Raw genomic sequence first — 117,307 nt, 5'->3', positions numbered from 1 at the left:
TTTCAAGTGAAAGTTTATGTTGAATTCTGTATATGAGATAACATTAGCTGATAGCATAACAGTTATGTTGAGTTCAAAGAGCTCAAATTTAGCCAAACACTTCATTTTGTAAAAAATGCCACTTAAATAATGAACTTTTTTTGTGTTTTTAAATAATGAATGAAACTAAAGTTTATGACATCACAATTAAGTATGTCAGGCTTTGATTAACAGATATGGGTATATAGCTACATATGGATATGGTTTTTTTTTAGCTTTTGAAATAAAGACTGTTTTTTTGTTTGCTTTTTTTCACAAAACAAAAATAAGTTTACTAAGATTCTGATGATAAACCAGCAGCAACAGTGAAAAGTTAGTTTCAAGTCCCTTTTTTTGTTTTCACTTTTGTGAACTTTTATTAGGGTAAAAATCTAAATGAATCTAAAAAGTTTTAAAACTAATATTTTGCTCAGAAGTTATCAGTGATGATATATTTTCATTAAAAGTTTGAACTAAAAGTCTTCTGCTAAGTTATTTTATTCTAAATTAATAATCTTTACAAGTTAGAGATGTAAGATAGACATTTGAATATTTGGTATAAAAAAAATTATCACAATAAAGTTACAGACATAAATCTGCAATCCCTTTAAAAAAATTTTCTTATGCATTTTCACACTTGAGATGCTCAACAAAAGATAAAACAAACTTTCAAAATAAAGTTACTATCATGGGAAATATGGGGAAAATGATAAAACACACTTTCAAAATAAAGTTACTATCGTGGGAAATACGAGGAAAATGATAAAGTACACATTCAAAATAAACTTACTATTGTGGGAAATATAAGGAAAATGATAAAATACACTTTCAAAGTAAAGTTACTATCATGGGAAATATTGGACAAATGAAGTAAGAAGAATATTGTAAAGTAAAAGTATCTGAGATGAATATCTGACAAAAAAGATCTTAAAGGAATAAAATATTAGAAGAGCAAAGTTAATATATTAAAGGGATTGAGTTTTTTTTTTTACAACTAAAATCTTCAATTTCCGCTAAAATCAAATAAAATGTTGGTTGATAAAGATGATATGATGTTTTCAGATATTCTGAAAATACTAAACAAACTCCTGAATTTCAGGTTTAAGAAATAAAAGATAAAGGAAGCATAAAGAAAGATTAAGAAAGTGTAAAGAAAGAATTAACAATGATGGCTTAGGAGTTTAATGTATTAAGTACCAAACAAAATTTCACACACCAAGAGAAAGTGAAACACTATTTAAAGCAGTGTTTACTTTTTATGAATGAAGTGCAAATTTGTTTTAGGTAAATACAAAAAGTTTATATTTCTGATTGTTTGCATTTCTACTTATACATATCATGTTGTTTGTATTTCATAATTTGAACATAGTTTTGATCATTTTGTCTTTTTAGTTAAATATATGGTGTTGGTTGTTTCTGATGATATATTTTGATGGTTGGTTTCTATGAATAGATTATACGGTTTTACATTATACCTTTTAAATGATGATTTGTTGGTAGACTTTTGATTAAATTTCTTATGAACTGATAACTTAAAGCTTGTTTGTGTCTTGAATAGAATTCATTGTTTAACTATGGATTAGCTAGGATTGCGTCTATCCCAAGACATTGGGCATTTTTTCCTAAAGCTGTTTTTTTTAGAGTCGTTTGGTGATGATAATATTGATAGTATAATATTGTGTTATTATCACTAATTAAAATATAAAATTGCCTAAAAAATGTGCACACTTTGAAGATCTTTTTTTGAACATTTTTAAAAAAATGTTTTACACCTATATTTTAATAGCAAATTTTTCAAATTGTCTGTAAAATTATCTGTAAAATCAGGTTTCAAACTTTGTGAATCTGAAAACTTACATCAAATTTTTTATTAAAAGACTAACATCTAATTATAAAAATTCAAAAAGATGTTTACAAGTTTTAAAATGGTTGTATCAATAAATAAACAGTTGCTTCCTTAGAAAAATAAATTTTTTGATAGTCTCCTAAAAGTACTTAGTAACTTTTAGAAAATAATATTGATTTAAACTAAAAATAGCTCTTTCACACTGTGTCTGCGTGCATTTAAGTAAGCAGGTCAAGGACCACCATCACCACCACAATCATCATACTAATCATCATCACCATCATACCAATTATCATCACCATCATCATCATCATTGTTGTTGTTGTTGTTGTTGTTGTTGCTGTTGTTTTTGTCAACATTATCATTGATATTTTAATAGTACTTATTATTTACATTATAATTGATATTTTTATTTTATTTTTTATTTATACTATCATTGATATTTTTATAGTATTTTTTATTTATATTATCATTGATATTTTTATAGTATTTTTTATTTATATTATCATTGATATTTTTATAGTATTTTTTATTTATATTATCATTGGTATTTTTATAGTACTTCTTATATTTTTGTTATTGTTAAATTGTACTCTTTAAACTTATGATACTTAGATATTATGTAATTTAGTTAAATACATGGTAAATTTTCTTCATTTTAAAATGGTAAGTAAAAAAAGGAAGCTTTTAAAATGTTAGATTTTTACTGTTTTATTTTTAATTTTCAACATCTGAAAATTTAGCTTCAAATGTTAAAAATGCCTTCCTTCAATTTTGCTTACTTACTAACATAATGAGGTTTTTCTTTTGACTTTCATTTCAATAGGATGATGACCAGATGTTGCATTATTAATGCTCAATAATGAACATATTAAGGTCTAGTCATCATAAATCCTTGATTGTGAAATCTTTTATTTTGTATAAAAACTTCTTGTCATTTTATTTGAGTTGTAGAAGCATTCAGCAGTTTAATTTTTGTGATTGCTAAAAAAATTTTGAAACTATAAACTTTGAATGTTGATCAATATCTCAACTTTAATGACATTTTATACTTAAAAGTCAATAAAATAACTTTTAATAAAATAATTTCTTGAGTTAACACAAAAGTTTAAAATGTTGAAAGGATGGCTCCAAGATGTTCAGTAACTTCCTTTATTCCTTTAATTTTCAATAATTGTCTGTATGATTTTATTTAAACCTCTTTAGCAAGCTATTTGTATTTTTTGAGTGTAGTTAATATAGCAAGTTATTACTGCTGTTCAGGATGTCAGAGTGATGTTTGACTTGCATCTTATTCATGCTTATAGATGCATTTTGTCTGTTGTTGTTGTTTTTTAAATCTCCTCATCATTTTTAAATCCCCTCATCATTTTTAATCTCCTCAACATTTTTTATCACATTGGTTTTAGTGACGGCTTTTGATAATTCTTTTCCTACTGAAATGAATTTTTTAAGAAAATTAATTAAGACTTGAAATACTTTACCCATAATATTAGTTTTCTTTTACTCGGACAATCAAATAATAGTCTGTCAATTAAAAAGTTTTCTAAAATATAAACTACAACTCTATAAATATTGATTTTTTTTTAATATATATATAAAAAATCAAATTGTTAAAATATTAATCTGCAGTAATTTGGATGTTGTTTTTTTTGTCTCATTACTAGTAAAATATCTTCATTTATCAAGTGATAAAAATGTTATTTTTATACACTACTGGATCAAATTAAATTCTTGTTTATGTACAGCAATAATAAAAAGCTTCCTACTGTCCAATATTAAAGTGCCTCAAGAACAATACACTGACAACTATATTTAATTGAATTTATTTCAACAACAATAAATATTAAATATTATAGTCTAATACTTTTTATAATTTTTTTAAAAAAATTTTATTGCATTTGTAAGACCTTCAAAATGAAATCTAAAGGCTAAGATGTATTATAGGTTTATTGCATAATTATTGATGAGTAATTATTATCAGTTTAACAATAATGTTTCTAGCCATATAGTTTTTTAATTATCATGATAAATGAATGATAAATGTTAAAGCGTAAACATAAATGAGTAAAAGAAAAATTTTAATTTTTATTTCACAAATGAATACATGACATGCAATCCTTGATTCTGCTATTATTTTATTTTTTTGTAATATTATGACGTAAGTTTCTGTTTCAAACTCAAAGATAGATATCATAAACAAGCACCATCTCATAATTACTCCTTTGTATTTGCAAGATAATTATTCTTTAAGTATTAACTTATGCAGCTTTTTCATGCAGCTAATCTCATCAAAGGGATAATTAAGAATGTGTAGTTTAGAAAGATTAATTTTGTCTGAACATACTTTATGATTGCATTGTGTGGTTTGTGTAAATAATATACTTAAACATTTTGGAAAGTTCTTTTTTTTAAATGCATTTTATAGACATGAAGGTATTCAAATACTTATTTCAGAGAACAAAACAAGTCTATTCTGACACAATGAAAACAAAAACAGTTAAAGTTTTGGTCATGGGCAAAAGTGGTGTTGGAAAAACATCTGTAATCCGAAAGTTATGCGACTGTGAGGATTCGCTGCAAAACAATGCTCCAACTTGTTATGATGTTTATCAGAAAGATCTTTTGATAGACGAATATAATGTAACGATTCAGTTTATGGATTTAGGAGGCTTGCATGCATTTCCTTCAATGCAAGAAGTTTTTATACGACAGGCAGATATTTTTTTGCTAGTTTATTCTGCAGATGATCCAGATAGCTTTAACAAAATGGTTGATTTACGTAAATTAATTGTTAATGTTAAAAATAAACATTCAACAGAACTGCCTATTATTGTTGTTAGAAATAAATGTGATTTGCAAAGAACACAATCAAAGAAAGAACATATGAGAAAAAAATCTGTTCATCAATGGTGTTATTTAGTCCATGATGTTTCTGCTAAAACTTGTGTTAAAATTAATGCCATTATGGATAGTTTGATTGAAGAATCAAAATTTATTGGTAACTCTGATGATTTGGGCAGTGCTCAGTACAGTGGTAGGTATGTTTATAATGAAAAACTTAATGATGTTGAGAAAAAGGTGCAGTACCACAAGTCACCAAGTTTGTTCCATAACTATGATAATTCTGATGAAAAAATGGAAAAGCGAAGACGTAAAACTGCAAGACTTGAACAGAGGAAATCACCATCATTGCAAAGGTTCAACAGCATTCTAAGATCTTCATTTCGTCGATTGAAACGTAGCTCTAGTAGACATAGCATCAAGTCAGAGAACTTGTGTCAGGAAAATACAAATGACTTTATAACAGCATCATTAGTAAATGATTCAAAAGATTCATCTAGAAAATCATCAAAATCAGACACTTGCAACAAAGATGTTAATAGTAGTAGAATAATAACACCTACATTTAAAAAGTCTGAATTTTTTGATGAGACTGAAAGTGTCAATATACCTTCTATTTTCCCTGATGGATTGTCAAATATAAGGAAAAAAAGTTTAAGTTCAAATGATTTGGTTTTAGGCACCATGAACACCTTACAGGAAAAACATAAGTTATCATTAAATTCCCAAAGTGTTTTAGAATCAGATCAATTTTTAAAGCCAACCTCACGAGCAAGATGTCAGAGTGAAGTGCAAAAGAGGACAAAACCATCAAAGCTTGATATTGTTCATACAACATTGCGCACTGAAGATGTCCCAGAAAACTATCATGTGCCAATATATTCTCGTTCAATATCTGTAAGACAACCAAAAACACCTGTTGTCTTTAAAGATGTTATTGAAGAAGAGGATCCAGGTAAAATTTACCCAGTACCATTTTGGAGAGCTGGTGGTTCTAATCGTCAGTCGTTAGCTAGCAATAAACTAGATGTTGGTACCCCTACAGGAGACAAATTAATTGACTTAAATGAAAGTCTTCAAAGTCTTTCTAGTAATTTGTATAATCGAAGAAAGAGTGTGAGTGTTGGAGATATTACTTTTTTAGGAACTTTAAGTCAAAAAAAGTTTTCTCAACCTGACACCACACTTGATCAGAAGTCTCAAAAAACTAATTCAGAGGAATCAGTTGCATCCAAATCTCCAAGAAAGAAAAAATCAATATCATTTAGCTGGAATGAAAAACGCAAAGGGTCTCGAAATAAAAAGATGTCATTGCAGCCACAAAGTTTCAAACGAAATAATTCTGACGTTTATGAAAAACACGATTGTAGTTTTGAAGAAGAGCCGAAAACCATAAAGAGTAGCAGCTGGAATAATTTGCTTCATGTAGAGAACAAAAGACTGTCATTTCAAGGGGTAGACATACCTATCTTTGAAAAAGTCAGTCAAGAAGGAAATAGTCTAAAAATAAATGGTGAAAATAGCTCAGCACCATTATCCAATAGCAAGCAGTACTTTAAATCAGTTTCAGTATTCTGACAAAATGATTTTTCAATAAGTAATTTTTAAAAGCTGTAAAAACTCTTTTTGTAAAGCATGATTTTTTTTTTTTTTCGTGCTCAAAATTGACAAAGCTAAGTTGCTAAAAAAAAGAGTGAAAATAAATCATTCTCTTATCCAGCTAAAATGGTCTCTCTTTGATATATATTACATTAAGGATTTTACATTTAAGTGGAAGAGTTTTTTTTCATGGAATGCAGGGTGTAAAAACTAATAAAGTTGTATATAATTTTTTACCATAGTCTGAAGGGTACTCAAAATTTTTTTACTTGTTCTGTTTTATTAATTGTATTTACTATTTATTGAAATTCTTTAAAGATATAAAATTATCTAGTTTAGTTCTTAATGTTATTTGTTTTTATCAATCTAAGCATATAATTTTGCAACAACAAACAGAACTATAATGCAGTAGTTATAGCAACCAGTAACAACAAAACAAGGATAAGGAAGTGATCAACATTAGAATTAAATGTTCAGGAAATAAAGTATTTTGAAATAAATTGCGCTGAAAGTAAAAACCTTAAAGAAGCCTAAAGCTAAACTATTACTCAGTCCAACTCTGCTTCTGGACCAAACTTACAATGTTTTATACCATTTTAGATATATTTGCCATATTTTATATGCAATATTTTATTTAAAAAAAAAAAAAATGTTTTTATAACAATATTGTTAATGACTTTTACATTCATATATTTTGATATGAATCTTGTGTTAAAACTTAGATATTTGTCTTTGACTCAGTTATATCATTAAAATGTGTCTTTATAAAAAAAAAAACTTTTTTTCGTTAATATGAATGTTTTTGTTGATTATATGAAGAAACTTCTTCACGTTTTTCATCTGATAACTTTCATCTTACAAACCAACAGGCAGTTCTGTCAGTATTCAAAGGATATTAAAATCAGTGTCATTCAAATGACAATGAAAGTCATATTTTAAATAAAATGTAAGCACTAAAAAAATCATTTCTTGAAACACTTTTTTTTTTTTTATAAATATATAACAATTAAAAACATGTGTTTTAAGCTTAAAACTTTTTTCTTTTGCCTGGTTTTAGTTTTTTATAAAGTTTATACATTTTCAATATATCTATTGAGTTTATTATTTAGTTTATTGAAAAAATATTTGATGTTCTAAAAGTGATTTTTAAATGATGTAAATTTTGTAAAATGTTTCAAATTTTTTTTTGTTTTTTTATTGACTTGAGTAGTTGCTCATGGCTTTCATAAAAGTTCTTGTTTATGTAGTATTTCTTAACATTATTTTTAACTTTTAGATTTTTTTTTATTCTATGCTAGGAATTTTTTAAGAAAGACAACACCCAAATCCCAGAAGTTGAAGGTTTTTTATGGCTGCGAGAGGGAGTAAAAAAATGGACGAAGCACTACTTTGCTCTTCGTGCATCTGGAATTTACTATTCCCCTAAAGGAAAACAAAAGGTAATCATTTTCATGATCAAATCGTTTTTCTTTCAAATGAAAGAGTTTAAGAGTTCTCATTTTTGAACGCTATTGCTTTGTTTTTATGATCATAGTACTTAATCTCTTCCTTACACTAATCACTGTGTGCCATTTAATCTCTTCTTAGTTTTATCCATGCAGCGTGCCACTTAATCTCTTCATAGTTTATTTCTGCAAGGGGTAATTTTTTTAATGTTCTTTAAAGAATGATAACAAGCTTAGTTTATAACAAAAAGTTTTTTTAATTAAGAATTTAAAAAATCTTTTCACTAATCACACAAATGTTTATTTAAAATTTGTAGATTTTGCTTTTTTTACCCTCTCTTTAAGTTTTAAATCTAGCAAATCTTAGTTATTAAACCAAAAAGGCATCTTTTTTTTTCTTTTTTTTTTTTTTGCCATTATTTATAGTAATTATAGCCAAATTCCATAAAAATTAAGTCTATCATGGAATTCTACTCCAACTAAATTCTTAAGTATTTCAATATTTACTTTATTCAACAATATCTACATTTTTAATTGTTTTTCTTTCTTTTGGAGGTTTTATTTTTTATGCTTTTTAAAAATGTAACAGGAATCAACCAACTGTAACCAACTACTTTTTTAACCTTCCTAAAATTAAAATTAAAAAGTTTTATTTTTTTTTTTTTTTTACAATTTTTCTCTTATTTTTTTATGCTTTTTATGTTTTTTTTTTACTATTTTATTTGTTTGGTATTTTGACTTTTATTTCACACTTTGAACTTTGGGCCTTTGACCCTTTTAATCAATTTTCTGCATTTTTTTCAACTACATTTTATCAGATTTTTGTTTTTAGTCTCGAGATTTAACATGCTTAGTCCAGTTTGAACATAATAATGTTTATCTTGGTATTTCCTTCAAAAAAAGATTTAAAGCTCCTACAGATAATGTTTTTTGTATTAAGGTACGTTTTTAAAAAATTAATTGTTAGAATAATCTAATTTTTTACAAATTCTATTCCCTGGCCCTTTCCTTGACTCACAATTTATTTAGTATTTTGTATCACTATCAAAATTACAAAATTATTTTTACAGAATGCTCATAAAATTCAAGGCCAAGTAAACATTTCAATTTTCCCACCACATTTTTGCCATTAAACGTTAATCAAAACATTACATTAAGCTCCTAAAGTTAAAAAAAGGTCTGTAGGGTCCCAGAATGTAAATAAAGAACAAAAAGTAACAAAGTTTAATCAAAAATGGAAAAACAAGAAGCTACAAGGGAATTAAAGAAGATTTTTATTCAAAATTTTGTGTGGTATTTCTTGTTTTTTTTTTAAAAAAAAAAATTCACTTTTTATTGGACTTAAGGAAACCCCTGTATAAGAAATACATTTTTTCGCAGAAGTCCGTTCGTCAGAATAAAATTTTCTCTGAGGTCTAAATACTTGGTGGTGGGACCAAAACGTAGTAGTGTATTGAGTATTTGGTGGTACCTGATTTTTCAGAGGAAAGTAAGCTATTTACATATCAAATTCTATATATTTTGCATAATTCTCAGTGACTCCACCTTCTCCACCGCTTCGTCAATGATTCTGATATTACTATTCTCTTTTTTTGCCAGTTATCCTTCATTTTTCTAATTTTGATTGTAGCATCCTAAAGTTCAAACAATCAAGTCAAAACACATCTACTGTCTCTGCGCAGAAGACAACAAACAGATGTTCCAATGGATAGTTGGCATTCGTATGGCAAAAGTATATTATTTGATGTTTCTCTATCATTTTTAAGTCAAACATATTCTATTTTTAAAAAATCAAGTTTATATCATTGAACATTTTTAGTACGGGTACAACCTGTACGAAGATTATTTAAAAACCCAAGAAGTAGTGGAGAGTATTTTGTTAGCCGGAAGTACTCCAAGTGACGGAGCAGCAGTTCAAGCAGCGGAGCAGCTCAAAACAGATTTGGTAGATATTGATTTGTTTTTTCCTTTTGAAGTTTTGAAGTTTGAAGCATAAAAATCTTGTCGAACGTTTTTCCATTTTTAAATACGCTCCTTCAAGAACGATAAATCAAGAAGGTGCGCGATTTGTAACTTTTCAGAGAGATAAATAGTTGAGTTGTACATTTTTCTTCAGTTCGCTGACTAATTTAAGGTTTATACAAATTATTGCCTTGTTTGCTGAGAAACGAGATACCATGAGTGTGTATGAGATTGTTTGCTCTTTGTGGATAGCTAGAATTGATATTGATTCATCGTTCTTTGTTTGCAGTGTAAATGGCCGTTATTAGTTTGCAAATGTTTTGAAATACAAAATGCGTTTTCATTTGAGGTGCTCTTTGATGAAATTTTGATTGATGTTAAAGATATATTTTTTCTTTTTTTGTTAAATGTTCTTTCAATATATCACTTGTAGCCTGCGAAAAAAAATCTAAACAGACAGCAAATCGTTCGAAGTAGTGAGTTGTTTGTATTTTTGGTCGTTTAAACAACGGAGATTGTATTAATTCTCAGTATATTTTCTATATTTCTTTTCTTTGTTTTAGTTTTCGGTACATTTTCTTTTTTTGTTATGTTCATTTTCTACAGAGAATTTTTTTTAAAAAAAGACTCATCATTTTTAATACGTTGATAATTGTTACACTCTGGAATATATTGTGTTTATGTAATACAGTTTCATTATGGGATTATTTTAGTATCAAAAGATACTTCCAGCGGAGAAGAACGTATAAAAGGGAAGCAATCCAAGCTGGCAGAACTGTTTTCTAGTGCTTGGAGTAAAGGAATCGCCGAACTTCAGGTGAGTTAATTAGTACTCGTTATGCCTCAGGAAGGATTTGAAGAATTATCGTTTTGACTGTTACCACAATTTACGTAAGCAAAATATAAAGCAGGAATTTAATTTACGCAAAGAAGCAAATTATCTCCTGTTAAAAAAAAATAATGACATCAAAATGCGCTTAACGACTCATGAGTTTCTTTCTTTGCTTCTGTATGCTGCAACAATTATAAACAACAGGAAAAGTTTCGCCGCTTTTCGTGATTATCCTTAAGTGACGTCATAAACATTAAAAATTATAAGAAATTAGTTTTTAAAGCCAAAAATCCTACGTAATAAGAAAGTCCTAATGTAACAAATGATTAATTTTGTATATTATGAATTAAATATATACTTATACTTTACAACTTTTAAATAATAACTAGATATCTAAATAAAATTAAAAAAAAAAACATTTCCCCCAAATATTTATGTTACCATATAAAATTTATCATGTGTTACATAAGGATTTTCTTACAGCAAAGGACTTTGTTTGGTCACATCACGGTACTGCTTTTTACATCACGGTAGCTTCAGCTTTTTTGAATTCATTAAGAACTCTATGCATATCTGTACATTCGAAAAACAGAATATGTCAGCTTTTGCGGACATTTAGGTGTCGTATAGCATGCATACATATGGTATGCTACCTTTAGTTTTTACTATAAAACGTAAAAATAAAGACAACTACAATAAGTGATTAAAAATAACGCCTGCTACCCAAAAGAATTTCAAATAAAAATTTTCAGTTTTTTTGCAATTGTATTGTTGAAAAATCAATCTACAGAAAAAATCACTACAGAAAAAGTCGAGTTGTTAAACGTTTGTTTTGAGTGTTTCCCCCCCCCCCCCCTCCCTCCCTTGCTTGAAACTGACATTCCTTGTTTTCCCATTGCACCCTTCAAAAAATTTGTGGAACACTTTTCTTCTTAGAATACAGATGTTACTGCAGCCACTCCGCTTTCTCCAATAAGTTCTGAGGGACTTATGTCGCCAAGCGTGCAGCCAACTACTTTTGAATTTTCTAATCGAGCACTTTCCATTGCAAATACAACAACACCGATTAACGATCGGAGAACGATCTCGTTAGATCCTCCTGCATATAAAACAAACAAGCAGTTTGATCCTTCGAATCCAAATGATGAGAAAAGTGAAAAAGTTATCCCAAAATTAGTGCAAAATTTAAATGTAAAGAATTCCTCTTCTCTTAATAAATCGAATGAATTTGCTTCAGCAGTTCCGGCAGCACCTCCATTGCTTACCTGTGTAGTACCTCCACCGCCTCCTCCGCCACCATTTTTAAGCGCAAAACAGAAAATTCCCCCTCCGCCGCCACCATTATCAGCCAAGCCTAAATAGAAATTTTATTCATAATTAAGAAGAATTGTTTAAATGTGACTAATGAATTGTATAATTTCAGAATTTAATCTGTTATATATCATTTGTATTTGTATCTTGATTTTTACTGATTTTTTTGTCATTATTTTGTTTAAAAAAATTTTATAACATCTTTAAAAGTTTTACTGCTTATTATGATATAATCTTTTTTTTGATTGTTTTTCCTCCACCTTCCAGCTGTCTGAATTTCTCCCAAGGAAAAATAGCTGCTATTAAAAGTTTCTGCTGTTATTTTTCAAACATTGAAAAGCTCTAATGCAAAGATGGTTTGTTTCCTTCGATTTTACTTAATACAGTAAATGTATTATTAGTTAGAAATTGAATCGATCCGATATGGCCAATCGATACGATATATTTGTTAGAATTTTCAATGAGCGTTAAGTTTCATTGACTGCTCTCTAATAAAAATGTTCATTTTTATTCAATGGAATTCGTACCAAATTATCGAGTCCATTGAACCAGTGTCATTGAATTTTTTACACCGTAAACAGATTCTTTGCCCTAAAATTTTTTATTATTTTATTGTACGAAAAATGGTAAATCAGGCTGGTTAGAGTGGTCAGGGTTAAGGTCAACCACTCCTCCAAAGTGATTTATGTCGGAATTAATTTCGATGATTCAAAAAACCTATATTTTGGTTTTTATCAATAAAAATTTTAATGTTATATTTCCGGTTAAAGTGGTTAAATCCGGCCGGTCAGAGTGCTCAACCGTTCGGTCAAAATAATAATATATCAATTTTTTTATCGAAAATATTTTAATTGGTCCTAAAAACCCACAGTTTGATGTGTACTTTTTTAAACAACTTTCTACACTTTTTCGACATTTTAATACATTCTGGCCCATTGTGCACACCTGGGATAGATTTTAAAAAACCTTTTTCACCAGCTTTTATTACACTAAAAAAAACTTTAAATAAAGCTTTTATTACACTAAAAAAAAACTTTAAATAAAGCTTTCATAACACTAAAAAAAAAACGAGTTGAAAATGTTGTTTTAGTACAACATAATTAGTTTTTTGAATTTTAAAACTTTCCGCACGGTTTTACATTTATCGTTTCTTGTTTTGGCGTTTCTCATTTCGCCATTTCTAATTTTCCCGTCTAAAATTTGTTGTATGCTTCGGCGAAAAAACTTATTAAGTTGTAAAATAAATCTTTTGTAGGTTACTAACAATCCATGTAAGGAATTCTCAATTTTTCTTTTCGATTATTCATGGTTGGCGTTATCATTATGCATGAGGAGTCTCCAAAAAAAAAATAAATGTAAAGAAAGATATTTTCAATGTTTTTATGAAATTTGCGTTAAATTTGACTTTTTGTTGATCAAAATTAGCCCTGTGATTCTTGCAAGAGGAATAGTATGGCGTCACATAGCAACTCTGTAAAAATTATATTAGCTTTAGTTGCAGAAATTGTTGCCAGGCCGATTCAATACGTACAGTAGCGTGCAAAAATTTATTAACAGCTAAGTTTTTCAAGTTTTTCTATCTTAACTTTTTGACTTTTCACTGAAAATGAATGAAATTTTCAATAATTGTTCCTATAATGTGATTACATAGTATAATTTACTCAAAAAAATTATAACTTGGAATGGAAGGTAGAAATTAAAATTTTATTGAAAACTAAATCGTGCAAAGGTTTATAAACAAATGAAAAAATTCAAAAAAGATAATTTCTAATCCCTTCACATTTTTTCATCACAGCAGATTATTATTTTGTTGGATAGCCTCTAGATTTTAACATTACTTAACAACAACAAGGTATAGAGTCAACTAAGTTGATATTAATGGGGATATTTGCCCAAAAATCCGAAAACACCTGGAATAATTCATTTTTATTGGCTGGTTTTTTCTTTTGACACACAAACATCTCTAACTTAATTACTACATATTCCAATGGAATTTTTCGCGCAATACTAAAATATATCATTGGAATATTCTCGATTTTTATTGGCTGGTTTTTTCTTTTGACACACAAACATCTCTAACTTAATTATTACATATTCCAATGGAATTTTTCGCGCAATACTAAAATATATCATTGGAATATTCTCGATTTGATTTTTAAGTATCTTTCTTATGTTCGTTAAACTTACATCATTGTACAAGCAATCGTTAATGCTCCAACACCACAACTCGTTTCAAAATTAGGTTGCAATTTGTTCAAGATGATAAGTGCTCTTTGCAGACGCAAAAAATGACAAAATTTACGCAAAAAATACCAAAATATATTTCAAATTCACAACGGTACACTGCAAGCTCGAGTCTCTGTAGAAGATGATACTATCATAAATTAGGGAACTGCAATTCCGCCGATTTCGATCGAGTTTGATCTCAAATTCCGAATTCCGAAAATCGGAATTCGGAATTTGAGATCAAACTCGATTGAAATCGGAATTTTGTAGAAACTTTTAAACAGCACTTAAAACGAAATTCTTACCTGTAAATTTCGTTTTAAGTATTGTTTAAAAATTAAAATTTCTTATTTTTAAATTTTGTAGTTTTAAATATAAAAAGTTGCGATCCGACGCAATTCGTAATTTGCGATCAAATGTGATTAAACTCGGTTGGAACGCAGACTCCTATCGTTAATGAACGAATTAACCATGACAACCACAATAACGAACCTTTTAGAGATGCTGCGTACCGAACACGACCCTGTGACGAATTCGCGACGAATTTAATGGTAATTGCCGTGTGTATGAGATAGCGATAATGCCGGTGAGAGAATTATTGCGTTCACATCAAATATTCTTTTGCAAAATCTTATCACCTGCAATTATCAGTAATTTGAGCCTATCTTCAATTCTGTACTCAATATTTTACTTAACATACACTCTTCATGGAATTTGACTTCTAATGCATTCTCTGGTACTATAAAAGAAAGAAGACTGCAGTATTCAGCAAGAAACACACCAACAAATTTATATGGTGGCTGTTCGTAATTCAGTGGATTTATATGTCACTCATATACTTCCAATTTTAAAGGGGTGCCCACTTCACTCTTATGATTCTCAGGCGCCTGAAGGCGGTCGGGCTGCTCTGATCTTAAATTATACCAGGATATTTAAAAATGATTCGTAGATTTATGCCGATACCTCTAATGCTAATATATCTACTTGACGAGGTATGACTTTTGACGATAGTAGTGCTTTAAAAAAAAATTGGCGCAGTAAAATAATAAGTTCATTCTTTTTTTTTTTTTTTTCAAACATAAAACAGTCACTATATTTGCTAAAGGTTAAATTTTTTTTTTTTTTTTGCATGACAAGAAAACTATTTCTCTAAAACTAACATGTAACTGACAAATTCATTTTATGTTTCTTTTTCTATTACTTTAGTTTTATCAAAGGAATTCAAAAAACATAACGGAAAATGTTGTAAAAAAATTTACGCGTACAAACTTTTTAATTGGTTTCCGTTCTAGTTTCTTCTTAACCCAATTGTTATTCGTAATGATTTTGTTAATTTTTCTGTTAGTTTAACAATTTCCTATAAAAGGTCGTATAAAATTACTTATGATGACCAGCTTGGTCACATTTAAAGCCTTTTTAAATAATTTGATAAGATCTAAAAGTTAAGATACACAGAAATGGATCGAAAAGCTGTAAGCGAAGCAATAATGTGGTAAATTATAGGAATGAAGGATGGCTCGATGATCTGTAACAGAGGAATAGCAAGAAGATGTAAAGTTTCAGAGAATTGCGTCAGAAATACCCTGAAACAATAAAAACAATATGTGGCATCTAATGCCATACAGGATCCGGAAGGTTAAAAAAAAACTACATAGCGCGAAAGCAGTCTTATATTTCGTCAAGTGAGAGCCAACCCAAAGTTTAGTTATTGTGAACTTACCAGCATATCTAACGAAAATCGTAGAAAAACGTCTTTCTTTAAACACAGTTCGAAACATTTTACTTAAGAAAAACATTTGTGTTTATGCAGCTGTTAGGAAATCCATGGTGACGGTCAGAGATCAGTTTACAAAATTAAGGTGATCTAAAATCACAAAATTAAGGTGATCTAAAATTAAGGTGATCTTTGGAAAAGTGGAAGCAAAATTCATGTTAAAAATTTTTAATCTGAAAAGTGTAGTAGTGGCTTTGTTGTACCGAGGTTGCAAGTTGGCAGTGGGAATATTTGTATTTAGGGATGCTTTGATTTTAACTGAGTAAGTGTGTATAACATTTATACAGGTCAAATCAACTAACACCCCCATATGGAAACGCTAGAGAACTGTATAATTCCATCAGTAAACATGCTAATTGATCGAAATAAATGGTAGCATTTTCAATGAGATATGGCAACCGCCCATATATCTCGTAAAGTCAAAACGTGGATGAAAGAAAGCAAAGTAGATTTGTTGCCCTGACCAGCTCAATCACCAGATTTGAATCCAATTGAGTCTATTTGGGCTTGGATGGACAAAGAACTGTATTCAGCAAGAAACATACCGATAAATTTTTATGGTGGATGTTTGTAATTCAGTGGCTTTTTATGTCACTATATTTTGTCAATAGTGAAGTGGATTCCTCTGTTAAAAAAAAAAAAAATTTAATCTTTAGCAAATATAGTGGCTGTTTTAATAAAAACGAACTTAACATTTTACGGCGCCTATATTTTTTTACACTGTCTATTCAAAAGAAAAAAATTGTTTGAATGATTTACCTTAAATGATTAGTAATTAGAATTAAAGTAATGATGTAAACATTATATGTGTACTAGGGTCGGCCCCATTCTTTTAAAATTAGGTATGTATTTCACTTACCACTTTTGCGTGTTTCTCCTTAAAGGGCATCGTCTTATACAAGAAATTTTTCAAATAACTTGAAAATTTTTATGAATTTTTGATGACGGACAGCAAAAGAACTTTAGAAATGAGATTTCATCTAAAACTTAATTCAGTTAAATTCGTTGCTGCTGCCTCATTTTTGATAATTCAAAAACTCTTCTTAAGGTGGTATCAAGCCATTATTTCTATTTTCTTATATTTTACACATAATAAATACCTTTGATGAATTATTAGCATAATAGATAAAAATCTAAAACGTATTGCAAAAAAATTTCTAATTTGAAAAAAATAATTGCTGACTCAGCAAAAAAAGGTGAAAAAGTTAACGTTCCAAGAACATAAATATCTTTAGATTACATCACTATTAAAGGTTGAAATTTTGCAAAATGCTAGTATACTAGTGTAGCTTGTGCTTGAACCAAAAATTTTTTGAAAAAGTTTAAATGATCAAAAATGGCAGACTTAATTATGTAAAAAACTATTTTTAGCGATAAAACACTCATTTGATATGGTATTTTGTAGGTTAGCCTTTTTTATTTTTTTTTTTTTATTTTTTTTTTTTAGATTCAGGCACTCAATTCATTAATAATGAACATATCCTGAAAGTTTGAAGCTAAAATAAAGTTTTTTTTTATTGAGATGTCATTGTTTTCATACGGCTTCTCATAAAAAAAAAATTGAGAAAAATCAATTTTAAAATTATAAATCATGTACACTAAGAAGAAATTTAAGAGGAATATTTTTAATATTCTAAGATTATTTTGGGAAAAATATTTTTACTATTGAATTCTACAAGGTTCAATTGTCTAAATAATATTTTTTCAAATTTTTCTTTTTTTTTTTTTTTTTTTCATTTTTCACCAAAATAATAGCTGGATACCACCTTAATAATTCAAAATAAATTCTGATAAATAACATTTTACAAACAAAGAAAAAGTTTTCCGGACTTTATTTTACTGAAATTATGAAATGATGCCATGATTATGCCTGCTTCATCTTCGTTGCTTGCTTCTTCCAACGTAAGGTTTTTTTGTGAAGGTTTTTTATAAAATACTTGTTGGATTCCCAAATGCATTCCAAGCAAGTGACGTTCTATCAGTTGAAATTAGTTTTCTGAACTGAATTATCGTGGAAGCTCCATATCCAATCGAGAAAAAAAAACGCTGTCGCCAATTTTCAGTCCATTTTTGTACTTTTTAGATCGGCATAGAGTTAGAGATTCGATTTAGGTTCCGCTTGTTCTTTTAATGTAGTAAATTCGATTTTTTTAAAGTGATGTACTCAAGTGTAACAGAAAAACATTTTCCATTTCACGCTAAAGAATTGAAAATGATAGTCCTCAAACTTTTTACTAACTGGATTACCTATTTGGAGTTTTTTGAAAAATCATAACTTTTTTTCAGACAAAGTAGATGCCATTTAAACTAAATCTGTTCAGCGATACATGTATTGAAGGCACTTCTTGAAATAGTTGCGTTTGAAAAAAAAAAATTTGAAATTTATAATTATATCATGTAATATCTAAATTACTTATTTGATAAATTATCAAACAATTTCTAGTGATTCTGTTGCAACTTTTGTGGTTTTTTTCTCCCTTCTTTTTCGCACGTTTTTTTGTTGAAGTGTCATATTCGTTTGTACCACTTGAGACATGAGATTTCCATATATTTTGTAAGTACCTAGTACTTAGGCTTTAAGGCCTAGTATTTCCAAAGGTCCTACAATTTTATTGGTCAAACATAATTTAAACTGAAGATTTCGGAAATGTGTAAAGCACAAGAAAGCAAAAATGTCTTTCATAAAACGTTTAGAAAAAGTTAAATAATTTGAATCCGTTTACAAGCAATTTAAAAGCTTAATCGGGAAATACGAGCTAAAGTTTAATTAAATTATTAAAGCGGCGGTCAAACATTACAAAATATCTCCGTTTAAGCATTACTAAAATGTTTTGCGGTAGAATTTTACCGGTAATACGATTTACCAGCATCATTCTACCGGTAAATCGGTAAAACAATTCTACTGATTTACTGTTTAACCTCGTCAGAATTCAACAAATGCTTGTGGAGCATAAATTATCTTGTGTAAAGGAATGTTAAAATCATGGTTACTTATGTAAAAAAAATTTCAAATATTTTGAGCTTATTTTATTAACAAATCTATAAATTGTATAAAACACATAAAATTTCATGCACGAGTATAAAATAGAATGGAATCACAATTCAAATAACAAAAATATTTGGTTTGATATCTTTTACGCTGAGCACGCGCGATCTAATTTATAATACAATATTGTCAGGTGTAATTTAGACACATTTGAAAACCTATACAACTGTGCTTGCATCCGAAAGTCTTTTCCACTTCAATTCTTCAAAGCCTTCAGCATCATCCTCATCATCTGCTGACAAACTTATCGCAAGAGAGTAAGATATACTCGTACCAATACTTGATTTGTCTATATCCGCATTACCGTCCAAGATTTGAGAACCGTTCAAACTTTGCATAGGAATAACTTCTTCATTTAAATCTAGTTGAAGAAATTCCATATCCGAATTATCGTCCCTAGATCTCCTTCGCTTTAAGCACAAGAAAACAGTGCATATTAGTATTACAACAATTGTTAAAATTGCTGCAGGTACCATGACAAACAGTGTAATTGGAATAGAACTGCCTTTCTGTTCAACTCTATTATTTTGAATAGTGTTGTTTTCTAAAAGCAATTCTTATTATCATTACTTTTTTTTTAACAAAAAAAAAACAAACAAAAAAAACAAAAAAAAAGGAATCACTTAATTCTATAGAGAGCCTGAAAAACTTACCCACACATTGACCACCATAATATTTAAGATTATATAAACAATCACATTTGTAAGAGAAAGGTGTATCAACGCATGTCATATTGGTACCTTTGCAATTTTCTTTATCCTGGCACTCATTTACTTCTAAAAAATTAAATTTAAGGTTGACACTAAAGTAAAACTAAAAATCACAGAAAATTTGTTTTTAATTTTATTTCAAATTTCTAATTCAAAATACGATTTTGAAACTTAAAGTTTTTTAAAATATATTTTCAATCATTCTATTTCCATTAAGTTATATCTAAATTTAAATCAGAATCAAAGTTTGAAAGTGAATAATATGGAATTATTTTCCTAGTTAGAGATGTTTGTAAACCTTTTTTTTTTTTAAAAAAAAAAAAAATCACTTTAATGTAAAAATAACTGAGGGAAATGCATCGTTACCATTAATGACAACTTGAGTTGCTTTTGATATTGGCCCAACACCATTAGATGATGCTTGACACTGGTAAAACCCACTTCCTGACGAACAAATTCGTAAAAAATTTTCATTGTGACCAATAATTTCCTACAGAAATTATTTGATTGTTTCAAAAGTAATAAACGTAGTTATTAAATGCATTTTTTTCAAATAAATTTTTGTATTGTTTGTAAATTTATTTAAATTTTAGTGTACATTTTAAGTGTTTCTTACATACGCACCACTATGCTCATCACCAAGGAAACATGAGAAAATCTCAACAATACTTACTTGATTATTTTGATACCACTTAAAACTTAAATCGCTGTTAGGCACAGCATTGCATTCTAAATTACACTCCATGCCGGCAGCCAACTCTAAATAACTTCCTGAATGTAGTTCACTTGTGATAGCAGGAGTCATCGGAGTGTCATCAGCACCAAGATACTCTTAATTAAATAAGTTAAATTCATTTATTCAGAAATAACTCAAAGATGTTTTTCCCGGAATTCCAAAAAATCTGCATACCTACAAGAACTAAAGAGAATGAACTTTTTGTCTCTACTTGATACTTTGCTTCTGAATTGCTATGCATCATTATTGATAAAACAGATCCTTGACGCAAATATATGCTTCTTGAAATAGTTAATGTGTCTGTGTTCTTAAGTAATTTTAAATCTGTGACAGTTGATTCCTCATTTACAAAGACAGCTAGTGTTAATTGCATGCTAAAGAATTATGCTCCTAATATTTAACTGAAAGAATGCTACTTATTATATTTATCATAAATAACTTATTATTGTTATATTATATTTATTATACAACCAATTCCAGTAAAAAACACCCACCAAAAAATAACAGATCAGAAATTTACTTCTTTTACATTAAGATAACAAAATACTTACGGCATTTCAACTGAAACAATAACATGCGCTGTTATCAGATAAACACCAGTAACCTTAGTTACTACAACTTTATTTTTGTAAAAGAAATCTGAAACATGTTCTTCTTCAAATGCAGTTATTGGAATCCACTCATTAATTATCCAATGATGACTCTCTGGTGATTTTACAGTAAGCAAAATTGCAGGCAACTTAAGACTCCCTATATAAGCCAAAGATAGAGACGATTGTGATTGTACAGAAGCAGTATAATTGGATGATAAATACAGAGATAAAACCATTTTTGACGTTTTAACTAAAACAACCCCAGCAAGCAAAAACGTGAAAGTTGTGTCAGGTGAAGTGTAGTATGAAGCTGTAAAAAGAGACCTGATTTTATTTCGCACTCCAAAAGAGATCTTTGTTCCAGAAGAAGTTGTAATTAGATTAGCAGAAACAAAATATATCCCACTTCCAAATAATGCAAATTCAGAATATACAGATTTTGTTATGTAATGCACCCATTTTGTAATGATGTCTTCTCCTATTAAACTTGATGTAAACGATGTAGACTTAGTGTACATTTCACAAGTTTCTAACTGATAATTTGGTATTTTGGTGTAGGAATAGGTGGTGCCTTGAGAAGGAAGAGATCCTGGACCAGTACTGTAGAACGAAGATGCAAGCTGAGCATTTGCATCCATATGAATAGTACCAACAATATGAAGTTTTAAAACACTTGATATGCTGAAAAACAAACATAAATATATGATCACAATAGAACCACAAAATTACATTAATTATATCAGTATTACCAATTTAGTTATTTTAATGAACTCATGAAATGTTATTAGGGTGGTTATTCTAAAAAATTATAACAAACAGGCCTTAATGATCCTTGTAAACATAGAGCTTCTGCATGAACTCAAGAAAAAATTTCTTAACTTAAAGTGCATTAGAAGTTTTTATCCCAAGGTTTTTAAAAGAAAGAAAGAAAAAAAAACTGATATGAAATATCGACATAATAATTATGCAAACATTTAAGAATTTTTATTTTTAAATTATTTTTTTTTGAACAGTAAACTTAAATGATTATTTCATTCAGCTTTTTATCAATTTATTGGAAAATTATTTCCATGATAAATCTCCAATAACTTAAACAAGTTAAAAGCCAATTGCAAAATTTCACATTAAAAAACTTTGACTAAAGCTGATTACATACCTCACACTTGATATGCCGGTAAATATATTTGCTTCTTCTTTTTGCATAGGAAATGAGTGAACTGATAGGTTAGCATTACCTAAAGACCTTATGAATGTCATGTCCAATGAAATAAAATAGCAGCCTGATGATTCTGCTGTTAGAACACCACTTGACGCAGAAAAGCCACATGAATTACAGTAATAGGAAGATTTTTCTAATTGCCAAGGTTTCAAAATTTCAAGGGAATCAGAGAACTCAAGATGGTCCTATTTTAATTTAAAAATATAATTAAATTTTTCTCTGGCCATTTTTGTATAAAAAAAAATCTAAAACAATTTCAAAAATTAGTTTTTAAATTTTAAAAAATAAAACTAAATAAATAAGTACCTTAAGCACAAAAGAAGAAGTCTGAAAGGGCTTTTCATTTAGAAACAAATAAACTGACATGTAACCTTGCTCAATATTATTTATTTTGTCTGTAAAGAAACTCTGCTCTGTGATACTTGCTTTGCTTTTTATTTGAATACTGCATTCGTCTCCTTTTTTCAGTGCAATAATCATTGAACAAGTCAAACTTATTTCACCATATTTGCCAGCTGCTTCATCGCAAACAAAAGCTTGTTCACCAACTTTTATGAAAAGTTGGTAACTTTCTGAAGTTGTTTTACGTTTCAAATAAAGTTGAAGGGAAAAAATATAAGTTCCACTATAATGAGCCACTACCTTTTCAGAATTATCTATAAAAGGACTTTCTTTAGAGGTATATACAAAACGATGACCAACCTTACTTTCTGCAGTCCAACCACTTATTAAATTCCAATGGGTTTCAATCAAGCGTACACTCACTCTTGGTAGATTTGCAAAAAACCCTTTGGCTGATTTTTCATCATCAATCAGTAGCGCTGAAAAACTTGTTGATTTATCAACAAACCAAATTCCAGAACAGTTTGAGAAGACCACTAAGTTGATTTTATCCTCTTTAAATAACTTTATTGGGCCGGCCATTGATAATGTTAAAGATAATTTCTCCTTTGTTCTTAATGAAACAATTGATCTTTTAATACAATATGTTGAGTGTTTTTTGTTTATGTTAAGACATGCTGCAGCAAACACAGACTGTTCGTCATGTGGGATTAAACCTTTGACTACTAGGTTTGCAGATATTAAGTAAATTCCTTTAACAGGAGCTTTAAATACTCCTTCACTAAAGGAGAAGTACTGACCATTATTATAATGATAGTCATGAGAAAACTCTGTTCGACTTGGGTCATAAAAATTCTTTAACTCAACAGTATCAGTATTTCCCTCAATTGAAACACCAAGGTTTCCTTGGAAACCTATAACATTTTCTATACTTCCAAAAGGCAAAAATGAGATGGAACAACTTACCTTTAAATTAACACTTTTTAGAGACTGCATAAATATCCCAATATTCTGTCCAATGTTCATAACAAATATACTAGAAAATTTAAGAGTGAGGTTTGAGTTTATGTTTTGCTCTTCACTAACCAAAAGAATTTTTTTTTTTTCCAAAACAGCTTCATTATATATTAAAGCTATTTTAATTTGGTCTTCCAGCAGATTGTTCGTTATCAATATTGAAGTAGTAACAAAGAAAACATTACTTTTATGGGTGCTAAATAAACCATTAACTGAATATACTAATTCTTCAGTAGATTCTTTTAAGCATGAGAGAAGTTCCCAATCTTCAGAAGCTAAAAATGGTCTTAACTCTTGGTTTTGTGGGCCTTGGGATAAAACAACCAAACTAACAGTACTGTTAGGTAAAATAAACCACTGCTCACTGGTAGAAGAAAAAATATTGAGCCTTAAGTGGTCATTTCTTGCAACATCAATAAGAGATACAAAACTAACAGTTTGTTGAGATGTTGAAGAAAAAGACTGTGATACTAAAGAAAATTTGTCTCCAAAGTGATCCTTTTGATCAAGTGTCATTGCTTCAACATTTTTTGTAACTGCTATCTTAATAAGTGTTGTGTTCAAAGGCACTTTTAGTAATAAGTTGACTGTCACTAAAACTAAACCTGGATCTTCAAACGAAACAAAGCTTGAAGCATAGTTTGCTTGATTGGTCAAAAAACCTCCTTGGCTTTTATGATCAAAGTTAAACAAATCAAATACATTCCAGTTATTTTTAACTATGTAAGACTCTATCTTGCGTAAAAATGAAGAAAAACCTTCTTTTTTGTCCAAGTATCCAATAGAATATGTTGTACTGTTAGACAGTACAACTTTCAAACAAGATGAGGTGACTTTCACCCATAATCTATCACCCTTTTCTAGTTGAATATTTCGTACAACATTTATTGTAAAGTAGAGCATTTGAGTCATTAAGGTCGACTCAATTAGGACTTCATTGTTATTTTTCATTACAAAAACAGACACAGTGCACAAATTTTCTTGCTTGTTGTTAAAAACAAAATTCCCTAAAACAATATACACTCCAAATTTTTCCGCAATAAAATTACCTCCTTGTTTATTAAACAGATTAGTGGTAATAAAGCTGCCAAACAAGTTAAAAGTTGTCCAATAAAGCTGCAAGGCAGTTTTTTCAATAAAAACATCATTGCGTAAACTCACTGACAAAAACTGTTCAATATCATAAGATGACAGTGACACTAGATAAAGCTGACTAAGTGATTTAACAAGTATATCACCATTTGTTGATTCTAAATATATGTGCAGAGTATCATTTTTGTTGCCTCGTACTATGCCATTCAATTTAATGCTTGTTGGCCCAATCAGCTCAGTTGACCAAGACTGTATAGAGCTGTCAGAAACAAGTTCCTGATTTAAATTTGCTAAAACTTTGACAACACTATTGTACTTCCTTATATCTAAAAGAAGAACGCATGATAGCAAATACAACCCTTGAGCTTGTAGATATAAATTCTTCTCATCATCTTGTGTTACTCCTAAAAAAGGAAAATATTTTGAAACAATAATTTTGAACAAAGTGAGATACTTCAACTCTCATCAAACAAGAAATCATTTTGTGAAGTACAAACAAGAAATCATTTTGTGCTGGTCAATAACTGTCCACTGAGATTATAGATAATTTAGAAAACTATTTTAAAATATTGTTAATAAAAAAATTTGAATAAAATATTTATTACAGCGTGTAATATATAAATGGCTGTCTCATAACCAATCAAGAGAGATCAATCTCTTCTAGCATATGTTGTTATATTGAAATGGTAGGAAGAGGGAAAAATCTCTATTAGAACTTTTCTAAAAATAATATTTTAAGTTATAAAGAAAAATCTTGATGATTTTTGCATGTTTAAGAAAAAAGGAGTCTGCATAATTCCTCTTGTGCTCTATCAAAATAAGCTCTCAATAATTGCTTTAAGAAAAATCTGAAGAAATATCTTTGATGGAATTTTTCTAAATGTTTATCAAATCTGATAAACATTTAGAAGAAATTTGACAACCAACTTACAAACTAAGTTCCTAGGAAACTCATAATAATATTTGAAAAACTATTATTGCTCGTACATGTGATATGTGACAAAACATGTGAGATGCATTTTTAGGGCATGAATAGCTAGAAAAAAATTTGCATTTGCAATAACCTTTATTTTGCAATCAAAATAACCTGCATTTCATTCATAATCTGCATTTTGCAGGACTTGAAATGTCGCCTTAATTATGCTTATTTATCTCCTGTGTGCATCTCTCAAACAAATACAATCCAGAAAATTAGAGTTTTTTTTAGAAAAGAAATAATTTCTCAGCAAATAATGTAAATATTTTCAATTTGACCACAAGAATAGAGTAATTAAAGTTCATCAGGAAATCAAAGAAATATCTAACAAATGGTGATCTCTAGATGAAAGAATTTCTTATAGTCAGAAATGAACAATATTAAACAATTTAATAGTCACTTTAATTTAAGAACCAATAAGAGACAAACAACTGCAAATTGCAAATAATATAAAGAAGTTAAAAGATGCTTTGATTAAATGAAGTAAAATTTAAAGAAAGAAAACCAATAATAAACAAAAGTGTTCTTGGATTTGAACTTGAAAGTCCTTCTTTCAAAAATTCAACTTTTTATCATTTGAAAAAGGAGAGAAACTGTTATAATAATTTAAAGAAGACTAAATTTTCGATTGGGGATCCCCCAAAAGTTAAAAGAAAAAGTTGTCATTTTAAAGAAAGAGTTCAATTTATTTAACAAAAAAATTACCAAAAAAACCTGAGTTAGATTTTAAACTCTTTATTGATTACTACAAACTTTACTACCAGTACCCATCAAAATTATCTACTGACTCTAGATTTCAAAAACAGACAAAATGTTTGTCAAAGAAATATCAGACTTAAAATTTGACTTAACATCACATGCAAACAACATAAAATTTGTATTTGTTGATATAGAAGGTGAAACTTTGTAATAAAGATTTAACAATGAAAGATGAAACAATAAATAGTAATAATAATAATAATAATAATAATAATAATAATAATAATAATAATAATAATAATAATAATAATAATAATAATAATAATAATAATAATAATAATAATAATAATAATAATAATAATAATAATAATAATAATAATAATAATAATAATAATAATAATAATAATAATAATAATAATAATAATAATTAAGATTTTTCCTTGTGATGGAACAATGCATTTGTTAATAGATAAATCGTAGGCACTCCATGAAATTGCAATTCTTTGCATGTTTCATCTTTGATAGAGTTTTTTATACTCAAACAACATCCTAGTAAACTAAATAATATAACGCAACATAGCACCAATGTTTTTTGGCAAAATCTAAACTTTCATGGTGAAAAATCTTTACAAAAAGCTCTTGCGATGTTTTAGATTCTTTTAGAAAACTAGGAGGTTCTTTGGGAATACCAACCTTAATCAAAGATAGTTTATACTCATTCATTTTTTATTTATAGCACATATCCAAAACAAGTTGAACCTGAAAATTTTCTATAATACATGGAGTTAATTATCAAATTGAACACAGTCAATTTGGTATAAGACAAATGAAGTATATACTATCGTTTTTAATTCAAAAGAATTCAAATCTAAGACTAAAGATGATGCTAATGAAGTAATTTTAAAAGATCTATCTCATGTATCAAATGTAAAAGTTTTTGCAAAACTAATTGTAATATGATGCATTACAAATACAAAAAGAATGAATTTAATTGTAAAGAAATATACTTATACTCAAATTGCAAGAACAAAAATGATAACAGTGACTGAAAATCTTTCATTTTCGGAGGAGAATTAATTACCAACTTAAATTGAAACAATTAAAATTTGTAATTTTAATATCATATTGCATTCTTATATAATTGATTTCTTAACATAGGTTTAATTAATTTTTATTTTCTAAGTAAAAGTTGTAACACTTGTAAAGTAATTCTTAAAATCCTAATTTTAAATATAGACCTTTTATTAAAATTTAAATAAGACTTAAGTTACTTTCCAATAAAACATGAAATAGTTCAGAAAATGTTTTTGGTCCTACAGATTTCTGATCTGATCAGCTTTTTCCGCCTCAAATAAAACACTTCCAAAATAAGGGTAAGGATTTAGCAAATATTGATTTCTAAAAAATTTAATCATTACAATTTTTCTGCATACAAAGTTTCTAGGGAGCATTTTAAAGAAGAAACCTACAGCTGATTTAAAACCTTTTTCCAAAATAAATATATATTCAAATTTAAAGCAATTCAACCTCATTTACCATTTTCTAAAGAGCTTTGAAATGTTTTTAACTCATGAAGTGTTGATTGAATAAACAAGTCATCTTTAGTATGGCCAATATATACTACATCACTTGTAACTAAAAAAAAAAAACGTTTTAAAAATAGCTTTTTCTATTAGAAATTGATATATTTTTTACGTTAAACACCATATTATAACTACAATTAAATAAAGTTCAAAGCTTTAAACACAAAAAATATTTTAACAACAAATGATGCTAAAATTTTTAACAAAGTTGAAATGGATGGTCAGTCTGTTCAAAATGAAATATTTTTATTTGTTTAGTTCGAGCATTTCAAATGAAACAGGAATTCCAATGTTACATGTTCATTAATTATTAGGTCTTAGTCCTTTTTGTTAAGTGCATCTATAACGCTCTTGTTTTAGAAAAACACTATCTTTAAGTGTTATATCTGTTTATAAAAAAGCTAGTATACCAACCATAACCTTCAACAGTGTTCTTATCAAACTATCCAAATTGGTAGAGACTTCTAAAAAATTTGAATGAAAAAAAGGATATTAGATGCATACAGAAGTTCTATGAAGTCTTTTGAGGAAGTGTTTGATATATGCCCTTGCAAATATTTTGATGACAATAACAGAGGTCATAAAAAATTTAAGTGGCAAAGTTTACATTTGTAGATTTTATTTGAACTGAGCCATTTTGAGATTTTATTTGCTCCGAGCCATTGAACAAGACTGGCCATATCCTCATTAATATATTCATTTAGTTTTTTGATACGTATTTGAATGTTTGATGGAAAGATTGAAATCATTGATGTAAATAATAAAGAGAAGAGGACCTAATATGGATCCCTGAGGAACAAGGCAAATGCTTTTAATGTCTGAGAAGGTGCCATTTAAAGTAACAAACTATTGACGATTGGAAAAGTTTGATTTAAACCATTGCAAGGGTATGCTGTGCACACCATAATAGTTAAGCTTTGATAGGAGAATGTCATGGTCTATGGTGTCAAAAGCTTTTTGTAAATCAATGAAAACCCCACAGGCAAAGTTTCCATTATCAAGAGCAACTCTTATACTTTCTGTAATTTCGATAAGAGCGTGAGCTGCAGAATGCTTTTTACGGGAACCAAACTGGTGTCTATAAAAGCATCATGTAATTTATTATGCATAACTTTTTCAAAAATTTTGCTTAAATTAGAAAGAAGAGAGAGTTGGTGCAGTCAACTGTAGATCCTTTTTTTGTAGACTGGAATAGCTTGGATCAGCTTGAAGACATCAAGAAATATTCCTAGAAAAAAGTAAATTATTTACTTGTTGGAGAGTAACTTATTTGGCTTTACATTTTTCAACTCTTTTATACCTTTCCAGGTGTTTTTTATATTATTGATATTGTGAATAAAAAAGTTTGTAAAATATTCCTTTTTCTTAAACTTCATAAGATGAAAAATGGTGGAACAAGAATTTTGCCGGAAAAATCCATTCATACTCACAACTTTGGTGAATTAAGTGATTTTTTAGTGACTTTAGGTGACTGTAAGGATTCGTGTCACTCCAAATAAGCGTTCTTGGTTTAAATGATTCCATCGTAATTGAAATACGCTGCAACTGTCCAAAGTACTTTGTCTATAATTATCAAACTTGTTTTCCAAAAACCATGTGGCAAACTCCTTCAATTTTTAAACGTAATGTTCTGATTTCAATTGATGGTGCACTAATATGCAGTTTTGTAGTTTATATAAAAATACTTACTAATGATAATCAAGATGAAGTATGATATGGTTCACCAGAACTATATATTTTTACATACTACATAAGTTTAGTTTTTCTAGTAAGTTATGAAACACATTGTATATGTAAAATTGTTATTAATGTTATTTGGGTTTATTCATTTTGGCTGTTTCGGTTTCGGTTTCTGTTTTACTCAAATTTCAGTTTCGGTTACGGTTTTACTGAACCGAAATTTTAGCACTTTCGGTTTCGGCTTAAATTTCGATTTCGGTTTAAATTTCGGTTTCGGTCGTTCACTACATGGCAAATTTCAAAGGCAAATTTAAATGCAGCTTTCAAAGAACCATAGTGAGTTTACAACCTGCTGGGTGTCTGAATCATTCACTTCAACTTAGATCAAAAAGGAATTTTTTTTTTACTCCGAGTGTTTTAAGATTGATAGAAAAATGTCAAAATCTTTGTACTTATGCTTCTCGTACTCAAGCTTCATCTTTTCTTAGCTCAACAATCAAGCCTGTCAAAATTTTTTTTTTGAAGAGATTTGAACTAAAAGTTTTTACAGGCCTAATTTTCTAGGAAAGCACCAAATAGCTCTCTGAAAGGAATGCTTGGGTTAGCGCATACATTCCAATCGTGACAACCATCATGAAGTCATTTGACATTCTTTTAGAGGACAATTAATGGAGGGGCATGAAGGAAATCAATTGAAGTACGTGTTTACGACTAAGAAACCATAGACCATTTTGCAGTAGCAACAGTTCTTAATCCCAGATTCATTTATTTCATATCCCAAGAACCCTTTCAAGCTGCTAAAATGTCTTTTCGGAGTTAGACCGTTCGTATTAGAGCCAACATAAAGCCATCCTTGTGTTGTAGACTACATCTATTGAGAACTTGGAATTTTCTTTAATGATGGTTAAAAACTGTAAGGGCCAAAAATCCAACTTCCTTCCAAATTATCAAAGGAAGGTTTAAACGAGTACCCAAAATGCTACACGATTTCAACCTGCTTAGAATTTTGGAAAGAATATGAAGTGAAAACAACATTAAACGCGAAGTTTGGTTTTGCAAAAATAGCAAATAAATTGCTTACACCACCATCAACATCTAATGAAGTTGAAGGATTGCTTTAAAATGCTGGAGACATTCTTTCAAATGAAAGAAACAGACTTTTGTCAGAAAAATAAATAACTTTGAAAAAAAATTTTTTGAGTAAAGAAAAAAAACCTCAAACTCCATATATTAATATTTTGCTCATACTCTACTTTTTATCCCTATTATGTTGCATATTTATTGTTTAAATCTATGCAAAATTCTTGTTTTATATTATTTTGGGATTTATTTGGTGACAATTAAGCGGTCCAGCTTAGGTTTACGATTTCACTCAAATTCGGCCACGGTTTTATTGAAGCGAAATTTCTGTACTTTCTGTTTCGGCTTGAATTCAAATTTCGGTCGTTCACTAAATTACAGTACGAAACTAATTGTGTAATTTTGTACGGACTCCTTCACACTGTTTATCTTCTGTTGTTTGCTGCTTGCAAATTATCATATCAAAAAAAAAAAAAAAAAAAAGAAGAAGAGCGAAATAGAAGAAGGAAGTAAAGTTATGTGTTAACGCAAATATAAAGTTTTAACTAAAACCTATAACTTAGAACTACCTTGGAAAACTTTTGAAAGTAAAACCAATATTTGAAAGTAAGTCGTCATAGTTAGTAGTTACACTACTATTTTATATAAATAGCCTTCAGATGTTCTGTCTGCAGTAAAACCTGTTTTTTTCCCATCATAATAAAATAACAACACTTAACAGAGATTCTGAGAAAATACTTTCGACGAAGATGAACACGCAATCCAAGTAATTTTTGAATGCATAACAAGAAAATCAATGTTATGTGCTGTAAAAGACATTAAAAAATAATATTTTTGTAGCGTCTTCGCAATTCAATTACGTAACAAAAAAGCAAATCTATTGAATATTGAAGATATAGAAACGAATAAGAAAGTGAAAACCAACGTTAGTAAAATATTTAAATTTCTTCTTTAGAATCTTTTTTTGCAAAAAAAGCTTTTTAAGTTTCTTGTTGAAATAAAAAAAAACGTTTTCTTTGAAAAGCATTGGTTTTTAGTTATGATGCTAAAAACGCGTTTTGATTTACACGTTTTGATTTTTTCATAAGCATTTTTAACCTTTGAATAACATTTTGCCTTTAGAAATATTTTTGACAAGTTCTAATAACCAAATAAAAGTTAATTCTTTTAAAGCTTGTTTCGAGACACATTATGTAAATCATTGATTCTAAAAACTGATGTTAATAATTGAAAAGGAAACTTAATTCATACCCTTTTTCAATCTTACCACTTCTTTTTAGTTTTAAAGAGTTGTTTCATCAGTAGTGAGGTCACTGACAAATTATTCTTAACGACAAAACGAGACATTTTGCAGTTGAGAACAGTTTGTTGATTTTTGCTTCAAACTAGTGAACCTTTTGTTTGGTTCAATATCATGCTGCTTACCAATGATTCATTATTTATACTCCCGCGGCAATCTTTAAAATGTATTTTGATTACGTCGTCAAAAGATATTTAGAACTTTGTCTAATTTTTGAATGGCATTTCTAAATAAGAGGTGAAGACGCTTTTAAAATACGACTTCCAGTCGCCTTCGCATTTCTTACGTCCAAAATTCTAAATAACTTTTCCGAATTAGCATTAATCAAACTTTAGATTACTACGAATGCAAAAAATACATCCCGAGAAAGTCTTGAAGAGGCGTGTTTATAAGCAAGTAACAATTTTTACATCATATTTGTTTCTAATAAATTACTCCATCTTTTTTTGGGAAACTTTATCTTGTAATCGTAGTTACGCAATATTCAAAGTAATATTGATATATTTTAGGAATTATACAGTAGCATGCCAAAGATAACAAACAGATGAACTTTTCAATTTTTTTTTATCATAACTTTTCGCCTTTTCATTGAAAATGAAATTTTTAACAATTGTTCCTCCAATATAGTATAGTTGACTCAAAAAAATGATAACCTGTAACAGAAGGAAGAAATTCAAATTTTATTGAAAACATAATAGTACAAAATTTTATAAAGAAACAAAAAATCAAAAAAGAAGCACTATTTCTAATTCCTTCATTTTTTTTCACCATTGCATATCAGTATTTTGCTGGATAGCCTCTAGATCTTAATACTGCTTAACAAGGAGGAAGCATAGAGTCAATTAAGTTGATAAGAACATCTATGGTGATATTTGACCAACTATACGAAAGCATCTTGAACAAATCATTTAAATTAAGATACGCCGACCACCTAAAATCTTCTAATTTTGAAAAGTATAAGACTAACACTGAACTATCTAGAGGTATGGAAGCTAACTAGAGGTATGGAAAATAAAAGAGGGAAATATTACACCTTTTGGTAAATGGAGAATTGTAAAACCCTGCGAATTGCACAATCAGGTCAAAAAAAGTTGCACACTATGTCTGCATGAAAAATACATGATAGTGATGTATCAATAAGGAAACTTATTGAATAAAAAGAACGAAATGGTTTTCAAATGCAGACACAAAAACAGATTTCTTCTTTTGCAATTTGATACTTTCTTTCTTTTTTATTTTTTCTCTTTCTTTTGACTTCAAAGCATACGCCGCCGTAGTTTTTTAATTTTGTAACGGTTCTATTATTTTTATTTGTATTTCATAGCTGATGAGTGCCGCAACTTTAAATCATGAAACTTTAAGTACCATACACAGTTGAAATTTCTTTGTTATATATATATATATATATATATATATATATATATATATATGGCGACAAACAATTGCCGACGATACTATACAAACATGAAACTCAGCTGGTCATGGCCTACAATATAAAACACCGCTAGATTTGTTGTTTTAAAGATTAAAAATTAGTGGGTCAATTTAATAAAGCTTTTAACTTCCGTAAAACCTATAAAAACCGGAAGATGTTTACCTTGTGAAAAATTTATTGCAGTTTATATACTTAATTTACAAAATTACTCTTCACATATCGTCGGGTGACAGGAAAAACTCTTTAAGTACAGAAAATACGAAATATGTTTTTTTACACAATAAAATACAATAAAATATCATCAATTTTCTCTATAAAATTAGTTTATAGTTACAGAATGTAGAATATAAAACACAATACGCAATACAAAGCGAAACATGTTTTTCCAAAAATGAAATTTTAACTTAAAAAAAACTATTAAAAATGCTAATTACTCCATTGTTTTTGTTTGCTACTTAATGAGTTTTTCCTGTCACCCGACGATATGTATATTAAATTCTTAACCTAAAGATAAAACTTTGTGGCCCAAAGATATTGAATTGAGAAAAGATAAAGGAAAAAACTTTTATTTCATCAAATAAATATACCAATAAGACAAAGTTTAAACTAATTTAACTGTCTTCAGTTGTGGTCACTGCTTCAATCCAAGATTGGAACATTGAGCAGATCTTCTTGATGTATTTATCTATTAGTCCAGTCAGACCCGAGATATTGAGTTTATGAGTTGGTCAGAGTTAGAGTTCTGTTGCTTACAAGATCGTGCTTGAATTTTAGCCTAGATACTGAAGTCCAAAGGAATAAGGTCAAGAGAGCTAGGTGACCAGATATTTTTTAGCCAGAATTTCAGGTGATCAGCAAGTCACTGCTGGGTAACATTGGCCTTGTGACACGGAGCTCCATCTTTGATGAAAATATAACTTGCAGGTTCAAGATAATTTGCTTGAACCCAAGGAAGGAAGTGAGGTTTCAGAATTCTTTCAATGTAGTCTTGGGCACCCATTTTTAGCCAAGAAGTTAGAAATGCAGGTGGTTTTTTTTTAGCATTTGAACTGACCAATCCAAAAATCATGATTTGTGAGGTGCAAACTTGACTTTGCCTGGGATATCCGAGATCTTTAAAGATGAAAAAAACTGATCATGACAGAAATTTGAGAAGGATTCATGGTGGAATACGATTATTGTTGTCTTTTTCTCAATGATAGTTTTGATTTTCTTACATTTTTTAAACTCCGGAGGCTTTTAGTATTTCAGCATGCATAAATCTTTTTTTCCCAGTTAAATATCCCCAGTTTCCTTCACAGCCCCAGTTTCCTTCACAGCCGTTCTCACTTAATCCAAGATCTTGGGCCGTGCTTTTCACTGTCTTGGCAGGATTGCTCTAGATCTTCCTTTTGATTTTGTTGATAAAATCCCAGTTAACAACTGATATGGATCTGCCAATTCCAGGCTCCTTATTTGTGGAAACCACGAACCTCTAGCCTCTTCTCAACATTGTAAACAGTCCTTCAAGAAAACTTGAGATCTTAGAAACTGACATTCCCATAAGGAGAGCTTTGTCAATCCCAACCGTTTTTTTATTCATCATTTTAAGGGTTTACTTACATTTTTTATATCTTTGAAGTTATCGAAATCTTTCTACAACCAACAATACAATATTTTTTGAGTATATCTTATTTAAAAAATATATATAATTTAAATTATACAATTATTGTTAAACTTTTTTATTTTGAAATTTTGAAATCTTTTTTGAAATTGCAAAACAAGAATTTTTTGATGCACTGATTTTTCGCCATCAGGGTAATAAATCCGGCCGTGTTATATAAGAGCCAATGGGCTCATCATTGTAACATAACCTTAAGATAGTTTTTGACAATCAGAATACTGCATAAAGAATAGTTACAAACAATGCTCTAAAATAAAAGTAAAAAATTTGAAAAATGACAAAATTTTTGAAATGACAACTTTAGAATTCTTTCGTGCAGTTTTCCCCGAAATATATTTGTATAAAATATCCTAATTCGGAGATACCTCGAGAATAAAAATTTTAACAATGAAACCATTTTAAAACTTATAGCTATTTAATAAAACCTATTTATATATATAAATTTTTCTATCAAAAAATTATTTCTTCCCTATCTAAGAAAAAATTTTAGGAAAAAATTTCGTTTCCGTACATTCCTGAATGAACGTTAAGAGCGGGATAGGTAATGGCGGGAATATTATTTATTCCTTAAGGTCAGGTAAATATTCTACTGGATTTTATCTACATGTGTAGTCCTTTTAAAGTCGTCAAAGTTGCTTCCTATTAAACGCATATAGTTACATATATATGTATATATATATATATATATATATATATATATATATATATATATATATGTAACTATATGCGTTTATATATAGTTACATATATATGTATATATATATATATATATGTATATATATATATATATATATAAATATATATATATATATATATATATATATATATATATATATATATATATATAAATAAACAAACACACACACATATATGTATAAATGTATACATATGTATTTTAATATGTATACATATATATTTATAAATGTATACATATGCATACATACATACATACATACATACATACATACATACATACATACATACATACTTACATACATACATACATACATACATACATACATACATACATACATACATACATACATACATGCATGCATACATTTATACCTGCATACCTGCTTACCTGCATATGTGTTTTAGCAAGTCTAAAAGTAATGGCAGATGTAACTCCTGCATCCATAGAAAGTATACTAAAAAAACTTTGCAATAGTAATGCTGAGGTCAATCAGAAAGTTGATGGTTATTCTACTCTTTTTAGGTAACAAATCCTTGTATAGTATTTATTAAACCTAAATCTGTTTTTAAAAAAATATTGCTGCTATTTTAAAGATATTTCAATATAATCAGTTTGAGTTTCTCAAATCTTTTCATTGAAAGCCTAATGTGAAAGCTTTGCATGGAGATTATCTTAATAGTTCTATAAATATGTCTTTTTTGATAAATCAAGTTTTAAATTGTGAAAAGAATAAAAAATTTGGAATAAAATACCTGTTTTTTTTAGTAATTTTCAACAAGAGAAAGATTCTGTAACTGTTTTAATGAAAACATATATAAACAAACTCCTAGCTGTTCTGCAGGTATTTAATTTATTTTATAATTTTAATCTAAGTTTTTAAATTTTAATCTGAGAATGAAAGTTTTAAGTCCATTTGAGCACCTTTTGTTTTTTTTTTTTTTTTTTTTTTTTGCAGATTAGAAAAGAATGTTGCCTATGATTTTTTTAAAATAATTTTTAGACAACATATACTATTAGTCCTGGTAGAAAATTGTTTCTGCAATTTTTGCAATTAAAAAATTAAATTATATTATTATAATCAAATTACATTTGTATTTACTAATTTTTGCAATAAACTATATTTGTATTTACTAATTTAAAGACAACTTTTAAGGGTTTTTTTTTATATGGGAAGTGCTTGTTTTTTTAAATATATAAAAACTTAAAAAGTATGGTATAAATATTTATATTTGGTATATATGGTATAAATATATATGGTATTTTATATATATGGTATAAATAATTATTGATTATTACATGCAGAAAATCCAAATATTGATAATTACAATTCTGATGTTACTAAAGGAAGTGTCCTCTGGCAAATTCAACTACAAAAAATATATATTTTTAATTTCTAGTGAAGTTGGTTAATTAACATTAAATTACTACCTACCATTTATTGATTTTTTTTGCATACTATGCCATATTTCAATTAATTTCTGACAAGAATGTATATTATTTTAAAATATTTTAAAATAATTGTCAGTATGAATAGTGAGTGGAAACTCAGTCTCAAAATAGAGAAAAAATATTTTTTTTAAAAAAAATGATGTGCTCATATTTTATAGAATAGAGACTGTTATTGTGTATGCTATCTAAATTTGTTGACATACATAAATTATGCTGCTCAAATTTACTAATGCAAGCATATTTAAATGGAAAATTAAATAGGAAAAATTAATTGCGTTATATTTAGCATCATAGTATTTTATGTCTTGCTCATGGAATTAGAAAATTTTCTTCTTACTAAGTTCATAGCCACGTGCAAAGTGCAAAAACACACAACTTTGTTTGAAAAAGCTTTTTTGTATTGCAAAATTACCATGCTCTGTGCAAACTTAAACCTAACAAAAAAAAAACCTTAGTATGCTGCTCATCTTATGGGGTTTTTTTTTGTTTGATTTGAATTTGCACTGTAAATGAATCATTACAAATTTTGTAAAACAAAGCTAACACAGTTTTGTACTTGAAAATACCTTTCACAATCATCTTACATCAGCTCACTACACCTACTAAAGATGCAGTTTTAGAAGACAAATTACTATTCAACTAAGTGATTAAATATAAATAGTCATGTTATGTTAAAGAACTAAATGCATTAATTTGCTTGTCAAGTATAATATAAATCAATTTAATCCAGGTAGATGTCAAGCATTCAAGTATTACACTAGCAGAGTCTGCATTGTCTGTGATGGGTCAATGCCTTGCATCAGAAGAAATTCTAAGGTAAAATTTGTTTTTTATAATACGAGTCCTGTTTGCCTTAAAAAAATTAAAATTTTTCTTATATAATATAAAATTGTTATGAATATGACCAGTGAAATAATTTTGTTGAAAAAATTTTAGGCATTCAGATGTGTTACTTGTAGCAAAGACTATTCAAGGTTTATACATCTTTCAAATTTTCTTCTTTTTTTTAATTACGGGAAAATTTATTATCCAGTTTTTTTAAGTTTATAAGCGTAATATTTTTAGTACTTTGTTCCAATCTCGAATCACAAGAAAATAAATCAGTTTGCATCAGAACACTTTGGTGTTTCACTAATCAGCGCATTTCTCCTGACAATATTAAAGAATATGTAAGTTCTATTATTTCCATTTTTTTAATAATATTAAAATGTACTTTCTATGGTACTTAAAATTTTATAATCAGTCAAAAGTTACCTATAACTTCTGACATCAATATCTTTTTGAAGAGTTTTGCATTCTGAGTGCAAGGTAGTTTCTGACATCATAATAAGTTGTTTCTTTTAGCTCAGAGTTGTTAAAAGAGAAAGTATATGATATAAGTATTTAATCTCCTATGCACTATTTTATTTATATAATGCACTCTCTTCAATTAAGCATGAAATAATAACCAATAACAACCTAAAGTTCTAATTTTATTTTTATTTTTAAAGAGAAAAAGATTTAGTCTAAGATAAGTACTGAGTTTATGAAGTAGAACTTAACTGTTTAACACAAACTAATGAAAAATCATAATAATTAAAAAATAAAACAAAATAAAAACCCTTTTATAACAGTTCTAGTGCTTTACTTTATACTTTTTGTTTTTGTGGTTATAGAAATAATTACAAGAAACAGAATGTATTGTAAAATATGTAATAATAAAAATACTATATATTTTTACAAATAGATCACTACCTTAATAATTGTTTTAATAACTACTTATTAAGTTTAGTTAATAATTATCTTTGTATATAACTCTATAGATTACTGATAATAGAGAATATGCATAGTTAAATTGTCTGAGCGTTTAGGAAATAATTACCAAGTAAATATTTTTTGGAGTAATAATGTAAATTTTAAACAAGATGCACTGCAATCTTTGTGAATTAAAATGTAGAAAGTTTATTTCCTTATTTAATTTTCAGGATTTAGAAATGGAACCAAGAGAGAAACTAAATGTTTACTTATTTGGCTTATATAAACCTAAATTTTACAAAGTTGCAGTCATATTGCCAGATCTTTTTTTTTCTTGTTGGATCTCCACAAAGTTGACAAAGTTACAGTTTGTGATGCTGGTTAACAGGTCATTGAAGTTGTATCTGTATTTTAAATACCAATTCAAGCTTTTTTTGAGAGTTTTTTTGAGGCTAGATTTTTTCCAAACCTGATTCTCCAAATAACACTACTGAAGCTACTATTTAGCCTCACTGCTCTCACTAATTTCGTTTAGCCTCACTGGCTTACTAATTTCATTTAGCCTCACTGCCTCACTAATTTCATTTAAATTTACTGTATGTTTTTGTATATTAAAATGCACAAACATTAGTCAAAAAAAAAAAAAAAGAATTTCTTTCATTCTTCAAATGTGGAAAAATGGTGTTTTGTCCTTTTTATATATATTTTTTTGAACTCAACACACCCAAAAATATAAGAAGCAGGCAAAGTTACTTAATTAAAAATTTATTGCTGAACAGTGTTATTGATTTTCGTCAAGTGATGAAAAGTGCTTGTAAATGTGCTGAAACTTAATTGGAATTCCATGGTTTGCGATCAAAAATTTCAATCAAGTATCACTGAAAAATTTAACTCAGAAATTGAATTGCATCTTGGCATCAAAAGTAGATGTAGATGTTAAATCTTACTGTCCTTCGACAGTAAGAGTATTAAGTTGTGAGAATCCCTAATGCCAAATAAAGTAATTGAATTTGTGTTGACAAAGCTTTTAAATTGAAACAATTCTATCAGTTATTTGTTACATGAAAACATAAAGAAAAGAATTTATGAGCATAGGAGTATAGGCATTAATTTGTTAAGAAGTTTGAAAGATAATTTAAACATCCTATCTAAAACCACAGTATAGTTTGCTGCCAAATTAGCAACATGTCTTTTCAGTGATTATATAAATGAAGTCAATAATAATGAGCTAGATTTCAGTCAACTAGAGAGTATGAAAAATTTACAGATGTGTTTATATATGTTTCTTGCAGGTTCCTATAGTTGTTGATCAATTCATGAAACTGTCTTCAAACAAAAAACAGAAGTCTGAACTGATCATTTGTGAGGGTTTACGGACAATGAGAAGGTTAGATTATTTCTCTATTACTTATGCTAAGTTTTGTCTCTCTGATAAAAATATTTTCTGTTTTCTTATTTCTTCCCCTAAAAAAGTTTGTTTAAAATATTGAAAGTTTTTACCTCCTAAGATTACTTAGTTTTATGATTTTTAAAAATAAGTAATTTTACAGTAGTAATTACTAAGTTAATTAAATTAACTAAATTAGTAATTACTAACTAAATTTAAGTAGTTTAATTTAACTACTTAATTTAAGTAGTTTAATTATTGAGGCAGTAATTTATTAGTTCAAACTGTCTTGTTTGGTTTAAATCTTTAATTGCAACAGAAAACAGCTTTGACATATAATTTGCTGAAAATATGTTCAACATATTTTATGATATTTTGCAACTTTTTTTTATTACCATTAATTGATAGTTTGTTAAATTTTTAAATTTTGTTTGAAAAACTTTTAACTCATCTTGTAGAAAATCCTGTCCTCTACTTTTAAAAAAAAAAAACAAATTTAGGTTGTTATGCTCAATAAAAATAAAAAAAAATCCAAATATCAAATTTTTTTTAAACTTTTTTACACACTTTATATACTTTCGTGTCAACAATCCACAGCTTAAAGAAAAATCATTCAACAAATATCTTAGAATATAGAAAGTATACTGAGCTGTTAAGAAAATAAAAGATACTAATCTTAGAAGAAGATAAAAGATACTAATCTTTGAACAACAGTCAAAAGAAGATTACTAAGCACTGTAAATAGCAAAAAAAAGTTTGAAAATGAAATTTAAGAACTATCATTTTCTGTTTATGACCTTAGTTTTTTTTTTTTTTTTGAAATTATATAGATCTATAAATTTAAGAACTATCATTTTCTGTTTATGACCTTAGTTTTTTTTTTTTTTGAAATTATATAGATCTATAAATTTAAGAACTATCATTTTCTGTTTATGACCTTAGTTTTTTTTTTTTGAAATTATATAGATCTATAAATTCTGGCCAGTTAGTTTTATGAAATTACATGCTGTATGTAAATGTTTGTGTAAGTCAACCTGGTGAATAAATAAGTTAACTATATAATACTATTCTCTTTTAGTTTTAGTTTTAAAAAGTTAAACTTAAAAATTTTGCAGTATTGCATTATTTTTGTTAAAAGATTATTTGTGCAATTTTACATATAATTAAGCTTAAGTGAAAATTTGATAAGATGCAATTGAAATACTACTTTAAACTTTTGGTGCCATCACATAATTTCCTTCTCATAATCTTATACAAAATTTTACTACTTTTTTTTTTTAATTGCAATTTATTTATCATAGACTTTCATAGTAAATGTAAAAAATCATGGTTTTCCTCTATATTTTCATATGAAACTTTCAGTTTATTTTCAATAAAAGTTTCATATTTGATTAAACTTTAGTGTAAAACTGCATTTTAAAAAAATTTTATTTTTATGATTCAGGTTTTGTGAACAATGCCCAGCTAAAATGGAAGAACTAGCAAAAATATGGTTCATTGATCTTTTTGGTTATGTGTTAAGTGAAGTCCCTAAGGTTACTTTATATCCTAATATTTTATAAATTTGAGATGTAACAAACTTTAAAAAGCCAATCAAGCAGAAAATCTAATAAGAAAACTTCTTAGTCATGTTATTGTGGTTTATGTGATCGATCCGTGTATTTTTGTACATTTAGATACGCAACTGTACTCTTGAACTTATTCAAGCTTCAATGAGTTTGCTACTGAATCAGCAAGAATTTTTGAGTTGTTATTTACTTGAGCAGTTAAATCATGGGGTAATTAACTAAACTGTAAAGTTTAATTGTTATAATTATTTGTAGACTTTAATGTTACTAAGCTCTTAGTTATAATAATTAGGTTAGGTGATAGATAAATTTGTTTCCAAAGCTTTTTTTTTTTTCTGTGGTTTCTATAACCAACCTCCATAACTTGTAAACATTACTTTTTACTTAAAAAATACTATTTAAAGATACAAAAGGAAAATTGTAAACAAGTAGTAAAGATTTTTTATGCTGGTATGGTCTCTGGCAATAATGTGAAGACACATTCACAAATGTCCAGTGAGTAATTGTAATATAAAAAAAAAAACAACCCAGAAACAATGTTAAGTTTCTAGTTACTGCTAAGGCATTTGTGGCGAATGTTAAGGTGTACATCAAGAGGAACCTTCTCAAGATCATGAAGGAAAATGGCAGGGACTTGAATGTGTTTTAGCGAAAATTGTTGAAAGTTTGTCAAAGATCATATTAGAGCCAATATAGATCTTTTCATTCTTTATCTGAAGGAACAGTGGCTTTTAAGGTGTAAGATAATTCTTTGCATTCTAAAGAAAAAAACTCTAGTCATTTTAGATGAAAAGTATTTTACTGTTGACCAGATACATACTATCTACCAGCAGGCGTGCAGGGTTACTTTCCAAACAATTTGCTTAATGATGGCTTGAGTTGATTTTTAAACAATCTTGAGGAGAAATATATTTTTGCTTTTAAAGCAAGTACTCAATATTAGCTAAAAAGAAAATAATTCATTAAAACAGTTTTAACCAGTAGGGTTAAAACAATTTTAGCAATCATTGATACTTTTTATCTAACTATAAAAGTTTAAGAATAGAGTCTTTAAGATTACCTTATGAGTTTAAGAGTAGAGAACATATTTCATCTGATTATATAAGTTTTAGAGCATGATAATTCTGATGTAGAAAAAGGTATAATAGTAAATGTAACCAGTATAGAAAAGAAAATGTGGAAAAATAAAAGATATTATTAGATTGACACAGACTTTTTTGAAGTTTTTAGAAATTTTTTCTTAATTTATTTTTTTCATAAGTGGTATATTTATTTTAAATGTTTTTTTTGTTTAAGAAACTTTCAATTTAGAACTTATCAGAAACTTTAAAGACATCTTTTGAACAAGGCTCTTGTCCTGTTCATGTTTTAAATACTTGGACTTGTGTGTTGCGTTTATTGGGAAAGGTAGGTTTACATTTCTAAGCTTATTGATGATGATTGATGATTGATGACTGATGATGTTGACGAACATTTTATTTATATTAGCTTTTCTTCGAACTGAACAGAGTTAGTGTATTAAATCCTTTACTGAAGATTGCAGAAAAGGTTACATAATTATTTTTAAAACACTTTTGTTAGTAAAGTATAAATATTTTATAGTTATTCAGATATTTTTTCTTTATTTTTTAGTGGAGTATTTTTTAGGTATGAGTTGAAAAATAATAGAGCTAGCTTTTTGTTTTTTAGTCATTTGCATCAACTAATTGTGAGGTTTCTCTTGCATTAACTAATATGTGGAGGACTTTAATAGATGTTGTGTTTCTTGTTCCAGGTAAAATATCCTTTTTTATTTAGGAACAACAGTATTTCTAGACAAATTCCTTCTTGGAAAAGTTACTAAACATTGTGTTAATTCTTTTATTAAAAAATGATTTTTTTTAACAGGTGGATTTAGCAAACGAATGGAGAAAATATTTTTACTTCCAATACAGGTAGATTTGCTTATAGTATGTTACCGCATATACTCACGTATAAGTCGATCCAAAAATCAATACAAAATCAATATTAAATAAAACATTTTTTAATCAAAAAATAAGAAATACCAAAAAAAAAAATTTCTAGGAATAAATTTCTTTTTTTCTGACCCGCATATAAGTCGAATTGCTGTTTTAGAGTAAATATTTCGTCCAAAATTTCTTGACTTATACGCGAGTATATACGGTATATAACATGTAATATATATCACTAAAAATGTACAGTTTTAGTTTCATATTTGTTTATAAGTTCAAAGATTTTTTAATTATAGATGAAATATCGGAATGAAGTTGTAGCAAATGAAAATTTAAAAACTCACTGGCATTTAATATGCAGCATCAATGAAAATGTTAATTCTTTTGTTGAAAAGGTATGTTCCTGATACACAATTATTTCTCTCAATTGTTTTCTAGCCTTTATATTAATGTGATACATTGATAATCATTTTTTGTTATCATTAAAGATCAGCAGCAGCTTTACATTAAACCATAAATAAATCTTTTTTAAATGTCTTTTCCAAAGGGTTAATTACAATAGGGTACACATCTGCATTCCCATTTTCAGGAAAATTGGTTGATATCTTGACACTTACCCTTTGAATTCAAATTTCAGTTTTCACACAACAGAAAGATGGTCTAAAAAATAACAATATTTTTCACTCTACTATAAATTGAATGATGTTAAAACCAGCTTAGAATAAGAATATGTAATATTTGATACAGAAACTTCAATATTTTTACAGAATAGAAAAATGATATAGAATTAAAATTTCTACAAAACAAACCCTAATTAAATGAAAAAAATACTTCTGAATTTTTAGTGGTAAATATAGAATGTGACTATTTTGAGATGAAATGCTTTTTTGATTCTTATTTTAGATATTTAGCACAATTTCCCATATTTATTATTTTTATTTGATATTTTTGTTGTTGAATCATATCACTTCATACTTTCTGACTTGTTAATAATCTCCATCACAACCTGTTCCACTTTCTTTGTATTTGGGTACAATCAGAAGTTCTGCAAATTGATTGTCAATACTTTACAGTAAACCACATAACTGCATAAATGTTCCCAATATATCCATTCAAAATGTTTAGAACTATTGATGGCTTTGCTGTGCAAGTATACAATACAGATATTACATGCAGTCTTATAACAATTCTTGGACTAGATAGTTCTATCTTCAGGCACTCTAAATCCTTATTGAATTACCCAGAATTTAGCACTGGTATAGTTCTCCACATCTTTGGTCTATCAACAAATCCTTCCTAAATTCATCAAGCATTTTATGTAGAGGCTGAGAATGACCAAAGTGTTTGTATATGATGAAAGGTTAATTCAAGATGTCTGCTAGTAATTGTGATGAGTTAATTAGTTTTCCTACTTTTCTTTTTAACAATTATAGGCAATATCTTTTCAACCATCATATACCAATTCCACCATATACCACTATTGGTCGTGTTACTTTAACTGCTTTGTAGACTTTTGATTTGTCAACTATTTCTGGAATATTGAATGGCATTAAAAATGTTAGAAGTTGCTCTACCAGAGATCCAATTCCACACTTTTGTTTCTGCTATATGCCAAATATCTCTTATAAATCTTTTAAGTAATTTTTATAAATCTTTAAAGTAATTTTTAATACCACTTCCAGTTCCTGAGCTCAATTTATCTGTTTTTATATAGTAGTCCAGGACTGCTATCTTATACTTTTGTTACTGTATAGTTTTGTTCGCATATAGTTTTGTTCTGATCTTCTCATCACTGAGAAGCAACATAAAATGTGATTCTTGTTGTCATTATTCCAGTGCACCCCTGGTCTCCTTGGCTTTCTTTTTGTGAGACATTAATCACTGAAATTTAGGAAGTGAACAATTTTTTTAAAATCAAATATCTAGAGGTGTGAAAAAAGATCGTTTTACTTAAAAATCATCGATTTAGCAGTTTTCTTAACTTATGAAAAATGAAATAAACAAGAAATGTTAATGAATAATAATATAAGTATTAATAAAAATTAGACAGACATAAAGCAAATATAAAATTTTAACATTGTCTTAAAAGTTACATTTCCTTGAGTTATTGGCAATTGACTTTGGAAAAGTGGTTGTAAATAAGAATAATATTTGCAAAAAAAAAGCATACTAGAATAAAAAGCTTATGAAATGTTGCCTTAGTTGTATCATTTGCCGCAAATTTACCTTGGAATCGGTTCACCAGCATGATGTCACTATCCATAACTATTGCTAGAATAAACCCTCCCCTTCTGTCCTCACTAATTACCACTTTAGACTTAGTTTGATTTCAAACCAAAATAGTGCATAAAGTTCAGCAAGGAACTGTGTTCTGAAAACCAACTAAGCATTATTAGTTTACCAAATCAATCTGTTTTGGGAATGAGAACCAATTTCTTTTCCCTGAGATGTTCTGGGATATGTCCAGATTTTGTTTCCAAAAGATGTAATCTCTCATTGTAATTGTCTTTATTAAATCTTTTCTGCAATGAAACAATATATTTTAAACATTATCTTCTAATAATGGTTTAAGCCATCCCTTACATTTCATTTATAATTTTATCTTAATTGGTTTTAAACTGCTGAGATAAACTAAGTTTTTTTTAAAAGACCAGCATCTCTTGCAGTACTTTATTTAAAATAAAAAAAGTTAATTTTCAGTGGACTAAAATATGAGTAAATATGCTCAATATCTATATTATAATAAATGTAAACATAATTACTATATATATTAAATATATATTTTTTCAATAACTTATAAGTGAAATTAGAAAAAATTCAATGATATTTGGGTAAAACTCTTTTTTCAAAGCTACCCACCCCTTTCCCCTCCCTGCCTAAGGCATACTTAAAATCCTAAGCCCCATTTCATTTATCTAAAATTTAAAAAATATAATTAATCCTTGCACGCTTTCAACAAATATATTTTACAAACCACCTTGTTAAACATAATTATCTTCATCATTGTCATTAATCATCAATTATCAATTTTCTAAGTTTTATTCATTGTCAACTTCATTAATCACAAAATTTATACTGGATGTAAAATGAAATTTCTCTATTTTTTTTTTTTTTTTTTTTTTGTGTGTTTTTTAAATTATGATTTCTAGCCTTTTATGTTTATCTAAATAGAATTAGTATATAAAACAGAATTTTGAACAGAATATAAACTAATTAGAGGCTTTTAATTATTCAGTTGATCCTGCCATTGCTGTCCGTATATCTAAGTACAGAATCTACTGATAAACCAGAATCTCCAAATGCTGGTTCAGAACAAATTGTTAGACGTCGTTCACGAAATCATACTCCATATGTTTTTTCTACTTCAACAAAGATACTAGCAGCTGAGATTCTTATCCAGTTGCTGACAAAACAAGAGGATCGGATTAAAACGAAATCATTAAAATTGGGTATCTGATAAAGCTAAATATGAATAATAATTTAATAATTGATGATGAATTTTTAAAAAATTTATATTGTATACTGTCTATTACTTTGAAGATCTGGTTACTTCAATTTTATGAGATTTAACTATTAATATTATTATTATTACTATTATTATTATTATTATTATTATTATTATTATTATTATTATTATTATTATTATTATTATTATTATTATTATTATTATTATTATTAACTTTTGCTAAACCTGATAATGGTATTTGGATATAAAATATAATTTTTTATGTATATTTTATCATAAAGTTTTTAAAACTGCAGTCTTGTTTTTTAGAGCTTTTTAAAGGACCAGTATTAAATGAGGCAAACTTAGTGAACCATTTTCCAAAGATTTTTTCATTTGTTATGAATGCTACTGAGAGTTATTCAATTTCAAATGGTATTTCTTTTCTTTTTTTTTAACTGATTTTTTCGGAGAAAAAAAAAGTACAACTTGTCCTATGCAAAAATAGTCTGCATTTTAATTAGACTAGATAATAAATAGTGTCATAAATTAATATTATAGAAAATGATGTAACTCAACTGTGGACAGCTCTGTTTTCAGCTTTTAGAGACATCAATCATGAAGGAGGTATTATTTGATGTTCTCTCAGTTGGTGTAGTCATAAACCTCTTTCATTTTGCCTTAATTATCTTTTTTCAAAAAATTTTAGTGCATTTGAGTTTTGTTAACATTTTTCTTATTCTAAGAATTAGATTTTTTTACCTTTTTAATTTCTACAAACTATAAAGATCATTTCAAGTCGCTTTGGAAAGAGCTTCTTCTCGGCATTAAAAAAGTATGGGAACAGAGTACAAGTAGTGTCATATTTATCATGGTTGGTTTTATTTCTTGTAGTTTTCTTTTTATCTTATGTAGAAAACTGTTAATTAGTAGGAGATTTTTTTAAAAAAATGATAAATTTTAACATAATTAATGTTATAGAGAAAAATTGGCATTTTTGATCATATAATTACAGGGTGAGACAACGATTTGTGGACTTGTTGGGTCTTTTGGCCCATGGGTTAGAGCTCCATCCTGTTGGAACACATAGTTCATGTCTGGGAAGGTCTTATCGAGCCATGGTACCACATGCTTTTTCAAAAAGCTTATGTATACCTCTGCATTCGCTTTATTCTTCTCTTTAATATAGATGCGTGGACGTTTTTTTACCATTTACAACAACAACATCTAGCATCACTATTGGTTGAGAATGCTTTGTATGGCACACAGGTGGGGCACTGTCACTTTTCTGAATAATAAATCAATAATTTCTTCTGTTGATGACACAATGGTAATAGCTTCTCATCTGAGAAAATTTTGACAATTAATGAGCTATTGATTTTTAAACAATTAAGAAAATGATTGATTGCTCAATCTGAAAGCTTAGAGTCTTTCTGTCAAATGTCTTGACTGGTAGGCCTGACAGTTCTAAAATTCCCAAGAGTCTTTAGAGTCTTGAAGGACATGGTAAAGTCATTTTGTGAACTTCTTTTCAACTTTTTTGTTTACATGAGTTGGAATCTGAGCCCTTTCAGCATCATGTTTTTTGTTTTTTTTTTACCTTCTAAACTGCACTTTAAGACACTCCAGATATTTTGATCACTTCTCTTATAGGTAAATCTACATGGATCAAACCTAATTTTTCAGTTGTTTTTGCTTCTATTAAACTTTTTAAATCAAAACTATTTTTGTTTACATTGCAATGCAAAAATTCCAAGTATTTTAGTTTATGCAACCTCTCTAAAAGTTCGTCTGAATTATTGCCGCACCCAGTATGTTACACACAGAACTTGTTGGCAGCACCTCTTTGACATGAGCAAAACACTTTTAAATTGCTTTATATTATGTTCTTTAATTTATTGATGTTTAGTTGATGCAGTGCAGATGCATGTTATCTCAAATGCACAATAACAGCAGTTGAGAGCTTTTCTCATTGATATAAATGTCAACATGTGGGAGCTCAAATAAAATGGGGGGGGGGGGCTGCACTAAGAATTAGCAACTAAGAATTTGAGCTTTTTACCTCTGTAATTGATTTTTACATCAGATATCAGTCAGCATTGAAGCATATTTTCTGCTGATATCAGTGACCAAAGTTAATACAGTCAAGTTAAAACTTTTTTTTAAATACTCTAAAATACTTGTGTTTCTAGAAAGTGTTATTGATTGTTCCTGAAGCTACGCTACACTTGCGCCACCCAGACTTCCAATGTCAAACCAATGATGCAGGCCTAACATCTTTGTTTATAATTGGAATGTTATTGCATAAAAAAATGTTTGAAAATGGTGGTTTGGAACAGGAAAGGTATCTCTAATTTTGATATTTTAAAAATTTTCTCTTTAAAGAAGGCGTGATGTAATTCTTGTATTTGTTTCATAGGTATTTCATTTTGTTTGAGCGAATGATCACTGTTTTGTTTCAAGGAATAAGCAATCAATTACAGTCTGTTCAATTTGTTTTCACAATGCTTGTACATGCAGTGAAGTATTATTTTAATCTACTTTAACTATTTTGTTCCTTAAATATATTTGCTTTATACTTCTAATAAAATATATACTAACTTTTTTTTTGTAATCTTTGGTTTCTAAGCTGAAAATAAAATGTGTTTTCATATAATGAATGCTTTTTTTTAGAAAAATTAAGTCTGATGACATATGCTGGCGCTTATGGAGTACAATATGCTGTTTGCTTGAGGAATATATATGTAGAACAGGAGATGTCAATCAAGGTGGCTCTTTAAATTATGAGTTTCCTACATTGTTAGATGCCCTAGTGTTCCCACTAAAACATATTTCCTTAAACAAACTAAATGAAGGCACAAAAAAAGAGCTGTTGAAAGTTTGGACAGAGCTTTACGAAGCATTCTCTCGATCTGTGAACCTCCTTCCTGGCGTTGAAGTAAACCTTGCTCTGGAAGAGTTCTTTGCGTATGTTCATACCTGTGTCAGCACTCTATTGAATGTAACAATTCTTTTAACTTTTTTATTATTAATTAGCACAGGTTTAGTTAATCTTTTAATAATAATGAATGTGTATAGAAATAATCTTTATAGTTTTTTTGAAGTGTTATAAAAATAATTTATTAGATTTTCGTTGGATATTTTTTATTGTAATAATAGATAAGTTTTTAAGGTAAATAATAAGCATTTGTAAGTATAATTCAAAACATCCATATGTGTAAATTCTAATAAATTATTTTTATAATAAGTTCTAATATCGTAACATGAATCTTCTTTGTATTAGGGGTTTATTAATGATGCTAAGTCATTGAATATTCTGATAGAAATGGGATTTGTTTCACTTGGAAGTGTGGATTGGACAGATTCACTCTTACCTTTAACTCCTTCAAAGTTAAACAAAAAAAGGAAAAACCCCCTGGCAAACTTCAAATCATTTGCAAACGTCATTATTTTTTTATTGAACCAGATATCACAGAAGTTAGAAAAAGGGGTAAGGAGATTGAAGAAATTTATGCACTTCATTTAGACAATAATAAAGGTTTTATATTGTTTATGTTAAAGTTTAATGCTGCAGTTCTGTTCTATGGAATCATTTACAGAAGTGTAGTTAAACTTTTATTGTTCAAGAATTACACGAGTACATGTTACTTATGATACAGTGTTATGTAGGTAATAGTAAAATGGGTTTATTTAGCTCGATGGTGTGTATATGCTAGGTAAGAATATTGAGAGTAAAGTTTGATGCATTTTAAATATAAAGCTAAATTCTGACTAATGCTGTAAAGTTTTTTAGCTAAAGAGGTGTAGTTGTAATGATCGATGCATAATCTAGAGACTCTAAAAATATCTTGATGGTTAAGACAAGCATGCATACACACAGTATTAAAGTTTGACAAAAAAAAAAAGTATTTTTACTTAGCACATTTTCTTTAGGAAAGTTGTGGTTATGAAAAATGTTTTTTGAGGCTGCTTGATTTGATTGAAAAGTTTTATGTCTCAGTCAACAACTCTTCACTTCTTGCTGATTGGTCACACGCATTAGTACCATCCTTGTCAACTGTGCTTAGTTCTTGTTTAAAATACTCCAATAAGGTGAATATGAACACTGAAAAATTGATCAGTACAATATTCTCAACATTTGAAATATCTTCTCAAAGTGTTTTCCATTCGGATCTCTTGCGGTTTTTAGAACCTCTTTTAATAGAGTGTTTTAAAACTGAGAGGAAATCATTACGTTTGAGAGCTGCTAAATTTTGGAATAATACTTTTGCCAAAAGTGCTAATCTTGATTATTCTGATGCTTTGAAAGACACATTTTTAAAGCATTCTGCTAAATTGCATCTTATTTTACCAAGTTTTATAAATCGTGTTCATTCGCCGGATCTCCATGAAGATACTACACAGTTTTCAAATACTTCAGTTGTTGCTTCATCACCAAGTTTAAAACATAAATCACCCTGTGTTATTTCACCTGTTAAAATATTTGGAAGTTTTCTTCGAGACACTAATTCTCCCTTGTTAAAGAAAAGTCCTGTAAAAAAGCTGTTTCATTCACCATCTCATTTAAAAGAGAGTTGTACCAAGATAACAGCTAAAAGTTCAGTTGATTTTATTGAGATTTGTGAGTCCCCTAAACGCAGAAGGTTACTAACTGAACATCAAAAAGAGAAACTACGCGAGCGTCATAATTTTCCTGCCATGTACAACAGTCTTGATCAATCACAAGATAATACTCTTTTAAACTCTCTTACTCAAGATTCTGGAAGTCAGGCATCTTCACTATTGCAGCAACATGTTGAAGTTGAGAAAGGTACTAATGCTATTGCAAAAAATCAAATTAATGTTGGTTTTGATGAACCATTTAAGAACTTTAACCAATCGAACCATGAAGACATTGGAACTACATCAACTCTTAAGAATACTAATTTTGGTGACACAAAATTGCCATTTAATAGTGTAGGTAAAGATGAATCAGTATTTGATTCAAAGAATTCAGAACCACTTTTAATTGATCCTCTTTCAGATAATGCCACAGACACACTATCTCCAGAAGTTATCCTCTCATCCCAGGCATCAAGTCAAAGTCCTGCTAACATGAAGCTCTCAATTCTTTCGCCAGCCACTATGTTAAAAAATGATCCTCAAAGTTTAACTGTAAAACATGCAGTAGATGGAGATCACAAAAAGATTGATAGTGAAAGATCACATTTATGCCACGATAAAGAATGGCTCACTACTGGAAAATCTATCAATAAAACATATGAAATACGATCTAAAAAGTTATTATCAAAAACCAAAAAACTGAAAAAAGTTAAAAATGCTAATGAGAGAATTAAAGAAAGTAAACTGAACTCTTTAAAAAGTATTAAAACTGTTTCAGAAGACAAGAAAAGTGATCAAAGTTCAAACCAGTTCCTTGATACATTAAAAAGCACCTGTGATTTAAATGTAATGAAATCCCCTGAACCAAAACTAGTTTTGAACAAAGTTGGCTCAAATGAAAGGGCAAAAAGAAAGCGAGCAAAACTTACATTATCTCAAAACAAGCGAAAGAAACCTGATTTGATTTTTATTAAAAAACATGAAACACTTTGTGATCAAAAGCTGAATTTTAACAATCCTCTAGAAATTCTGATAGAGAAAGAAGAAAAAAATGATTCAAGTTCGTTAAAAGAAAAAATCTGTTTAGATAGCAATCTAAATTATGATTATTTCGGGTTCAGTCAGAATTTAAAAGAAGAAGACTTGCAAAAATGTGATAGCATTTTTGAACACAGAGCAAAACAAATTAATGATAATAACGTCATACAAAATAACGATCTTGTTAATAATCTCTATCTTCCATTAGCTTCTGATATTGCTGATAAAAAAGATGAGGTTAATTATGCCGGTTATGAATTAACAAAAATAAATACTGGTATTGAGTCAATTGAGACAGGTTTACTAGTCCCAAATGCTTCAAAAACAGTTTGTGATGATGTTGAGGGGATTTGTGAAAAGGTTAATAGTCCAACACATCTTCAAAATGCTAAAAAATCTTCAAGCAGCCTGTTGTTGTCATCGTGTAGTCCTGTGTGTCAAGTTGTTTTTTCACAAAGCTCTTGTCTGAGTAGTCCAACAGCATCAGTTTGCACCTTATCACCAAATCTATCACCTGCCAATGGAATTCTTAAAAAGAAACTTACCCATGATATGCCTTCACCACCTATAAGCAAGGTTATATTTTTAACTTAATTTTATATTTGTTATATTGTTGAAATATTTTTTATGTCCTTTTCGAAGTTTCTTTTGAAGAGTCACTTTTTTTTTTGTTTTTAAATGATGAGCTTGGTTACAGAAAGAAAAAAAAACATTGCAATTTGTTTTATTTACTAATTTTTGATTACCATAAAAATTCTTGAAATTAATTGAAAAAAAGTTTTCTTTTCTTTTTTTTTTTTTTGGGGGGGGGGGGGGATAAAATCAATTTGTTTAAGTAAAGCTGTGCAGAATTTATGAATTATCAACAAAGTAATGAATTAATCAACAAAGTAAGTATATATTTTTAATTCACTTACTGTTAAATGACAAGATTTTTTAGGTGTCAGTTGTTCTTTTAATGGAATCTCATAAATATTTAGAATTGTTTATATAATAGAATTCAATATATATTATATTTATATTGAATATATATATATAATCTTATATATGACCCGCTACAAATAGTTCTTCAGCTCTTCTGGCTAATTTAGTGGTAGTCAGTTGCTCATGATGCTCATTCCGGAAAGCAAAGTCTTTGTGTAAAAGGTTGATAAATATCCTAAATATCTATGATTAAAACAAAAAAACTATATAAAGTTTAAACACTTAAAATTTTTTTCATATATATATAGTCGAGGCACGTGACATTTCAATTACCACAAGGAACTTCTGACATCAAAGAAGATCCTAATGATCTGGCCAAACCTTTGGATGACACTTCTAACAAGGGTTATACGCTAGTTAAAAAGGTTTGTTGTTTTTTTTTTTGCTTTATCCTTTGTTACTTTCGGTTACGCTTTTATATTTTTAACATTAAGCTATGGCTTGATAAAGTCTTCAAGAAAAGTTCTCTTCTTTTAAAAAAGTAAACTGCGCTTGATTTGATTTTATTTTGTCCGTATATACTTACATAAGAGTAATTTTTTTTTCTAAAAAATTATTTAGAAAAATGAATTCAATAAAAGTTCTGCCATATATCCTCAATTAGCCACCTGTTCAGCACCAATTGAAAAAATTCTTCCTTCGCTAACTTTTTCTCGTGGGATCGGTCACTTGGTTCGTGCACAAAACATTCTTACTATTGGCGATCTAAGCTCATTAACCGAGATTCAGATCGAAAATCTACCTATCCGTTCACCTAAAGTGACGACTGTAAGAAATGCATTAAGAACCTTTGCAAAAGGAAAGAGTCTTCCAAAATCTCCTCTGATAATAAAGCCTCCGACAGGTAAATTATCTTGCGTATTGTGTCTTGATCCAGTTAACGCAAGTTTAAATTCACTTTTTTGTGTTTGGAGAAAAAAAAACTCCTATTGATTATCATTCTTTAAATTTGTGTTTGACAATTATGGAATGGGCTTAATACTTTAATCCATTTGACTTTCACCCCTCTTGTTGTCCGCGCCTTAAATTTTTTAACATGTCTATTGAGAAATTATTTTAGTGTACGTTGCAATAATTCTCGGATTGTTTCCGCGATTGGAACGGAGACAAATCGGCTAAGAAAGATTTTCTTCGATTTTTTTTTTCTCTCGTTTTCTATTCAAAAATGGGATTAAGATAGGAAAATGGGATTAAGATAGGATTAAGACAGGACAATCGGATTAAGATAGGATTAAGATAGGAAAATGGGATTAAGACAGGAAAATTAAGCGGTGATTTTGTTTTAGAACATTCAACGCCTCCTAAAGACGAGAAGTCGTTGACCGAAGAAGCTTTTTTATTGACCACACCTTCGCGCCGATTTGACAACGTGAAACCGACATTATTATTTTCTGATGTTGCTGAAATTGTAAAAACACACGAAAGAATTAACGAAAATAGTTTATACGAAATAAATGCAACTGGTTTAAAAGAAACACCCGAGGTTGAAACAAAAGAAGATAAGGAGAACATCTTTCAAACCATTTTCGAATCAAAAGTAGCATTACCAGTCCATGCAGAGGACTCGGAGGGGTCGTTGATTAATGAAGTGATGCTAGTACCTAAAATAGACTCATTTAAACAAACTCTGGCTAACGATGAATTAATCCAAGCTCTTAAAACTGACTCATTTACTCAAACTGAATCGCAAAATGAGCTTACAGCTGCTTCAAGATTTGGTTTAACCGGAATTAATATGAGCGCATTGAACATTTGTGACATTTTTGAATTAGTGAGCCAACTGGATTTTTTAAAAACAAAAGCTATGGAAGAACTAAAAACAAGATGCAGTGCGAATCTATGAAAATGTCCCTTTATATCAAGCTTTTAACATTGTTTTTAAATTATTATTATTATTATTATTATTATTATTATTATTATTATTATTATTATTATTATTATTATTATTATTATTATTATTATTGTCATTATAAAATTTTTCCTGGTTCATTAAAATTTATTTTGGATAGTTTTTAATTAAACCTAATCAACTCCTCAGCTCGGATATTTTTATCCAAAGTAAAAAGTATCCGTTAAGCGTTAACTCTTAACGTAGAATTTTATATAACCTCGGATTGGATTCGAGGTTAAAAGTTATTGCTGGGAGTGTTGAAGACTTCATACGGTTTAAAATTCATACTAAATTTCAAGTTTTCATTTTTAAATGTCTACATCAAATATGAGTTTCCCTCAAAAACTCTTCATCCATCCTAGGCTGTTCTTTAACCCCACCTCCAAGTTCTTGCGAACACGCTGTTTTTGAAATTTCACACACTCAAAGTAGAAAAACAAGGCTTGTCTCTTGTCACGTTGCTCCTTTAATGTTTTATTCCCTTAAATGTGATTATTCAAGCCACGTCTGTTTTATACAATGATTTCTTTGGTTAAGAAAATAGAACAAGACTCAACTGAGAAATATTACTCCGACAAAAGGCAATCGGGTTGACTCATTTTTTAATTAAGAATTATGCCAGTTATGCTGTTGCTGTTACGCTTCCAAGTTTCGGAAGGCTTAGTTATGTCGGTGACAAAACTCTTTTTTTCCTCTTAAAAACCCAATTTAATTGAGATTCGGATATTCAAATGAATAACTTAAAATATAGCTATCATCAATTTCAGACCGCATAATTGCGCAAGCCAAAATGAATATATATTAGATGGACTATTACTGATTACACAGGTGTAGTTGTGCTTGGAACCACCACTATTTCGATCTACGGCTTGCATCAAAAAAAGCCATCAATTTTCATACATCACTGGCTTACCAACTTTTATACAATTATTTTCTACTCTTTCCATTTTTAATGAAAATTAAATTTGTTATATATTTGGATTTGTTTATCTTTTCTTTTTTTCAAATCAACAAAAGGAGAATTCGAAAAAATTTGTTGAACTACTTACATTACCCGCTATTTTGTTTTATCTAACCGCATCACCCAAAAATCATTATTTACATACTTTATTGTTAAAGGCGGTTCGGAAATTCATTTTCATCAATTACCAAACATAATTAGGCCCAAAATTCAAGATATTTATCTAGAATCGTATTCTGTATTCGTATTCTTTTTTTTTTACAAATCTCGTATTTAACAAACCAATTCTCTATAAATTATTTTTTATTTTTACAAAATACAGGGTTTTATTTTTACTATGATTAGCAGCGAATAAAATTGTGTGTAAAACACCCTACTTCAGTGAGTTCAGTATTAGGTGAAGTAATTAACGGAAAAAATTGTTAATTGAATACCATTTTTTTATTTGAGTTGTTCTATTTATCAAATAGAACTTAACTTGCTACTGAATTTACCCACTTTCTCGAACAATTTGGATCTCGTATCGATAAATAGTCTGTTGCTGCTTTTTCTCTGTCTTTTCTAAAAATGCAGTGGTGAAGCTGTTGAAGATTAACTTTACTAACTACGTTTTGGTTTTTCCGAAACTTGGCATTTAAAAGCCCAAAGGTTCAGAGATGCTTGGAATCTTTTTTTTTTTTTTTTTTTTAATCGTTATTAAATAGTCCCAAATTGTTTCCTGCGCATCACTGATTTCTGTTTTTTCAAACGGAAAATGTGAATCCAGATGTGTTAGTAGGGGAGAGGGGGATGGGTTGGTACACAGGCAAATATTCAGCCGTTTTAAACTTTTGAATGCAGAAACTAAATGTTGTTTATAATCACTTCTTTCACAGAAAATGTTGTTGGGTTTTAAACATTTATCTGTAAATTTACCCTTTGTTTATTTAGCCGCTGCGTTGATTTTTTTAAACGTTTAACTGTGAATGGTGAATGGGCTACTTTTTTGAGTGTTTTTTATTGTTTTAATTTGTTCAAACTTAAGTTTAAACCTAAAACTCAAAAACAAAAAAAATTAAAAAATTAAAAAATTTTTTAGAACATAAAAAAATATTTCACTTTGAAGCACAAAACTCGTAAAGAGTAAGGATTAGTACATTGAAATCGGGAAGCATTGGTACAGAATTTTTAATATCTGTTCTGTAGATTACATATAGACAGTGCCGGTTTTAGCACTACCAGCGCCCTGGGCGAGATTTCTACGGCGCCCCTAGCTCAATTGAACCCCATACAAAAAAAGGCTAAATTTCGCCCCTTTATATTCGGCGCCCTGGGCCATCGCCCAACCAGGCCCTACCCTAACGTGCCTGTGTACTGTGTACAGTGTGGTAAAATATATCTTTTACAATGTGGTTCGTATTCTCCAATGCTTTGCTAATGCTTTCATACAGTATGCACTATGCACCTATGCAATTTAAATGTAATTGTTACTAGTTATTTAAATAAATTATCAATACATTTCTTGATATGTTATAAAATATTTTGTTGCTTTTAAAATCTGTTTTATTTTTCATTCAAATCGCACTTCTCTTTGATGAAATTTCTGACTGTAATAATATAAACACGAAGTGTACCAATGTTCCCCGTGTAAGGGAGCATTGGTACAAAAAACTATGTTTAGAAAATTCAAAAGCATTATACTTAACCATTAATATTTCTAAACATAAATGATGTTAAAACGTTGCTAATACATTTAAAAAATAGTGAAATTATTTACTAAAGTATTTTTTAAAATTTCTTGATACTATGCACTTTATTCACATTCAATTTATTAATTAAGCCTTTAAATTAACAGGTTTTATATTAACAGGTTTTAAAGTAACCGGTACTTTAAAGGGGTAAAAAATGATTACAAAAAACTACTTTAGATAGCAATAATTTTGAACCTTTTTCCTCCTCCCCCAGAATTGATAATGGGTTGCAATGAAGAAAACTAAAACTTGTAATTTTTTAAGATTTTTTTCTCAACATAAAATGGACCTTAAGGAAACACGGGGTGTCGACCAGATCTTCACTCATTCTTAATCGAGTTTTGTAAGCCCAAGATTCCAGTTTTTGTACTTTCGGGGAATTTTGGTGTTATGGAATTTATCTGTTTTTAAATGTACTCATCCAGAGTGATAGATAAACGATTTCTATTTATTGGATGTGTATCCAATTCTAGAAGCTCATCATATTCTAGAAGCTGTATCCATTAAGTTGTCCGGCCACTTTACAATACACATGAATAATATCTCACATTTTTTAAAGAAATTCTCAAATTCAATTTTCCTTACTTCATTTTGAGCAAAACAGATTGTACTCCAAGATACTGAATTTAACAAATAAATAAAAATATATTTAAAAAGTTTAGTGGTATAAAAGATAAACGCGTATTTTCGCATATCTTTTCGATTTGTAACTTTCTGACAGAAAATATATCGGTTTTTTTTTCTCTTCAGGAAAATCTATAGATATCAAAAAAAAAAAAAAGGATTATAAGCAATTTTACTTTTATGCCTGGTAGCAATGTTATTTTAAAAATTATTTTATAATTAGAAGAAAATGTTTTAACTTTCAACCGTCAATCGAATATTCAATTTTCATTGGAAAGTTTTGTTTGTTTGAAAGATTAATTGCTTTCAGAAAATTTTTATGAAATGGTTTGTAAAAATAAAAATGGTTTTGTAAAAATAAAAATGGTTTTGTAAAAATAAAAATGGTTTTGTAAAAATAAAAATGGTTTTGTAAAAGTAAAAATGGTTTTGTAAAAATAAAAATGGTTTTGTAAAAGTAAAAATGGTTTTGTAAAAGTAAAAATGGGTTCAAGAGTTAAAAACAGTGAAAATTTATGTTCAGGAAAAGTAAATTACAATGTGCAATATTTTGTTAAATAAATCAAGTAACGTACAGGCTAGATGATCACATGTCCGTAAATCTCTATTTCTGTATTTTAAAACTCAAAATATGGACAAAATTTTTGTCCTAAATCATTCGTCAGCACGTTTATTCATAGATCGAATCGTAACCACGGACATTTCTTTGTAAATTGCTGTAATAAATAAATTAAGGTTATCATTTTCCCGCTAAACTAAACATAAAATGGAAAGACACCTAATTTTCAAAATTAACTTTTCACAATTAAGGAGCAGACATTTACTTTTAAAACATATGCTTAAAATTTTTGTAGCGAATTATGAAAGTTAAAAAAGTATATTTATTTTTAGCTATTCTTTAAAATTAGAAAACATAATTCAAGTTCATACGACAACGTAATATTAAAAAAAGTCAATGGTTGCCAAAAGATTGTTTTGATTTGGTTGACTTGTTCACCACAGCAGTCTACGGACAAGTGTTCGTATTTACGTTGGTTTTTCCATACGTAAAAACTTGTAATCTCGAGGGCATTATTTTTATAACATTCGGATTTGTAAAATACAAAGATCTCTTCGTGACAAATCAACATCCGTCAAAAACGTGTGTAAAAATTTGAGCGAATGTGCATAAAAGTCTCTCTTACACCAGAGAAATAATTCAATCACCAGATCTCTTGATATATAAGAGGCAGCAAAAAGTCAAGACACATAATTTAAAAAAATATTTACCCCATCAAGCTAGAAAACGACTAAGAGCACATGATGTCTTTATTGATGCAATGAATGAATTGATGTCATGATGCCTTTATTTGTGCTATGAACGAATCAGACACTTCATAATTTTAATTTGGACGGCAAAAAGATGACGAAAGAAAAATGACTCTTGATTACTCTGACATCCTGAAAGGTTTTATGAAATTCGAAGAGTCTGTAAACAGTTTAATAAATGATACCAATAGTGACAATTCATTATAGAGGAACTTATGAAAGATGTTAATGAAATTGAAAAAGGTTTTGTTTGCGATGATATTTAAACAGAACGTTAATGAAATTCTTTACCTATTATGATTATTGTGGCCACATATTTTGCTGAAATACGATTTCTATTTATAATAGCATTATTTAAACTAACATTTTAAAAATTACGTAATAAAAATGTATATACACAAAAAAATATTTTTTAACTAATTTTTTACCTTATGGATTAATAAAGTTTGTTTATTTTGTTATTTAATTATCTTCAAGATTTTTTTTTTTTAATTATGGTTTAACTCTAATCTTTTTCAAAATATTTTCATTTTTTTAAAAATAATAAAAACTAGAAAAATATTCATTAAAACATTTTTTGATCATACCAACCAGAAAAAAAAACCCCACAATTGCGAAATAACTATGAAAATATTTTTGTCAGCATAACTGTATGAAAATGTCCCATAAACCCTTGAGAGAAGCACTTCCCTTCAAAACATCATCAGCTTCACAAATCTAAACGGCCTTCTGCAGTCCAGCAGTAACAGGGGTCAAATGAAGGCAAAATAAGGCACAAACTCTTTTTCTAAAGAACGTCTCCGTGGACGTTCGCAGAATGTCAGATTTAAATTTAATAACCGAATGCTAAATGCTTGTGGCTCTGCATTTTATTTTATAACTTTATATTCAAATCTAAGATTGTCGCTCTTGCTTTACATATTGTCAGCAACTAAGCAACACTTTTCTTCAAAAGCTGAGAAGTCTGATAGCTTGCCCTCTTCAATATCAAATTTGAAGAATAGAAATTAAAAAGAAAAATACATAGTTGAGTTAAAATCTTACTTACAAATGTGCACAATAAACCAGTATAAACTTGAAAACTTTAAGTCAACCTACATATGTTTAGAGACCCACCATTTTCAAACTTCATTTTTATCTATACAAACTGTTTCCTGCATAAATTTGTAGAAAAGATTCGATCGTTCATCTTGTTAGTATTCTTTCAAATGTCTAACCAAACATCTAAAGCATAAAAATCATCAATGACCCTTTCCTCAAACGCTGACGTTTTAGATTGTTTCTTTACTTAACAGCATCAAGGTCAATAAGGTATTCTTTAGTATCCCTTACATTAACGCGACCTTTGACTCGGGGATGTCATGAAATCCTTGCTTTAGTGAGTTGTATTTGATTTTAAATTTTTTTTGTATTCAACCTTCGCTTAGTTGTAATTTTGCCATGTTGCAAAATTTAAAATTAAAAAAAAAAAACGAGGCTTCAAGCTGTTCGTTCAAAAAAAAATATTCGTAAAAAAATTGGCTAACGCAATGGCTTCTTTAAAATTCAGTATTTTAAAATTGCGTCTAACACCCACTGATCTCTATAATAACTGGATAGCGCAACTCCGAGCAGAACTTCTTATTTTTTGACGCCAAAATCGCCATATTGGAAAGCCCCAAAAATTTTAATCCCGTAAGCTTTAAGTTCTGTTTTTTGGCTTATCGCTTTATCACTTTATCGCACATATCAGATTTCAGCGTTCTGGGACTTTCCAATATGGCGATTTTGGCGTCAGTTTTGATATTAGAGATGCGCTATCCAGTTATGATAGAGATGCGCTATCCAGTTATTATAGAGAAAAGGTTCGAAGAAATTTGTCGAAAGGAGACGAAAAAAATGATTTGACTTAACGAAGTTCGAATCATCTGAAGTCCGACTCAACCGGAAAATTTTATTAAGAAATCCATCGATTTCAATGGACCAAAGAAAATAGTTCGAGTTTAACAATAGCGATTGATTTACTTGTCGTCGCTGGCAACAATTTTTAATTTTTTTTGTACAAAGCAGTATGCAGTTAAATCTCTTCAGCTCGAACACCGGACAACTGGAACATTTTTTAAACATAGAACAACAAAATTCCGGAAAAGTTTAAAACCAACTGCACATTTTTTTGTTTTTCCGAGAAAAAAATTTCACTTGTAAAGTGAGAACTAAGAAGGCCATTTTAATCTGCGAGTTTTAGGGATAATTTAACTTAATCGCTGTAAAAGTCTTTCTGAATTCAAAAAGCAAGAGCAATTGAAAATTAGCAATTATGAAGCACTGTAAAGATATAATACACGTCTAAGCATTTAGCATATGTTTAAAGCCGCCCAGACAAAGAGAGAACTTTAAGAGTTCTTCTAGAGATTTTTATGGAGATTTTAGCGATTCTTATGGAAACTTTACGCCTCTCTTAAGGTTTTGATCATTCCAATCGGACCATGCAAAATGGTGCTAAGTTAAAAATGGTTCACTATTATCCCCTTCTAGAACGACCACCGTCAATATATATTATGAAGTTCTCAACAGATTGACTAAAATTATATTTGTGTGTGTGCGTATCTTATTTTTACCAGTCTGGCACATTTTTCTAGACGTTTTCTTTTTTTGAACCATTTGAAGAGAATTTTTGAGAAATAACGTAATGTTCTTTCTCAGAAATAAACTAATTCGCCATTTTAACCGCCACAAAAAAATATTTGCTTTTGCCTATCTATAAAACTACACTCGATATTACTTCCATGATAAGAACCGTAAATTTTAGGTCGATTTTATTTTTTTTTGAGTTTGGGAAAATCAAAAAAGGGATGGGGAATCGACTTAGAATATTTTTAAAAAGAAACTTTTTAACATAAGCGAGTTTAAAGTTCTTGTTTTTAAAGTCTGTCAGGCTCTTGATAAAAAGTTTTCAAATTTTTCTATTCAATCACAGTAAGTATTCCACTTTCAAGAATATTAACCGTGACAAAGAAGTTGCTTCAAACTTTTTTTCGTAAATTTTTTATTCATTTGAGATTAATTCATACCAACTGTACGCATATTAGTTTGCCCAAATTAAATATACATCCTCACCAGGCACTCTCTCCCTTCGTAAAAGATATTAAGGGAGAATAATTGAGTCGTCAAATGCCAAAGCGCCACGTTTTAATGGATTAAAGAAGAAACAGACGCTTCTTTTATTCTTATTTTCAAAAGAAAAAAGTTTATTGTTTTTGCTCTGAAAAGTTTTTCATTGCTAATTGTGAGGTATTCAAGCAACCAAAACATCATATCCATAGTGAACTAGAAACGATTTGAAATTTGACAACTCAATTAAAGCAATTATTTCATAATCGAAGATTAAAAAAAAAACATTTAACGTAACATAACAAGATTTAATATAACATAAAAAGTTTAAACATAACATAACAAGTTTAAACATAAGTTTTAACATAACAAGAAGATTTAGCATAACTTCTTTATCATAAACAAAACCTTCTTAAAAATACCAAAAGTATATCAACCCGTGATAATACAGTAATGGAACTGAAAATGACATTAAGATGGAGTCATTTTCGTCGCCATCTGAAGAAATTTTATGTGCACAATAAGATGATATATCTGCAGACATGAAAATCCTAAAGAGAACGCCAAGAGCGGAAGACAAAGGTAATATGACACGTAAAACTTTACTTCGTCGTTGCTAGCGAAAAGCATTTCCACATTCTTGATCGCAACTGTAAACTTTGTTAGTATAGCTGCAACTAAAACCAACAACAAACCGATATAATTAGTCACTGCGTTAGAATTTATGTACTAAGAAAGCACGCGCACCTAAATAAGAATAAAGAAATTCTATAATTTTACTGAGAATTATGCAAAAGCAATTAATTTTTTTGCCACCGTCTGTCAGATGGTTTGCCTATGAAGGGCCGGTACGTCCGACGGAGCGGTGGCAACAGATTTTGCAGCAGTCCAAGACCCTACTTTTTTTCAATAAGAAACTGAACGGGGCTTTACGTTTATGCAATTTCTCTGTGTATTTAGACATGAAAATGAACAAACAAAAAAATTACCTAAGTAGCTTTTTTAATCAGACCTTTTTTAATAGGTAAGTTTTCTTCACTTTTTTTTTTACTTCCTTCTCAGTAGTGACCACCGGGTAATGGTGATCCTCTGAAGGAGAAAAGTGAAGAGAAATAAATGTAGAATTTTTCGAACTATAAATCAAGAAAAATGGTACTCACAAATAACAGAAGTGGTGATAGCTCTTGTAAGGAGGAGCACCAACTTTCTTTTTAAGTTGAATTCCGATTTCTCTATGCAGCTGACACATGTTAGGGCCAGGTGCAACAGAATTGTCGCTGAGCTAATTATTGTCAGTATATCATTCAAGTTGGTGACGTGTTGGTTCAAAAGAGCTGTGAAAAAAAAATTCCAATTTTTTAAAGTTAAAAAAACTTGCATGTCACAACTTCATTTCGCAATGTTATTGCGCAAGCCATGAAGTATTTTCGGATTGGTTGATTTATTTCATCCGAAAAAAGATACATTTTAACAATAGCGTTGATGTTGCGATTTTTCTTTTCCTTTTTTTATTTTATTTTTTTTTGCAATCAATTGAAATAAGTTCAAAATTCGAAATGAAAGATTCACTTAACTATCAACAATTAATCGTTAGATATAATCAAAACCTGCTAACTCCGTAGCGTAGGGACTTATTTTAACAAAATACGTTTTCTATCAGTGATTAGGCTTTTTCTTTGTGCGTGTGTTCGAATCGAACTGATCCACTTTTCGCATTTTTTTTCAAACAATGTTTATTCTGTATATTTTTAAAGAAATTTACAAAAAATTAGTACGTAATGTTTGTTAACGTTGCCAGACGTTTATTATTTTAACATTAGATGCTGAAATTTCTTGAGTTTCAGGTCCTTAACAGTGCGAGTTTAAAAGCGTGACTTTTCAGTAAAGCCATTTCAAGTTTTAAAATTCGTTTTTTCTGATTATCGCTTTGCCTACAAACTGTTTGTAGAATGATGAAAGAAAAAAAAAGAAAAAAAAAAAAAGGCCTGGAACTCTAGAATTCATAAAAAAAGAAAAAAATAAATAAAGCGCAATTAGGACGAATATTTAAATTAAAAAAAATAATAATAAACGCAATTAGGACGATTATTTGTAAAAAAATAAAACAAAAAATCACCCTCCACATTGTTCCGTGGTTCAGAGATTGCAGATGTAAGCAAATTTCTTTCAGGCGATTTCATTACTTTGTTGCCTATCATCCCTACACAGACTTTACTCTAGAAAAAAAAAAAAAAAAAAAAAAAGAAATTACAGCTAAAAATTTAAAAACTATGGCAAAAAAATAATTTTAAGAACCGAACTTACTTTCGGGTTAGTGCCGTGTAAAACAGCACACATGAAGTATGGTAGAAAAGTTGCCATAGTATCCCAAAGCATCATCAAAATAGCTACGAAGCAAGTAAATTTCTTTGAAATAAAATAAGTCAAAGTCATTTTTGGCTTCACTTTTTGGGCTGTGTTTCTCTTGATACTCTTGTTGATTATGATCAAGTGTTACAGCTGCTTTGAAATTTATATCTTTTTTTTAATTCAGTTGTCTTTCAATAGACGTGCCAATTATTCATGCACACGCATGAGTAAATGCTTTGTTAAAAAGAGCAATGGAATTTATCGCTCTTTTTGCAAACGTCACTCTAATCGACTCCGTGATAATTCTGCTTACTTCAGTCATTTTTCATGTTGGTTACGTGGAATGATGAAAGCTGGAACTGACCCATTTTTCTGTTTAGAATATATATATATATATATATATATATATATATATATATATATATATATATATATATATATATATATATATATATATATATATTCTGTGTGCATTTGTGTGCGTGCGTGTGTTAAAGTAAAGAATATGTTAGCTTGTAAAGAAACTGTTTCGTGACGTAATTTTGGAGCTTTATTAGTAGTTAGCAGATGCTAGAGCTCAGTAGTATTGAAGCTCCAGCTTCTTTCTTTGTGTGTCGACCAAGTAAATGATATTTATTGCCTTCACGAAGGATGCAAGAATTTTACAATTAAATCTTTATGTCTATTGTTCACATTAACGATGAGACCGATCCACCAAAAATTATAAACGCGTCGCAAAATCATAAGGCTTAAGCCAGAGTATTTTAAGATCTGATGCAATATTTTTATCTAAATATTTTCTAAAATCTTTTCAAAATCTTTCTTGTGATGATACTGGTTTAGAATGTTTTTACAATTTTATACCGACCAGTAAAACTATCTGTAAAATCATCTGTGAAATATCTGAAAAATCATATGGAAAAAACACGTGTTGTTTTTTTTAAAAAGAAACCAAGCAAATGGTCTAGCACTAGAAAGTTTCTTATTTTAAGGGTTTTTTTTTTTTTTTACAACTCTTGTACAAAAAAGTTTCTTAAAAGTTTCTTAAGTTTCAGATTATCAAAAAAAGAAAAAATAAGAAAAATGAAAAATTTGAAAAGATCTTAACAAGTAAGATAAAATGTTTTTCAGTTAGTCAACTAAAATTACTTGAATTTCATCAATATCATTCAATATAACATAATCCTCTATTTTTAAGCGTATGTTTTTGTGGACCATATCACACATTACCCATATGGATAAATAACGTCCTAAAGAGTGGAGCATATTATACATTACTTAACATGAGTAAAGTCCTAAATTAGAACCAGCCAAAAATATTCAAATTTTAGGGCTGAAACTTAGGGATTGGGTCTGAACACCTACTAACATAAAAAAAAACTAAAATAGAATTGTATTTCTTGTTTGCCTCATACGCCATTAACGCTACAAGAATACTCATCGAGGAGGAAGTGAGGGAAGGGAAGTACTGCTTATAGCCATTTAGTTATGGTAACTAGTACCCTAATCTAAAATCAGATACAAAAGCAGGATTAACGCCATATTATTGTCGTTACCAAACTCGCGCATTTTTTTTCTGGAATGCGAAATCTAAAAACTGCCCATGCTCCAAACAGAAAAACATTTCTGTTTGAAAAAACTTCTTCTGGCCCGGAGATCAGCTTTAAGCTTTTTCTATCAAATAAACGTGCTCACTCAATTAAATGTGCTCACTCAATTAAAGATTAAAAAATCAATAAATCACTAGCATTTTTAAAGCGTGGTAGTCGTTCATTCTTCTTGGCTAAATATAGTTCAGCAATTATAACAGGTAGAAATAACAAAAACTTGATTTTTTTACAACCAGTGGTTGTGTATTTAGACCTGCTGTTTAAATTGGTATTAAAAACCGTGCTTTTTATTTTCTTTTTAAAGAATGATTTAAAATGAATTCTAAAAATTGTAAAACAGTAAAGAATGAACCATTTAACAAGACACTTAGCAAGTACATAAAGCTAGAATCTTTCAAATTCTTGCTAATAAAATAACTGTATTACATAGAGAGCAGCTTGTTATAGTTTAGTGTCGTTAAAGCGAAACTTTTTAGAGCGAAAATTTTTAATCGAAGGTCGGAAAAGCGCAAAAATTCTAAACAAATTTTCAGTTGAGCGAGAAACTTAAAAGCGATTAATTTCAAAGCTAAAAGCTTCTTTCCTAAAAAATGAAAAAGAACACGATGCGGAGAAATTAAAAAATGTGTTTGCTTAACATGTATGCGTAAAAATATCATAGTATACGTGTATTAAAATATATTTTAAGGCTGAATATTTGTGCAATAGCTATAAGCTAACCCTATTTCGCATTTACATTCAAGGGCCGTTTATTGTAGCCCTATTTGGGATTTTGCATTTCAAGGGCCGTTTATTGTAAATATTATATCATTTTTTTATTATATATTTTTTTTATTTTATGTTTTTTCTTGTATAAATTGTAATTTAAAAAAAAATCTTGTTAACTTTAATACTTCAATTTAATATAATTGAAGACTCCACGGGAAGAAACGGCAGGGTCACATTTTTTCATTTTGAGATAAATCATTATTAAACTTTTAAACCTTTATAAGTTTCGAAGTTTTAGGAAAATTTAAAAAAACTTTAAATATGCATCAAATCGTTTATTTGATTTGAATTCAAATACAAAATATGCTATTATGGTTAGTAAAGCTAGAAAGTGTAAAAGTAGAAACTTTCAAAATGTGACCCTGCCGTTTCTTCCCGTGGAGTCTTCAATTAGTTATAGCACTTCCACTTTTAGATAATAAAAAAAACTTTTTTTTAAACATCACGTAAATTAAAAACATCAAATAGTTTTTTTAACCTTCATATCCTATGCCTAGGATTTAACTTAAATGCAGAAATAAACACCGACCAAAAAATAGCAGTGCGTCAAACCTAAACTCTCTTCAGCTCACCTAATCAAAAGACTCCAAAAAATTTTAATTTCTCATCATAATTATCTCTAATTTTTGCATAATTTTTTGCTTGTTTTTTTTGTTGCTTTTTTTTTCCGTATTCCTGCACCACCTGGTTCGTGATAATGAGAAAAGGAGGAGTTTAAGTATACAACGTTTATTGCGGTAATCTTCGCTTTACAAAAATTGGTATTCAAAGTGCATCTCGTTTTTTTTTTTGTAAATATTATGATTTAGGAGTTTCACGAAATGGCGCAAAACATTAAAAACGACAGCCATCTCAAAATACACCTTAGGGATAAATCACTAGGCGATTTGTCTGATTTGTCATTTGCTAGTTAAATTTCTTAAATTAACGACGCAGCTTGAAATTTGTCGCGGTTAATTTCGCAACCTGCAAAGCAATATTTCTTAATTTCGGTATTACCAAATATGGAAATAAGTTCATTTGAAATTTTACAATCGTAACAATAGGATTACCACGAGGCAATTTAAAGGCATTGATTACTTCGAACGTGTTCCTTACTTCAAACCTGTTCTCTACTTCATTTAGCCTATTTTTTTGACGTCAGGTTGTTTTAATAAGAACTATTGTCTGTAATCTTTTTAGTTTAAATATAAATTGGATAGTTTTCTCAAGTGTCACGTTTTTTTTTTTGTTTTTTTTTTTATAAGAAACTTGTTTTATAATAAACTAGTACAAGAAGCCCCAAAATCTTAAAAAAACTATTAGTACTTATTTACTTTTCGATAAGAAACTTATTTTGTTAAGAGTTCGAGGAATATTTCCTAATTTGTGTTCTGTTCAGGGACAAACCTGAGAATAATGAGATTGATGAAACTCAAATAATTTTAGTTGACTGAAAAACACTTTATCTTACTTGTTGACTTTTTTTCAAATTACATTTTATGTAGTTTTTCTCTTTCGATACTTAAGAAACTTTTATTACTTAAGTTGTAAAAAAAAAAGTTCCCTTAAATTAAGAAACTTTCAAGTACCAGCTCATTTGCTTCCTTTCTTATTTAAAAAAAAAAAAAACGTAATCAGACAGAAAAACAAGCTTGAAAAGATGTTACACTCTTGCGAGACATGCGATTCCTTTGCGAGTTATAATTTTATAACAATTTACGACTATTCTCTGATAGTATTAAATATTTGATATTATTAAAGGATAAGAGCTATTGAAAAAACGATCTTTCATCGAGTAATAGAAATAGAATTCCTTATATTCTTGGCAAAAATGTTTTTAGTGAACTTGTGTGGCTATGAAAATAGCCGTTTTTGATTTGCACAGTATTTCCAGTATGAATTATAATGTATGTAACGTTTGATGCACACAGAAAGCGTGATTTCGAGGTGATCAAGCAGGATATGTTGTTGCAACCTGATCTCAAAAAATGAAAAAAGTAATGCTCGGGAAGTCTGTGCATCCACATAACTTCATACAAATAATCAGTTATCATTTGGCGGTTAGTTGGCACCATCCTTGACTTGAATTATGCTTAGCTCGACACCACATAGTTTCTACGTGATTTGTTGTCACGCCTGCTAAATATGCAAGAGCTCGCAAATCATATGCTTCTCACATGTCACTCCAGATAATAGAGCCAGCAAGTATCCATTGGCGTATGATTTGAGTCAGTGTTGCAGCATCGCGATTTCGGACAGGAATTAAAAAGCCTTTTTTGGTTGCAGGTTCTTATCCACCAAATATCCATAATATGTTATGTGCAGGGCACGTTGCATACACTACAATTCCTACTTTCAGCGAGTAAACCATAAGTTTTACCCCAGATCCTTTTTCTGATAAGGAAAGAGAGCCAAAATCGTTTTTGGTAGGTCTTCCAAGGGCCATGTCGTTTAGATAAGTGATTTTACAGAGGCAGCATGAAAGCGAAACATTCCTTTTTTTTATGACAGACACAATGAAAATAACTTTTTACGGGGGTATAACTTACAGTTTGAGATAAAAAGTCAGCAGTTTTAGATATATATATTTTTACTATAAACATTAAAATAGTGTCAAATTTTTTTTAGTATATAATTAATAAAAAAATTTTTTCAACTTAATTGACAAAAACTTCAAAAGATGTTCTAGACAACAAAGTAAGAATCCCAGTTAAGTAAATTTCAGTGAAAATTTAAACGCCAATGAATTCTAATGACGTTCTAAACTTCTATTGTTAGAAATCTTTGTTATAAACAATTTTTCAAACCGTGCGTTAAAAATATTTTCTTTACTAATAAATGGAAAATTCTGATTTACTCTTCTTTAAAGATTCGACTTTCTTTTTCGCATTTTCTTTTTCGTATTTTCATTTTTTAGCGTTTTTTGAAGTCACGTTATCAAAAATCTTAGTAAACTTAATTCCAATGTCTGAAAACTTAAACTGATTGATAAAGAAGTCTATTTCTCAGATTTTTTCAAAAAGGACGAAATACGGTGCTGATTATAAAACTATCTCTAAAACAGAGTTGCACAAATACTCTGTGTTTCTCGTTCTGAACAGTTCGTTTGAAGCTCGTTCTGGTTCAGAAGTTTGTGTGGAAGTCACATCTTGCGTTATTTTGCGAATGGCGCTAGTTGTGTAAACGCGTGTTGTTTTTTTACCATCATAATTAATTCGCATAACAAAATATTGATTACTTCGTTAACTAACCAAGCACACCTATCCAAAAATGGTCCCAACCTCAATTGTGAGAACCGAAAAAACGACCGATGGGGCATTAATCTGCAAGATCTCAGATACCACCAGATGAAAAAGTTAAAATCTAATCTCTATAGCCAACGGAGAAAAACACATTTAAAGTTTATAGCATTTTGCGCAACTCATCGCACTTGGAGCCCCGTCGTAAATCTATTTTGTTTTTTTTTCACTTTTGGGTTATGGAGTTTTTAAAAAATATCAAAAACTCTTCACATATATGTGTTGGCTATAACCTGACAAAAAATCAGCTCTTTAACACTTGTGGTTTGTGTACAGGGACCTAAAGTATAAGGTATGGCACTAAAAGCCTCTTTAAAAAGAGACAACGGATGCTTTACGTTTTTATTCTAACCTTATTATCGACTATGGAAGTTTCAAAATTTAATAGAATGAAGCCTTGGCATTTATCTTTCAGGCAAAAAAAATAGAAGCAAGATATCTTTTATCTGTGCAAAGACATAGCTCTTAAAGTAGGAATCTCGCCTTTGAAAAAACGGCCAAAATATAGCAGCTCTTTGTGGTTTTTATGCTTTTTAAAGATTCAAAGTTACATCAAATAACTAATTTAGTAACAACATCATGTGACTAGTGGATATGGGATTCTATGGTTGTTAGACTTCACATTTGTGTGTGCTTTGTCTGCAAAAAGAGTGCTTTTTTTGTCCAAGTTTGTATAAAATATGGGGAAGAAAACACATAGTTAAAGGCATTTTTTTCCAATTATTCTGAATTGAAAGCACATAAAATCAAATATGTGTAATCTTGTTGTGCTTTTTTCTTGTATTGAAGTATCTCCTAAAACCTTTAATTGCTTTGGCCTAGTTTTTTTCGACTATTCAAAAATGTGTAAACAAATGTTCTTATTTCCGGGAAAAGCCACAACATCAAAGTAATTACATTTAAGCAGTCAACAGTCTTAACAACTAAAAAGATTTTTTATTAACACAAGCTTGTACTGAATTTTTTTTTGAAAGATCAGTTTTTTTAAGCACTGAAATGCCATATAAAAGAAAAACTCATCAAGATTGTCGGCAATCTGTATGCTTCTTTTGTTTTTCAAAATGTGAAAGGCATATTTCTGATTTCAACAAGAAAAGAATACTGGGTATTTTTTCTGGAAATTCTATTGATTTTAAAGATGATAGAGTTCCATTGGGGATATGCAATTCCTGCAGAACAATGGTACAAAAGCAAGGCAAAGGAGATAGAAACTTGCCTCTTCCCAAGCTACATGACTTTAACAAAGTGATTATTAGACCACAGACCAGAGGATTTGATTCTTGTAATTGTTTAATTTGCCAGGTTGGCCAACTAAAAGGACATTCTACAAAGCTCACTTTTTTAACCGATCAAGATTTGAAAGAATCATCAAATAGCTTTGATAAACTATGCTCAAACTGTCTCAGTGCAGTCAAAAGAGGAATAACACATAATTGTTCACAAGCCTCCAAGTTTGAAAACTTAAAGAAAATGGTAGCAACTGATTCCAGAACTGCTGAAAAAATTGCGTTCTCTGTAATAACTCAAAAAGTATCTTCTCCACAGGGCACTATTAGGTTGAGCAGAGAAAGAGGTAGAGCTTTAACAATCACTCCAGGTCCCTCCAGAGCTCAGTGCATAACAAGAACTTCTCCAAATACTTTGGACATGGTTCAAGTTCAAATCAATGCTGGTCTTTCAAATAAAAAGATGCAAGAACTGGCTGTAACATTAAACAAGACTACAAATTCAAAAATTGTTGAAACAAAATTTAGGGAAAGTTTTACAATGGCTGGTTGAAAAGTTGAAAGTTTATTCAAACTTTCCAAAATCTCACTTACAAGGCCATCTACAAAAACTGATTATTTGGCAAAGGTTGTTCACTGCAAGAGTTTAGGGGATTTTTATTACACAATTCTCAGAGTTAGAGCAATCACTTCACCGCCTCTCATCAAACTAGGTATTGATGGTAGAGGAACTTTCCTCAAATTCAGCTTGAGTGTTATCTCCAATGGTGGATGCCAAAATGTCAAAACAAGTTCAGCCTCAAATGACAAAAGCTTACTGGCTGTAGATCATGGGAAAGAAACAAGTGCCAAGCGTCAGGCACTTATTGCTGTTGCTGAAAATGTTTTAGAAACTTATGAAAATTTCAAAAAAAATTTAAGTTTATTTGGGAAAATTGATGTGCCTTTCTTTATTGCATGTGACATGAAGTTAGCCAATATCATCTGTGGCATTCATTCTCACTCAAGCAAACACCCTTGCTGTTGGTGTGATATTAAATCTAATGACCTCAAAGAACAGGGAACTCCAAAAAACTTCAAATCCATTAGGATGCAATACGAAGCATTCATTGAGAAAGAGAATGGAAAAATGTGTGCAAAGGATTTTCATAACGTTGTTCATAACCCATTGTTGACCAAGAAGATGTCAAACAAATTATTGAGTTTATTCCCCCAATTGAACTTCACCTTCTCCTTGGAATTGTAAATCATCTTTACAAATCAATGCTAAAGATATGGCCTAAAGGCCAAGATTGGCCATTACTTCTCAAATTGATATTACAACCTTATCATGGTGGAGAGTTTGTTGGGAATAATTGTCATAAGCTTTTGAAGAATACGAATGTTTTGCAAATAATTATTGAAAGAGAAAAGGCAGACCATATGCTTGGTTTTGTAAAAACATTCCAACATTTTAAGAGTGATGTAGCTCCTGTTTTGGAAGGACATTAAATACTGAATATGTTCAACATATCAAAGACTTTAAGAACTCATATCTTCAACTCCCAGTTTCAGTCACCCCAAAAGCCCATGCAGTGTTCCACCATGTTCCTGAATTTATTGCTCTAAAGGGTACAGCATTGGGCATTTTTAGTGAGCAATCAACAGAAGCCTTACATTCAATCTTCAGTGCTCAATGGGCTAGGTACGAAAGAAACCCTTATCACCCTGGTTATGAAGGCCAGTTACTGAACTGTGTCATTGACTATAACAGCAACCATCTTTGAATTAGATTTTTTAAATAATATATATTTTTTAAAACAGTTAAACAGTGATTTTTAGAATTTCGTTCTTGTCTAAAATTTTTGTTTATATTATACACTGTATCAATTTATTTACATTTTCATAAAATATCATAAGCTTACAAAAAATTAATCAGAAGTATATATCTTATTTTGTAAGCATTTAATAAAAAAATCTCAACAGCAATTTGAAGAAAAAGTAATAAACATCACAACACCACCGTAAAGTAATTTTTTTTTAAAGGAAATCATTTCATGTCTGTATGTGTTTTTACAATGGGAGATTAAGTTTAAATGGAACTTTCATACATTTGATATCTTGTTAAAACTTATTTCACTAAAGATATATTTCTTTTTTAAATTAAAAAAAGTTGCCAATATTGTGTGTATTTCCAATATTTGTTCACTCATTTTAAACAAAAACAACAAAGCAAACCTGTGGGTTTAACAACTAAAATATAATGAGGTTTTTATGTGTTTTCAATTCAGAATAATTGGAAAAAAATGCCTTTAACTATGTGTTTTCTTCCCCATATTTTATACAAACTTGGACAAAAAAAGCACTCTTTTTGCAGACAAAGCACACACAAATGTGAAGTCTAACAACCATAGAATCCCATATCCACTAGTCACATGATGTTGTTACTAAATTAGTTATTTGATGTAACTTTGAATCTTTAAAAAGCATAAAAACCACAAAGAGCTGCTATATTTTGGCCGTTTTTTCAAAGGCGAGATTCCTACTTTAAGAGCTATGTCTTTGCACAGATAAAAGATATCTTGCTTCTATTTTTTTTGCCTGAAAGATAAATGCCAAGGCTTCATTCTATTAAATTTTGAAACTTCCATAGTCGATAATAAGGTTAGAATAAAAACGTAAAGCATCCGTTGTCTCTTTTTAAAGAGGCTTTTAGTGCCATACCTTATACTTTAGGTCCCTGTACACAAACCACAAGTGTTAAAGAGCTGATTTTTTGTCAGGTTATAGCCAACACATATATGTGAAGAGTTTTTGATATTTTTTAAAAACTCCATAACCCAAAAGTGAAAAAAAAACAAAATAGATTTACGACGGGGCTCCAAGTGCGATGAGTTGCGCAAAATGCTATAAACTTTAAATGTGTTTTTCTCCGTTGGCTATAGAGATTAGATTTTAACTTTTTCATCTGGTGGTATCTGAAAAATAAAAGTTAATTAAATCTTTTAAAAGTCAAAACTATTTAAATATTTTAAAAATTACTTTAAAAAATTGTTTTTACACACGCGGGGCCCCGGGAATCTTCCCCGTCCACCACCCCCTCTCGGCTGCCATGCATATATATATATATATATATATATATATATATATATATATATATATATATATATATATATATATATATATATATATATAGTAATCTTTCGCTGTTTTTTCAATATGTATACATTTAACCGCTGAATTAAAGCTAGTCCACTTCTACATTTTAATTTACTTTAATTGTCGTCAATACTATCATATATTTTGACAAAAGTATTAAGAATAGAACATATGAACACAATTATTTCGATGATAATAATAAAAATTGACTTTTAGGAAAACCAATAACATGGTTTAACAAAATAAAATAAAATGATTATATTGTTATGCACACACGAATACAGCTTAATTTGAAACATTCTTGACTTATAAAAAACTTGTGTTACCACCTCGTGATGTTATTACAGCCTGACGGCGCTGTGGCATACGTTCAATTAGAGATCTAATTAGTTCTTAAAGGATATCTTCTAACATGCGGATAAGACTTTGTCGCAGCTTGTCTAGGATGTTAGGGGTGGCTTCTAACACGGCGTCCCATTATGTCCCAAAGATGCTCTGTTGGGTTCATATCAGGACTGCAAGCTGGCTATTCCAAAACTTCAATATCAATATTATTTAAGTAAAAATAATTTACGCTAAGGACAAAAAGTTACTTTAAGGACAGCTGGGGTATTAAACTACCCCAATACAAAAATTAACTTTCTGGAAATCTCTTTGTGTTTTTGTTAAAATTAATTGTTTTTCTAATATTAACAATTGGTTTTTTAAAAGCTTAAAAAAAAAATTATAAAAACTTAAAGAAAAAAAAAACAAAAAACAATGAAACATTTTTTTCCTAAACAAGACAAATGTTGTACAAAATCTTGCTATGAGCCTTGCTAATCGAATGACTGAGTGAAACACATTGCAGGCGAGTTTTTCTGTTACTTACACAAGGACACATATAACATCTTTTAATCTGCTGTCTTTCTATTGATCGCGGTGGTTGCTGTAGGTGTAGAAGACTTTTATTTGCAACAATTTTTGGAAGAGGACTTTTAGCTAATTCTAATTAAATAATTCTAATTATTAATTAGTTATAATTAATTATAACTAATTATAATTTATTAATGCTAATTCTTTTAAAAATATTCCTATTCTATATGAAGCCCCATTTTTGTAATTTGAATGAATTGACAAGAACAAAATTAAATCGTTGTATGCTGCAATATCCAAAGTATTACAAAACGTTGTGATTGGCTATCGATTGCTCGTTCGACGACTCGTATAATATCAAACAACCTGGTCTAATGTATTAAGACCACCTATGTATTGGTTATAATCCAGTATGATGTGTAGTTTTTCATTTTGATCAATAACAATTTCTCTATTTTTCTTAGGAACATAAAAACAATAGTAGAATCATTTTGAAAACTGAAAAAGAAGAACTCACAACGGTATAAACAATAAAAAAGTTAACAACAATTCGAATCATTTCTTGTGTTATAAAAAGTGTAAAGGCAGCTTCCACACTCATACCACAAGTTTGAGCTGCAAGCTGTGTTGGAAAGAAAAGGTTTTCGAATAATGTTTTGGGGACGTGGCTGAGTAGCACCTACCATTAGAAATGTACTCCATAATTCCTCACCATTCTTTGAAATAACATTCTGATCTAGAAATTTTATTATCATAATAGCTTTCTTTCTCTTCATCTTCATCATTGTCATCAGAAATAGAATCATCTTCATCATCTAAATCCTCACTTGAAGACATTTTATTTAAACCAAAAAGAATATTACTAGCTTCAAGCAGCATTCTTTTTGGTCAACTCATTATAGTGTTCTATAATCTCGACTGATTATAACATATATAATCTAAAAAAATTGTATTAATCTTTTCGTAAGTAAAAGTTGTGAAATAAATATAACAAATGTGATAAATAAGTATTATCTGTGTCAGTAATGTTATATTTTTTATTTAACAAACAACATATGTGACATAAGAATTACCATTTCTGGCTTAATAAGTAATTTATGTATGCTAAAATTTACTCATTAATATCATATCAATGAAAAAATAGCTAAAATAAAACAGTTACCTTATTTCATGTCATTTATAGTTTACATATTGCTATGCTAACTAAAAATGAAGAAACATAACAAAATTTTAAATGATTAAATATTGTCGCTAATTTATAAATAAAACAAAAGACTTTAATACTTAAAACTTTATTATATTTACAATACTTCATAATGTTTATAATACTTCATTATATAATACTAAAAGATGTTTTAATGTTGCAGATCAAATAGACACAATTTGCATGTAAAAGTACACCCTTCTGCTGTAGAAAAATACCCCGCCGACCTTAAAGGGTTAAAACACCTGAATTGAAACTTGGTACAAGGGTCATGCCTTGAGAACGACACCCTTTATCGCAGCTGGAAAATTGTGAAACAAATACTGTTGATGGTGTTTCAATCAGTAGAGACTATTAGCAGCGACCAGAAAAGTTTTTAAAAAATATTACTCTTTACTGCTTTAATTGTTTTTATGCTTCGAAAGAAAGAAATTTAGGTTAATAAAAAAAAAACAACAGCTAACTACAAGTTAACAAAATTTAGAATGTTGAAAGAAGAGTTATATACTTATGCAATGTAAAAATTTGTTTAAAAATTTAAGTGTTTCCACATTTTTTGGTGTAAGTCTGATACGTTCTCTTGGTAAAGATTTTGATAATTTAAACTCCCACTCACTTGTAATTGTAGAGATAAATAACTCATGCAGATCAGACCTGCAAAAACAGATAATGGACAAAAAGAAGAAGAGCTGCCAAAGTTGTTTGATTTTAAAACCTTAAGAGTAAAGAGAAGATCAATTAACTGCAATTGCATGATCTGTAAAATTGAAAAAATAGCTAATAATGATGTCCATCTTTGTCAAAAATAAAAACGCAGTCTGTGAGGCCTTTATAGAAAGAAAAGGATGGAAGACCAATATCTGGCCCATCAGCTCAAAACACTCTTTAACTTGCGGCGAGTGCTTACTATCATGAAAACACCAACATTTTAAATTTACGAACATCTCCATAGTAACAGCCATCAAATGATAGCGCGCATATTACAAGTAATCTTAATATCTCGTTTTTTAGTATAAATAGCTTTTAGTATAAAATAAAAAATAAAAACGTCACTTTAAATCAAGATATAATTTAGACAAAGTCAACAATATAAATGAAAAAGCAGTTAAAGTCTTAGAAATATTCAAATAATATATATTCGGCATTTTTATTTGATCACTATCAGATAATTGCATCTACCTTGAACAAAGATTCTGCTTCTCGTCTTGTTGAAATTAATTTAAAGGAGATTTTTGCGAGCGAAGGAGAAAAGTTGGAATCAAGTTTTTCCATTTCCCTCATGAGTGCAACTTTAGTTAACAGTATTTTTGTTCTCTGCAACCATGAGATTTCACTACTATGAAATGCCGATTCCAGCGCATTGATACCTTTCCTATACTTAAGCCGACCTTTTTTTTGAGGTATTAATACCTTGCCAGAACCTGCAATGAAGTAGTAAAAATGTTTCTTTTGTCGTAAGCTATTCCAGAGCAAAGACTTTATCATAATCCATAAATTTAAAACAAGGTCTTAGTTTGTAATGTCCAATGGCTAGGGTATGTATTCCATCTTGTAAGATGTGTCTTTTGTCGTCGTTAGCGCTGAGTGCTACTTTGTTGATTTCTTCGGTGTAGACATTGTGAAGATGAGATCGGATAACATTCATGGTTGCAAGCTTTTCTGTCTTGTTCATTAAGCAGTCGTAATAGTCTTGATGAGTGATGCGATTTTCAACCACACATTTCTGAATACCTTTGCATTTTTTCTCTTCTTTTTTTTCATTAAAGACCTCATAGGAGTAGAGTTTCGGTCGAAGCCCAACAAACTCTTTAATTTGCTTACCAGCAGTCTCGTCTTTGAACATTCCAATAACTTTTTTGTTTAAACCAACCTTAAGCCCAGCGTTTTGAATGGCAGGATGATCTTTAGGAAATTCGCTCGTGTCAAACTTGCTCTCCACGTCTGCGGCAATGTCCTGATAAAAATCTTCCGTTTCTATTTCGTAAAAGAGCGAGTCAGTATCAGTCATTAACAATTTCAGCTTATCCCCGTATTTAGGCTTCATGTAGTCGTAGTGGTGCTGAAACATGAGTGTTTTGCTGATGTCAAGGATGCTCATTCCCAAGTAAACAGGCTTGTCGTAAAAGACATTTGTTCTTTTCATGTGAACTGCGATTAGGTTTTCATCAAAAATGGTGTTTCGTTCATATCGAGGACTTTTGGATAATTTTAGAGCTTCTTTTTTCGTGGTAATGAGTTTAACATCAACGCGTTTTAGAATATTCTCCATGGTCTTCCCAAAGACGGAGTTGTTCATAAGCTTGAAAAATTCCTTGTCAGATTCATTTTCAGCTTTTGCTCTTAATCCAGTGTTGAGGTCAATGTATTTTTTCATAAAAGGCTCTTCTTCAAAGGTGATACCACGATGAATTTTGGTAATAACTAAACCCATCCGTTCATAGAGTTTTAGGTTTTCATGATGAACGACGTATTTCTCCTTGTTGTTTAAATTAGGGACCAGCTTATCCACTTTTCCAATAGTCATTCTTTCAGGAGCCAAAGGATAGTCATTATGATCATCGTGAAGCTCGTCAGGGTAATTCAAGTCCACTTCGAGAATGCAAGGCATGGATTTCCAATTTAAAAGTTCATCTTCATTAATCCATCTGAATTCTCTAACAGGGAGAGGTTTGCACATGGCCCATCCATAAAGGTTATTAGCATCCAAGTATTGGATGAATTTTGAAGGTTTTGATGGATCATATTCACCCATGTATTTGTTATTGGCAGTTCCATGTCTGTTGGAGATCATACTGATTCCACCACGTACACCTTTTTGAACCATGTTGAGCATATCAATATCGGTTAGAAGTTCTATCACGACTTCAGTTTTCTTTAGCATAGCGTCCCAAGCCAAACCAGGAGAGGTGTAATACCAAAGGGGGTCAAGGCCGTAATGTTTCAAGCAAGTGTCTCTGAAATCTTCAAAAATGTCTGCAAGTATCAACACGTCGGACTTGTTGTACAGTTCATGATAGTCTTTAAACGTTTTACAGCAAAATACATCCCAAACGTTTTTCGCATGCGCATAGTCTTCATCTTTTGCTGATTCATCTTTCAGTTTTGAATGGAATGCTTCAATAGGAGGTAATTGCGTCTCTGAAAACTTATCAATCGAGTCCACCCAGTCATAAGGGTAAATCCCTTTTCTCCTTATCAAATCAAACTGTTTCTTTTCGGGGTAATATTCAGCTACGTTTTTGCACTGATTATCGGTGAGATTTTTAGATAGTTTGTCTAAACCGAAGGGTAAGAATCTGAAGCTGTCAATAAATCTCAATTCTTTCCATACTTCACGAAGTTTACCTTTCTTATCAGTGAATTCTCTCACTTTGATTTGTTTAGAGAAGCTGATATATTTTTCTTCATTGTTGGGTATGCAATTAAGTCTTCCACCTAATTTCTTGATGAACAAATGGCTGTCGTAACCCGACAAATTATGAAGGACGATAGGTATGAATTTTGGAAGTTTATAATTCAAGTTGCATTTGTTATGAGCAGCTCCACGATACTTTCCGGTCAAATGGCAATGGTCTAAGACTTTATCACCGTTAAGATCTTTATTGCAAATATGACATAGAGTTGCAACCTCAAAATTCTTTTTATCCTCATCAGTTACCACTTTCTTTTTTACTATATCAATCTTGTCGAAAATCTTTGTAAGGTCTGCTTCAAGCATATTTATGAACTTTTGAGCCACGTCGTCATCATCACTTTCAGCTGTATACGTTTCAAGCTTTCCCTTGTAAACGATTTCATCAAAGCATTTAATATAATAGACGATAGAGCTCGGAACATGCTTTTGATATTGTTTGGTATACGATTGCTTTGAATCTGGCGCGCAAGTGTTAACAGCCTTGGTGAAACTTTCAAAGTCAGCATATACGACGTATGGAACTTTCATACCCTTTTGATAGTTTTTAAATTCAACAGTTGCCCCTTCTTTAGGAAGATCGATTCTCATTGGCGCATTATCATAGCAGTCTTCTCGATGTTTTTGGAGCTTTTCTTCTTGGTCATAATCTTGAAGACATCTTCTGCAAAAATATCTTTTGTGTTGATGTTTCGATGCTGAGGAACCAGCAAACCGACTGAAATTTTTAATGAGACAATAATGTTCTGTGTCTTCGTTTGTAATATACAACAAATCAACACAGTGCTTTCGGTCAACAAATTCAGATATTCGCAAAGGCTGAGGTGTTCTTTCAGTATAGCAAAAGACATTCACGCTAATAGTTGGGTTATTCACTTCAAACTTGTCGATTTTATTAAGCTTGACAGGAAACTCCATTCCATCCCAATTCAGCTCTTCTGATTTTAGAACCAAGTCTTCATCAATTCTTTCGTTGTCTCTATTTTTCAGATTCAACGCTCGAGTGACTGACCATTTAAAGCATTGGTTGTCCTCGTTTTTCATGTTGATGATAGCCTTTTTGTTTTTCAGCTCTTTAGACAGCTCAATATAGGAAGAACCGCTGAGAGGTTCATAATCGATAAAGTTAATGTCCATTCTTAAAATCTTAGATATAGTGCAATTAGATCCTAAAGCATTGTATTTAACACTATTCTCCAAGACTTTCTCTTCTATTTCGCTCATTAACGTTCTTAAATCCGTAGCTGCTAGAATAATCTCTGATCTTGATGAAAAGTTTGCTTCCCGAGTCACTTCTTCACCAGTCATGATGCTTACAGATTTCATTTCACACGTTAAAATAATTCTTACCTTTGTGTTTCTTTCCCCTTCCATGGTTTGAATGGCAGACTCTCTTACCAAATTAAAAAAGGATGCAATGTCTTGGTATCGAGAAGAAGGTTTGTAAGAAAATTGTCTAACAGCATGCTCCGCTGAATGTTCAGTCATTTTAAACTTTACTGTAAATGGTTTTGACACAGGCTGTTTATACACTGTTCTTAATACAAGTGATTTGATAGACTTTATCTTTTCATCGATTTGTTCCACTGATTCGCTTACCTTCTTCTTGACTACTTCAGGAACGTAGGGTTCTATCCATTCTTTAATATCATTAAACTTAGTTTTAACATAGGACGCCACACTTTTTGCAACTGCCGTCAGACTTGAAAATAAACCAGGTCTTGGTGCTGGAACCGGTCTAGGTGTAATAACGTTTGTTGAATCGATAACCGGTGTGTTAAGAATAGAGGGTTCATCTCTTGTCATCCTATTTTGCAAGAGAGTAGAAGGTTCGAATGAAATCAAGTCGTCAGACCTTGGCCTTGGAGCAGGCACAGGTCTTTTAGAACCAACAACAAACCTTACTTTTATCGGCTTTATTGAAACTTTTACAGGTGGTTGAACAAACCTAACCACGGTAGGTCTTTCATTAACAGGCAACGGTCTTGCCTCAGTCGTTCGTCTACTAGTAGCAGGTCCATACCCAATGATAGGTCTTGTTGTTTTAATAGCCTCAACAAGCTCTTCCCTAGTCATTCTGGTATAGTCTTTTATAGCTCTTTCTTTAGCATCCCTTCTTAATGATGTCATTGATACTTTTCGATCTTTCACAGTTTTACTTTCCATTTTTATTACGGAAAGATTTTTCTTTATGTCACTTTCAATTTTTCGCTCTTTGGCGAAAGTTTTTGCTTTTTGCTTTTTAGCATCAGTTTTATCACCCATTTTATTAATGGAAAGAAAATTTTTTTCGATGCATTCAAGTTTTCGCTCTTTAGCAATTAAATCTGGTTTTGAAGAATAGATACTCATTTTTATTATACTAAGATTTTCTTTAAGTCAATTCAATTTTTTTAAATCTTGGCACACTTTCAGCATATTTTCTTCTTCGAAAAGTTTTCACCGTTTTTTAATTCCCCGCGAAAAGAATTAAAAAATTATTTAGAAAGACGTGAATACATATTTTTAATCTCTCTAATATGTTCAGTGATTTTACGACAATTATTACGTCCGCTAGCATTTAGTTTCCAATTTGATCCGATCAGGAATTTATTACGCAGATAAATGTCTTCTTTTATATTTCTGATCACTTCTTCAAAAGGTGCTACTTCAACCATTTCTTTGAAAATGATTCGATGTTCCTTTGGAAGTTTTCTTACGTTTTTTAGAAATTTAAGCAAACTTTTTGATTTAGCCGTATCAGAAGTTGACTCAAAGCTATCTTCAAGGGCATTTAAAAGATCATCCTTTTGCATGCTTTCCATCTTTTTATTTATGCCAAGAATTTTATTTAAGTCAATTTTTTAACATGTTAAAAGTTAAAAAATCAATTTTGCTGCTTTTTACGTTTTTCAAGCTTTTCAGAATTTAAAAATTCAATCTTGATTCCATTATCAACCTTTCCATCTCGACGCTCTAAATATCTCCATCCACGTCCAGTTCCTGCCATCGCTTTGTAAAGAGACTTGTATTCAATCACCTCACCCGTTTCAATGTTGGTTATTCTCACAGTGATGGGCTTTTTCTTAACTAAACTAAGCCATTCCCATTTTGAATCAACAGGTTTTTTTTCTTTTGGAGGAGGCTTTACTTTTTTTTCTTTTGCTCTTTCTAAAATCTCATCTTTACTGATCAAATTATTTTCAACCGCAAGCATCATCAACGTTATTAAATCATCTGCTGTTTTACTAACGCCGTTTTCATCCAACAAATTTTTCAAATACGATGTTGTATATCTCATTTTATTATACCAAGATTTTTTTTTAAGTCAATTCAAAAAATCATGATTCTTTAGAATGTTCACCAATGACTGGTCTTGTGTTTTTTATTGCTTTCACAAGCTCATCCTTTTTCATTTCCGAGTAACCCTTTATCGCATGGCTTTTACCTAATTCACGCAATTCTTTTAACGTTTTGCTATCCATTTTTATTCAGATTAAAAACTAATAAACAGCAGTCATGTTGGTTCCGTCTGAAACAAATTTAAGCAGTTTGTCAGAGATCACCACTGCAAAAATAACGGTATTTGCAATAGTTGAAGTTCGAAATTTAAGGTTTACCACTAATTCAGCTGTTTCCGACGCCACTCTTTCTTTTTGCTTGCTGATATCCACAAAGAACAACGGATATAATTTTATATATTCAAGCAAGCTTAACCCAGATTGACAAACAAGTTCATTTGTGCCGTAATATTTTTCATCAAAAGAGAACGCATCTGAATAAGCCATAACCACTCTCTTTTCTCCAAAATTCAAGTCGTAATTGTAATTTGGATACTTTATTCCATTAACAGTCACGTAAAAATTGCTAACATCACAATGGTCGAATAGTGACGGATTAACTGTTTGACTGGAATTTCTTTTTGTCTGAAGTCCGAACAAGATAAATCTTGGAATGCTTTTGTCAGTGACTCTTCCAAGCGACCAGGTAAATTCTGTTTGACCGGCTGGAATAAGCTGTCTTTCACATTTGTTTGATTTAAAAGCCACTTGAATGGGAATTTTTTGAGCCATTAAATTTATGAATTCAGTCTTTTTCGAAATATCTAATTCAACGCGAGGCATATAAAGTCTGAATTTTTTAAGGTTGATCATTCCTGCACTAACGCTCTCCGCTCTATAAATCGCATCATCACATTCTTTCTTTGTAAAGGTGATGGTATGCCTAAACCCATAAACAACTTTGTCATAGGTTTCGCAAAATCCAAAAATGTGCTTCAACGGAATTTTAAACGAAAAAGCTCCAACGGATGTAGTGTCTGCAAACAAGTGGTCTCGTCTAACATTGAATCCTGAATTTCCAACAAGATTTGACGTATCCATATACCACATCTGTTTTAATCCATCAGCAAACTGAAATCCATAAGGATATTTCATCAATCCAAGTATGGTGGTGGCTGGACCTGGATACATCACTCGTTCCACTTGCTCTCCCGACAAGTCATAAGTCACATCATTAAACAAATACAACAAAGCGTTGTTCACCAGTGCAATGTTGTCTTTAGCATCGTAAAAGGTTCCATCGCTCTTTTACAACACTCCTTCAATAAGAATGTAAGCCTCTGATGGTACTGTTTGAATCGATTGACAGTCAATCTCAAAAGTAATCGTGCCTGAAGAATTTAAATCGAGATTGGTTGGAAGATACTCAAAAAAATCAACTTTTTCAATACCAATATCATACTCTGGGTTCTCAGTAACTCTTAATCGCTCAGTACTTATCATTTTTTATATAATAAAAAAATTATTTAATTCATTTAAATGTCTCTCATTGCAAGTCATCGCAACAAAATGCTATCTTCATACTATTTTCATATCCTGCCCCATTTTCACCAGGTCTTGAATTCGAATCGCGTTCTTTTTAGACATTTTCTTAATTTGAATAGATGAACCAGTCTTTATTTTCTCAATGGCTTTTTTACCTTTATCAATAGCTACATCTCTAGCAGTGGAAATGGCTGAAAGGACTAACTCTGTCCCAGCAGATTTTGCAGCTGTAATCGCTTCTTGTCCAATTTTACTTGTAGCAGCATTTTTAAGCAAATTCACTGTTGCTTTTGACACACTTGACGCAGCTGCTCTTTTTATGAAATTTTTAATCATGTCTACAATACCACCTCCCCCAACAACGTTCTTTTTCACATATCTTCTTTTGTTCACAATGAGCATTTTTTTAAAATAAAACAATTTTTTAAAATAATTTTATCAATAGTCCTCATTAACGATTTATATTCCTCTTTATTAATCTCTCCTTGCCTCAACAGCTCATCGCAAATAGCAACAGCCTCGTTTCTTGATCCTGTATTCCCAGCATGCCATGCAGCAATACTCAATTCAAGCTTTTCCACCAACGCATTAGGATCACCTGGAAGAATAATAACACCACGACCTTTTATACCCTTTTCAATACGCATCATTTTTTCCCAAATAGGAGCAATAAGTTGTTGATACTTTGGTCTTCTTGATGATTTCGGTTTATGCGGTTGCGAATCAGATCTTATAGCATCACTGTCCATTAAATTTTTTTCATAATTTTGCAAATCTTCATCGGTATAGCTCTTTGGTATTGTTAATTCAGTCATCAGTTCCCAAAGACCTTTTGTTCCATTATACTTTTCTTCACCGACAATGATATCATTTCCATCTATTTCAACCTCCATTTTTCCAATGTACATTTTATCTCCAACTTTGTTCACTTCGAAAGGCCTTTTCTTTTTTTGATCGACTGACAGGCTTTTGATCATCTTTTCATTGCTTTCAATCAGAGGCTTGTAAAGCTTTCTCAAATCAGTCTGAAAATTAGCATCTGAAATGTTGCCGTTTCTTCTGTCATTAATTTCTTTCACAATTTCATCCCTTTTATTCATGTCTTGTATTTTAAAGAAAAACATCTTTTTAAAATACGTGGAAAAAAACATAAATTGGTTTTACGACTACGTTGATCCTTTCTTAAAAAGGTTATTGAACGTTTGAATCGCATCTTCTCTTCCTTTTTGAATCAAGTTTTCTTTAGTAACTTCATCTATTCCCTTTTTTGTTTTAGTTCTTATTTCCTCTGTTAAGGATTTAAACTTTTGAAGCTCGTTTAAAATCAATTCATACTCTGAATCGCTTATTTTTCCGTCTATCAACGCTTTGGAAATGTGTTCGCTGATCGTGTTTAATTTAGACTCGGCCAACACTTTGATCTTTTCATGTTTTTCCGCTTTCAATGTCAGTTTTTTGTTAACCTGTCCTCCTACAATGGATAAAAACCCCATACAAATAGCTACACCTTCACACGCAATCGCCGCAGGACTAGCAATAATGGTTGACAAAAGCCCAATTCCAGTCGCACCTAAAGCAATGCATAAGGCTTGCATCATATTATCCACATTAGAAATGATTCTGAAAGCGCGATGGTACTTTTTGCTTAGATGAACTCGCTTTGCTTTTTCACTCTCTATCTCTTTCTGAATCTCGCTTATTTTCTGAAGCCTATAAACATGCCCTCCTTCATCTGCAGGAGCTGATGGAAGAACTGGATAAAGTTTATCATTCAATATTTCCATTTTTTATTAATAAAAAATTATTTTAAATCAATGTAATTAATCTTACAAAGTTTTTCTCCTTTTTTAACAATCACGTCCTGTTTGCTGTTACTATTCACGTCCATAATAACATCATCTACAGACTCTGAAATAATAACTTCGTTTTTTCTATAATTCAATTGATCAGTAATTTTATTCATTAATGTTATCACTGCAATACCTTTCTCCAAATTCAGCCCAATGGATAAAGCTATCATTGTATGTGAGAGAGCAGCAAATTTAATGTCTTTCTGGGCAAAAATCTCATATTGTTCGTTAACGTTGAAATAAGGTGGATGATCTAACGTTTTCGTAGACACAATAATGTTACTCGGTCTTCTTTCCTCCAACTCTCTAACCCTCTCTTCCAAAATTTTTAATTGCAAATCCAAACTGTGAACTTCTGCTGAGACAACATTTCTAAAAAACTTGTGAGGAGCATGCATTTTACATATTAAAATTAAATTTTTAGATCATTTTTGCAAACTTAACAATTCATTATTATCTACCCATGAATTAAACGAGTCTGGATATCCTAACCATTTGACTAACGACTTGCTTTTGGTTTTGCGAATGATTTTTTCAATTCTGAATATGTCTTGATGCGTCTTTTGCATCTCCTGCTCGTAAAAGGTGCCTTGAATTTCTTCACCGTTAGCGTCAGAGATTTTATACGTGGGTGGATTCGTATACTGAACTTTTGACACTGTAAAAACCTCCTCTGTCCATCTCGGTGTATACCCCTTTTCAAAATGAGACTTCTTTTTTACAATCCGCACTTGATCACCCATTAAGAATTTTGGTTTTGCTGGTAATGTTTGATCCTTTCCATACAGATTCCACCATACCCTACCTTTATTCTTTTCATCGCTAGCTTCCACTGGTGTCATTTTGATAGAAGAGTGCTTTGTGTTGTTGTAACTTTTCACCATCTCATTCAATACGTCAATGTATTTATTGGTATTGTTAGCTGAAAAATATTTAAACATTCTCTCTTTCATCGTTCTGTTCCATCGCTCGACAACAGAACTTTTTTCCTCGTTTTCAGTGGAGTATAATTGTACACCCAACGCTCTCACGTGCTTGTTGTAAAACTCTTTTCCTTTATCTACCCACAATTTGACACACTTTCTCTCCTCAAATATTTTGCTTAGAGCGATAGCTACATCAAGACCTGTTTTGCTTTTTAACGGAACGATCCATCCATACTTTGAAAACACGTCGATCACCATGAGTAAATATTTTACTCCGTTGTTGAATTTTGAAAACGATTTCATATCAACCAAATCAGCAGCCCATATTTCATCAATGTCATTCACAATCACTTTTCTTTTTTTAAAATGATGAATCACCGGTTTATGAAGCTCCTCTGCAAGCTGATCCGTCCATTTCAAATCACTCACACCAATCCAAATTTAGCTTTAGCTTTGATGATGGGTTCAATGATTTTTCGCTCGCTTATTTCTCTCTGAGTAGGATTTTGTATAGAATCCATTTCTTCAAGCATCATTCGATCTGCTAAATTTCTGTTTTGCTTGTCGTTAAAATACTTGTAAGCTAAATCGTGGTGATATGCAGCATTGTCCACTCTATCCACCGGTTTGCTCCACTCTTGATACATGTCTGTGGAAGTGAGCCTTTTATCTAAATTGGTACCAGGTCCAGCAAAGTTCATACCTCGAACGTGCATTTCTCCTGGAAACTTTGCCCATGGAAGCTTTATTTTGTTTGAGAGTTTGTTGATCGATTCCACCAAGTCTCCTCCGCTAAGCGCATGCGAAGATGATCCTTTGGACGTATGCGAAGAAACAAACTTGCATTTTGTTATCCCACAAGAGTCGCAATTCCCTTTCAACATAGACCTATTGTTTTTTGTCATTTCCTTTTTCAAGTGAATGGTTTCAGTCTCTCTTCTACACTTAACGCAGTACATTTTAACATATATAAAAACTTTTTAAATATAAAAAAATGGAAGTGATGAAATTGTCGTGTAAAATTGGAAAAACTAAAAGAAACAACAGCAAGCTTTTACCTAGAAGCATTCGAGGAATCATCGTTGGAAAATCTGGATACGGAAAAACGACGCTGCTGCTCAATTTACTTTTAAGACCTGGATGGCTAGACTACAATCATTTACAAGTGTTTGGAAAATCTCTTTTCCAACCTGAATACAAGATACTCAAAAGGTCCTTCGAAAATAAACTTCCTAAAAAGGATATTGTTGATTTGTTAACGGATGATGTACAAGACGAAATGGAAAAATTGAATTTAATCCATGAAGATGTTATTAACGATCTTTCAAAAAAATATTCCGACAATGATGATATGGAATGTCAATTTTTCGAAACTGCTGACGATGTACCTGAACCTGAATCCTTAAACTCGACCAAAAACAATTTGATGATCTTTGACGATTTGCAATTAACTAATCAAAACAAGTGCGAAAAATATTACATCCGAGGAAGACACTCTAACGTCGACTGCTTTTATCTCGCTCAAAACTATTTCGAGATTCCAAGACATACCATCAGAGAAAATGCTAACTTTATTTGTCTCTTTAAACAAGACCAAAAAAGCGTTAATCACATTTATCAAGATCACGTTTCCTGCGATATGAAAATAGAAGAATTTAAAGCCTTTTGCAATCATTGCTGGAATGAACCTCACGGATTTGCAGTCATTGATCTCTCTTCTAAAAAGAACGAGGGAAAGTACCGAAGTGGATTTGATGATTTTTTATTTTTCTAAAACAATTTAAAAAATAATTTTTATTTAAAAAATGTCAGGTATAATCATCGATGTAGATGGAAAATCAAGTGTTATCACCACTGAATTTTTAGATAAAATCGTTTTTAACGAAGGAAAAAGTTATGAAATGGCTTTTCTCGGTCTTGAGACTTACAACAGCATTCCAAATGTAAACAGTAAAAACAATTCTTTCAAATACAGCATGAACAATGGAGCTAATTGGGAGAACATTATCATTCCATCAGGAAGCTATGACATTAAAGACATCAATGAGTATTTGCAAAAGTCTATTTTTAACACAATAAAAACAGCTCAACGTGGAAGTTATATTATTGCAAATAAAATTAATTACTCTCCAAACAACCTTCAAATTGGAATCAATCTTAATACTTTAAAATCAACCATTAAACTTGGTTTGAATTATTTGATTGACTTTAACGATGAGAACAGCATCTCTTCAGTTTTAGGGTTTACTAAAAGAAAATTAAATTCCAATTCCGAATACGAGTCGGATCATATCGTTAGAATTTCAAGCATTAACACCATCAGAATCGTTAGCAACGTTATCGGATCATCCTATATTAATGGAACCCAATTAAATTGCATTTACTCCTTTTATCCAAATGTTAGTCCTGGCTATAAAATCATCGAGAGACCAATGCATTTGATTTATCTTCCTGTTAAACTGTTTGAAATTTCAACAATGGTTACTCGCATCATTGATCAGAATGGAGATTTGGTTGATTTTCGTGGAGAGGATATTACAATACGATATCATATTCGAGAAGTGAAATAAATAATTTTTTAATACATAAAAAATGAGCAATTATCAAAACATCAAAATTAACATCTCGCAGAGCCAATCTGATAACATTAAAAAAGCCATGCATGATAAAACCGATACTAGCATTAAGCTTTCTCATCAAGACTTGAACGGTAAACATGTTCTCGCTATCACTAATGTTCAATTGAACAAAATTAAAAAAGCGTATGAAGCTGGAAAAGGGGTCACTCTTAAATTGAGTAAAAGACAACTTGCACACAACTCTAAAGTTGAAGGAGGTTTCATCGGAGCTCTTTTACCGTTACTAGGTATGATAGGCAGCACTCTAGCCACAAAGGTTGTTCCTGCTCTTGCCACTGGTTTGCTTTCAGGTGTTGGAGCCTCTGCCGGCTCTGCTATGGTTAACGAAATCGCTGGGTGAGGTCTTTTTTACATGAGCAAAAATGGAAAAGGAATGAAGATAAAAACTTTAGGTGGAGAAGGATTGTTTATCACCCCATGGACTAAAAATGTTCACGGTGATGGACTCTTCATTAAAACTGGAAAAGGATATCAATCTGTTGGAGCTGGATTATTACTCGGTCCAAACTCACCTTTCTCAAGCATTCCCTTTTTAGGTGCTATTCTATGAAAATCGCTTGTTAAAAAATTCGGATAAACTTTTTAAGAAATTAAAAAAAATGATCGACTTTCAATGGATTGACGTAGAAGGAATTGTTTTACCTAATGAGGCTTTAACTAACTTTCAATTGATAAAGGCTGCTAAACAGTTAAAATTGAAAAACTTTCGAGGTGTTTTTGTGAGGGATGATTTACCAAAAAAGCCAATGAAAAAAGAATGTGGAATCGTGAATACGGGAGATTCAAGCACTGGTGGGTTTCATTGGGTGTGTTGGTATAAAGATGGAGATAAAAAATACAGTTTTGACTCTTATGCTCAACCTCCTCTTGTAGAGCTCATTGATTATTTAAAAAGTCTAGTCTTTTACAACAGTGAAAGAGTTCAGTTTGGTGATACGTCTTATTGTGGTCATTTGTGTCTTTACGTTTTAAAAAAATTGAATGAAGGTCTTGACTTTCAAGAAGTTATCAATACCTTGTGGTGAAATTTTTAAAGAATAAAGTTTTTTAAAAATAACAAACCATGGATAATATTCAAAAGCATGTTGATGTTAGGCTTATCACTCATCAAGACTATTACGACTGCTTAATGAACAAGACAGAAAAGCTTGCAACCATGAATGTTATCCGATCTCATCTTCACAATGTCTACACCGAAGAAATCAACAAAGTAGCACTCAGCGCTAACGACGACAAAAGACACATCTTACAAGATGGAATTCATACCCTAGCCATTGGACATTACAAACTAAGACCTTGTTTTAAATTTATGGATTATGATAAAGTCTTTGCTCTGGAATAGCTTACGACAAAAGAAACATTTTTACTACTTCATTGCAGGTTCTGGCAAGGTATTAATACCTCAAAAAAAAGGTCGGCTTAAGTATAGGAAAGGTATCAATGCGCTGGAATCGGCATTTCATAGTAGTGATTTCATATCACAGATTTGCTAAGAGCAAAAAATTCCAATTTGGTTCTTATTTAAAGTTTTTGAAAAGTGCAGCTTTTACCCCCTAGAAATGTGGTACATTTTTAGGGGGAAAAAGTTGTACTTTTCAAAAATATTTGGATGTATCTTAATGCAACACCCTAATTAATGCAATTTTAACTTTGTTGAATTAATAAAAATGACCCTCAAAACTTAAAATACCATTTTCTCTCATGGAGGGTGTAAGCAGGTTTTATTTTTTTCACCATTATCACTGAGGGTCTATAGTAATCAGGAATATATGCCGTTTCTTCAGTCCTCAATTTTAATTAGTCAAAATTAGCAAACAGTGAAAGAATAGGCACCAGTAAGTTGGATGGTATCATGCACCATTGACGAATTTTTAAAAAGAAAAAAAACCATGGACTTTTTTTATATGGAATATTTTATATATTTTGCTTTGTAGTTTGTAAATTTTTCTCGTGGTTCATAATGTTTCGTCTTGGTTTATAAAATATTGATACTGGAAACATATTTGTTGTTTTTTGTGCAGTTCTTATACTTCAATACAAGATTAATGGAATTGTTTTTAAACAAGTGACTCATGTATAAATTACTTTGATAAGCATACCTTTTTTTAAGAGTTTATCTAGACTGCCAGTCATTGAAAATACATGATTACAAATATAAATCTTGTATTGACAATATATAGAGTTTGACAACGGAAGAAAATTAGCCATAAAGGAATTTTCTAGAATGAAATTTAGAAAAGTTATGCCAAAGTCAAACAAAAAGGATTTTTTAGTAATTGAAAACATTTTAATAAGTTCAAAGACATTTTACATTTACCCCCAGGACAATTAGTTTTCTAGGAATATTCAATTAAATGTTCAATTGCATGAAAAATGTACAATTGTACACTCAATTTAATATGTACTATTGAATGAAAAATAAATCAGTTATATCATCAAAGTTTTAAAACTATATTCACAATAACGATTAGTAATTGAATTTGTATCTACACCAATAAAATGATAATAATTCAATTAGTAAGGTTAGCGAAAATTCTGGAACTATTTTATGATTTTTACTAACTAGTCGAGATCAAAGTCAAAACTTAATCAAAAGATAACTGGGAAAACCTGTCCAGAGAGCCATAACTTTGAGGTCAAAATAAAAAACACTAAATGAGCTTGAAGATAAAAGCAGTTGTCTATATTTGAATAACACCTGCTTAAAAAATGAAGGATTGAGAAAATCTAGGAAATTTTCTTGAAATTTTTGAAAATGATTTTTGAGAAAAAAAAGAGAAAAGCTGATTGAGGAAGAAGAAAGAGAAAAACAAATAAGAGAGGTAAAGGGGATATTTCCAAAAAGAAAGAGAAGATTTGTAAGCTGAGTTTTAATACAAATAACCATGAGTTACTTTAGCCATGAGTTCCACACGGGGGTTGGAGAACATATTTTTTAAATGAAATTTGATCTGTATTTCTAACATATTAAGGGAATATATTTGAGCTAAATATTTGAGAGGATTAATTAAGTATTATAAGAGATAAGAAAAATCATTAGTAAGTGTTATTATTTTATCTACTTCGATTTATTTTCAATTTATTTTCGATTTATTTTCGATTTATTTTCGATTTATTTTAGTATACCGTTACTATTACGTAAATCTAAAGTGTTGGAAGTCAGTGAGCCAACCATTACACGAACCATTCGATTAGACAAATACATCCACATACATGGAGGGCAACCCAACAACCCTACCACTAGCATCTAAACTCCCAACAAAACCAAACTTAAAAAAGATCACAAAAACCTAAAACATCGCCGCCCTCAAAGTAGATTTTATAACGATGTAATTACATATACTTGATTGAATTACATATACTTGATTGATGAAGTTTGAAGAAAACGCGGCAAATTTTTGGAAAAAAGTAAAAGAATAACAAGTCAATTAATCCTGTTCATTTACACGGTACACTATATTTATTAATCAGGGGGTTAAGTGATAAGTAAAGAACGTTTTTAACTTTTTATATAACTCCGTACAAGTTCGGAGAAATCCTATCAACTTCATCAAAATCAGTTATACGAACTTTTTTATACAATGTTATACAAAAATAAAATCGAATAAAGCTTTTTCTGGACACACTACCTTGCAGGCGCGGATCCAGGAATTTGTAACTGTGTGGCCAAATTTTATTTTCACGGTCGAAATTTTGATAAAAGATCGGTATTTTGATGTTTTTTCGCAGCATTTATTGATTGAATAAAACATCGGTAACGTATAAGAACCGTTGCGGCCATGGCGGAATATCTATAGCCAAGATCCGTAAATTACGACAGACAAATTTAAGTTTTTAGGGTTATTCCTTAAGCGAAAAAACCCAAAACTAATATGGTTGCCGTTAAATTTAGACTATGTGGCCATTGCCACACTGGCCACCCCTTAGATCTGCGCCTGCCTTGTGTAAAAATTACATACGAATTTATCTAATTTTTAGGATCAGATAAGTTGCTAACTGAAGGAGCAAGATATTAAAGTCTCATGAAAAAAAAAGATCTATCGGAAAAATTCTGCAGCAAAAACACAAAGTTAAAAAGTTTGGCAAAAAGAGAGCACGTGTACATTCATTCTTTTCACGAACTTTAAAAAAAACTCAAAGATATAGCTTCACGGAAAAAGTTATACCAATATAGACATTCCGAAATGAATTAAACCAGTATAAACTTATTATTTGCTTATATATAACTTTCGTCATATCCCTATTTTGTTTGATTACCATCCGATTGAAATAATTTTATCTTTCCGAATCCAATTCTTGTTTCATAATTTCAGCAATATGCAGCTTTGAAATGTACATTATATTATGATTTTAATCTGTGTAATTACACCTTTTATCTTATTGGTGTCTACGAGCCGTGACTAATGTGCTGATTTTTTTTTATCTATTACAAAAGCTGTTTGAAGCTTTAAAAAAACGTTGTTGGCGATTCTTAACATAACGTTACGCAGTTAAGTTTTGCTGCTAAAGACTTTTAGAAAATTTAATTTGAAAATGGTGAGTGATCATAATTACAAAATAAAAGTATTAAGAGTTAAGCTATGATAAGTTCATATAAGTTAATATCTATTAATAATCAAAGTTAATTTTTTATAACAAACCAAATTAGCTTCTTTGGTTTGCATTCAGGCAGGGGGTGAATCTATTTTAGTAAACAAAAAAGCAATTCTAATCGCCATTATGTGACAATCGGATCGCACCTAATAAAAGAATTTAATTTTCCATGCTTTAGCGCGAGTGTATTTCGGTTCATGTTGGACAAGCCGGTGTTCAAATTGGAAATTCTTGTTGGGAGCTCTACTGTTTAGAGCATGGGATTCAACCTGATGGTCAAATGCCATCCGATAACTCAGTTGGACGTTGCGACGATTCTTTCAACACATTCTTCAGTGAATCTAGTTCTGGAAAGCATGTCCCGCGAGCAGTATTCATTGATCTTGAACCAACTGTAATTGGTAATTTGTTATTTTATTAATTTTTATTTTATTAATTTGTTATTTTATTAATTTTTAAGAATGTTTTGCAAAGGCTTTTGCATCTTTGGTAAGAAATAGAAGAATGAATATCTTCAATTTAATAATCTAACTTGGATTTCAGATGAAGTGCGATTAGGAACCTATCGATCACTCTACCATCCAGAACAATTGATCTCTGGTAAAGAGGACGCAGCGAACAATTATGCAAGAGGACATTATACAGTGGGAAAAACATATATTGACCAAACGCTAGATCGCATTCGAAAATTGTCCGAAGCATGCACAGGACTCCAAGGGTTCTTAATATTTCATTCTTTTGGTGGTGGTACTGGGTCCGGTTTTTCTTCTCTACTAATGGAACGTCTATCAGTTGATTATGGCAAAAAATCAAAACTTGAGTTTGCAGTTTACCCAGCTCCTCAAGTCTCTACAGCTGTCGTAGAACCGTACAATTCTGTTTTAACCACTCACACAACCTTAGAGCACTCCGACTGCGCTTTTATGGTTGATAATGAAGCCATTTATGACATTTGTAAAAGAAATTTGGATATTTCACGACCATCATACACCAATTTAAACAGGTTAATTGGCCAGATTGTTTCCAGCATTACTGCTTCACTTCGCTTTGATGGATCTCTAAATGTAGATCTGACTGAGTTCCAAACTAATCTTGTACCATATCCCAGAATTCATTTCCCAATGGCTACATATGCACCCATTATGTCTGCGGAAAAAGCTCATCATGAACAATTTAGCGTTCAAGATATAACAAATGCTTGCTTTGAACCTCAAAACCAAATGGTAAAGTGTGACCCCCGACACGGAAAGTATATGTCATGTTGCTTGCTGTATCGTGGTGACGTCGTCCCTAAAGACGTTAATGTGGCTATTGCTGCCATTAAGACAAAGCGTACAATTCAATTCGTGGATTGGTGTCCAACCGGATTTAAGATTGGTATTAACTATCAACCGCCTTCTGTTGTGCCAGGTGGAGATTTAGCAAAAGTTAGTCGCGCTGTTTGCATGCTAAGTAATACTACTGCGATAGCCGAGGCTTGGGCACGTCTTGATCATAAATTTGACCTGATGTTTGCAAAACGCGCTTTTGTGCATTGGTATGTTGGTGAAGGAATGGAAGAAGGTGAGTTTTCCGAGGCAAGGGAAGACATGGCTGCTCTGGAGAAAGATTATGAAGAAGTTGGAGCAGATAGTGTCACCAATGAGGATGACGACGACGAAAAATAACTAAAATTGATATAAATTTTAACAATTAATTTGTTAGAAATTTTTGAATAAATTATTCAAAATACTTTTCAATTTTTTGATAATTTAGAAATGAAGAAATATGTTTTTTTTTTTGCAACATCCAACCTATAATCAACAATTTACAAATAAATATAAATAAAGTTTAAAAAGGATTTGAATACATTTACACAAAGTAAATTTGGTTTCCTCGTCAAGAAGACAGTTTATTAATAAGTAACGTTGTTGTAACAAGCAACATTTATGAAAACAGCGTGAAGAAAAGAGATGAAAAGTGAGATGATAAGAAAGTGTTGTCATTTTTATGAAAACTTCCTCAAAAAAAAAAAAACCTAGTTGCTTAACTTTGACGGCAGTCATAAAAGTTTTAATAAAAATATTACTAACTAGATGATGGCTAACAAAAAATTTTATCGGTTCTTCAAATTATTTCCATATTTTAAACACTATTTGTAATAGACCCGTTCAGTATTTGTTTCCCGCCCACTATAAAAAAATAAATGGAGGTTTTTATTAAAAACAGAAAATAATAAAATTTTTGTAACAAATGAAGTAACGGTTGTGTAAAACTATGCAAAACATAAGATTGGGTCCTATGTAACATGAAACATTTTATAAGAATGAAAAAAAATTCACATTAATATTTTTATTAAATGCATAAGCATAATTGAGCAGTTATGCTTTTGAAAAAAGCCTTTTTTTAGTTTGGATCCAATACCACGTACGATTGCCAACTGGCCGGAATCATTGTCAATCATTAACTAAATTAAAAGAAAATCTTTTTGTTAAACATTTAAGGGACGAAAATCATTCTTATTAAGAAATTCTTAACAAGAAAGATTGATAAGAAATTCTTATATAAGAAACTCATAATAAGAAATTCTTTTCAAGAATGGCATTTCGGCAAAGTTCTAGTTTCAGGCCTTGAAACAATGTTTACGTCAGCATGATTATAGAATATTGAAATTTTTATATTATGATAAAAGCCGAATTCACTGTTTAATACAATTTGCTTATACAGTTGTTGACCAGAAGGAAAATGATATTTTTAGATTAACGTCTTTATAACTTCCGTAAACCTGTGAGTTCGATATTAAACTGAAAAAGCCACTTCGGTGCTTGTTTAAAAATATTTTATGTAAATGTTACTAAAAGAGTCTCAAAAATTACATGCGCAACAGTGTAATATAGTAGATTAGCCGAATTGTACATACCGCCCCCTTTAATTCAGAACAAACCTAACGAATATTTTTTTTTATCAAAGTGGTTTAAGTATATCAAAATTTTAATTATCCACATTCCGTCAGAACGAACCTTATATAATTAAAGGAAAATAATGTATCGTATTGTAAAACCTATCTTATGGCGTGAATAATCGATTTCAAAATTTAAACTTAAAAGTTTTTTTGAATAAATTTACTTTTAACAGTTGGGTTTCTTAGGCGTTAGGTGGGGCGAACTGATGAATGATTTAGATGCACACGATATAAATGGGGGTGATATCGTAAAACTACAAAAAGGAAACCAAAGATGTTATCGAAAAAAAAAAAAAAATAGATAAAGGATATCAAATATTATACCACTGTTGAAAAGAAAAGTTAAAAATTCTTAGTTTTTCCGGTAAAAATTGTCAAGTTAATTATTTTTTGATGAAATTGTAAAGTTAATTATTTTTGATGAAAGATATTACTTGGTTTATGTAGACGCAACAGTTCACTGTGTACTCATGAATCCTACAGACACTTGTATGAACTCTAACAACACTACTGTGAACTGTTATTTAAGTATCATCGCACTATCACCGCAAAAATTGAGGTGCAGTTACAAAATAAGGGTATGAGTGAGTTGTTGAGTTTGTATGATATTTATTGTTCATAATCGAACAATAAATATCATACAAAAGATTAGATACAATAAGATAACAAATATTTTTGTAACTTTAGCAACTGGCCAATTAACCAATTTAGTTTTTTCAAAAATTTTGCGTGTGTAAAGTGCATTTAAATACACGATTAGATGTATATAATCAGAAAGATAATATTGTTAGAAGGATTTTGGTTGATTTTTATTTTGTATCAAGAAACAGTTATATATTGGCGATTCCATAAGTGGTTTCATGTTAAAGGCACATAATAAAGACCTAAATATTTATTTTAATTTCTATCTGAACAAGAGTTATTAGCCGTTATCTGACATTTTTATACATTATAAATTATCAAACTTCCATTAAAACATGAGGTCTACTTGGAAACGTTGCTGGCATTTCGTTAGAAATGTAACAATTCGTAATCCGTTTTATCGTTTTACTTTATGCGTTTTATCGTTTTACGAGAATAATTTTATTTAAAATCTTAATATTAAAATACTTGATGCATAAGTGAGAAAATCTTTTTTTTACACAAATATTGCTGTAATATATAATTATAATATATTGTAATTATATATCTTTATAAAATATCATTGTAATATATCGTTATAATCCATCATTATAAGACATGTTTATAATATATCGCTATAATCCATCGTTATAAGACTTCTTTATAATATATCGTTATAATATATCGTTATAATATATGCCTAAAATGTTAAACGGTAACTTGAACTTGGTTCCTCGCTAAACTGTTTTCTTGTTAAGAAAGGTTTCCGCGATATGTCACAACAACTCCCAGCAAGCATACAACGTTGTTTCAACGTTGAAATAACGTTGATCAACGTCGATCAACGTTATTTCAACGTTGTTTCAACACTGTGTGTTTGCTGGACTTGAATGTTCAAAAAAAAAAAAAAAAAAGGAGATTACTAAATTAGCCAAATTCTTTAAGTTTTCGTCAAAAAGAAGTAATTGCCATACTTTAAAACAAATTTTAAACTGTCTTGCTGGAGCATAATTGAAAATTTGTCGAGCCCTAAAAGAAATAATGTGATTGGCGAGAAGAAGTAAGGGTTTCAGCGCAAAGTAAAGACGAGTTGATAAGGTTTTCTTTGTCATGTGTCAAACTGTGTCAACTGTCGTAAATAATTAGAGTTGTCGGAAATATTATTCAATACACATTGGTCTCACTCACTCAGCAGCAGGCCGTAAAAATTAATTTTTGGTGCCGATAAGCAGCTAGATTTTTGTACTGCTACTGACAGATTTATTTTTCAACCCAATCAATTTAAACAGCTCAATGCTGGACGATACATTATTTGCAATATCAAATGGCTTGATTAACTTTAGTATGATAATGAGCCGTACGTTGTAATACACTATGGATGTACTTGTGTAAGAAAGCAATTCAGTTATTTTTAACAAATGAAATTTACGTTGAGGACGTTTAGTCTGTAAAGACAAAAAAGTATAAATATGCAGAGTTTAAAGTTACTGTAAACTTCTACAAATAAAAATTTCGTTAAAAAATCTTCCTAGAATAAAAACAATCGCAAAGAATTACTATTATTAGATAACTTTGTTTGCTATAAAATAAAAAAAAATCTCAAAAATGTAGCAAAAATAGTTCGTTTTACATGACAAGTTTTATTTAAAACACAAATATTTCTCAAATATATCTAAAAAAGTGTTTAAAGTGAAATATGCAAAGTACAAAAAATATGTAAAATGCAGGAATATATATATATATATATATATATATATATATATATATATATATATATATATATATATATATATATATATATATATATATATATATATATATATATACACACACACACAGTGGGGGTGTAAAAAAAAAGCTACACTAACATTTTTTCTTAATTTTAAGTATAGAATGTATAACCAAGCAAAACAAAAAAAAATTAGATGATGTAGTGAAAAATTCAGAACAGAAGAGGTATGTTTATATATATAGTAATATTTATACAAATAAAATCTTTAAAAATACGGAATAATATGGAAACATTTATGATTTTAGAAAATAACTCACGGATATAGAAATTAGAGAAATTATTGAAGCTGCTGACCATGGAGAGTCTCATAGTAAACATTGGAAAGCGTTTCAAACGGCAAAACTCAACTATTAGTAGATTGGTGAAGAAATATAAACACACTGGTAAAACTGAAAGGTCTATTGGATCAGGGAGAAACCCTAAAACTTCAAAAAAAGAACATCGCTACGTTCTTAACGTAGCACTAAAAACAACCCTATTTGGGGTTGTTTTAGTGCACACAAAGTTGGAAAACTTTACCGGGTGAAAGGCTCCATGGACCAGCATTTGTATCTCAAAATCTCAGTTAATCAACTTGGAGCAAGTATAAAAGAATTTTTTCCTAATGGTGACTACATCTTTCAGTAGGATAACGATCCCAGACATACAGCACTATTGAATAAGAGATATCTAGAATCTAAATTAAAACCAGTTATGTCAAAACCAACACAGTCTTCCGATTTAAATCCAAAATAAACCCTTGGTCTATATTGGATAGGAAATTGAAAGATCGTAGGGCAACAAATGAAGATGAACTGTTCCAAATTCTTCTTGTTAATTGAAATGCTTTGCCAATTGACTTGTTAAATAGTCTTGTAGTTAGTATACCTTCCAGATGCGCAGAAGTCATAAGAAACAAAGGGTGGCTAATCAAGTACTAATACAGCTAAAACTTGAAAAATACCTCACAAACCCTAATTTCTTTTTATCATATGTAATATACAATAATATCAAAATTTTCTTATATTACCTTTATTATATGAGTTTAAGACACTTTTTGTTGATTTTTTTGTTAAAAGGTTGAGTGTGGATTTTTTTTTTAGGATTCCCTTATATATATATATATATATATATATATATATATATATATATATATATATATATATATATATATATATATATATATATATATATATATATATATATATATATATATATATACTAAACGTAGACTAAACATCCAATTTGAGATCGTTTGCTTGTACTACTTTTGTCACGTTTACCGTGGATTGTCCAAGTTGCATTAAACAGAAATCTGGAACTTGTCTTAGGGACTCTAAAAAAGTTTTGCAGAATTTGTTGCAACTTTGGGCAAAAAAAAATCTTGGACTTAATTTTTAAAAATGTTTCGCTGGGCTGATACTGAACACTATCTAAATAAAGAAGCCATTTGATGAAGCATTTAGCCACACTAAGATCTTGCGCAACAGAAAACGTTGGGCGCTGTACTAACACTTAAACAAGGTTTCATTATTTCATTTCCAAAAATGCCCGGAAACAAAATGCAACAAACTCATTATCTTTCCACTCCATGTTATCCTTCCACCATCACTCAATCTTTTTGTGCAATTATCCATGAGGTTCATGCTTGAAGTTCTTTAGACACCCGTATAGTTAAACTCAAACACTTCACACATTAAGTCTAAATAAAAAAGTAGAGTTACATAAGGAAACAGGTAATGAAAACGTTTACTGTTGTGTCTGTAATTTCTTATCTTATAATCTCTAATTTGGTTAAATATTTTTAAAGATAAATTTCTTCAGTTAAGATTTGAGTACTTTTACTAGTTGAAAAATCTTGGAACTGTTTTTCCACGTAAACATACTTTTAACGAATTATGAAAAGTACTCAGGAAAGTTTAAAACCCATTCAAATTGCTGGCTGGTTGTCTATAAGCAGAGTTAAATATTATATTTATAACTAAATATTAAAAACCAATGAATTTTGATTTTGATAAACTTAAAAACATTTAAGCCAACATAAATGTATTGAAATATTCATCTATTTTCTTTTAAATTTTGTCTTTAACTATTTCGAACAGTATTTATTTGCTTTTGAACAACAAACTTTCTGAATGAATGTAGTTCTTTACTGGGACTATGAAGATAAAAGTAATTCAGCTGTTTGGATATATTTTTTACGAGAAATATTTAAAAAATTGAATATGGTTTCATAAAAGGTCTCCACACGCATTTACCTTCCGTCTTTAAAACTAACCTAGCATTAGCTACTACTTCAGAAATAAGCCAAATGAACCATCAAATAAAGTCGCAAATTGGTAATTAAGTTACCCTTCAAATCCTAGCTACGTCACTAATAGCTTCCGGGTCCGAAAATAAATTTTCTGTTTCAAACAAGGCGCCTCTCAAAATTGTATCCGATTCTTCTGAGTGTCCGTCTGAAGTTATATATCCTCTACTTAAAAAAACTTTAAGTGTTTCAGACAAGTTAATAACGCTATAAAAAAAGCGAACTTGTCGAGGATATTATATGTATAAAAACAATCAACTCTTTAATATTTATAATATTTTTTACGAAGAGTTTTTAACAAATCTAATTTATATAATTTAGTTTAATAATTTTCTTACAATTTTTACTAAGTATATTAACGTCTTTCAAGAACCAGTATTTTGAAATCCCGGGATCAATCCAAGGATCTCGGGGTAAATGTAATCCCAGGATTGAAAATAGAAAGCCCCACCCTCACACTACTAACATCACACACTTTGCCACACCTCCAGAGTTTGTAAGGACGGTAAAGTGTGTGGTGTTAATAGTGTGAGGGTGGAGTTTTCTATGTACAGAAATGGGAATGTAGCAGTGGTGAGACTATGAGTAGCACAGTGGCAAGAATGAGCGAAACAAGAATGTATGAGGGTAGTGTTTTTGTGCACGGTTAGTTCTGAGGCAAAAGTCATCAGGTTCAATGATGTAAGAGCGGTGTTTTATGCGCAGTTAGAGAGTGTTAGGGCGGTGATTGTGTGATTAGAGCAGGAAAAGAGATGTGCGAGTGTGGTGTGAGTGTGTGCTTTAGTAATAAAAGGCTGGTGAAAATTTTCAATGAAAATATTAACGTATATAGTAGCAATAGTAATAATCCCTAAGTCGAAATAAATACAAAATAATAATATTTTTTACTGGTTTTTTCCTTTTCTTTTTTATATTCATTTTTAAATATCCTCAACTACTTATCTCTTGGATATGTATATTTTGATATTTAAAACTGCAACTAATAATATATAAATATCGATAATAATATATGATCAAAATCACTAAAATATTTTCTCTTACGACCTTTGGACTCGTGGCTAAAATCTCTTTCTACATTAGAACTATTCTCAGTTTGAAATCTTCTCTTTTTTCTTCTTCCAAAAATCTCTCTTTAAAAACTTCCTCAAATAAACTTTTTCATTTTCTCATAAAATCTTCTCATTATACTCTCTCATAAACCTCCCAAATGTGGCCGAGCGTTATTGTGAAGAAAGATTACTTTATCATGTGTTTTGGTATGTAGGGGGCATATGAACTTCAATGCTCGGCTATGTTGCATCAATTGTTATTAGTAACATTCCCCAGTATGGATTTGTTATGGTGAGTAGCTCATAGTAGATTAATTCGAGCTGATCCCACTAGATGCATAGTATTAGCTTCTTGCTATGAACATTCGGTTGCCTTAGGAGTTGATCCGTGGCGGGACTTACCCCACGACTTTCTACTCTTTGGGTTGTTGTAGCGGATCCACTTTTCGTCCCGTCACAATTCGATGCAAAAAAACCCTTCCGGATATGCGTTTGGAGTAGTTGTTCGCTCATGAAAAAATTTCTTTTGACTTTTTTTAGCTAGAATTATATGGAACCCAGCTTCCTTGTTTTTGTACTCACACCGATGACCTTAAGACGGTTTAAAATCACTTTTCGAGTTAAAAAATTTTAGCGAGCTCCTTTTGGGTTTAGGATGAATCTTTGTCCAATATCGTCTCTAACTCAGTGTCTTCAAGCTTTACTGGGCTCCCTTCGCATTCTTTGTTGTTTGTGTCAAAATTTCTCTGTTTAAAACTCTGGACCTAGATCTTACATATTCTCTATATGCTTTACACACTTTTCTTAGAATTAAAAAAAAAGCAGTGTTTCCCGCAAATTGTATTTTGCTGGCACAAAGATTGATATAGTTAAAACGTAAATTGGATTTGTCATCGGCTCGACAAAATTGAATGGCTGCAAATACCATGTCACTAAATTTTTTCAATTACTATATATCACTTATTCTTTCTAATTACTCCCTACAGGTAGTCTCTAAATATAATTTGAAGTAATTCTAATAACTGATACTTGAGATTGAAACCATAGGCTGTAGGGTTATTGTTTCTTAGTTGTTGTGAGGAGATTATTTGGGATACCGTGTACTGCACTTGTATCTAGATCAAAGACGTTGACCATTTAATTTACATCGTGATATTTGGCTCAGAGGGTATTCCAGTCGATGCCTCTCATAAGCTTTTGTTAGTGCTAAGATACTATTTATTATATCTCAGGCTTATGGCCAATCAACTTGAATAATTAGATCGAGTTACTGATCATATAATTAAAACAGTTGGATTGAAAAAACATGAATTAAAATTGCGTTCATATCGAAAACCAAAGCAAATTTTAGGTGAAAGTCCCCAGGGTTTACTTATATCAGAACACAACCAGAGGAGCCAGACTTCGAGAAAAACTAAACCCCCCCAACGGGTTATCTTGTCTTTCTAATTAACCGTCATTTTTGGTCATTATCGATTAATTGATAAATAAGATATGAGAAAGTAATGGGATTTGTTTCATTAGTATTTCTAAATTAACTAAATACAATAAACTTTTTACATATAGACAGCAAATCAGTTAACAGATGCATTTAAAGAAAAGGTGCTGATAAATTTCTATTGCACCAATCACTTAAATAAAAAAACACAAGCATATAGAAGAACGTTTAAATAAAAAACACTATATCTATGATGTCAAAATGAATGCAAATTAAAAATATAAACCTAGTCATTGAGGGATTTTAGTTTAAATAATTATTTATCAAGTCCTTAATTTTCATGAATATAATTTCGAGTTATTCCTCCATCTTGATTTCAAGTTTAAGTGGAGCTTGAGATTGAGAGCGTGGAGCTTCAATCGATAGTTTAGAATCCTTTGAATAACGAGAACTCAGATGAGATGGGTCAACATCATCAGGCAGAGTTACATTTCTAGTAAATTGCTTGTGATGTAAGCTCAAGCCATGCTCACCAGTGTTTTCAGTTTTGGTTTCACCATGAATGACTAAGTCTCGACCCTTTACTTGAATTGAAATTTCTTCTGGTTTAAAACCATGTACATCTAATGTGTATTTAAAAGTATCCTTGCTTGATTCTCCAGAATCTGAATTTAAGGGGAGCTTTTTAGGTGCTTCAATATGCAAGACACCATCTTGACTGATACTTGAAGTGAGAGCTGATGGATCTACATCATTTGGAATAGTGTACTTTCGATGAAACTCACTGGTCTCAAAACCATTTTCATTTTCATTACGGTGTTTACCACTCACTTCAAGGACATGCCCTAAAGATGATAAAATGTTTAACACAACTACTGGTATGTTGGGATTAAAAGTTTATAATGAAACTATATTAAGTGCCATATAAAATATAAAGTGCTATATAGCTATATAAAGTGCTATATAAAATAAATACCTTCTACTTTTAGAGTAACTTCTTCTGGTTTATAATGTTTAACATCAAGATTAACAACAAAACCAACTTTATCATCTTTATTTGCTTTTTGACGGGATCCATAGGGTAAGTGTCCAACTAAATCTTTGTATAACCGTTCTTGCTCTTTACTTAGCCCTCTACCATAGTGTCTGTCATTAAACAAAGGAAAATATCTCAAAGGAGGAAATGTTATTTCCAGCACATCATCCAGAAATGGATCTGTTGGTACAAACTCATGAACAGGTACGTGCCACAATGCCATTCTATTTTTCTAGCAAGCTATAAAATTGTAAGAAATGTTAAGTAGAACACAAAATCCTTGAGTTTATATTATGACGATGTGTAAGAGAAAATAAATTCTTCTAAATTTCTTACCTAATTGCAAAGCAGTTTCTAGTCACCTAGCTGTTTTACTGATTCTCTTCGTCTAGTAATCGTAATAGTAGATCGGTATTTATAACAATAGCCTTACAAATAAACATTCGTAAAGAATTTTCTGTGGTTGTCCGAAGAAAGTTCTGGAGTTTTCTAAAACTTCCTAGAATGCACTCTCCTTCGTTGGTTTTATACAAAATATACTAAAACAAATTCGTTGAAATTTAAGTATAAAAGTCAGTGCAGTCAAATACAAAAGAAATGAAATATAACTTAGGTGGAAAGAAACGGAAAATTATGAGGCAAATGTTGTAGGGCATTGAATAACATACCAAATTTAAATATGTACATGCCAAAAGCTTAAAAGTTGATTTACTTACACTCGGTGTTTGAAATCAGTATGTTTTACTTTTTTTTTTTTCTCGATATTTTTTCCCTATTGTTTAGTAAATCATAGTGCATTAGAAAAGTAAACCCTGGTCTGATAATCCATTGCTTCCTATTTTTTTCGCTACTTAAAATCAAATAAACAAAAAAATATAGATAAATTAAACTTTTCAAAATAGCAATTACTCTAACTTTTTATGATAAACTTTGTCTTTGATATTTTAGATGGTCTCCTGATACCATCAAGATGCATTGAAAAGGATGTATAGATAAAGTGTTTGACAAGGTAAGATTTAGTTGTTTTTTTTACTTTGTTTATATAAATTTAAATCAAAGATTTGTCAAGGAATATTAAAGCGACTAAATATTGTTATATGATACTATAATGCAACGCTAATATAAGACATGTGACATTATTTGAAGTTTTTTAAAAATCATTGCTTTATGTACTATTATTACATAAATTTTTAAAATAATTTCTCAGGTAATTTATGTAAAGATTTTTTGTGTTACACAAATCAAAGGGAGATTTGGCAAGACATGTAAGTTCATAGCACCATTTGTAATCTATCAAATAAAATACCTCAAATGACCAAAATGTGAATATGTTTTCAAATCAAGTAAAATACCTCCAAAAACACCTTATTAAAATAAACTTTCTACTCATAACAGTTGTGACAAACTATAAGCAAGTATAAGTTTGTATTTCATGATAACCTAAATTTAGTCATATACTGAAAAGGGTGGGTTGTACTTTACTTAAATTTTGGAAATGAAAAGGATTTTTTCAGAAATTTATTTGTAAGATGCTACTAATTTATATGTAATTTGCCCATAAAAATTCTTTTAAATTACTAGAATTGAATAACTAATCAAATCAGGCAATTCATTCAAATAATAAACCAAATTTAATACTAGAAAAAATAAAACTTTAGAGAAATTTATTTATTAATTTGAAATTTTAAGTAAATAAGTAACAAGCTAATTTGACGAATGCACAATTTGTAGCTCATATGGCTTTAACACTCAATGCAACAGAAGAAAACAAGTGGAAGTCTGCTTGCCACTTCTGCCAGTAAAGGAGTGAGTCAGTCTTACAATTCAACAGCAGTTGTTAGGGTGACTAAATAATAACAATGATAATAATAATACAAAAGTAATCGAATTATCTTGATCAAAACCATTCTTTCATTCAACTATTATCTATAGTTAGTTAAAAAAAAAAAAAATCTCTGTTTATAGATTATTTAAAATATACTTTCTACATAAAGCTGAAATGCAACATTTAAGAGAATCTCAAGTTCTATTTCCTATTTATCTAAGTAATATATCTAATACAGAAAATAATATTGTAATAAGATTGTTTATTTAAAGTTTAAGTCAAAGTACATATAAACCATTTAACGGTTCTCAGGTAAAATGTTCCTCTCTTAATGGCTCAAAAATAAAAAAATGTTTAAATCTATCTTTCATGGTAATACATAGAAAAATTTCTACGCCCTTCCCATTTCTAAACTTTAAACAGTATGACCCACTGTAGCAATGAATTAAAATCCTCAAAAAATCCTGAAAGTATTTTTATTAAAGTTTTATATAATTATTTTTGTACCAACACTTAGATTTTAAACTTGGATAGACATTTACTCTTAGTTTTTTTTATCTTAAAAATTATATTTTGATTTTTTATAAGAATCTAACAAATACGAAGAAAAGAAGACCGAAATCAATCTGTGCACAAGAGCTGCATAGATGTGTAGTATCTAGATGGATATGTAGTGCACAAATTTATAAAAAGAACTAGAAATAATAACTACAGTTCAAAGAATGCTATGTTGCAAGTTCTTAAAAAATGTCACAGATGCATCAATTGATCAAAAAATAATTCATGCCCAAAACAAGATGTTTAACCTCGTAAACAAAAGGGTGTCAACATTTTTATTACAGCTGAAAAACTGTTCTGGTGAAAAATTTAAATCTGCTAAAAGCAATGGACGGAAGACATAGAAATCATTGGCTTTTTAATAATGTTCAGGTTTTTTTTCGTTAGCATTGTAAGATAAAAATTCAATTACAAAATTTAAACAAAAATAATTTCGTGCACCACAATCAAAAATTTTGGAAACCTGGCGAACCAAAAGTTTATATTTTAGAGCAAAAATGTAGTTACATATTTTTCTGTTTTTTTTTTTTTTCCTTTCATTTTATCTATTTTTAAAATAAACCTTATTTCAAAATATAAGTGTATTTTTGTGATTTGAAGCACCAAAGAATCAACGTAAAAAAATCACACCCTCACGTTTTTTTAGATGTTTTTCAGCAATAGAACAAGATGGTACAGGTTTTGAATCGTGTACCTATTGTGTTACCAATAACAGGTGTAATTGACCGCTGCATTCTTTATGTATCGGACTTGAATTCGAAACTTTTAACAGTTGAACCATGAAACACTTTCGGAATAAATTTTGTTTTTCAACATATGTTAAACTTTCACTGGTTCGAGTTAATTTGACTCTCTTTGAAATCCAATCCAAACCTAGTCACATTTTGAATCTAAAACTTTGGCATCCAATCCTAAGAAGCGATACACTATGGCTGGCCCATTACACATGTTCTGAACTTAAGCTAGTTTAAAGTTTGATCATCTAATATGTGTATTTTGAGCAGACTCGTCGAAAAGAAAAAGAGCAGGGGTTTCTCTTTTTTAATCACCTTAATAGTAAAAAAGCAATAATTTCACATGACGTTTTTTCCTTTTGTAAAAGATCCACCAGAGAAAATTTCTGCTGTCCTCGTTCATCCTTCAGATGGGTCTGATTTTAAGACTAATTTGTCTTTATAATTTACTGTAATTCAGTTCTGTCTTGCCAAGAAAGGGTTTTACTCCAAATTTAATCTACCAGTTATGATTGGGCAACTGATATAGTGCTCGTTTTTATATTGATACTTACATTAAGGGATGCAGTTTTTGAAAATATCAAGAAAATCCACTTAGAAACAAATTAAAAATCGTGTGATACCCTCAAAACCCCAAAAATTATCAGCTCGTTTATGGTTTTACTTTAGAAAAACTCTAAGATTTTTCTGTTTCAGCTTTAGCCTCTATTTCTCTCAACTAATTTTTATCTATTAAGAGAAATTAGACTTCCAGGAAAGTTTCCATGCAAAGTTTTCTCTGCTTTCCTTAGACAATGATAAAATTTAAATACTAAAGTAAACTTTGATAACTTGAAAAAATTTTTCTAAGATATGGCTCTCGGATGTTGCGTCTCTTGCAAGGGTCTACGACCCGACTCAAAAAGCATTATCACAGAATTTTTTTTTTTTGCTAGAGAGACATAGCAAGATAAGACAAAAATGAGCGATACCAAACCATTTCGGTTCTTGTCTTGTAAAGGCTTGAATCAATCAAGGCTGTTAGGCCGCAACTTATAAAGACTGTAACTTTTGACACAGCTAACACTGTAATCTGCAAACGTCACCACAGCAACAGCTTTTAGTTGATGGCGTGCACAGAAAACCACAGAAAATCTTAATATAATCTTAATGTCTTTCCGTTTTAGTATAAACAGACTAAGGTTGTAAATAAAAAATAGGGAAGAAGTCAACAGTGCAAATGTAAACAATAAAATTTTGTTATGACAAATTTGTTCAGTACTACAAGATATCTGTAGTGTTTTAAAGTATAATATTAACCGCACCATTTTTGCAAATTGACCATTTATGAGTTCGACACCGTTTCAATAGAAATCGTTAGAAAACACGATTCCAAAAACATCACGGAGCTATAAAAAGTGAAAACAGAAATATGTTCAACTCACTAGACATTGTCTACAAATACTCCCTCGAAAAAAAAAAATCTCATTACTAATACGTTAATCTTAACAATTAAAATTATGAGAAAAAGACAGGGAAAATTAGTTCTTTTAATCTCAGCTGTGCGAAGAGTCAAAACACTATCAGACCACTTTTCAATAACTATAAGACTTTTCAATATCTATTTAAATAGACAACGAAATTAGTCAGTTAAGAAAATAGCCTCTATAAAACGATTCTTATATCAAAGTCAACTATTCTTTGAAAACTGGTTTGGAACTAAAGACCTGGTCCACATCAAAAACTTCTAGCGACACCAATTCTAAGTATAGCAAGTTCTAAGGGAATCTCTTATTCCGTTACTGAAAGCACTTCCCAAGAGAATTTCAAAAGTTACTAAAAGAAAATTATAAAAATCTTTAAAAAAAACTGTGACTGTACGAAAAAAACTTTATAAAACTCTATGAATACTTTATAAAAGAGTAGGCGTAAAACCAGTTTAAGATAATTACGCGTGAAAAAACTCTATGAATACTTTATAAAAGAGTAGGCGTTAAACCAGTTTAAGATAATTACGCGTCGAAGTCAATTTTTATAAGAACTTTTTAAGTAACACCAATTCAGATGAACTTGAAAATTTTTTAGTGTGAACAATGCTCTAAGTTAATACTGTAGATACTGTAGACGATAAATTTAAATTTTATTTCTTAAATATTTCTAAGCACTCGATAAGTAGTAGACATTTCCTCAAAAAGTTACATCAATTTTTTAAATAGTGTAAAGAGATCATTTTAGTTGCAAAAATCAGACAACAAATTTTTAATGGAAAAATGAAAAGGAATCCTTTAAAAAGCATTCGTGTAAAAACTTAATAGCGATTAACAGATGAGAAGAATTCGATCCCCATACACCCGATACAATAATGCATCACACCACAGCAACATCAAAAATCAAATGATTTTATTACTTACTTAAAAACACCAGTAGTATTATCACTCTATACTTGTGAGACAGTGCAGGGTTAAGGTTTTTCTCACGAGGCATGTGATTTCATGAACGCCTTCTTTGGGTTATAAGGATTGTTCTGTAAATTTAACTGAATAAGCTACTGTCAGTCAATTCTACCAATTGATTTTAAAGACGATCTAACAATTCATAAGCACAAACAATTGTAAAATGCATAACTTATTTCCTGTTTATGAAATTGTTTTACATCTGTGATATTTGTATTATAAATTGACTTCATTAGTGCCAGATCTTCCTAACTAAAAAAATAATAATAAGTATTGAACGAATAAATGATAATATTCTCCTTAGAATTACAGTACACTAGTTAATCTTATCTCTAATCCAGTCTGTCAAACGTAGGCCGTCCAATAATACTATAGAATGATATGAAAGGCGTGTTTCTTGTTTCAGCTATTAGAACTCTCATAAGAACATGTATATAAGTCAGTTAGTATTGAGGGTTCAAGGTATTCTTTTGTACTATGCATGAAATCAAATATTGCGCAGTAATTGAATTCAAATTTTTGGAAGATGTAGAAATATTAGGCTCCATGGTTATGAGAAGTGTAAAAGGACTCTTCACCTTCACCCGCAAGTCAAAAACTGGGTTGCTGAATTTAAACGCGGTAACAAGCCTGATCCACTTACTGGATATCCAAAAACTGTCAAAACACCCGAAACTACACGAAAAGTGTTTAACACGGTGTTGGATGACCGACAATTATATATACGCAAATGAGTGAAGACTCTAGGCATTTTTAAGGCTGGGTGGGTCGTATTTTACATGAACTAAAGAACAAAAAAAGACTGTGCAGAATGGGTACCGCATTTGTTTTCAACCGATAAAGAATCTGTGCAGAATGGGTACCGCATTTGTTTTCAACCGATAAAGAAGGCATTCGAATCCTTATTTCTCAAGCTTGTACGGATCGTCTAACTAAAGTCAAAACCGATTATTTAAAGCACGAATTGCTTGTCCATCTCCTATCCACCAGATTTGATTCCCAGTAACTATTATCTACTATAAAATCTAAAGAAACTCCTTGCTGAAAAACGTTTTTCATGAAATGAAGAAGCTATTTGAAAAATCTACCTTTCACTCATATTGTGGTGATCGCTTCAAAACAATTCGCAAACATGCATCAAATCAAAACATGCATCCATTAGACTTGGATATCTTCAGCCATTTTCGGTTACATTTTGCACTGTCGTTGAACTCGTTTTGAAAATAGCTAGACATTTCTTCTAGCTTTTCGAATCTTATGTTGAAAATTCGAATTTTATGTTGAAAAAGCGTTCTTTTGCTTAAACACTGCATAAGTTTAATTTTGATGGCTGAAGAGCAGTCTTAATGTAAAATGTTTGGAAAATAATAATATTAATAATAAAAAAAAAACTAATGTTTTATAATAGAAATTAAGTTAATGAAAAGACTAAGATATACTGAAAAATGACTTTTTGCTATGAATTTGAAAAATTAGTATTCTTTAAGTGCATAAAAGTTATATGTTAACACACGAAACGACGAACCATAATAAAGTTATATTTAAGCAACAGGTTTTTCTGAAGAAATTTAACATCAGAATGTGATCTGAATGTGAATCTGAATGTGAATCTAAAGAAATTTAACATCAGAATAAAAACCAAAAAACTTATTTGAGTTGTGAAGAGATTTTAGACTACAAAACTTACTTCACTTAAGTCAAAATGTTACAAATTTAAAAAATTGCAATATCACAATTTATGATCTGTAAGCATAAATTGATTGATAATGAACTTGATTCAGATAAATTTTTAAGCTTAAAAACAAACCAACGACTGAATAAATATCTTTTTAAAACATTTAAATTTGTCACTATTTTTTTCTATATATATATATATTTTTCTATATATATTTTTTTCTATATATATATATATTTATTTTTTTTCAATTTTTTTTTTTCTTTAATAACAGTGTAATTTATTAAACTTTCCTAAATCTAACTTTGAGAAAATGCAACCTAGTGATGTTCAGAAGATTAACACGTCGACGTAGATTTTCCTTCACAATCTCAAAATAGTCCTTTAACTTTAAAATAATCCATTCCTAACAGAATCCCGCGAATCCCATACATTACCACCGCTACCAACTTGTATAATAATAATTATCACTAATTGTATTAATGTAATATAATATAACAATTTAATATTAATTTAATAAAAATCACAGACACAAACTAGTATAATTTCATCACTACTAATTAACACAATATCATTATCATCAATGCGACATACAACACGACTGTTACCAATTAATAGTACGACATAAATACGACATTCAATACGACTGTTATCAATCGATAGTACGACATACAATAAGACATCAATACGACATCAATACGACATACAATACGACTGTTATCAATTGATAGTACGACATCAATACGACATACATTACGACTGTTACCAATTAATAATAAGACATACAATACGACATCAATACGACATACAATACGACTGTTATCGATTGATAATACGACATACAATACAACAACAGTACGACATCAAATACGACTATTACCAATTAATGTAACATTGTCATCAATACATGTACTACGACTGTTACCAACTAGTTTAATGTAATTGTTCTTAATGAAGGTGATACCATTGTTAGCAATTAATTTCATATTATTGTCATCAAATCATATAATATCACTATTAGCAATTAATTTAAAACCAGTTTTATCAATTAACATAATATAATTGTTATCAAGAAATATAATGTGACTGTTACCAATTAGTTTAACATGATTACTACCAATTACTTTAAAACACTGTTACCAACTACTATATAATATCATTGTTTTCATTGATATATTATGACTGTTAGCAATTAGTTCAATGACTAACACCGATTAACATTGTTTTCAATAAATATAATATCACTGAACCAATTAGTTATGTTCGAATGTTACCAATTAGTTAAGTACGAATGTTACCAATTAGTTAAGTACAAATGTTACCAAATAACATAATAGAATTTCTATCAATAAGTAAAAAAAATTGATATACATAAATATAATAAGACTGTTATAATTAGTTTAATAGGACTGTACCAATTAATATAATATCATTATTATCAATAAATATAATAACTGTTACCAATCAGTTTAATACACTGTTACTAACTAGTTTAAACCCATTTTTATTAACCAAGACAATATCATTGTTATCAATAAATATATATTATGACTGTCACCAATCAATAAAATATCATTGTTTTCATTAAATATAACTGTTATCAGTTAGTGTGATACGATTGTTACCAATAAATAAAATATCATCAATAAATATAATACAATTGTAACCAATTAATTTAATATGAATGTTACCAAATAGTATAGTAATAACATCAATAAAAATAGTATGACTGTTACCAATTAGTTTAACACCACTGTTATCGATAAATATAAACTGTTATCAGTTAATATGATACCACTGTTACCAATAAATAAAATATCATTGTTTCCAATAAATATAATACAACTGTTACCAAGTTTAATATGACTGTTATCAATTAATATAATAGTTGTAATTAATACATATATGACTATTACTAATTGATTTAACACCACTGTTACCATCTAATAGTGTATCTTTGTTATCAATAATTAAATATCACTGTTATCAATTCGTTAAATACGACTGTTAGCAATTAATATAATAATTAATTATAAACTAATTGTTAATTAATAATAGAATAATTGTCAATAAATATAATATGACTGTTGCCAATCAGTTCAACAGTACTGTTACCAATAACTATAATAATTATTATCCATAAATAAAATATAACTGTCACTAATTTAATAGTAGGACCGTTACTAATTAATATGGTATCAGTTTCATCAAAAAGTATAACAACTGTTACCAATAAATAGAATATCACTATTATCAATAAATGTAATAGGACTGCTACCAACTAGTTTACCACCTCTGTTACAAAAAAAATCCTTGTTACCAACTAAAACTGCTACCAATTAGTTTACCACCACTGTTACTAAAAAAAATCAGTTACCAACTAATATAATAACACTGTTACCAATAAAAAAAACCTTGTCATCAATAAATAAAATATGACTGTTACGAATAAGTTAAACAGCACTGTCACCAATTAGTAAAAAAATTGTTACCCATAAAAATAATGACCATTACCAATTAGTTAAATACAACTTACCAATTAGTATATGACTGTCAAGAATAAATATAACACAGCTGTTACTAATTATTTAAATATGACAGTTACCAGTAAATATAATAACATTGTTGTTGAAAAAATACAACTGTTACCACTTTGTGTAATATCACTGCTACCAATTAATAGAATATTATCAGCATCATTAACTATAATTACTACTACCAATTAGTTTCACATGACTGTTACCAATTATTGTAATACCACTGTTTCCAATT

General features: G+C 29.9%; 8 protein-coding genes and 1 long non-coding RNA gene across 18 annotated transcripts in view; 5 read left to right on the top strand and 4 right to left on the bottom strand.

Annotated features, from left to right (window-relative positions):
• Positions 1 to 12,085, top strand: part of LOC145189855 (ras-associated and pleckstrin homology domains-containing protein 1-like) — a 22,766-nt gene extending 10,681 nt beyond the window's left edge. For 2 of the 3 annotated variants that reach the window (XM_090089460.1, XM_090089462.1), the window contains 7 exons: positions 7,606 to 7,746; positions 8,585 to 8,692; positions 9,383 to 9,484; positions 9,572 to 9,697; positions 10,148 to 10,190; positions 10,428 to 10,531; positions 11,483 to 12,085. In XM_090089460.1, the coding sequence (XP_089945586.1) occupies positions 7,606 to 7,746; positions 8,585 to 8,692; positions 9,383 to 9,484; positions 9,572 to 9,697; positions 10,148 to 10,190; positions 10,428 to 10,531; positions 11,483 to 11,908 (1,050 nt within the window). In that variant the 3' untranslated portion in view covers positions 11,909 to 12,085. Of the gene's footprint in view, positions 1 to 7,605; positions 7,747 to 7,894; positions 7,948 to 8,584; positions 8,693 to 9,382; positions 9,485 to 9,571; positions 9,698 to 10,147; positions 10,191 to 10,427; positions 10,532 to 11,482 lie in introns of all 3 variants that reach the window. The other variant, XR_016453082.1, reaches the window with a different exon arrangement.
• On the top strand, positions 3,739 to 7,084 carry LOC145190189 (uncharacterized). The gene has a single exon (XM_080066980.2). It carries the CDS (start codon positions 4,280 to 4,282, stop codon positions 6,284 to 6,286), a length of 2,007 nt encoding a protein of 668 aa, XP_079923106.2. The 5' UTR covers positions 3,739 to 4,279; the 3' UTR covers positions 6,287 to 7,084.
• Positions 12,086 to 18,869: 6,784 nt separating the features above from the next.
• LOC145189756 (uncharacterized) lies at positions 18,870 to 32,015 on the bottom strand. 5 transcript variants are annotated; one of them, XM_090089458.1, is made up of 10 exons: positions 31,882 to 32,015; positions 27,824 to 27,922; positions 22,468 to 25,016; positions 22,099 to 22,346; positions 20,901 to 21,623; positions 20,524 to 20,723; positions 20,287 to 20,444; positions 19,980 to 20,103; positions 19,557 to 19,679; positions 18,870 to 19,447 (listed from the first exon to the last, which is right to left on the bottom strand). In XM_090089458.1, the coding sequence occupies exons 3-10, from the start codon at positions 24,469 to 24,471 to the stop codon at positions 19,062 to 19,064; spliced, it is 3,966 nt and encodes a 1,321-aa protein (XP_089945584.1). In that variant the 5' UTR covers positions 24,472 to 25,016; positions 27,824 to 27,922; positions 31,882 to 32,015; the 3' UTR covers positions 18,870 to 19,061. The 5 variants fall into 5 exon arrangements, 4 of the variants coding, with proteins under 4 accessions (XP_089945584.1, XP_089945583.1, XP_089945585.1 ...); XM_090089457.1 differs by lacking the exon at positions 31,882 to 32,015 and adding an exon at positions 31,200 to 31,483; XM_090089459.1 differs by lacking the exon at positions 31,882 to 32,015 and adding an exon at positions 29,301 to 31,106 and having other exon boundaries at positions 27,824 to 29,098.
• Positions 32,016 to 35,530: 3,515 nt separating this feature from the next.
• LOC145190027 (telomere-associated protein RIF1-like) lies at positions 35,531 to 56,049 on the top strand. Of its 3 annotated transcripts, XM_090089453.1 has the most exons (26): positions 35,531 to 35,605; positions 36,130 to 36,247; positions 36,491 to 36,566; positions 37,905 to 37,990; positions 38,111 to 38,148; positions 38,240 to 38,343; positions 40,201 to 40,295; positions 41,740 to 41,830; positions 41,972 to 42,073; positions 43,175 to 43,270; positions 43,352 to 43,411; positions 43,553 to 43,637; positions 43,751 to 43,797; positions 44,112 to 44,210; positions 47,051 to 47,264; positions 47,591 to 47,695; positions 47,822 to 47,887; positions 48,049 to 48,134; positions 49,453 to 49,604; positions 49,680 to 49,784; positions 49,934 to 50,261; positions 50,544 to 50,750; positions 51,194 to 53,476; positions 54,133 to 54,249; positions 54,446 to 54,728; positions 55,171 to 56,049. In XM_090089453.1, the coding sequence occupies exons 1-26, from the start codon at positions 35,548 to 35,550 to the stop codon at positions 55,725 to 55,727; spliced, it is 5,658 nt and encodes a 1,885-aa protein (XP_089945579.1). In that variant the 5' UTR covers positions 35,531 to 35,547; the 3' UTR covers positions 55,728 to 56,049. The 3 variants fall into 3 exon arrangements, with proteins under 3 accessions (XP_089945579.1, XP_089945581.1, XP_089945580.1); XM_090089455.1 differs by lacking the exons at positions 49,453 to 49,604; positions 49,680 to 49,784; positions 49,934 to 50,261; ... (3 more) ...; positions 54,446 to 54,728; positions 55,171 to 56,049 and adding an exon at positions 48,276 to 48,459 and having other exon boundaries at positions 35,537 to 35,605; XM_090089454.1 differs by lacking the exons at positions 35,531 to 35,605; positions 36,130 to 36,247; positions 36,491 to 36,566; ... (12 more) ...; positions 47,591 to 47,695; positions 47,822 to 47,887 and adding an exon at positions 48,276 to 48,529 and having other exon boundaries at positions 48,119 to 48,134.
• Positions 56,050 to 63,782: 7,733 nt separating this feature from the next.
• Positions 63,783 to 66,075, bottom strand: LOC149887310 (uncharacterized). Its single transcript, XM_090089486.1, has 4 exons — positions 65,793 to 66,075; positions 65,605 to 65,704; positions 64,649 to 64,822; positions 63,783 to 64,165 (listed from the first exon to the last, which is right to left on the bottom strand). Exons 1-4 carry the CDS (start codon positions 65,919 to 65,921, stop codon positions 63,960 to 63,962), a joined length of 609 nt encoding a protein of 202 aa, XP_089945612.1. The 5' UTR covers positions 65,922 to 66,075; the 3' UTR covers positions 63,783 to 63,959.
• An 11,348-nt stretch (positions 66,076 to 77,423) lies between these two features.
• LOC149887309 (uncharacterized) lies at positions 77,424 to 83,497 on the bottom strand. Its single transcript, XM_090091505.1, has 5 exons — positions 83,221 to 83,497; positions 81,508 to 82,269; positions 80,342 to 81,195; positions 79,651 to 79,978; positions 77,424 to 77,581 (listed from the first exon to the last, which is right to left on the bottom strand). Exons 1-5 carry the CDS (start codon positions 83,495 to 83,497, stop codon positions 77,424 to 77,426), a joined length of 2,379 nt encoding a protein of 792 aa, XP_089947631.1.
• A 12,036-nt stretch (positions 83,498 to 95,533) lies between these two features.
• LOC145189646 (tubulin alpha-1C chain) lies at positions 95,534 to 97,875 on the top strand. Its single transcript, XM_090089473.1, has 3 exons — positions 95,534 to 96,087; positions 96,323 to 96,545; positions 96,688 to 97,875. The coding sequence occupies exons 1-3, from the start codon at positions 96,085 to 96,087 to the stop codon at positions 97,809 to 97,811; spliced, it is 1,350 nt and encodes a 449-aa protein (XP_089945599.1). The 5' UTR covers positions 95,534 to 96,084; the 3' UTR covers positions 97,812 to 97,875.
• Positions 97,876 to 106,340: 8,465 nt separating this feature from the next.
• Positions 106,341 to 114,075, bottom strand: LOC145189748 (alpha-crystallin A chain-like). The gene is made up of 4 exons (XM_090089485.1): positions 113,949 to 114,075; positions 107,648 to 107,850; positions 107,252 to 107,551; positions 106,341 to 107,120 (listed from the first exon to the last, which is right to left on the bottom strand). Exons 3-4 carry the CDS (start codon positions 107,532 to 107,534, stop codon positions 106,633 to 106,635), a joined length of 771 nt encoding a protein of 256 aa, XP_089945611.1. The 5' UTR covers positions 107,535 to 107,551; positions 107,648 to 107,850; positions 113,949 to 114,075; the 3' UTR covers positions 106,341 to 106,632.
• On the top strand, positions 107,757 to 110,268 carry LOC145189750 (uncharacterized). 2 transcript variants are annotated; one of them, XR_016453087.1, is made up of 4 exons: positions 107,757 to 108,045; positions 108,260 to 108,320; positions 108,519 to 108,576; positions 109,725 to 110,268. It is a non-coding gene; the product is annotated as an uncharacterized LOC145189750 (long non-coding RNA). The 2 variants fall into 2 exon arrangements; XR_016453088.1 differs by lacking the exon at positions 108,519 to 108,576.
• Positions 114,076 to 117,307: the final 3,232 nt, after the last annotated feature.

Source organism: Hydra viridissima, unplaced genomic scaffold (assembly GCF_058129835.1).
Source record: "Hydra viridissima isolate aposymbiotic clone 2 unplaced genomic scaffold, HvirCarnegie_v1 scaffold_6, whole genome shotgun sequence".
NCBI lineage: Eukaryota > Metazoa > Cnidaria > Hydrozoa > Anthoathecata > Hydridae > Hydra > Hydra viridissima.
The sequence above is the reverse complement of the archived record's forward strand: the minus strand, read 5'-3'. Positions and strand labels throughout refer to the sequence as shown.

Bases quoted from the DNA above. Each gene is read 5' to 3' on its own strand.
- LOC145190189 (XM_080066980.2), top strand. From the start codon at position 4,280: ATGCATTTTATAGACATGAAGGTATTCAAATACTTATTTCAGAGAACA.
- LOC145189756 (XM_090089456.1), bottom strand. From the start codon at position 29,394: ATGGAATCATTTAAACCAAGAACGCTTATTTGGAGTGACACGAATCCT. The intron at 25,017-27,823 runs GTAAATGAGGTT...TTCCTTTTTTAG, and splicing joins TCAAAGCTCTTTAGAAAATG to GAGTAACACAAGATGATGAG. The intron at 22,347-22,467 runs GTACTTATTTAT...AAATTAAAATAG, and splicing joins CTTCTTCTTTTGTGCTTAAG to GACCATCTTGAGTTCTCTGA.
- LOC145190027 (XM_090089453.1), top strand. From the start codon at position 35,548: ATGAACGTTAAGAGCGGGATAGGTAATGGCGGGAATATTATTTATTCC. The intron at 42,074-43,174 runs GTAATTAACTAA...CTTTCAATTTAG, and splicing joins TTGAGCAGTTAAATCATGGG to AACTTATCAGAAACTTTAAA. The intron at 47,265-47,590 runs GTATCTGATAAA...CTTGTTTTTTAG, and splicing joins AACGAAATCATTAAAATTGG to AGCTTTTTAAAGGACCAGTA.
- LOC149887310 (XM_090089486.1), bottom strand. From the start codon at position 65,921: ATGACTTTGACTTATTTTATTTCAAAGAAATTTACTTGCTTCGTAGCT. The intron at 64,823-65,604 runs GTGATTTTTTGT...TTTTTTTCACAG, and splicing joins ACCACGGAACAATGTGGAGG to CTCTTTTGAACCAACACGTC. The intron at 64,166-64,648 runs GTGAGTACCATT...TGTTGGTTTTAG, and splicing joins TATCACCACTTCTGTTATTT to TTGCAGCTATACTAACAAAG.
- LOC149887309 (XM_090091505.1), bottom strand. From the start codon at position 83,497: ATGGAAAGTAAAACTGTGAAAGATCGAAAAGTATCAATGACATCATTA. The intron at 82,270-83,220 runs GTTCTAAAAGAC...TTCTAAAATCAG, and splicing joins AAAAGTAAGGTTTGTTGTTG to AAGAGCTGAATTGGGATGGA. The intron at 79,979-80,341 runs GTTATTACCAAA...CTCATGTTTCAG, and splicing joins TCTATGAACGGATGGGTTTA to CACCACTACGACTACATGAA.
- LOC145189646 (XM_090089473.1), top strand. The intron at 96,546-96,687 runs GTAATTTGTTAT...CTTGGATTTCAG, and splicing joins TCTTGAACCAACTGTAATTG to ATGAAGTGCGATTAGGAACC.
- LOC145189748 (XM_090089485.1), bottom strand. From the start codon at position 107,534: ATGGCATTGTGGCACGTACCTGTTCATGAGTTTGTACCAACAGATCCA. The intron at 107,121-107,251 runs GTATTTATTTTA...TATCATCTTTAG, and splicing joins AGTTACTCTAAAAGTAGAAG to GGCATGTCCTTGAAGTGAGT.